A 144,179-nucleotide genomic window follows, 5' to 3' on the forward strand; every position below is an offset into this window, starting at 1 on the left:
TCTCTTCCTTGTCTGCTGGAGGAATTTATAAGACCTAAAAGTGAAAAATGTTAAACTAACTCTAAGTATAAGTTTGAGAGACCTAAAGGTAGAAAATGTTAAAAAAGATCTAATCTAATTATGTGAAAGTTGCTTATGAGTCTTGGAAGATAAAGGAGCAATTGGATGTCTCTTCCCCTTCTATATAAAGGCATGCAATCCGCCTTTTTGGGTTATGTTATTGAATGAAATGAAGTTCTTCATCTAAGCTCTCAATCTTTATCTTTATCTCTCCAACATGCTCCTATCTCTAGCACACGTCTCTCTCTCTATCTCCTTCTCTATTCCCTCTATCCTTTCTTCAACTCCATAGTTGCATAGTACCTTCACCAAATGAACCTGAGCAGTCTAGAGATCCATACTTACTCATGCCAAGCCTAAGAAGCACCTCACTACCAAGCTTAACCTAGAATAACTTAAAACAATTCTATATGCTGTTAACAACAAAATTTTGTCAAACTTGCACTAGTCATATCTCTCAACCCATATAGAATCTGGGGCTGAAATTTTAAGCATAAACTCTTTCATATGTCTTCTATCTATTCCTGAAATTTTAGGATTTGTTGATTACCCAGCAGAGAGAAATTAATTTTCTATTCAGCCCTATTAGAGCCAAAACACAGTCCATCACCAAAAATCCCTAAAAACCTAACGCCACTTCCAAAGCCTATATCTTCCCAACCCAGTGGATTTTATACCTAAAATTTGGTCAAGATCTAGTTCTATATGTCTAGCGCCTACTTTTAAAATTTCATATTTTTATGTGGTTCCAATTTTTCTTTCCAGGTTTGTCAGAACTAAATTGAACCTGACCTACCTACCCTAAGTCTATTTAGCCCAACCATTTATCCCAAGCCAGAGCTTATCACATACCAAGTGATGTTGATGAAGCTTCAAAAGAAGCCGAATTGACATGGAAGAGGTTCCTGAGAATACCATAAAAGAGCAAAAAACTACAATGAATGCATACACAAGCGAGAACACAAGACATGGTTCGGTTCAAAGCTGAACCTATATCTACGCGAGTCTCTCTCTCTCTCTCTCTCTCTCTCTCTCTCTCTCTCTCTCTCTCTCTTCTCTTGAGAGGAGACGTGATCTGTTTATTTTATATTTATGTCACCCCTTTACAAACTCAGGTTGCATATAATTATCTAAGTTTTTCACCAATAACCAACTTGCTATTGTTTATCAAAAAATCATGATGTTTTTTCTTATTGAATACATGGTAAGCTTGGACTTTATCTTCCTTGATCTTAGGCTCCTCTTCCACGGTATTAAGCCTTGGATGCCTTGGGTACAACCTCACTAGAAACCCACAATAAGGCAGTTTCCATCTCTAAATGGGTTTCCTTCTCTTGAGATTCTTCTTGGGGGGTGGACCACCTTTCGCGGGTTAGACCGCAAAACTCGATCCAGACCGAATAGGTTCTCTACCAAGAGAGAGATTGCCGGAAAAACCTCTGTTCCATTGCCAATCAGCGACTCCGGTGGTGGTGAGAGCAAAGACGACAAGGGTAAAGCATGGTAGATATCAAGGTAAAAAACAAGTTTTCAAATGCAGGGGTAAAAGAGCAACTAAATAACCACTTGACACTCAAAGTCAGTGGATAGTCTGTTCGAGAGATGTTTTATTAACCCAGGTGGTTAAACGTAAAACTTGAAATCGTGAGCGCGTATTAGTAAATATAGCATTAATTTAGCGTTTTTTATAAAATTTCAAAAAAAAAAAAAACTGACAGCAATGAGATCTCATGGTAGTACGACGAGAAGGCATATGACATACGGATCCGGTTCTGGAAAAGAATCGGTGTTCCCGTATCCATTTCTACGGAGACTCGATCCACGAAAGGCCGAGAGCGTCGGTCTCGGTCTTCTCTTATCCATAGATCAACTCTCGGCTTCCTCTTACACTTTCTCTTATCTGGACGCCGTCGGTAGTGCGCGGTTCTCTCCCTCTCTCTCTCTCTCTCCTTCCGTGAAAATCCTCGATCTCAAAACATTTGAATAACGAAAAAAAAGAGTTAAAATAATCGATTAATCCAACAAAAACAAAACGGAATCTTCTTCCAGCTGATCAATCTTTTCACCATTTCATCCTCGAATTCGTCGTTTTTTTTCGCGTTACCCTAACTCTAGGATCTGTGTGCTTGTTGGGTCGCGCCTTTGGGTTTGGTCGAGAGGATGCCCGCCGGAGAGGATGTTGAGGTCGAGAACGACGACGACGAGATCACGCAGGAGGATGCGTGGGCAGTCATCAGTGCCTACTTCGAGGAGAAGGGGCTGGTGCGGCAGCAGCTCGACTCCTTCGACGAGTTCATTCAGAACACGATGCAGGAGATCGTCGACGAGTCAGCTGACATCGAGATACGGCCAGAGTCGCAGCACAACCCGGGGCGTCAGTCGGATTTCGCTGAGGTAGGTTGGGTCGGCTTCTTCCTCCTAAGGGATCTTAGGGGCTTTTTTTTTTGGGAGGGGGATGATTTTTAGTTGCGTGCAAAGCATTAACTGGTGGTGATGAATGTTTTTTAGTCGTAAATTGAAGCCTTCTGTTAATCTGGTATGCGCAATTCCTTTTTCACTTAAGCCACTTAGAATGATCGAACTGTTTCCGTAACGATCAGTGATTCACCACTTTTGTTTTTTTTAATTGTAATTGGTTAAATTCTTCATTTTATGTGAATGGTTCTTCTACTGAACAGTTAGTTGCATTGATTATGAATTGGTGATGGTAAGATAGGGATTGCGATTGGTTTATTTTTTCCATTACACGTGAATGGTTTCTACTACATAGTAACATGATTGCGTCACAGATTTAGTGTTTCTATATTTTCAAATTTTACGAGCGTCTGAGTCTAAATTCGTATACGCTTGAATCGAAAGTCATAGTTTTAAGTTTTACCAATTCTTAACATAGCCCATGATTATCGTACTTGTGCAAATCTCTGCTTCAGTCCTCTGCGTTTTTTAAGTGTTGGCTTTTTGAAGCTGTCAATCTATTCGCTCTCTGATTTTAAAATGTGATTCTGAGAGTTTGAGGTATAGGATGTGTGATTTTTGGAGGTTCTAGCACAGTAACTGGATAGACAAAATCAATAGCAGGGATGAGTGTGTAAGTATATGGTGATCAACCGCAAGTGGGTTCTGTTTTACATGTGACGTGATTGCACTTTACAACAGCTTGTGATGTTCGTTGAGCTATCATTTGCTTGCTTTGTGTTGGTGGTATGCTGAGAGTTGAAGATAACGTGTTGTTGGTATTTTTTATTTCATTACAGCCCCGTTTTTGTAATCAATATTCCTTTTAGAATCAAAGCTTTCATTTCAGCTTTGAGAAGAAACCAAAAAAGAAAGAAAAAAAACCAATAACCATGTTCATAGTCTGAGAAATATTGTAGCGTTTCCTCTTTGTGACTGGAATATTGCATACACAATTCTAAAGTACACAATTTAAGGAAGACAAATTCTGATCATAATGCTCTTCGTTTTCCAGTCCATTTGTTTCCCCGCTTTATCATGATTCTGATATTTCGTATTTGATTAATTCTAAAGCTACAAATTAAGCACCCTTTGCTTTTGCAGACGATTTACAAGATCAGTTTTGGTCAGATATACCTGAGTAAGCCCATGATGACAGAATCAGATGGAGAAACTGCAACTTTGTTTCCCAAGGCTGCTAGATTGAGGAACTTGACTTACTCAGCCCCACTATATGTGGATGTTACAAAACGGGTAATAAAGAAAGGGCACGACTCTGAAGAGCTTGTAGAACAGCAGGATTTCACTAAAGTCTTTATTGGGAAGGTAATATTTAGCTTGTTTTCGATCACAATGCACACATGTGCAATCATGTACACACACATATGTAAAGCCTTATTGGTTTTATTTTATTTCATCTTCCTGCTTATGTTCTTAGGTATGCATTCATCTTATTGTGGTTCATGGTCTCTTTTAGGTTCCAATTATGCTGCGTTCTAGTTACTGCACATTGTATCAGATCTCTGAAAAAGATCTAACAGAACTTGGAGAATGCCCATATGACCAAGGTGGGTACTTCATCATCAATGGCAGTGAAAAAGTTTTGATTGCACAAGAGAAGATGAGTACAAACCATGTCTATGTTTTCAAGAAAAGACAGCCAAACAAGTATGCCTATGTAGCGGAGGTACGATCTATGGCTGAGTCACAAAATAGGCCACCAAGCAGCATGTTTGTTCGAATGCTTTCTCGGACCAGTGCCAAAGGGGTAAGCTTATCATGTATCCATACTAAGTATCTCTTTAACCATTTGTGAGAACCTCTACTGAAGAGTTTTACTGTAACTATGATTCCAGTCATTTCTCTTAATACATCAAGAGATTCTATAACTTCAGACTATAAGTAGAGTTGGTGGAAGCATGGAAATGTCATCATCTTTAATTTCTTGAGTGCATGTATGCATACACGTGTCTCTGTAGATGCCTGCATAAAGGTTTTCGGTTGGTTGTTTTAGTAGAAAACTATTGTTCTTTTAGTGGGTGCAATATCTCTTGTTCAATTTTCTTATGGCCAAGAGGCTATTTGTTAGGAGAAATTTTTGAAAAAGTTGAATATCATGGGCTAGTTGAAGAAGTTCACTCTCATAGTTGGTATTAGGATCAGCATGGGTACCCCTTCTTGTGCCTTTTGAATCCACATGTACTGGTGGAGCACCAAGAAACTACCTGGCGATTGTACAATGGTAAGTATGTCTCCCACATTGGGAAGTGTGCACTTGGAACTTCAACAACCAAAAAAATGTACCCAAGATCCTTCATGTAACTAGCAAAAATCGATCATTGAGCGGAGACTCGAGAGGCCAGCAAGAAGAAAATCAAAATGAAGTTTTGCATATAAAGGACCAACAAATGAGAGAACCAAGTAGAATTGGACATCCAATCGATACGTGGGTGAGTTGTAAAAGTTTCAGTAGTGAACATCAAGTTTTTGTTACACAAATGCAAAAGGATGTTGAGCCTTTTAAAGCAAGAAAATGTAGAAGGGCAGAGGCTATGAATAAAAAGATAAGCACTTTGCATGAGTAACCTAAGGAGGTCGATGGACGAGCATTGTTGGTTTCAAGTGGATGTGCAAGAGCAAGTACAAAACCAGATGGAATATTGGAAGGTATAAATTCAGGTAGCTGCAGAAGATTTTCATGTAAGAGTACAAACTTGATTATAAATATTGTGTATTTTTTGGAAGAAGCCTGTTATCTGGGAATAGTTAAAAAAAAAGTTAGTAGCATGATCAAGTATGGAAGCTGAATATAGATTTATGACGGTACTGACATTTGACGTGATGTGGATTAGGCATCTATTAGATGAGTTGGTTGAAAGACTTCTAATATCTATATTATTTTCTTATAGGAATCTGATTCAACATGGAAAGATGAAGCATATAGATTGATCACCATTTCATTAAACAAAAGATTGATGATCAATGGCGACATGCCAAATATTTTGGGACTAAGAATCAGGTTGCTTGCATTGTCAAAAGGCTTCACATGACAGAGATTTTGGAGACAATTTGCTGATCTATTCACAAAAAGTCTCACAAGACGGGGATTTTGAAAACAGATTGCCAACTTATTCACAAAAGGTCTGACAGGATAAAGATTTTAGTTCATAAAATCCAAGCTGTCCACAGTTAAAATACATGTAGTACACGAGACAAAAGGGATAAGGTTGTGAAGATGGCCTCATTATCCACACAGGACGTTAGGGTCGGCTCTTGGATGGGAAAAGATAAGTAAGCAAATTCTTTCCCAAGAAGTTTGCGGCTGCTAGGATCAGTTCCAGTTTTATTTGCTTGGTAAAATATATTAGCACTAGAGGTATTTATGTATTTTGCTCCTATACACTTATGGTGGCAAAGTTATGATATTTTATGTTCATTATATAAAAGAAGAAGAATAGTAACATCTCCCACATTGGGAATCATTCTCTCTGAGCCCTAGCAACCTTCTATTCCTTATATCAGCCTATTCATTCTTAAACAAATAGAAATAAAAGTATCCATGTAAATGCTTGTGTGCTTTTTTCCTTTATCTTTGTCCTATTATATTACATTTCTTTGTTACTTTATCGTCTGGTTTATTGTAGGGATCCTCTGGGCAGTATATTCGAGCCACTCTTCCATACATCAGGACAGAAATTCCAATAATTATTGTGTTCAGGGCACTTGGCTTTGTTGCTGATAAGGACATACTAGAACATATATGTTATGACTTCTCTGACACAAAGATGATGGAGCTGCTTCGCCCATCACTGGAGGAAGCATTTGTTATCCAAAATCAACAGGTACAATAATTATTATTTGTATTTAGATTATTCTTGGGACTTTGATAATTAATAGATAAGTTGCTGACCATATGATTTCTTTTGTTCAAATGGATGTTCTTGGTGCATAATAGAATAGCAATGGACGCACCACACCTTGTATTGGACTTTATCGAATTGTATAAGCCACTCCTAACTATGTCATTTTCTGTTACAAGATGTTGAAGCAGCTTAGAAGCATGAAAATGTTCCTTCTGGCATCTAGTGCATGTGTTTTGCTGAACAGTAGATATTCCTAATGTAGACTAGGATTTGAAATGTATCATTCAAGTATAATTTCGTCTTTATCCCTGCTTGTGCTACCTTTCCAATATCTCCTTGTTTTGGAGGGTTGTATTATTTGTAAGGAAATGAGTTCCTCTGAGGATATTCACTTAAATCACCAAAAGTGGATACTCAAAAGAGTTCCACCAAAATACTAACAAGAACACACAAAGAACCACAAATAGGTTCATTCACAAACACCCACTAAAGGGCACAAGAACAATGAATGAAAAATAATATTCTTATTGATGTTAACCCATAGAAGAAGCTTACAAATGAGGGGGGGTTTCACCCCTATTTATACACAGCCAAAGGGACGTTTTTAACGAAGTGTTTTTTTTCTTTTGTGTAACACCTTTAAGATAGAACCTCATTGGTAAGTGCCACAAGATCTCGTGCATTGGAACCCATGGTTATGGACCCGAATCCTGTCGTATGGGACATTTTCTTTTCCAAGCATCATCCCCTAGTAACTGAAAGAAGGCAAAAGTGCTTTCATTGTTGTTCCATAAGAAGCCTTCGTATCTTAATGCATGTATTTTCTTTCTTCGGAGCAGCTGCTATTAGAGGAGGAGCGAGATCCACTTTTTGGGATATATGAGTCGAAGCAAGAAAAGAGACGTTGGGAGAGATCCCAACGACTCCAATAGAGCCGTTGGGCTCTCTCTACAATGCCTCTTTTGGCTGAAAAGAAACTAAAAATAAACAAAAAGAAAACTAACCTAGTTAGACTATTTACTAATTAGATACTAACCTAACATATATATATATTATATGTATATATATTTATATATATGTACATATATATGTATATATACATATATATAAATATATATAAAAAATATATATATATATATATATATATGTATATATACAAATATGTATGTATATGCATATACATTTTTAACACTCTCCCTCAAACTTATGGTTGAATAACCAAAAGTTTGTCTAAGATAAGGTGAAATGTAGGAGCAATGAGTGGTTTGGTAAAAAAGTTCACTAATTGATATTCTAAAGTAACATAGGGAAGATCAATAGTGCCATGTAGGTATTCCTCTCATACATAGTGATAGTTCATCTCAATGTGTTTGGTTCATTTGTGGAAAGTCCGATTGTTGGCGATGTAGATGAAACTTTTGTTGTCACACCAGAGTCGTGATGCTCCGGTACTTTGAACGCCCATGTTATCCAACAATCTCCTTAGCTATACTGTAAAACCCGAAAATTTTATAAAATTTTGCAAATTGGGCCTGGATCCAAATTACAGATCCAGGACCCATAAAGTGGTTTTTCGCATACATTTACCTAGTAAATTTGATATGTACGTATAAGTACAATAATTTGTAATTAACTAAATAATTCGGAGAATAATCATTCAATAGGGGTGCGTAGATGGGTATGGGATCCATATACTGGATTCATGTGCATATATATATTTATATATATCTAAATATATATATATATATGTGTATAATCATAAATAAATAATATTAATATTTGTAATACTATAGAAATATAATATATATATATATATATTAAGCGGATTCGAGGATCCACAGTTGGATCCACTTGGATCCAACTTGCGGATCCATTTTGGTGGGGGTTAAGGTTTTATATAAAATGCGAGATTTAAAATGAATAAAATTTTTAAGTTTTTTTTTATTTATCTGAGGATCCACAGTGGATCCATTTGGATCCACTTGTGGATCCATTTTGACTTGGGGTCGGGTTGCGGGTCTCGGGTTCGGACCCGAGCCCCACCCCATATTCTTCAGCCCTGTTAAACGAAAAGGGCAACCCGATAAGGGTTGCCCGATGAAACCCTAGCAGAAAGCAAAAGGGGGCGCAGGGGGTTACGCAGAGCGTAACGACCCCGCGCCCATCTCGGCAGAGGAGGGGGAGTCCGGGTCGATAAAAGGAGGTGGAGAGGAAGCCCTCTCCACTCGCCTCTCTCTTTTCACTCAGTCCTTCTCTCTCCCTCGTCTCTCTCCCTGTCTGCGTGCGCGCACCGGAGGTAGAAGATCGCCGACAAGTTGCGACAGCCACCGCAGCTCCAGCAAGCACCCTTCTTCACGGTAGCAGCGTGGAGCGACACCAGCCGACCGTGCCTGCACGTCTCCAGCCTCCGATCGCCGGAAAGATCGCCGGAAAACCAGCGAAACAGGTACGGTGCCTCTTGGATTTCGGGTTAGGGATCGAACATGGGTTCGATTCCATGCATGGGTTTGTGGGGAGGATTCGGGGATTAGGTTGTTTCCCCATTTCGAAAACCCAAATCGATTTGGGGATTTACTGTACCTAACCCTAAACTGAAACAAAGTCCAACCCAAATCGATTTGGGGATTTTCTTACCTAACCCTACATTGCAAAAATCCCTAGCCCAAACGATTTGGGGTTCGGCTGTGGTATCGAATTAGCCCCATTCGTGGGGTTTCCGATTCTTTGAAATGGATAACCCCAATTTTGGGGGGATTTCTGTTTTGGGACCCAATAACCTAGATACTAAAGGGAAAGAGGAAATTGGAGTTTGCTTATGTTGGGTGCTAAACCATATGGAAGAATTTGTATCTTGGTTCAATTAAGTTTTTGTTTCAGCAGGATGCCCAGTTTCAACGTTATTTGCTACAGAAATCTTGAGTTTTATTTAGGAAATAAATTGGTAATAATTTTATGAGTTGTTGGTTTATGCTAGGCATCGATTGTTTTAAGATGATTCACATGCATTGTTGATTCCATGTGAACCGATGTTTATGGATAGGTGTTTGAAAGATTGTATATACAAAACTGATCCTGTGATATTTCATGTACCCATTTCATTGATTTGAATTTGATAAGCCTTAAAACCAAATCTCCATTGAAACAAATGGAAATGGAGTCTGCAGTTTTTGTTAGCATTAATATATTAAATTTTACCCTGTTTCTTGATGAACTGCATGAGCAAATTCCCCATCTGTGTTTTCTATTTGGACGTTCTTTATGATTTTTGCATAATTAATGTTGATTAAGATATATATATATACAAGAACTGGACCACAGGCTGTATGATTTCACTCTTAATCTTATATGTACGTTGTCTGAAGGGGATGTGAGATTTCTATTTTTCTTATATAAAAAGGGGGTTTATTAGTTGTTGCATCCTCTGTCTTTGGAATTTGAGCATTTCTTAGGTTATGACTCAAAGTTTGCTCTTAAATTGTTAATGGTCTGTCTCAGGTATTGAAATTTTATCTTAGGCAGATATGGTCTTACTAGAGTTATGAATTATGACTTGCATTTTTCTTTGTAAAGATACATATATTAGACGTTCTCAAGACCATATGGGTTACGCTCAGGCTTGCTATTAGCTGGACCCTGTGCATTCAATGCTTTTGATATCAAATCCATAGTGTTGCTGTGTATATTTTTGTAAATAAACCATAAGTCATTTTATGTATAGAAATTCTTTTATAAGTGTTCATTTGACTACAGTAGTCTTAATCAATGACTTTATACTAAGTGTCAATATTAAAGAAAAAAACTATTATGCTTGCATTGCATTTTTGGCTTCTTGCAGTACTGTTTCCAACCATGCATCTCTTTCACAACAAATTAATTAGTGGTGAAATACTCTCTTGGAACTTATTTGGAAGTATACCTCTTAGCATACTAAAGTCAAAGTTTTCAGAAATATTGTATATATTCTCTTAAGCTTCATTTGAACTGTCTGAAAAAGTTTTCCATAAGTTGAAAAGGGAAAGGAAAGAAACTCAGCTGATTTAGGAGTACTAGCCGTGAAGTTTTGTCTGAACTGTGAATGTTTCCTTTTAACTGTTGATGATGCAGAAATTTGATTGTTGATCTTTTAATGACAAAGCAATGGCTAGCTGGAATGTCCATTTTGACTAGCGTTAGAACCAGTTAGCATGACCATTGTGCTGTTTTTGACAATTTTAGTCTTGTTGTTTTGTTATAAGCATTAAGTGGAAAGAGAGCATAAGATCATGGGTTGTGTGGTACCCTGCCAAGCCCAGCCGACTGGTGCTGGATTATATTTTTACAAAGGAAAATATAATAAATGCTATTCCCTTAACCTGTCCATGCTTGTGGACAAAGGACAGGTCCATTGAATCCTTGTTCATGTATAGTATGACTCATATGGAAGCTTAGCTTAATACCTTAAGTTTTCAGAATACTAGCTAATCATGTTAGATCTGCTCTTTGCATACAGGTGAATGAAAATGTGAATAGGCTTAAACTTGATTTGATATGCTTGAGTTGGATATCGTTGTCTAGTTGTTTTCATGGGCATGAGCAATCATGAAAGTAATGTTTTATTGCTTAAATCTACATGCATGGGTGTTCACGTGATATAATAAAAAATTATCAAGGAATGACAACATACATTTTGGAATAAATATGTGAATCCTTGCACATGAATCTTTGAAACCGTGCTTGTGAATGTTGTTGTTTTATGTCCATGGTTATATTGGCATATATGGATGTGCATTTGGAAACACTTGTCGTGGAGATTTATGCTTTCACTTGACTGTTATGACTATGGTTCGCATGAGTGTGAGCATGATTCAATTGTTGGTAAGTCTTCTTGAACATGTACGCTTGATTATTGTGTGAATTGGTACATGTACACTCACACACTTAAAGAAACCATGGATTGGTTAAGACCCATATGTGATGTGGGTAACGCACACATATTGAAAATGCATATGAATGAATTATGACATGCATATGTTTGGGTTTATATTTGCATGAATATATATGTTGTTTGGCATTTTGGCCTAGTGTTATGAATGAAACACTACTTGGTTTTATTATGTGATGCACTAATGGCCAAATTGGACCATCACCGGCCTGAAGAGCCGTGGGTTTGGTTTTCTTTTAATTATGTTTTTAAATGCATCACTTGGCACATTACTACACTGTTCTAGTGGTGGATACGGGCTGGAGTCCCGAATGGGTCCCTGCAAGGGAGGATGCGGGGTTTTCACTTTACTTTTGCATATGTGTGGCAAACTTAAAGAATGAACTTTAAATAAAAATAATGAATAAGAACAGTGTAATATACATTCTGGGATATCTCATCTGGAGTATGAGAATCTTGGATATCCGGTCTTGGGGAGACTGTGAGGATACAAAAAACTCCGTGTGCGTTGTTGCCCCTGAACCCGATATTGAGGTTCTTCTCCTGGCCACGGTTTTAGGGAGAGCCCACCACTTTACCCGGGAGTGGTGTGTTAGTCACAGCTGTGAGTTTATGGTACCAAGGAAGTGACACTTGTGGGCGTGGGGTGTCCCTTGTGTCCCCGACATTAGATGTGGAGGTCTAATGTTCCGATGGATGGTGCTGTTTCCTGATATCGGTCGAGGGCTAAGTTGGAACCCAGTAATAAAATATAAATTGCGTGTTAAGCTACCCTGGGAACCTACTTGACCTCGGGGTTTGTACCCGTTTGGTGTATCCGCGGGCCACGGTAATTAAAAAGAGGAACTTAAGGATGTGTGCATCTAATAGGGCATGCATATGGAAAGATGAAACTTAAATGAAAGATAACAGAAGAAATCATGCATTGCACATAATCATGCATTTTTCTGTTATGCATTAGATCATGCATGTTTGAATCATTCTTGATATCATGACATCATTTGGTGGTTGCATACGCTTTACTTCGTGAAATCATGCTGAAAGGTTGGTTATTTAGTTGTTGATATATGACACTGTTTACTGTTATTGATTGGTGAGTAAATGAAATCATTGGTAGTTATGAAAATTTAGATGTTGAAAATTTTATATCTGCGCTCATTCAAATCACTGCATGAAATCTTATCCATGTTCTTTCTCTCATCTGGTTTCTTTAGAAGTAGCTGTGCTCAGAATTTCGGTTCTGACACCCTACTTTGTTGGTTTTTCACAGGAAATGGTGAACAGTGAAGTTGGACATGCATCTGGGGATGGATGAGTTATACTTGGACTTGTCAGCTTCAGTAGAGGATATTGTGGCTCTTTCTTTTGTCTTTCAGTTCTTTTAAATTCTGCAATTGTTACTTTACTTTCAGTTGAAGGAAACTTTGTCTTTGAAATTTTATTACTCATTAATAAAAGAGTTTTAGTTGGTTGATATGGATAATAATTGCAACTTCGTTTGTGGTGTGTGGTTATCCAACTGAAATTGGAACTGTAGGGACCCCAGGTCTCTGGGAAGTTTTCCGCAACTCTTAGAAAAAAGAAAAAAAAATTCCGCATTTTGCAAAAGTAGGAGTTGGGGTCGTTACATATACCACCTCCACAATGATTGTAGCCATGATTTGATATTCCGCTTTGGTTAAAGAAAGAGAAACTTTTTGCTGCTTCTTGTACCTCTATGAAATCAATGAGTCACCTAAAAATGCACAAAAATCAGTGATTGAGTGTCAGTTATTTGGATCACCTCCCCAATCAGCATCAGTATAAGCAAGTAAATCTAAGGAGGAAGAAGTAGACTGGAAAAATCCTCGAAAATAAAAGTTTTGATATATCTAATAATACGCAAAACTTCTCCCTATGAACATTGGTGGGAGCTGTTAAAAATGTAATCCTTATGTATATATATTAGTATGTATATATATAAAGATACATATATATATATTATATATATATATACATATCTATCTATCTATATATATATATACTAATATATATTTATTTTGATCTTAATACCTGAAAAGGGTATTTCTGTAAATTCACTTTTTACGCATATTCCACTTGGAATATGATTGTATTTTCTTTTTACTTTTTTTCCTTTTTCTTTCTTTCTTTTCCTTTATTCTTTTTTTATTTTCTTTTTATGGCTTTTCGTGCCACCTTGGGAAGGTTCCCCAAAAAGAGTCGTTGGGGAGCCCCCAATGGTCACAATTTGTGACCGTTGGGGGCTCCCCAACGATTCTTTTTGGGAGCCCCCAAGGTGACCCCCTTGAGGTGTATAAATAGGGGTATTTCCCCCTTGTAAATTTAAGGCTTAAGAGTCTCAAGCTTCTCTCCTTTTATTCAATACATTCATATTACATGCATTTGTGCATGTTTGCATTATTTTACGCCTTTTGCGTATTTGCTAAAGTGCTCTTTGAGTGCCTTTGTGCACATCTTTTGTAAAGTACTAATGCTTGTATGCGTATTGTCTCTTCGTAGACATTTTTACAGGAGCATGCTGAAACTGGCTCGCTGTGTGAACTGCATGTGCAATGTCAGGCCTTGTAATCAAGAGATATAATAGTGCCCCAATAAGTTGTCTGTAAGGTGTTGAGTTTTTGAGTGATTCTCCATCATCAATCTTTATTTTAATATTGACAACTTTAAGAGTGTCAACCTTCTTATCATTTAAGATACAAGACCTGACAACAATATCTAGAGCAAATTTATATTGAGTCAGCAGATAACCTCTAGAAGAATAAACTTTTATACCAAGAGAATATTTTAAAAACCCCAAGTCAATTATTTCAAAATGTGTCTTGAGAAGCCCTTTAATGTGTTCAACTCCCTATTTACCACTTCCTGTGATCAGCATATCGTCTACGTAGAGGAGAAGGATAATAATACCTGCATCAGAAATCTTAACAAACAAAGTTGTGTCAGTCAAATAAGATTGAAATCCAACATTAAGCAAAACTTGACTAAACCTATCATACAAAACCTTTGGGTCTTGTTTAAGACCATACAAGGCCTTATCTAAACGAAGAGATTTTCTTTTAGAAATAATTAAACCAGACAGTGTTTTCATATACACTTCTTCAACCAAGTTTGCATTTAGAAATGCATTCTTAACATCTATTTGATATATAGGTCATTTCTTCACAGCGACAAGAGCTACTAAGGTTCTAACAATGGTCATTCTGGCAACTGGTGCAAAAGTTTCTCGTAATCTATTCCATACTCTTGAGAGTATCCCTTGGCAACTAATCTGACTTTGTACCTTTTCAGAGTTTTATCACTCTTGGTTTTAATCTTATATACCCATCCACACCCTATAGGTTTCTTTCTTGGGGGAATATCTTGGACAATCCAAGTAATTTTTTTTCTAAGGCATCTAATTCTACTCTCATTACTTTTATCCATTAAGGATGTTCCTTTGCTTCAGCATAGTTGGATGGTTCTATATAGGAATGAATCAACACAATGTAGGCTTGATCCTTAGGTGAAAAAAATTAATAAGACACAAATTTTCCAGGGGGTTCTGATACTCTAGACAATCTTCTAGTTTGTGTTTCTACGTATTTTTCATCATTGATATATTTTTCAAGAGCACATGGATGTTCAGAAAGACTTCGCTGTAAACACCCCAAATTTTCTAAATCCATCTCTGAGCTCACTTTGCCACTAGGCCCACCTTCTGATCCATTCATAAGGGCAATCCGGTCGATTTCTGAGTCAAAGAATTTCTAGCCCAAACTCAGATCCAGTTTATCATCTGATATCTTGTCTATATCTAGGATTCAATTTCATTTTGGCCCAATCCAATACTAGATCCAGTGTCCAATATCTAATTTCTATCTTGGGCCCAGATTTTTCATTCAATTCATTTTATTGCTTATATCCAGGGTCTGATCATCATTCGTTTCCTTTATTTCATCTCTCACTCGAGATCCAGATCCATTTTTCATCCAAAACTTTGGATCCAGACCCAAATTCAAAACCCTCTTTTCATCCAATTTCAAATTTAATCTTTACATTTTAATTCAAATCCAGCGTTTTTGGAAATGCCTTTTTTTGAAAAACGATGTGTCGAATCTGGATCCAATTTAAATTCTGATTTGGATTTCGTATTAGGCCCAAATTTCAAAATGGATCTTAGATCCAATTCAATCAAGACCCATGTGGCGTCAATTTTAAAGTCAATTTTCCCACTTTATTTCTCATTTTGATCACTTAGTTGATTTAATCTTTGTTTTTGTCACCTCTTTGTTTTACCATTTGTTTTTTTTAACCTTCCTTCTAGTTGTCTTTAAAATCAAATGTGGACCCACATGAGGTGGTGCCACATCTGTTTTTTTTTAATTACAATTAGGTTAAAAGAAAAAAGAAAAAAAATCAAAGAAATTACTCATAAGTAGGGGTCAACCCCTTTTTTTTTGTCTTTTTTCTCAAGGGCTAAGTTGGGACTTTCTAGAAGTCCCAACCTTAATTCCTCCCCAAGTCTATAAATAGACCTCAAGGGGGATGCCCCTCTTATCTTTCTTTTGACTGGAGATCTGGAGCATTCAGCCCTCTCCAGCTCTCCTTTGGTTCCTCTCCAGCCCCAAGGTAATTCCCCTTCCTCTCTTGTTTATTTTCATTCTTTTTGTTTCTTGATGCTTCTATGGTACCACCCCCTTTTCTTCTTCTCTCCTTCATTTTCTTTTGATTTTCGTATGGTAGCATCAAGGATTTGATCCACCTCAGATGAAGCCCTTATTTTCATGTTCTTATTTCATATATTTTGATCTTGATTGCTATATTTTATTCCAGCTACAAGAAAGATGGAGATTCGATCTTCCATAGATCGAATCCATCTTTCAATTGGTTATAGCAAATCCAATCCACACTTCAGTCTGTTATTTTGATTATGGATGTATTATTTATTTGATTTTTCATCATCCACAAGTTCATTCATGATCAAGGATGCTTGATCTCACGTTTTCTTGCCCATGCATGCATGAATTAGTTTTTTCTATGCTTAATGGCTCATGCATTGAAATGATCTGTTTTGGTCTTCTGATAGCTCTGTCATTTCGCATATCAGTCGATATTATTTCGATTTGAGATTTGTACAGAGTGTTCACATATGTGTCTCTATGATTCTCACCAAATTTCATATTCTTATCATGTCATTTGACCCGTTTTTAAAATCAAGAACCGACACCTGTTTTCTGCACCCCCAAAACGCTGTGCAGAATCTAGGTCAACTTGCCGGAGTCATATCTCCCTAATCGGAGATTGTTTTTTAGATTCGTAAAAAGTGGCTTCTCTGTCTGCATGTCTAGTTTCTGTCGTGTGATTTTGGTGATTTTTTACGGTCATCTGCTATTTTATCTTAGCCTGAAACTAGAACTTATTCTTTTGTATCGTCTGGCATTGTTTATAACCATGTTTGATTTGCTAGAATCATATCTCTCTGACTTGGAGATGATTTTTCTGATCCATAAAAGGGGATTTCTTTGCTGTCATGTCTAGTTTATCCTTGATGAATCTGACAATTTTCTACGGTCTGTTCCTATTTTATTTCAGCCAAAAATTGAAACCCTATTTTTCTATACCGTCAACCGTTATTTGAATCAGGCTCATCTTGTCAGAGTCATATCTCTCTAACGGAAGATGATTTTTAAGATCTGTAAGAGGGGTTTTTTTCGTTTGCATGTCTAGTATCTTTTTGCCAAATTTGGTGATTTTTGGAGCTCATTTACCATTTCATTTTCATCGAAAACCGAGTCTGGACTGTAACTCAAAGTATCTGTGCCCAAACCAAAATTGGTTTTAAATTTCTGTAAATTGGCATGGTTTCATAATCCTTTCAAGCAACTTTTCCCACAAATTTGGAAAAAATTGAGTTTATTTTGTCTTTGAAACACCCAAATTACAAAAACCTGGCTGTTGGTCTCAATCTCCTATTTCTAAAATTTTAAAATCCCATTGTTTTATTAATATCTCAAGATCCGGGAAAGATTTTTACATTATGTAAAAGGGACATGTTTCTAATGCTTGTCCTGAGTCTACAGACTCAATTTGGGCTTAAATTGAGTTCGTTTAGGATCCCTTTCACCCGAAAAACCTTGATAGGTTTTTATGCAAATTTCACTTATGTCAATTCCTGTTTCAATTTTCCAAAGCTTGATAAAAAACCCTAATTCGGGTTTTTCTTAAGTGTTTTTCCAAAATTTTCAATTCTAGGTTGTTCCTAAGGTTGTTAGGAGTCTCCATACCAATTTTTAAAAAATTTCATGGTCGTTTAGCATCTCATTCGTTGGATTTTTCAAAACCAGTTTTCTGTAAAGTCATAATTCTGCTAAAATAAGGGCAAATTAGGCATTTTTTCATTTATATTCTCCATTTCGGGCCATTATTTTCATGATTTTAAAATTTGATTATATCTTTTATCATCTCAACATGCCTTACAATCAATTTAACAAATTTTGGAGTTTGTTTGATCTTCACATTTGCAATATTTTATAACTCTTACAAAACCCCAATTTTCAAGACTATTTTGGTCATAAATCCAAAATTTCAAGGATATTTTGGTATTTCCATCCTCAATTCCGAAATTCAAATTTTCAAAATATATTTCTTTCAATATTCTATCAAATCATGCATCATTATCATTATTATTTAGAGATTTTGTTTTATGAATTTATGGAAAATGCTCATTTTAGGAAAATATCCTTCAATTTACAGATATTGTTGGATAAATCCAGGAAAGCCTACATTTTTCTACTAATATGTTTGCTGGTTTTGTAAGAAAATTCAAGAGTGTATTCTTCTTTATTTCCTCATTTTATTATTCGATTTCTCAATGTAACTTGTAATCAAGAAGCCAAAAATAGTGAAAATTTACTTTTATGCTTAGTTTAGGATTGCATAAGCATATAATTTATTTTCTTAGCATCAATTGCTATTATTTGACATTCATATGCATTTTTGACTCCACAATGGTGAAACATGAATGACACATGCATCTTCTTCTAAGAAATTAATAAACTTAGTGGAATTCGTATTTGTGGCTATAATCAGAATACGAAAGATACTCAGATTTATTATTGTCTTTTAAGTTACAAATGACCTACACTCAGGCTATTTTCCAAAATCATTGCATATTTTCAAAAAAATCCTTTTAAAGATATTTTTCTTTCTTTTAGGATTTAATGAGATATACTCAAAACATATTTGTGGCCATAGTCATGGATATGTGGAGAATTCATCTTATTTGAATTCTATAAGGCACAAAACCTCTTTTATATAAAAAAAATTAATTTTAAAAACAAAGGAAATTTATAAATGTTTTCTTTTCTCAAATCTTTCAAAACAAGGAGATTTGCAAAGGATTTTTTTTCTCAAAACCTTTCAAAAAGAATTTAATAAATTTCATTCATACATCATTTTGCCTAAGGTTACATCATAGGGCCACACGCCCAAAAGCATCTTCTTTTCTTTTCAAAAATTCGATTATTCTAAAATATCTCCTTTTTAAAACAATTTCAAAGCAATTTCAAAACAATTTTAAGCATGCATCATGATTTTCCTTGAAAAAATTTCGAAGTCATATGATTGACTTTCTTTCTGCATTCTAGGACTTAGAATAATCTCTTAGACATTTAAACAAAACAAGACATATTGTTCAATCCTTGGTTCGATTACCCCTTGTTAAGGCGTTAGGAACGGTTGAACCTCGTACCGACAGACGAGTCCCATCAAAAACTTTTTCAAAAGGTCAATGCAAAGTGAAAATTTTGCATTGATAACATACGCCTGGAATATGAGATACAACCTTGATCCTTATATGAGATGGTTCTTCACTTATATTATGAGGTTCTTCTTCACTAGCCTCCTCATCTACATCAATATCACAATTATCGATCTTAGGAATTAGATCCAACAAAAAAGAATACTTTGTTATTTTCTTAGTTTTCTCAATTTCAAAGAAACTTTTTTTTCTAAAAAAGACACATTTCTTGAAATTTTAAAACATATAGCTTGTTATTTTTAACATCAAAACATCTATAACCTTTTTTATTATTTGTATACCCTAAAAAGAAACAAGGAATAGCACGAAAAAAGTGCTTGTCACTTTTATCAATTAAAACAAAATATTTACACCCGACGACTCTCAATCTAGAGTAATCTGAGACTTGTTTGAAAAGTTTTTCAATAGGAGATACATTTTTCAAAGAAGATGATGATATTCTGTTAATAAGATAAACCACATTTAATGTTGCTTCAACCCAATTTTTTTTGGGTATTTGGTTTATAATAAGCAAAGTTATTGTTGTTTCTATAATATGCTTATGCTTTCTTTCAGCCAGGCCATTTTGTTGAGGGGTGTAAGGACAGATTTTTGATGTGTGATACCATTTAAATTTAGGTAGTCTTTAAATTCTTTTGATAAAAACTCCCCCCTCAATCACTACAAAAGATATAAATATCATTCTTGAATTGGTTTTTGACCAAATTGTGAAATATTTGAAAATATAAGAAAAGTTCAGATTTATGTTTAAGGAAATAAATTCAAGCGTGTTTCGTGAAATCATCCACAAAAATTACATAATACACAAAACCACCCTTAGATGTAATAGGTGTTGGAGCCCAAACATCTAAATGTATTAACTCAAGTGGTCGAGAAGATACAAATGTTATTTCTTGAAATGGTAATCTCTTTATTTTGCCAACAATACAATTTTCACATGTACAATTTTCATAATTAATTTTTTTTTTAATTTTGAAAAAAAATTGAATCTTGGATATACTAGGGTGGCCAAACCTCTTATCCCACAAATCCAAATTTAATTTCTGAACATTGTAAAAAATTGTATTATTGAGTATTTCCAAAAAATTCATGTAATACAAGCCTCCTTCTCTATGGCCTTTCCCAATGAGCTTCCTTGACTGATGATTTTGCACTTGACAACCATGAGAGGAGAAGGAAACATTATACCTATGATCAGATAATTGATAAACAAATAAAAGATTTAAATTTAATTTAAGAATATATCTAATTTTTAGAATAAAAAATCTTTTTGAATTTTGAGAAATGTTTTCAAAATTTCTTATTCATTTTATCTCAAGAGATGTTTCATCAACAGTAAATACATTTAATCCACTTGAGTTATGAGATTCCGATAACATATCACCATTTGGTGTCATATGAAAAGAGGCACCAGAATCAAGAAGCCGAAGAGATTTACCGACATCGAAGACCTCTACTTAAAATAGCATATTCATCAATCGTGTTCCATAGAAATTGCAACATCTATTCAAAGGAGCATCTTCATCATCTGGAGCCACTTCAAATAAAAATTGCAAGAGAGCTTCAACACTTTCAAAACACTTTCCAATGTACCAAAAACAATTTCAGCTTAATCACCAGGCTCTGATGCCATGTAAAGAAATTAGTTCCTCTGAAGATATTCACTTAAATCACCAAGAGTGGATACTCAAAAGAGTTTCTACCAAAATACCAACAAGAACACACAAAGAACCACAAATAGGTTCACTCCCAAACACCCACTAAAGGGCACAAGAACAAGGAATGAAAAATAATATTGATGTCAACCCATAGAAGAAGCTTACAAATGAGAGGGGCTTTCACCCTTATTTGTGCTCAGCCAAAGGTCTCCCAAAAGGGATGTTGGGAGAGATCCCAATGGCTGGGCTCTCTCTCCAATGCCTCTTTCGGCTGAAAAGAAACTAAAAGAAAACTAACTTAGTTAGACTATTTACTAATTAGATACTAACCTTATATATATATATGTATATACATTTTTAACATTATTAAGTTGCTATTTCTGATTATTTAGCTCTATCCTTTTAGTAAGTTTTATTTTGATTTGGCACCCCTGATGCCAAGTGTACTGGGTTGTGTTTAGGTAGCATTGGACTACATTGGAAAGCGAGGATCTACTGTAGGTGTTACGAAGGAGAAGAGGATCAAGTAGGCATTGAATATCTCTGCTATGATGTCATGAACATGAGTTTATTGAGTTATCTCTTATCTGCTTGTGTTCTATCTGTTTGACCTGTCGTATCAACCTGCTCCCTGCAATATATCTTGAGGGTTATTCTTATGTGAGATGCTAAACTCATTGTTTTTTGTCAAGGTATGCCAAGGAGATCCTACAGAAGGAAATGCTTCCTCATGTTGGGGTTGGAGAACATTGTGAAACAAAAAAGGCATATTATTTTGGGTATGCCATTTACTATTTGTACATGTTTTCATCACTATTTCATGTTTAATGATGCATATACTATGTGTGTCAGATATATCATTCATCGTCTTCTACTATGTGCTCTTGGTCGGAGGCCAGAGGATGATAGGGATCACTATGGAAACAAGAGGCTGGACCTTGCAGGTCCTTTGCTTGGAGGCTTGTTCAGAATGGTTGTTGATCATAGCCTTATTTCATGTGTTTTTAAGGCCAAGTATTGGATATTGTTTTTCGCTTAAAACTTTGCTTTTCTTTTTGTTTACTTTCAGCTGTTTCGGAAGTTGACTAGGGATGTTAGGTCCTATGTCCAAAAGGTTCTCTTTTTCTTGTCCTTGCTCTTGTTTGCGTAGTGATGCCTTATCTGCTGTTTCGTGGTTTAAGCTTAAGTAAATTTGCTTGAACAGTGTGTAGATAATGGAAAAGATGTAAATCTCCAATTTGCAATCAAAGCTAAAACCATTACTAGTGGCCTGAAATATTCTCTTGCTACCGGAAATTGGGGCCAAGCGAATGCTGCTGGGACGAGGGCTGGAGTTTCACAGGTTATTTTTTATCCTTCAGATTTTCTGTTATAATTTTTTTGTCCTTTTTTTAATCCAGTTTTCATTGATACCCATGAGCAGCTTATAGTTTCTAATTGTGCTTTTCTTTGATTTTAACTGGTTATTCCTTGTTCCTTGCCTCCACAGGTGTTGAATCGTTTGACATATGCTTCCACTTTATCCCACTTGCGAAGGTTAAACTCCCCAATTGGTCGTGAAGGTGATTCCCATGATGCCTAATTGTTATGATGTTCCTGCTAATCTGTTATGCCTTTTTTATCTTGTCAAACCATCCACAAAAGCACAAGAAATTTTCAAGGAGTGTCTATTGGAGACACCTCAAACACAACCCATAAAAGGGTAAAAATGGAAGAACACACTAAAATAATGTCTTTATTTCTTCACAAGAAATGCTTAAAAAGCATTGATACATTATTGAGGAGGATCACCCCTATTTATACAAGTGGGAGAGAGATGCTTGAGAGTCGTCGGATCTAGTCCAACAACTCTAAATATAGTCGTTGGACTAGGTCCAACGATTATATCCTAGTCAAGTCCTAGTTGAGACTTGACTAGATTATAAAATCTAGGTCAAAATGAACTAGATAATAAAGCAAAAAATAAAAAGGAAAGAAAAGAAAAAAATATAATAATAATATAATATAATATTATTATTATATATATTATATATGTTACATTTTATATTTTAACACTCCTCAAACTTATGGTACAATAAACGAAAGTTTGCTTAAGAGGAAGTGAAATCTCGGAGCAGTAAGAGGTTTGGTGAAGAAGTTTGCTAATTGATATTCTGGGTAACATATGGTAGATCAATGGTTTCATGTAGATATTCCTCTCTTACATAGTGACAGTCCATCTTAATATGTTTGGTGCGTTCATGAAATGTCCAGCTGCTGGCAATATAGATCATACTCTTGTTGTCATAACATATTTTTGAAGCTTGTGTTGCTTCAGCTCCCATGTCAGCGAGCAGACGTCTGAGCCAAACTACTTCCATTGTCGTAGTGGCCATGACTCTATATTCAGTTTCGGTGGAGGAGAGAGAGACCTTCTGCTTCTTTTTGCATCTCTACGAAATTAAGGATTCACCTAAGAAAACACAAAAACCAGTGGTGGAGTGTCTATTATTGAGATCACCTCCACAATCAGCATCAATATAGACAATTAAATCTAATGACGATGAAACAGACAAAAAGATGCCTCATGAAAGAGAGGACTTTATATATCTAATAATACGCAAAACGGTTTCCATGTGAATAGAGGTGGGAGCATGTTGAAATTGGTTAGATGTGTGTGCAACATGTACTATATCTGGCCTAGTAATGGGGAGATAGAAAAGTGCTCCGATAAGCTGTCTGTAAGGAGTGAGATCATTAAGAGGGTTTCCATTATTGAGTGTCCACTTATCACCTGTAATTCCAGACTTGGAAACAATATCAAAAACAAATTTAGATTGAGATATCAAATACTCACGAGGGGAATAATTAACTTCAATTCCTAAAAAATATCTTAATAAACGTAAGTCAGTCGTTTTAAAATGAGTTTTAAGAAGTTTTTTGATGTTTTCAACTCCCTGTTTCTCGCCTCCGGTGATGATCATATCATCCACATAGAGAAGGAGAACAATAATTCCTACATCAGAATTCTTAATAAACAAAGTAGTGTCAGTCAAGTAAGATTGAAAACAAATATCAAGCATAACATGACTAAATCTGTCATACCAGGCTTTTGGTGCATGTTTAAGACCATAAAGGGCTTTTTCTAAACGAAGAGCTTTACCCTTACGGATACTAATATCAGGTGGGGCTTCCATGTGTACTTCAACTAGATTTTTATTGAGAAAAGCATTTTTGACATTCATCTAAAATATGAGTCATTTTCTAATAGACTCCAAGGCTATTAATGTTCTGACAATGGTTATACGAGCAACTGGGGCAAAAGTTTCTTCATAATCGATACCATACTCTTTAGCATACCCTTTGGCCACTAATCAAGCTTTATACCTTTTAAGAGTTTCGTCACTCTTAGTTTTGACTTTGTAAACCCATCGACAACATATAGGTTTCCTACCTAGAAGAATATCTTGAATAGTCCAAGTGTTAGCCTTTTCTAATGCGTCTAATTTTGCTTTCATGACTTCTACCCATTCTATATGATTTTTGGCTTGAGAATAGGATGACAGTTCTGCATATGATTGTATTAATGCAATAACTGCCCTCTATGTGGGTGAAAAAGATTTGTATGACACAAATTTTTTATGAGGTCTAGAAATTCTGGATGACCTTCTGGTTGATATTTTAGAATATTTTTCTAATGCATATAGAAGATTTGACTCTCTACGTCTTGAATATTGTAGGCTAACGTCCTTATGAGTTTACTCTTTATTATCAACATTATGTTCAAAATCAATAGTACTTTGATCATTGTCAAAATCACATTCATTAGATTTTAAAGTCAAATTTATTAAAAATGAATATTCAATGACTTCCTTGGGTTTTTTTAAATTCAAAAAAACTTTCTTTCTCTAGGAAAGATACATTTCTTGATACATATAATTTTTCATTTTGAAAATCAAAACACCTATAGCTTTTTTGATTATCGGCATATCCTAAGAAGGCACAAAAAATTACACGGGGAGAGAGTTTGTCATTCTTGTTGGTGAAAACAAAACACTTGCATCCAAAGACTCTTAATTTAGAATAATCAGAAGATAAGTTAACAAGTTTTTTAATTGGAGTTATATTTTTCAAAGAAGATGACATTCGATTAATAAGATAGGTAGCAGTTAGGGCACTTTCTGCCCAAAATTTCTTTGGAACTTGATTTGCTATTAATAAAGTCCTAGTGGTTTTCATGATGTGTCGATGTTTACGTTCGGCCAGGCCATTTTGTTGTAGTGTGTGTAGACAAGATCTTTGATGCATGATGCCATATAAGTTGAGATAGTCTTTGAATTCTTTGAAATCTTTGAAAATAAATTCTCCTCATGAATCAATGCGAAAAATCGAAATATCATTTTGAAATTTATTTTTAAACATTTTATGAAATGTTTAAAAGTGTAAAAAAATCTCATATTTATACTTAAGAAAGTAAATCCAAGTATGCCTAGAAAAGTCATCGACAAAAATTATATAATATGGATATCCACTTTTTGAAATAACTGGTGCAGGACCTCAAACATCCGAATGTATTAATTCAAGTGGTCTAGAGGAAATAAAAGTTCTATCATGAAATGATAATCTTTTCATTTTGCCAATGATACAATCTTTACAAGTAAAACTTTCAGAATTACAAAATTTTTATAAACTTGAAAAATGTAAGATTTTAGACATATGAGGATGACCAAGTCGTTTGTGACATAAATCCAACTCTATTTTCTAAACATTATAACAGAAAGCATAGACAATTCCAAAAAATTCATATAATAGAGTCCTCATTCTCTATGGTCTTCCTCAATTAGCTTCCCTGACCGACGATCATGTATCCAACAACCATGAGAAGAGAAAGATATGTTACACCCATAATCAAATATTTGAGAAACAGACAAAATGTTTAAATTTAGTTTAAGAATATATCTAACTTTTGGGATAAATTTTTTTATGAAGTTTTTCAAAATTTTCTATTCCTTCTATTTCAGCAGCTTGAGTTATTTTTAAGACATTCAGATAAGCTATTGACATTTGGGGTCAAAGAAGCACCAGAGTTAACGAGCTAAGGAAAGTTACCGGGATCGGAGAATGATGTTACAACTGCTCCAGTTGAGGCTTCAGTTGAGGATGATGCTCTTTTGAGAAGAGGTTGAAGGATCTCCATTAATTGAGCCATAAATACCGGTGCATCTTGATATTTTGATTCCGATCCGACAGATGCAACTTTCTTTTCTTCTCTTTTTTTAGCTTAGGACATTGAGGCGTATAGTGCCCCAAGTTATGACAGTGGTGGCAAATGACTTTTCTTTTGTCAAAATCACCATTTTGTTTACCGAAACGAGGTGGCCTATAAGTGCACACATAATTATCCGGTCTAGACACAACTATAACAGAATCATCTTCAGGTTTTGGAGTATTCTTTTTTAAGTCTGTTTTCCTCCCTAGTTAGTTCCTATATAGTATCAATGATAGAGGGAACCTTTCCTCAATGTAAAAGAGCTGATTTGGTCGACTCAAATTCCGGTCTTAAATTGTTTATAAATTGATAAAAGTGTTTTATAGCAAGTTACTTTTAGCGAAACTCGATATCTTCAGAACAATGCCATTTTGTCTCAAGAAGAGCAATTCCTCCTAAAGTTCAAATAACTCATTGTAATATTTCTTAATAGTTTAGTCCTTTTAAGTCATCATCCAAACTTTGTCTTGCAAATTGCACATAGGTGCAATATCTTTAAGGGAATACATATTTCTAAGATATTCCCAAGCTTTATCGACATGCTCAAATTTAGCAAGGCTAGAGCATTTCTTAATGTCAATGCTATTAATTAGACATAACATAATTTTGACGTGCCCTGTCCTCCACTCTTTCTATTTTTTCTCATAGGTCACCAACGCCTTATTCTTCTCTCCTTTCGTGAGAGGTACTTCTTTGTTATTCTCAATTTTTGTGAGAATTAATTTCGGTTTCAAATTGGAACCATCCACTATACCCCACAACCCTTTTCCCCAAATGTGATGCTTTATGATTGAAGCCCACGTTACATAGTTGGTGTAATTTAATTTTATAGGTATGATGGTGATTTTATCACTATGTCACAGGGACTCGGCAAAACAGGTGCCGCACCCGCGTCGACGCGATGCGACGCGGGATCGCGTGCGGGTGCGGCACCGGGTGCGGTCAACACGACCCTGGGTGCGGTCAACGCACCCAGGGTCATTTTTGTCCAAATTTTTGGGCGAAATTCCCCCCTCCCCCCCCCCCCCCGATGAAAAGGAGGAGGATTAGGGCAAAAAAATTTTTTTGCCCTAATCTCTCCTCTCTCTCCCCCTGAGCTCGAGCTCTCCCATCGCCGCCCCCAGCGTCGCCGCCCCCAGCGCCGCCGCCCAGACTCCTCCTCTCGGCTCGCAGGTATGTCTCTTGTCTTCTTGGGTCGGCTGGGGAGGGGCCGAGCACCCCCCCCCCTCTCTCGGTCTCTTGTTGGGTCGGCAGGGGAGGGGCTGAGCCTCCCCTGCTCCCTCATTTTTCGGCACAGGAGGGGCCGAGCCCCTCCCCCATCCTTTTTTTTTTTGGGTCGACAGGGGAGGGGCCGAGCCCCTCCCCCATCTTTTTTTTTTTTTGGGTCGACAGGGGAGGGGCCGAGCCCCTCCCCCATCTTTTTTTTTTTTTGGGTCGACAGGGGAGGGGCCGAGCCCCTCCCCCATCATTTTTTTTTTGGGTCGACAGGGGAGGGGCCGAGCCCCTCCCCCATCTTTTTTTTTTTTTGGGTCGACAGGGGAGGGGCCGAGCCCCTCCCCCATCAGTTTTTTTTTTTTGGGTCGACAGGGGAGGGGCCGAGCCCCTCCCCCATTTTTTTTTTGGGTCGACAGGGGAGGGGCCGAGCCCCTCCCCCATTTTTTTTTTGGGTCGACAGGGGAGGGGCCGAGCCCCTCCCCCATCTTTTTTTTTTGGGGGGTCGACAGGGGAGGGGCCGAGCCCCTCCCCCATCAGTTTTTTTTTTTTGGGTCGACAGGGGAAGGGCCGAGCCCCTCCCCCATCTTTTTTTTTTTTGGGGTCGACAGGGGAGGGGCCGAGCCCCTCCCCCATCTTTTTTTTTTGGGTCGACAGGGGAGGGGCTGAGCCCCTCCCCCATCAGTTTTTTTTTTTGGGTCGACAGGGGAGGGGCCGAGCCCCTCCCCCATCTTTTTTTTTTTGGGTCGACAGGGGAGGGGCCGAGCCCCTCCCCCATCAGCTTTTTTTTTTTTGGGTTGACAGGGGAGGGGCCGAGCCCCTCCCCCATCTGTTTTTTTTTTTTTTGGGTCGACAGGGGAGGGGCCGAGCCCCTCCCCCATCTTTTTTCTTTGGGGGTCGACAGGGGAGGGGCTGAGCCCCTCCCCCATCTGTCTTTTTTTTTTTGAATTGAATTGAAAATTGTAATGTATTTTTTTTTTGTGTTTTCAGGATAAAAATGACGGATAAAGGGAAAGGACTTGCGTCATCCTCATCCCAACATGTGAGTTCTGCTGCTAGTTTTGCTGATAGTTGCAGTGGGATTGATGATGTGGGGCCACTATGGATACATGTAGATAAACTTGCAAAAACTGGAGAAGGAGGTGGTGGGAACAAAAGATTTCGATGCAAGCTCTGCGAAAAAGATTTTGTTGGGTCTTACACAAGAGTGAAGGCTCATTTGTTGAAGATACCAGGACATGGCATTTCAGCTTGCAGAAAAGTTGATGAGTCAATGCAAAGGCAATACAAGAAAATACAAGAAGAATATGAGAAGAGAAAGGCAATGGCCGATTCTTCTGCAGTCAGTGTGCCATTTGCAAGCCATCAAGAAGATGCTGAAAAAAAAAGAAAAGTCAATCTAGGAGGTAGAGGAACGATACAAGCAGCATTCAATACATATGGAAGAGAAGAATTGGATAGAAAAGTTGGGAGGTATTTTTATTCTGGTTCACTCCCATTTAATGCGGCTAGAAATCCTTATTGGAAGGATTTAGTAACATCCTTGGCAAATTGTAATTTGAGTGGTTATGTGCCTCCAAGTTCAGAAAAAATACGAACCACACTTCTTGCAGAAGAGAGGGCAAACGTGGAGAGGTTGCTAGAAATTAAAAAATATTCATGGGAGCAAAATGGAGTTTCCATTGTGTCTGATGGATGGACAGATATTCAAAGGCGTCCATTAATCAATTTCATTGCTTGTTCGCTTAGTGGCCCAATATTCTTGAAAGCAGTTGATGCATCTGGGGAATATAAAAATGCAGAGTATTTGAAGGGATTGTTTATAGAAGTGATAAAAGAAGTGGGTGATCAGAAAGTGGTACAAATCATTACAGACAACGCTCCGGTTTGTAAAAGTGCAGCGTTGAGTTTGGAGAGTGAGTACCCTCATATTTTTTGGACTCCCTGTGTAGCACACAGCTTAAATCTAGCCCTAAAGAGCATATGCAACCCCAAAGAAGAAGAAAATTCACAAGCATATGCTTTATGTTCATGGATTGAAGATTTAGAAAGAAATGTCAAAAGCATTAGGAATTTTGTTGTTAACCACCATCGTGCTAATGCTATATTTAATAGGCATTCTGATTTGAAATTGTTGAAGGTCGCTGAAACACGTTTTGCGTCCATCATTGTGATGATGAAGAGGATTAAAAGAGTGAAGAATGCTTTGATTAATGGTGACTGATGAAAATTGGACATTCTATCGTGTTGATGATGATATGAAGGCTCAAGAAATTAAGAAATTCATTATTGATGATGAGTTTTGGGACAGAGTGGTATACTTCCTTCAATTTACACAACCTATTTGGGAAATGTTAAGAGAAGTTGATAAGGATGAGCCCATGCTTCACAGAGTTTATGAAATGTGGGATAATATGATTGAAAAAATACAAGCTATAGTTTTCATGCATGAAGAAAAAAATCCTGCATTGGATGATTCAGATTTTTTTAATCATATTCATTCAATTTTAGTCAGAAGATGGGATAAGAGCAACACGCCTTTGCATTGCATGGCACATTCTCTTAATCCAAAATATTATGCAAATAAGTGGCGGGCTGGTGGTATTGGTCGTGTCCCTCCAAATTTAGACCCAGAGCTATCAAGACATAGAAATATGTGTATGACAAGACTTTTTCCAGAAGCACATCTTCTACATCAAGTCACACAAGAGTTTGGAAAATTTTCATCTTCGAGATTATATGCACCGGCATTATTCGCGAGAGAAGAAGATAATATAGATCCTATCACATGGTGGTCAACATTTGGATCGGAAACACCTCTTCTGCAACGTCTTGCATTAAGATTGCTATCGCAGTCTGCTAGTTCATCTTGTTGTGAAAGAAATTGGAGCACATATTCTCAAATCCACAACATGAAGAGAAATAAACTCACCAGCAAGCGTGCAGAGGATTTAGTATATGTTCATTCAAATCTTCGATTACTTTCGCGAAGCAATGATGAATACAGGTACTAATTTGCTCTCTTAGTTATTTGATTATTTCTTAGTTTTCATTTAAATATACTTGTATTGTATTTATCATTTTCAAATTGGGTTTATAATGCAGACAAGGAACATCCAAATTTTGGGATGTAAACCCAGAAGAGTGTGACTTCGAGGGAGAACATGAATTCAACGTAACAAACATGGATTTAGCTGAGCCCAGTATTCCTTCTAATGATGCATTTGATGATGAAGAAGAAAATTATTAGCATCCATTACTTCATCAGGATATACTTTGGTATGTAATTTAGTTCTTTTATGCATACTTATTTGATTGATATTTAGGTCGATTTATGTAATTGCTTTACTTATTTGATTGATAATTTGATATTTAGGTAATTTGATATTTAGGTTGATATACTACATGCATGATAAATCATATTATGAGTTTATGACAATGTTTACTGTTAAATGTTAAAACTGTTAAAACTTCAAAATTATATATATATATATATATAATTTTTTTTTTACATTTTTGCCCCTGCCGCACCCCCGCACCCGGGTTTTTTGGAAGTGCCGAATCCCCGCACCCGCACCCGCACCCGCACCCGCACCAGCTCCCGCACCCGCACCCATGTGACATAGTTTTATCATTGTCATAGATGAGAAAAAGATAGGATAGATGAGAAAAGAAAAAATAGAGAAAGAAAAAGATAAGAGAGGAGAAGAATGGGCACAATCACAAAATTCCGTAGCCAAGCTTCCTCCAAATGCTTTCTTTCAAAAAAAGTCTCTTGAGTCACGAACAACAGGATAAATCACTATTTGCAAAGGAAGCACGTAAAATGAAATAAAAATCTTCAAGATCCAAAGGTCTTCAAAGCTCTGATACCATGTAATGAAATGGTGGTCTTCCACAAAAGCACAAGAAATTTTCAAGGAGTGTCTATTGGAGACACCTCAAACACAACCCATAAAAGGGTAAAAATGGAAGAACACACTAAAATAATGTCTTTATTTCTTCACAAGAAATGCTTAAAAAGCATTGATACATTATTGAGGAGGATCACTCCTATTTATACAAGTGGGAGAGAGATGAGTCGTTGGTCCAACGGCTCTAAATATAACTGTTGGACTAGGTCCAACGATTATATCCTAGTCAAGTCCTAGTTGGGACTTGACTAGATTATAAAATCTAGTTCAAAATGAATTTGATAATAAAACAAAAAATAAAAAGGAAAGAAAATAAAATAAAAATAAAAATATATATAATAATTATATTATATTATATTATATATATTATATATGTTACATTTTACATTTTAACACCGTCCACTTTTATTTTGAACCTTATTGATATTGGTTTATCTTGGATTCTTGCATGTCTGATACCCATAAATCTATGGCATTTTTTTTTACTTTTACCCAGGGAAATTGGCAAAGCCTCGTCAGTTGCACAATTCACATTGGGGAATGATGTGTCCTGCAGAAACACCTGAAGGACAGGTAAATAATGTGCATGCACTGGCTTACTTCGTTCATTTGTTTCATATTTGTTTTAATGTTTTGTACCTGATTTAAATTTCTTCTAATGGGACCTGCTGTTGTATCAGGCTTGTGGATTGGTGAAAAATCTAGCTCTGATGGTGTATATAACAGTGGGTTCAGCAGCAAATCCAATTCTGGAGTTTCTGGAAGAGTGGAGCACTGAAAATTTTGAGGTTGCCTTTCTGATATTGCTTTATGCGTTTGAATCCTCTCTCTCTCTCTCTCTCTCTCTATATATATATATATATATATATATAGAGAGAGAGAGAGAGAGAGAGTATTGTGCTGCCTCTTTTTTTGTTAGGTCATATTAGGACCCTCCAAAAATCATAGTTTTAGGTGTTTTATGCTAGATCCAAACCATTAAATGTATTTGTCATTGTTTATTCAATTGAAAACATGTTTTTGATTAAACATCTTTATGCTCACGTGTATTTTAAAGGGGTAAAAAAATCAATGGTTGATATTGTACTAAAATTTGATGATAAAAAATTTACATTTTTGCATCAAATCAATTCGAAACAAAGCTTGCTTCTTAATAAATAAGCAATGATAAATACATCTAACTGTTCAGAATCAGATCTAGCATAAAACACCTAAAACTATGATTTTTGAAGCATCCTAATGTGATATAACAGAAAAGGGGGCAACACAATCCCCATTCTCATATATATATATATATATATATATATATATATATATATATATATATATATACACTGTGTGTGCATGAGGAAGTCTTATTGTTTAATCCTTTACAGGAAATATCTCCTGCTGTCATTCTGCAATCAACTAAAATTTTTGTCAATGGCTGTTGGGTTGGCATTCATCGGAATCCTGAGCTTTTGGTGAAAACCCTCCGAGATCTCAGGAGACAGGTCTGTAATAGTTGAAGATGATTGGGTGTGCTTCCTTTAAAGGTTGTGTTTGTGTCATATGAAATATATTGTCCTATATGTTGTCTTTTCTGGTTGATGGATTTGCTACTATTTCCTTAACAATTTTAATTCCATGGGAAGCATCTCAAGGAACGAGTTGGGCTGGAACATTTTTGCATCTGTATTTGTGTTTTCTCTACTCTTATTGAAATAGTGTTCTGCATGTAGGACTAACACTGTTGATTGTACTTCCGTTCCTTTGATGCCATAATCAGCAATGAATGATTATCTTGAATATGAACCAAGTCTGTGTAAGCTATCTAACGAAGTCAGTGATGTGTGTTTTAGAATTGTTTAGTAGCCTGCTTAAACCCACAAACTGTTCTTTTCAGATATTTCTCACTATGTCAGGGAGATTGCCCTGTTTTGACCTATTTGTAAGATCTCTATGTTAGAAAACATGCTTATAAAAAAACATTTTCAAGATCCATAGACAATATATTTCAATGACTCTAATGAGGGAAGTATAGTTCCATGTAGTTATGGTGCTAATCTGATTATTTTTTTAGGTTTGTATTATAGTATTTGTCCTGCTCTTGAAACCCGCTCGCGGCTTGTATTATCAACATCCTGCTGGGGAAGCATCCACACATGCTATTTTCTTCAAGTTTGGTTTTTATCTTCATACTCTGATGCTACAGACAAAGCTATTCTTTCTTTCCATTGTAGAATTCATATTGATTTCTGGTTTATGTTGCAATTCATCATGATGATATTTACTTTGATTGGCAGGTCGATGTTAATACCGAAGTTGGAGTTGTTCGAGATATCCGCTTAAAAGAGCTACGCCTATATACTGACTATGGTCGCTGCAGTCGTCCTTTATTCATAGTAGAAAAACAAAGACTACTGATCAAGAAAAAAGATATTCAAGCTCTTCAGCAGAGAGTATATATCAAATCTGATTCAGCACACAATTTTATCTTCTTTTAGTGTCTGTTCAACATGTATTGGTGGATTCTTTTAACCCTGGATTTGTTTATTTTTTCTCAGGAAAGCCAGGAAGAAGGTTGGCATGATCTTGTGGCGAAAGGTTTCATAGAATATATAGACACAGAAGAAGAAGAAACTACAATGATATCAATGACTATTTCCGTAAGTTTTATTACATCCAACTTTAGCAGGTTTTTGTCCACCATCCTGTAAAGTTTCTTACTGTTATGGGTTAATGTATAACCATTGGGTTCTATAATTAAGTAGGTCTGTTACTTGCATGCCCTTGAGATGCTTTGTTGTAAATGATTTTGTGTGAAGCAGTGTGATGCAATGGTAAGTGAAAACATGTTGTATTTGATTGTAGGATCTAGTCAGTGCAAGGCTCAACCCTGAAGAAGCTTACTCAGAGACCTACACTCATTGTGAAATCCATCCTTCATTGATATTGGGTGTTTGCGCATCTATAATTCCATTTCCTGATCATAATCAGGTTGGTTTTTATTGAATAAAATTTGTATTGTGAGCTAATATCTGTGCGTACATTGCTACAATAGTGCTGGCCTTTTACATTTTGGAATATTGTGCAGTCTCCTCGTAACACATACCAGTCAGCGATGGGTAAACAAGCAATGGGAATGTATGTGACCAACTATCAACTACGGATGGTAAGTTGCTGGTTAGCATGCTCTCCACCTCTCCCAATTTGCCGAGGTACTGATTTTGAATCTTTTCATTGTTTATAGGATACTTTGGCCTATGTTCTTTACTATCCTCAGAAGCCTCTCGTTACCACGCGTGCCATGGAACATTTACATTTCAGGCAGCTGCCAGCTGGAATTGTAAGATGATGTGGTTATTGTCTTCATTGGTAGAATTTTTGGTTGTCATTAATTTTTGTCGATTGCTTAACCCCTTGCAAGTCTTTCTTTTGTTGTGTTTCACCAGAATGCTATTGTTGCTATTGCATGCTACTCGGGATACAATCAAGAAGATTCTGTTATAATGAATCAATCTTCAATTGATCGTGGATTCTTTCGGTCATTGTTTTTCCGTTCATACAGGTAAAAGCTTTTGATTCACACACTTTTCTGTGTATAAACATATTTCTGGCGATGTAATTGGTCTGTTAGTCTTCTTGTTTAGGGACGAGGAGAAGAAGATGGGGACGCTTGTTAAAGAGGATTTCGGACGTCCAAATCGTGAGAACACCATGGTGAATGTTGAAAGAATCCTGTTTCCGTTTCTTTTCCATATTATCCATGAATCTTAGTTCATCTCTTTTTCTGTTTTTGCAGGGTATGCGACATGGATCATATGACAAATTGGATGATGATGGTCTTGCACCTCCCGTGAGTACTTATTCCCATTGTCCATAATAATATAAAGCTGCGTGTAATTTGTTTGCGTCTAACGGATTTATTGTTTATGCCCTAGGGTACACGGGTCTCAGGTGAGGATGCGATAATTGGGAAGACATCACCTATTTCTCAGGATGAAACACAAGGACAAGCATCACGCTATACAAGACGTGATCATAGCACAAGCTTGCGCCATAGTGAAAGTGGCATGGTCGATCAGGTAGATAAATTGCTTAGCATTTTTGTTGTTGATCTTTTCCAAAATGTTGATTTGACTTGTGACTGATAAGGCCCTTGAGCTGCTCAACAAGTTGACTCAGGCAAGTGGGCTGAATTTTGTAACTGAAGATGGTCATCAAGTTGAGTATGTTCATGAGCGACATGAACTGGGTGAATTAATTGAGCGTTTATGAGCCCTCTCTCTCCTGTAGCAAGTTGTGGGTTTTTAGTCAGTTTAGTTTTTCTCTGACTCCTAGTAATCAGACTCTTTGAAAATATGAAACTGCAGTAGCTCACTGGCTTCTCAGGACACATGAATGGAAATTAGATCTCATTTTGTTGGATTCCTCGTGGATTGTATAGTTTAATCTTTTGCTGCTTCTTATTTCTTTAACCATTCTGTGGTTACTCCTGCAGGTTTTGTTGACAACAAATGCTGATGGTTTGAGGTTCGTGAAAGTTAGGATGAGATCTGTACGTATTCCGCAGATTGGAGATAAATTTAGTAGCAGGCATGGCCAAAAGGGGACTGTAGGCATGACATATAGTCAAGAGGACATGCCATGGACGGTGGAGGGAATTACCCCTGACATAATTGTCAACCCACATGCTATTCCATCTCGAATGACAATTGGGCAGCTGATTGAGTGCATCATGGGCAAAGTGGCAGCTCATATGGGGAAAGAAGGGGATGCTACTCCATTTACTGATGTCACAGTATGTGATGCTGCATTGTTCCTAGACTTTGAATCTTGTTTTTAAGAACTTAAAAATTTCGCTATCATTTATTTAAAGTTTGAGATGCAAGTTTTATGCTAAATCCTTGATTACCCTCATTCAACAATATCATCCATTATTTAATAGCCCAAGCACTTGTGGTAGCTAGAGGGCTTGAACTAAGTAATCTGGGTGAAAGTGAAACTACAGTGCTAACTTTATGCATTTCCTAGCAAATAGTGATTGAGATTGACTAGGTTTTGTAGAATGTTCAGATGTCCTTTATGTATAAGTCGGAATACAAAGACATTCAGTAGTCTAAAGTTTTTGCTTAAAATTCTTGGAAATTGAGCTAATATTCATGTTGCAATCTTTTGCTTCTCTTAGGTCGATAATATCAGCAAGGCCCTTCATAAATGTGGATACCAGATGCGTGGATTTGAAACCATGTACAATGGTCACACTGGACGAAAACTCACAGCTATGATATTCCTTGGGCCTACATATTATCAGAGACTAAAGCATATGGTGGACGACAAGATTCACTCTCGGGGTCGTGGGCCTGTCCAGATTCTTACAAGGCAGCCAGCTGAAGGGCGGTCTCGTGATGGAGGGTTGCGTTTTGGAGAGATGGAACGTGATTGTATGATTGCTCATGGAGCTGCACATTTCCTCAAGGAAAGATTATTCGATCAAAGTGATGCATACAGGATCCATGTCTGTGAGCATTGTGGGCTCATTGCAATTGCCAATCTCAAGAAAAATTCTTTTGAGTGCAGAGGCTGTAAGAACAAGACGGACATTGTTCAGGTTTGAGCTTCTCTACCCATTTCAGCTCTGTTTTTTGTGTTTTTTGAATCTTTTTTTGGGTTTCAGGCTAATACATGCATAACAGAAAATGTGCTTCTGTTCTACACTACTTTTAAGATGTGTAAGGTATTCTAAGAAGGTTTGAGGACATGGACCCTTGGGTATTTGTATACGAAGATCTATGGATTCTTCGCTAGTTTTTTTTTGTACAATATTAAGGGATCTGAATTTGGTTGTTGGTTCTTTCTCCATCTGATGATTGCCTTGAGGTCATCTGGACTTTGGTTCAAGTGTGGCCTTTTACCTTTCATTAATCTATCAGTGTCTGAAAAAATTTATCTGAAAATTTTCAGGTATACATACCATATGCCTGTAAGCTGTTATTCCAAGAGCTAATGTCCATGGCAATTGCACCTAGAATGCTTACGAAAGAGATAAAAAAGGCCAAAGACCAAAAGAAGAAAGGATCATAAGCATATTGCAGCATTCAAAGCCTTTTCTCCTTTGAGATGGATAAATGCAAGGCAGGATTTACACTGCTCTTTATGTCAACGCCCAGTTATCGTTTTTCTCATCCTGCCAGCATCTAGGTTGAAGAATGGAAATCATGTGCCTGTTACAATTGCAGACTTTGCTTTCAAAAGGCCAAAGACCAAAAGAAGAAAGGATCATAAGCATATTGCAGCATTCAAAGCCTTTTCTCCTTTGAGATGTATAAGGCAGGATTTACACTGCTCTTTATGTCAACGCCCGGTTATCGTTTTTCTCATCCTGCCAGCATCTAGGTTGAAGAATAGAAATCATGTGCCTGTTACAATTGCAGACTTTGCTTTCAAGAGTAGAGGGGTAAAAAGATCACTGTAAAGTTGTTGAAGGTGTCTGTGTTCTGTTTCTCTGGCAGGGAACATGGCCATGATAGTTTAAGGTTATATGCTTGCAGATGTCTATACAAGTTGGTGACTACTGTAAAGAGGTAGTTGTGATTAATTTGGACTTCAGCTTAAAGAGATGGTTGTGAGGGAGTAAGTTTGCTTTCCTTCTGTTGTTCCTGAGGGGTGCACTCCTTATGATGTCTTGTTGGTGTAATCATAGGTGAACATGTTCATCTGCTGTTGTATTGGATTATGAAGCCTTTCCAACTGCATGAATGAAGCTTATTTGAATTTTGCATTGTTGATTAAAGGTTATTCTTCCAGTTTTCCTTTGTCATTGTCACAACATTTTTTTCCATCTATTTCACAGCATGATGGTTTCCGGATGCACCATAAACAAAAATTTGTACACTGCATTAGCACAGAAACAAAACCTGACCCCTCTTGTCTCTGCTGAAAATCAAGGGTCTTCCTTTCTTTGTGTTGATGGTTAGAGTCAAGTCTAGATGTTAATTCAGTCAAGGCTTCCCGGTGGATGCTGGGATGGACCCCAAACCTATCGCACCGGCTTGAGAACACAGGTCAAGTGCTTTATGATGTGTTTGCAATGCAAAGAAGGAGGCTCCGTGCATTGTTCTGTACGGGACTCTCTGCGGAAAAGAAGTCGGACTTGCCTTGTCTGACTTCGTTTCCGCCAAAGAGAGAGGGCTCCCATTGAAAGACAACTCTTTCCTAGCAGAAAGGGACTCCCGTATTTCAATGGTAGCTCTCTTACCTTATGCGCTGTGCAAACGGGTCCTAAGGTGTACTGTCCTGGTAAAAGGATTCAATCATCCCAAGTGATGAAAACGAGTTGTTTTTCTATGGCCGCACTATCTATCTACTGGCTATTTTAGAATAACGTGATTTCGCTGTTCTCTGCTCTCACCTGTCAATGCTTCATCTTTGTCCATAGCCCTTTGCATCTTTTTCCTAAGGTTCTGTTTGTTTGGTTAGTCATATGAGGAAATATATCCTTTAATAGGAAATACAACATAAAGTCTTGTCAGCATCATACGCATGGGAAAAGGTGTGAAGAACTTTTCATATGAAAAAAGGAAGGTGGTGGAGAAAAACCTCAGCTTTCTTATGCTTAAATGGCACTTTCCTGCCATGATGCTTGGATGTTTATTTCGCTTGTGATAAGAAAGGGTGGCCAGCTCAGCATTTTCCTATGAGAACTACTTAAAACAAGCAAGTTCTGAAAAAAAAAATGTTTTATTAAAATCTTGACAAATATAAAACGTTTAAGAAAACAAAGTACATGAAAAAACGTTTTATGGTTGGATACAATTAAGGCTGGTAAGCAAGTTGAATGGACCGAACAAAGGGTGTTCAAGCTCGGCTCGTTCTTGTGGCAAGTTGAGCTTGAGCTTGAGCTCAAGCTCGAGCTCATGGCAAGCACGAGTTAAACGAAGATGTCGAGTTTGAGTTGATTCGCAACCAAAAAAACACATTTAAAAAAAAAAATCAAAATAATAAAAATTGAACTCTAAACCAGCTGAACAAGCACAAAGAGTGTCTTGTTTACAAAAATAAATACATTATTTCAAAGCGGTAAGCAACGTGATTTAAACTCTAAACTTATTGCTTGCAAGCCAAATGCTTTGTAAAATAATGAAAGGTTTTTGTCTATACCTAGTTTGCTGAGCCTGTTTCACGAGTTGGAACAAACTCTGTATGAGCTGAGCAACAATTTGCTTGTCTCGTTCCTCAGCCCTATGAGATAGAGATAGTAGATACGACATCAATATCACGATAACTGAGAGACTAAAAACAGTGGGATATTTAAGGGGTTATTTCATCTTCTGAAAATATCGTGTGACTGTTTTGGAAATATCTCGCCCGTATTTGTCAAGAACGCACTTCCTTGCAAATTGCAATCCACAAATAATAAGTGGGCCAGCGTGTAACCCCACCTTCATCGGGTCGGATTTCGGATCCGAACCGAAAGGATCCAATTTCCCTTTACTTTCAGAAAGCAGCAGAAACCATGGAAAGCAGAGAAAAGAAGCGAAACTCTAGGGCTTTTCCGTTAACCTTTTTCGTATTTTATGCAAGAGATCTCTCCCTCTCCCTTCATGAGGCAAATCACTGAACTACGATCGTATCATACGCTCAAACCCTAGAGTTTCTCTTTATTATTCTCCTCCCATTATCCGAGATTTTACAAGATTTTGTGACGAAAGATCAGCATTTGTCTCGATTATCTGGAAATCGTGGGGTCTTTGCTGCAGGGGATTGTTATGGAAGGATCAGGTGTGGTGAAGAACGGCTGCGGTTATGGCTAATGGTTAGGGGCCGAGCGTTGGATTGAGGAACGATGTCGTTGGCTCTGGTAGCACTCGGCGTCTCGGCTTCCTGTGGTCTGAAGGGCGCTCCGAAGGAGAGGAGGCGCGTCTTCTTCTCCGACTTGGTGCGAGGTTTGCGGGTGCCGAGGGTTTCGTCGGCCGGGATTTCTTCGGGTGCGCGGAGGCGGAGGTGGGAGGCGTTGGGACGGGGGAGGCTGAAGGTGGCGGAGGAGACGAGGACGGTGGAGAATGGGCAGGCGCGGGCCAGCGTCGACATCCCCGTTAGTTGCTATCAGGTCGGAATTCTTCTTGTTGATTCCTTCTTCTTTCTTTTTCTTTTCTGTTTTTTTGATACCCTCATTTGTTTTTTTTCTCATTCCTTGGTGATTGGGAAATTTGGGATGATGGGTTTGATTCAGAAAGCAAGCTCCCCCTCTCTCTTCCTCTCTCATTACTTCTAAATATTGACGTTTTGTTGATTGGACGTAAATAACCAAATAAATAAAGAACGGGCACGTGCACGGGTGTGTGTATATACGTGGATTACACATTATAGCTATATTTAGAGACGGGAGAAAACGTTTGAATTTAAGAAGGCCAGAGATGGGTTGAAATGGTTCTCAAAATTCATTTGAAAGATTTAATAGAACTGTAATATGGATTAAATGTATTTTCTTGGCTTATAATGTGGATTAAATGTAAAAGATACATCAGTGACCATGCATTATCTGGGTAGAGAAAAAGAGTTTCTATACTGGTGGCATGTACTGATGCTATCGTCATTACATGTGATGATGTAAAAAAATACTTGCAGATTGAAGAAACATCTGGATGAAGTCTTTTGCATCAAGGACCTAGAGCCTCCAATACATTTTGGGCAGCGAACTACCTAGACCAAAGAAAGTTATATGTTGTCTTTCAAAAAAAGGTTTTAAATTTTCTTAAAGAAATTGGAATGATAATTGTAGAAGTGTGGGCAGCCCAGTTTGAGCCAAATGACAAGCTGAGAATTAACAACTGCGAAAAGTTTGGGGATGTGGAAACATAGTTTAGTCATTTGAGATGCGTGAAAAACAATCCTAGAAAAGGAATCCTATATGTTAACTATAGGCATTGTGATGAGGTTTATATTGATATTGATTGGGCTGGTTCTTTAGAAGACAGGATTTATTTCTATTTATTATACTTCTCCCGGAGGCAATTAGTGTCTTGAAAGAGTAAGAAATAAATTATGGTGCCTAGGACTAGTGTTGAAGTCAAGTATAGAGCCATGGAACTTGGTTTGTGAGGGACTGTGGTTGAAGTCTATTCTTGGCGAGCTAGGACTGAGCGTAGGGATGCATATGGAGATATGTTGTCACGCAGAGCAGCCATTCAGATAGTCTCAAATCTAGTATACTATGAGAAGACAAACCATATAGATATTCATCTGATGGAATTTGGACTAAATTATTTAGAGCCACTCATGTGAAACCTAGTTTCAGCTTTGCTGATATATTCCTAAGCAGTAGGAAAGTTAAGACACACATGTATCTCTGTTGGAGGTAATTGATATCTTCTCACCAATTGAGGGGGAGTTTTGGAGAATACATGGGAATTTTTACCACTTTAACTGTATATGCAGTCTTTACTTATGGTTGTATATACATGATATATTAACATTGTTTCAAGGGCATTTTTATCACTGTGATGCCCCAAGTATGCTTTTAATTCTTTGTAATAAGTTGGAGAAGCGAATGATTAAAATTTAGTTCTTGCCTTAGTCTCGCGATTGTGCCTATTCTCCTTCTTTCTTTCTTTCTCATTCTTCTTCACCTCCTTCATATTCTTTCATTACTTTATCATTAAACGTGTAGAAACTTATAGATTCCACATAATTGAAGACTTTAGCAAGGGTAATTTAATCTTACCCGGTTAGATAAAGGTTCAGGATTCTGGACTGATCAGTTTTCTAGTTTTACTCAAGTCTCTGGATTCTAGTAGGCTTTATTTTATTCCAGTTTCTTATGTTTCACCCAACTTTCTATCTGAACAATATTGAAGTTTTTATTGGTTGAAAGACAGGTCCTTTTGTTGGTGTATTTTTTCTGATCCATTTCAAAATTTTCAGAGCACATTTGAAGTTCTCCAGACAGCACATGGTTGTTACATGCATGTGATTGGAGTGGTTGTACAAAAATGATAGTCTATTCTGCCTATTTTTATTTTTCACATGTAGTTTTATTGTTCTCCCTCTAATTTTTCTGAACCAGTTCTCGTTATGCTTGTCTTGTTCATGTTTCAGATCTTAGGGATTCCTATTCAATCAGAGAAAGATGAGATTGTTAAATCTGTCATGGAACTGAGAAATGCAGAGATTGAAGATGGGTATACCCTGGATGCAGTCATAGCACGCGAGGTACGTGCAGAAACTTGATGTTGTAATAGGAAAACTATTCCATCTGAACTATCACCTGTTACGGGAAGTCTACAGGATCTATTGATGGATGTGAGGGATAAGCTCCTCTTTGAGCCAGAATATGCTGGTAATGCACGAGAAAGGGTGCCCCCTCTATCTTCTCTTCGCATACCATGGGCTTGGTTGCCTGGAGCTCTCTGCCTCTTGCAGGAGGTAAACTGTTCTGTGTTTCTTATTTTGCTTGTGATGTGGGTGAAATTTGTCATCGTGTTTTGTTTTTAGCAGCGTGTCAGAATCTTTGCTCTTTTACCTTTTTTTTTCTTTTGATTTGGATAATGTGAAATAACATTTTATGCAGGTTGGGGAGGAGAAGTTGGTGCTAGAAATGGGCCGAGCAGCTCTTCAGCACCCTGATGCTAAGCCATATGCTCATGATCTGCTCCTATCTATGGCACTAGCTGAGGTAATAATGGTAGATTTAGGGTGAAAAACATGTCAGTTACACAGTTTTCTTTTATTGGAGTGTAGTTTTGATACAAGTTTTCATTGAATACTACTCTTCATGACGAATTTCTTTTCAACTTCAAGTGCTCAATTGCGAAGAATGCTTTTGAAATGGGAAAAGTATCCCAAGGATTTGAGGCCCTAGCCCGTGGTCAATATCTACTGAGGAGTAAAATTTCTTTAGAAAAACTGCCCCTTCTAACCCAGGTAAAATGCAAAATTTGATGCTATATGGTCCAACTTCGGGCTATTTGTACTTGCAAACAGTTTTTAACATGAACTTTGGTGAATGAGGTTCAGATTGAAGAATCATTGGAGGAGCTTGCACCTGCTTGCACTCTGGAGCTGCTTAGCATGCCACACACACCTGAGAATGCAGAACGGCATCGGGGAGCAATTGCAGCTTTGCGTGAGTTGCTTAGACAGGGCCTTGAAGTTGAAACTTCATGCAGAGTCCAGGACTGGCCTTTCTTCCTCGGCCAGGCGATGAACAAACTGATGGCCAATGAAATAGTTGATCTTCTTTCATGGGATACATTGGCTGTTACCCGTAAGAACAAGAAATCACTCGAGTCACAGAACCAACGAGTTGTGATTGACTTCAGTTGTTTCTATACAGCTTTGTTAGCTCACATTGCTCTAGGATTTTCCAGTAGACAAATGGATCTGGTAATGTCTTTGTGCTGCTAATCTAAATTTTTTCATTTTATTAGCATCATCTCTCTCATAGTTCTTGTTATTTGCCTGACACAGATAAATAAATCCAAAACCATTTGTGAGTGTTTGGAAGCATCTGAAGGCATAAATTTAAAGTTTGAAGACTCCCTTTGTGCTTTTCTGCTTGGAATGGTTAGTATTCTTAATCTACATTTCACTTTTTGTTATTGTCATATTGCTCTGCAATTAAATGCCGATTTGGCAGGGAAGCGAGAAGGTTGTGGCTGAAAATCTTCAACTTCTTGAGTTCAATCAAAATCCATCTTTGCCGAATGTTGAGCCTAGCCAGAACAAGGAAGATAGAGTTAGCGACAACATCTATCCATCATTGGTATCTTTCTTATCTATTTTGGGTGTTTGCATATGCGTTCATGACAAGCTCAAAATTTTCAAGTGAACAGGGTCAAGGTTGTCATGACAGTTTGTGTTTGTTTGTCATATGGAAGTAGTTCTTTTAAGGTTTACAACTCTGTTGTGTGTTGAGAAACAGAAACCTTAACTAGTCCTTAGTTGTCAATCTGCTGTGCATTATCTGATCTTGTGCAGCCGGAATCTTCATTGGTTAGTTGGTTAAGCATCATTCAGGTTTTCTTGAGGATGACCTATTGGCTGATCTCACTAATTTTATCTTTCTTGTCCTTTTTTGGTCTTTCAATCTTGTATTATGTTGTCTTTGATGTCAGGCCATTTTATTTTGGTTTTATGACTTGGATGATGAGCATTGGTACTTTGTGATCAAGTTTTCTTAACATCAGGAAACTTGTGATGTATTTAATTCATCTTAGCAAATCTGATGATTGATATAGGCATATGATGTCCACTAATGTCCCTCTGTGTCCCAGCAACTCTGGCACGTTAAATGATTCTGATTTCGATTGTCTAAACTGGTGACTAAGAGGCAGAAAAAATGGGATTGATTCATGAGTTAAAATTTGAAGAAAATTTCTGCTTTTAGTCATTTTCATATCCCTTTCCTGATATGTTTTGGAGATCAACATATCTTTAATCATTTACCTATAAACATATCCATCTTCAAATCATCCACAGTGAGATATTGAATTCAGTTTCTTGGTTTTGGAAACTTGACTGAAAAGGGCTGAATGAACTGGTTTGGATTCTTGAAGAGCTTATTACTTTCAAAATAATTTTTGATGGCATGGGATAGTTAAGGATTCAAACAGTTTCTCTCACACAGAAAAATAGTAATTAAGAAAGTTGTGGGCTTGAAATGAGTTGAGTTTTTAACATGGTCTCTCCATAGAAACTTAGATGAGACCAAACTGACACTCATTTGGTGCAAACTAGGACTACATCACTTCATTCAGAGTCAAATTCTAATTCTTTGTTCAAGAATAGATTTTCAGTTTTAAATCCAATTCTTTGCCACTGTTTACCAGAGCCAAGACTGGGGTCTTGTAGTTTTGACAATAAATCATAGTCACGCTGTCTGCATTTTTTGAAAATATCATAATTTGATATTTATACGTTAAAAAATATTTGAAAAAGGAAAAGCATCATGATCTCAATATATTGCCATTTACAATAAAGCTCAAATGTACAAAAATATTGTGGTCATGTTACCTTCTTTTAGCGTTTGGGTTTATGTAAAATAGAAATGGTTCTCTTTTCTTATTCATATCCTTTTGTAATTTTTTATCATAAAAATCTTTACGACGCTCTAGTTCCCTCTTATGTTTTTATTTTTCTTTTTCCAGAAATTTACAAAAGAACCTATAATATTCCAGAAATTGCCTTTCTTTGACATTGTTGAGATCAATATTACATCCTCTGCAGATCTGCCATCATGTAAGGAGATATTTTTCTTCCTGTTTATTTAGTGGAACAAGAATTTACCTGTCATTGGTTATGATGAGTGCAAAAACATGGTCGGTCTTACATAACAGAGGCCATGTACCAAATGCTATCTGTGGTGATCCTGGTGGATATTTTGGATTTGGTCATGGTTGGTTTCCCATGCCTTTGTTTTTTTCAGGCAGTCCACTTGTAGATTCTGTTTGCATCCTGCAGAAGTGGGGATGTTTCCATGGATTTGGTCTTGAAACACTCCCTTCTGTAACCCCACTTCAGGCTCACAAACCATGGTAATGACAAAGATCAATTGCAAACCGCTTTTTCTGTGGAATCGGTTCCTGATCGACACCAATTAAATGCCTCTGTAGTATGTCATATTTTTTGGGTTTCCCTCACTTCTTTGTTGTATCTTTTTGGTTTGTATTTTTAGCAAATTAGAGTCACCATTTCACTTTCCTCAATCTATGCCTTTCTTGTTCTTTGGACGTTTTGTAGAGATGATTTCTGCTGAAACTTACTGATTTTACAGAGTGCCATTGTTTGTGTCTGTCCAAGATAAGATGTACTATTCTTGTTCAAGATGTATGATTGCATTGGACTGCAAATATGAAAACTTGGTTTCTGGGTATGTGGACTGCTTGAGGTTCTGTCAAAATTAGCCATCTGTATTCTGCTAAAACTTTAGTACTCTTGCTAAAGTCCTATGGTTGTAAAGGTCTCTTACTTTGAAATATTCACTGAGATTGACCAGGAAAAGTGGCTGAAGGATTCTGTGCTTGGTGTATTTGCAGATACAAGGGACTGCTCTCCATCATTGGTTAGTGTGCTACTAGCTTTTGGGAGGTTGTTTAAAATTTAATGTAGCTTAACCTGTATGATCTTGTTTGCAGGCCAACTTTTTTGGTGGAGATAAGAAGAATCATGTTGTTGGCAGACCGAAGGAAAGGACTGATCAAACAATTACAAATGTGAACCATAAACCTTCTTCCTTTGTTCTCCCACCTGCTCTTAAGATTGGGGCTTCTGAAGATCCTTTTCAGAAAATTGATTCCAAACGGCATTTGAGTTCAGCAACACGACAATTAGCACCAGCTAGCTTGCAGAGCCCATTGATAGGATATAGTGTTAGCGGTGGTGCTAGTGCTTCATCCATGCAAATGAACAGAAACATTGACCTGTCACAGAAGAAAGTTTGGGAAAGCTGGTGGGCAGCAGGAGAAACAAAAGGGAGATTAACCTTGGTTGCTTTGGTGCTTTGTTTTGCATTCACAACCTTTAAGATATTTCATGTGCAATTTGGGAATAAAAATGGTTCGTATGGAGGGAACTCAACTGGACTGAAATTGAACACGACAGCTTTTGCCTGGACAGCAGATCATGCTTCAAACTCTGTAGTTCATGGAAAGAGAACCGGCATCATAGGAAGGATGAAAGAACTCCTTGCTGTATTGAAAAAGCAACTGAATCTTCAATCTCGTGCACTAGACAATCAAAACCTGTGGCCTGTTGATGATCTTTTAGCTCTTATTAAGGTACCTGCTGGTGCTGGCGGTATGATCCACAAACGACAGATGTCATTAGAAGAAGCAGAGACCTTGGTAAAGCACTGGCAAGTAATCAAGGCAGAGGCATTAGGGCCTCACTATCAAGTCCAAAGCCTTCCTTATATCCTTTGTGATTCCATGCTCGACCAGGTCTGTTAGCTTGCCAGTCTGCTTCTTTTGTATCCATTATGTTTGCCTTTGGCAGCACTTTTTAGTGATTTCTACTTATTAGTTGCCTAGTATTATGGTTTCTGATCTAGTTTTGTTTGTGTGATTTCTACTGGGAATGCAGTGGCATTCTCTAGCAGAGACTGCAAAGTCCAGCTCATGTTTTTGGAGGTTCGTACTACTGCGATTGTCCATTCTACGGGCTGATATTGTGTCAGATGGGATTGACTGGGAGATGGCAGAAATTGATGCAGTCTTGGAAGAAGCAGCTGAGCTTGTTGATGAATCTTTGCCCAAGAATCCAAACTATTACAGGTCCTTAGTAGGCTCAGAATATCTCTATCACGTTTCAACTTTCAAAATTCAATGTATGTCACTTCTTTTGTTTACTGGATATATCTATAATTTTTTCTGTTATCATTTTCAAAAATGCAGTACATACCAAATTCGGTATGTTTTGAAAAGACAAAGCGATGGATCATGGAGGTTTTGTGGTGGCATTCAGACTCCAGGTTGAGAATATTTTGTACACTGTTGAAGGGGGTATATTGATATCTGTTGGATGAAGGCAGTTCATTTCGACCTCCCTTGTCAAGTACTTTACTGTCTAGTACCAATCTGCAAGTGGAGGGATGACATGCACTAAGAGGCCGCCTGTGACAGAAACACGTTTGCAAGTTTGGACCTATGGCCATACCTCAGTTGAACTTGTTCAGATCTCTAAGAGGTTCATGCAATTGCTGGACTAGATGTTCTCATCGTCGTGTTCTGACCAATGATCGAATGTGGTCTGTACATCTTGAGGTGATTCCTGAAGTTCCTGGCCAGCTGTTTGTGTGCATACAGACTTCTATTTGTGATGCGTTGAGCTTCCTCTATGTCAAATATTATCTCAGAGGACCTGATTGGTTCAATGTTTGAGTTGCGACTTGTATGTTCATTCATTTTCATTCTTTTGAGACTAACTGGAAATGTATCATTCCACCATTAAATGCTTTTTTTTTTTTAACCTTTTTGGCACGGTTGTACGTGTTTTTGCTATTGTGGTCCAAGTTATACTATTTTCTATTTGAAGAAGTGTGGAATAGATCCACGCCCCACCAACGAAGACCTTATTTTTCGTGTTTACAAACTTCACCTTGCGCATAATAGAGTGAGTGTTTAACTTTGCTAAAGCCAATGACTTCTAGATTTCCATCGCTCACCGTGCCAAAACATCATATACAATGCAACACAAAAATTTCTGATTGCATTATGCGGTGACATAGAAATAGAATGAAGTGTGTTGTTTCATGTACATATGATTTAGTACCGGTACTTGGTGGAGTAATCCTTGGGTGCGATCACCAGACCCCGGCCCTGCCTGGCTCCACGTTACACAGTCTCAACAATGTCGATGAACTCTTGCTTGTCCTTCAGAGCCCAGATGATCTTGTTGTTGTTACCTGTACCCAAGTCGATTATGATGTGCTTGTTCCTAAAATACAACATCACCGTGGAAGGGATCAAACAGCTCATACATAGTGTTGAAGTCTGGCACCTCTGTGATGTCAACCAGATAAACGACTGCAAAGTTCTTTATGGTTTCGGCAACTGAAGCAAGCACCTCGCCCATCTTTAGGAATCCATGCCACAGTTAGAAAAGGAAAGCAAACAGAGCTACATCACTTCCAAATTGATTACCAACTTAGGGTTTTACAAGCACCAGATTTGCTCTCTCTCTCTCTGCAACGGTCTGATGCTTAAATTCAATCCCCAAATGTTTTATAGGAAGTGGTGAAGACATGATTTAACTGAAACGGGAAATATCCAGCGATATAACTAGAGACAGACATGCTGAACAAACACAAATAAAGGCATCCAAAAACCATCAGAAAAGTTAAAAGATCAAAGAAAACTATGAAAGGGTGCTAGAGGTGGTGAAGGTGTAGAGCCTAGCAAGTCAACATCATGAGACAGGAAGGTAGGAGAGTTAACAGAGTCATGGCTAGGCAAAGATGGAGACAAACTAAGCTGAGGTAATTGAGAGACTACAAAGCATGGGGAAGGACAAGATGACAAAAGGGGGGAGGGAGGGGAGGCAGAGGGGGAGAGGTGGGCAAACTGGGAGCAACCAATGGGGGTAGAGGGGATAGATGTAATCGTCGTGTCACCGGGGAAAGGGGATGAAACCGAAATTAATCAAACACATCATGTCTAAAGGCAAAGACTTTGAAGGTCGTCATGTCGAGACAAAGATATCCTTTATGGTGATTACTATATTCTAAAAACACACACAGACTTGACCGAGCATCCAACTTATGACTCAAGGCCTTAACCAAGGAAAGTATGCACACCCACAAAAATTTGTAATCTACAACTTTAAAAGCAATCCTGCTGGAATTTTTTGAGCAATAGATGACAAAATAAGTCTATTTATCAAGTATATTGCAGTTTGAAAAGCATAACTCCAATATTTAAGTAGGACCCCAACATGAGCCATTAAGGCCAGACCGGTATCCACTATATGCCTGTGCTTTCAATCGACACTCTGTTCATGGGTATGTGGACACACCACACAATGTCTGATCCCACATGATTGAAGGTACTTAGAAATAATATGATATTCTCCACCCTAATCTATACAGAGATATTGACTTTTACAACTAAAAATATTCTCCATGTGCATTTTAAAATTCTTAAAAATATCAAAAACTTTTAATTTATGTTGCATCATATAAATCAAACAATATGTCGAATATGCATCAATAAAACTGACATAGCATCTATCATCGTTAACATAATTCACAAGGGTTGACCCGCAAACATTAGAGAATATCAAATGTAAAGGTCCAAACACTTGATGAGAAGTCAAGAAAAGGCAATTTGTGACTTTTGCCAATCTGATATGCTTAACAAATTTTATTGGCATGCCATTTTTCAGAAGGTAAATGAAATTTATTAAGCACATGTTGAACTATTTTGGATGATGAATGACCAAGATGCTGATGGCTAAAAGTCTTTCTGAGGTTTTGTTCTTAATATAACAATAGTTAGAATGAAATTCAACAAATATATTGTCTACAGATAATTTGTTAACTGAAATAAAATTCTTGGTAACATGGGGAATGTGCAAAACTTTCTTGAGAAGAAAAATTGATTTTGAAAAACAAATCATACCAACATTATGTATTTCCAAACCTGATCTATTGTCGACCTTCGATGTGTTGTTGCTTAGTACTCTGAATGAAGTAACATGTTGAGATCATTCGTGACATGGTGAGTGGCCTCGAAATCCGAGTACCAGGCATCAACACCATATATGCTTGAGGGGAACCAAATTGATATAGTGACACATTGAAACCACTTTCTTGCAATATATTTAGGTTTTTCACATGCTTGACAAACGATTTTGCTATATTGGTTGTTTTTAAATCCTACTGAATTTGGTTCACCCCAAAATTGTTATTTGAAAACGTCCCATGTTTCTTCCTCTCCAAACCCATGATTTCCGCCATTGTTTATGTCTCAATATCTACCATGCCAGTTTTGATTTTGACGTGTGGTGAGATTAGTAGAGGAATTACAGACATCGGTAGTGTGTTCATTCTCACTTAGTTGGGCTTCTTGGATTAGTAATAATCCATGAATTTCATCAAGAGAAACCAGCTCCATACGGGTAACACACTATAAGAAATTTGATTTTTACTTGTGCAATTTTTGCGCTAGTGAAAGTCTTTAGTGGCGCAATCGTTGTGCCAATAAAAGCCTCGCCAGTAAAGGTTTTACTGGGACAATTTACATTCACCAGTGAAAATTTTTCACTCACGCAAAGATTGCGCTAGTAAAGGCTTTTCACTGGCGCAATTAAGCCACGATAAAAAGTTTTAATTGGGATTGAATTTGCGTCAGTGAAAACGTTTAACTAGCGCACTACTTCAGCCAATGACTAGTTTTGCCTTTAATGGTGCTAATTTAGCCAGTCACAGTGGATGTAGGACCGATCGAGTCATCTTCTAACGGTTCTCCATCTCCTCTGATCTCGTCGACCCTCCTCCTCCTTTGGCAGTGCTAAGCCTCCGGTGATGTCTAACGCGAGTGGGAAACAAGAGGGGGAAGGGGGAAAGCGAGGGAGAGGGTGGGATGGGAAAACACGGAAGAAGAAAAAAAATTCTTCGCGAGCAAATTTAGGGACGATTTTCACTGGCATACTTTTTCAGTGCGCCAGTAAAAATTAAATTATTGGCACGCTACTTTATTGCACCAATGAAAGTAGTTTTCACTGGGCAGTATTTAGTTGCACTAGTGAAAGTCACTTTTCACTGATGCAAATAAAATCTGCGCCAATGAAAGTCGTAAATCTTTGATTTTTTATGGCGCACTACTTCAGTGCATCAGAAGAAATAGCACTCACTGGCACACTTTTATAGTGCACCAGAAAAATAAATTTTACTGGCGGGTACTTGATTCGTGAGTAAATTGCATGTTTTCACTGGCACTAAAAAACAGCACAAGTGAAAAGGTAACTTTACTGGTGCTCCAGTGGGGGAGGCGCCAGTAAAGACCCATTTCTTGTAGTGACAACAACCGTAAAAAGGAACTAAATTTCGAAGGGAGACCTCTAAGAACATGTGCTATCAAATCCCCTTTCAATATTGGCTTAAGAGGAAACAAGTTGATGCAATTTTTTCTTGGCATGCCGAATATATTCATCAATGTTTCGTGAGCCCTTCTTAAGCTCAATTAATTGGTTCTTCAATTTTGCAATAGTGGCTTGAGATTGTGTCACATAGGCAAGTTTTAATGAGTTCCAAACCTCATGAGAGGTCATCAACCCAACAATGTAGATATTCATAAATTCAAATAATAACATAAGCAACCAACTAAGTAATAATTGGTCCTAACGTTGCCACAAAACGAACTCATAATTAAGTTCACTTAAGTCCGGTTTAAACTTTAGGAGACAAGGTTTTGATCCATCCACAAACCCAATAAGATCATACAACTTCGGAATAAAAAGGAATTGTGACTCCCATAATAAATAGTTATCACTTGTTAGTTTAGTCGTCATAAAATGATGAGGACTAGATTGAGGGTATGACTGAAACAAAAGTGAGGGAGGCTGCTAAACCAATGTACGTGATTAGGTTATGAATGACCTATGCCCATGAAAGCCTCTATTCTCAATCTTGAATAGAGACCTTGCTTTAAACATATATAGATGACATTATTTGCAGTTCCTTCCATTTACAAAATTCTCAACTGATTTGGTTACATGCTGGACCTTCTTAGATTGAGGATTGGATTTAGGTAACTCTTCCTTAGACGTAGTGATCTCATTGGAATTAGGTAAAGTTAGAGAATGCTTCTTGAATCTTCCTCTCTTGTGCAAGGATTTGCCAAATAAGTCTTGGCTTGCCTCTTTAGTGGACGTGCTCTCTTGTAGGCTTGCCTCTTTAATAGACGTCCTCATGTAAAACCTTTACCATAGGCGTTATCTTTTGTGGTAATGGGTTTGGATATGAACTGATTCTTGACTGAATTGGATATACTCATATCCAGGGAAGGTTTCAGAACCTTATCATTAACAGTTTTAAAGCAGGAAGCAGTAGATTTGAACTATATACCTATTGTTTTGCAAGCCAAACACTTTGGACTATTTATTTTCACAACGTTATATGATATAAACTGTATTCAAAATATATTATTATTACTTAGTGAGCTTACAAGAGCCCAACTGAACCAAACACCTGTTGGTCGAGTTCTGCTTGCCAGCCTATTTCAGTGTTGTCGTGCTGGCTGGGTGTGGTCAAGGGTAGAGCGAAACAAGGTAGGTTTGGAGGCCCTGGACTGCCTGGTGTTGGTGGTGGGTCACTCAGGGTAGATTTCCACGAAGCCTCGGAGAGAGAGAGAGAGAGAGAGAGAGAGAGAGAGAGAGAGAGAGAGAGAGAGAGCACAACTATGGTAAAAAAGTGGAGGGAGAAACTGATAAGGGAGGGGGAATTGGGGTCGTGCGAGGGAAGGGGATGGGAACTCGAGTTGGGCACACACTGCCTGCCCCAACCCCTTGTGAGTTAAGATACGAGGGGGAGGGGGGAACTGCTAGACCGGGTCGGGCACTAGTGGCCACTCTAACCCGAGCACTATTCTTGTGCAACGCGGGTCAGGGTGGACACTACACCATGTGAAACGCGGGTTGGGGTTGGCATGACCCAAACGTGGCTTCGCCTCTAGGTGGATGGCTGCTGCAGAGAGGAAGGTGGGGGGCGGACACCATCACCGGTATATATATATATATATATATATATATATATATATATATATATATATATAGAGAGAGAGAGAGAGAGAGAGAGAGAGAGAGAGAGAGATGTCTTTTGTACTAGGAGGTAGCCCGAGCCCCGAGAGGTAGCGTGAACCGTTCACGTGAGACTGGTTCGACCAGCCCAAAAAATATTTTGTAATGCCCCATCACGTACAAATGCCTTCAGATCAAGTAGATGGAATACATGTTCAAGATGGTGAAAAACAACTTTTGGATCAGAGCTTTTTAATGAAAAATGTGATTTTATGACCTGAAAAAATATCACACATTTTAGGCTATATACAGACTTATTCTTGTCTAATCATACAATCTAAGAGCAGAAGAAATGCATGCAGATCACATCTGTTTGTTTCATGAAAAATAACAAAAACATGAAACAAAAACTGGGGGCGTTTGTACCTCGTGTCACCGTTACCAAACGTCACCCCTGTAGTATAATCATTAGGGCGTAAGGGCAGGACATGGTATATGACATGCTATAACATTTTCAATCATTTTCATTATTTTTAATGGTTTTGATAACATTTTTGAAAAATATACTTGTATATATTAAAAAAAAATAAAACAATAATTTTTATTAACTCAAGAATAAAAAAATCCATCTCTTTCTGTATTCATTTTAAATAAGTTGCATAACCCTATCGCGCATCCGTATTAAATCAGTTGGGCCTTGGGCTGAACTAAAAACTAATTAACATACAAGGTGAAGGGGGTCAACTTGCTTTGCTAACAGTGAGGGTTTAAGCAGAATTCAGTGAGCCTGATCCAAACCTCCTCTAAACCCATCACATCTGTACCCATATCATTCACAGCATAGGTTGCAGACTTTTTTTTCAAAAATAAAAGGAAACTTGTATAAAATAGGCATAGTAATTAAATTGATAAGGAGGTGAGCAATCACATCAAACATCATAGGTATCAAACTAAAGAACAAACTTTAAGAAAGGGAGAAATATTGCTAATCTGATGGAAATTAGTGAATTATATAACTGCTTCATCCTCGCCAACAGACATCTGACTAACTTTTTTCTGTAAGATGATTTTTCTCCGATTATGCAAAAAAATAAAAGTTAAACTTCTATCTCTATCTAAAATAGTTTTTTCTGTGGTTATGTACATCCAGTCTAGCTCCATCATGCTTGGTCTTCAGTTTCTTCTTTATCTCTTTTAGAGATATCCTTAAGGTGCGTTTTCTTATGATGTACAAATCACTGATAACAACGGAGACAGATTCCAGAATACAAGAGTTCCTAATAAGAAAGATTGCCAATTTAGCTTCCTTCATGTGTCCTGTGTAATCCTCGAGAGTGATTGTTTTGAGATGATGAATCAGGCAATGAAATGGCGCAGATTGTCCCTCTATGAATTTAAGAATGTGCAAGCTTGCCAAACAACAGGAGGGGTACCCTTGGAACTGCAAAAAAAAGATGAACACTATAGCATCCATTCATCAAGCAATCTCTTTTGTATGTGTGTGTGTTTGTGGTTTTGTATTTGGTGGGGGAGTTCCTGTGACACAAGCCGAAATGAAGATTTGGACACTGACACAAATAGATATTATTTTGATATGTTTTAATAAATTTTAATGCTTTTTACATTATTTTAATAAATTTACTTTTAAGTCCCACTCTTTTCCTCTCATATTGTTAAAATCTTAGGTGTAAGCTGTATTTGCATGAATTTTACTTTGTAGTTGTGTATTTTTTTATTTTTCTAGTAGGCATGAGATTGGAACTCAAGTTCCTTGTGTTATATATATATATATATATATATTATGCAGGTCAGAGTTTGAGGTTCTGTTTTCATGACTTGACAAAACCCGAACATGTTGACAGCCCTATGTGCATGCAGGGGGCTCAGTGTGTGCGTGTGTGAACCTAAAAAGCGGCTATTACATAAAAAAAAATAAAAAGAAAACTTACTTGTATTACAATACTTTCAAGGAGAGGGGAAATCTTAAGTAAAGAAGCAAAGCCTAGCAATTCCTCACCAGAAAAAAATGTTAATTGTATCACCAGCTTCTTCAAATTCCAGAATTGAGGAAGCTCTGAACGATGATGATGAGATAGAGCCTGAAATGATAACGTCAAAGAGAACTTGGTAAGGAACCCCACAGCTGCAACTCATAAGGGCTGATTGTTTTGAGCAAATCTAACCCCCTTAATGTGTTCAGCACCATGGACACCAGTGATCGGGACTGAACACTTATAAAGTGTTTGGCCTAACAATGGGATGCCACGTTGTGGCTGCCCTCCCTATTAAAAAGTGTGGAAAAAACATTTAAAAAATAAAAATTCCTTTTTTATAAAAGTGTTCCTTGGTAGGAAACCTTACCTATATATATATAAGAGCAATGAGGGACAGTGATGCACAAAATATTTTACTTTTTATAAACTTTTTAAAATAACACATAGGTTAAGCTAGGTTTAGATGTCTTTCTAAAAATTATTAAAAACATTGTCATAGTCACGCAAGAGAGAGAGAGAGAGAGAGAGAGACTCTGAAGTCCTCGGTAGGACTTTCCTAATCTCTCTCGTGAACTTAATAATAGTTTAATTATTTATTAAAGCTCAAAAAATTATAGAGTGCAACCCAAACGGCCCGGTTTCTAGTCTATGTAAGAGAGAGAGAGAGAGAGAGAGAATTATTTACCCTGGCAAAATTTGTGCCCACCCTTAGAGTCTTCACGTGAGCAAGGGCTTGTACCAGACCAACCAAACCCAACCTCAATGGAATGTACAAGTTACCAAAATCAAGATATGCTTCCATCAAGCCCGAAACATTCTTGGACTTCAAGTTTATGTAATCACCCTCATACCGGAAAAACGACATATTCGGATCATCGATTTCCAGATTTTTGAGACACCAGCATTGAGCAATCTCGAGCCTACGAAGGCGTGAACGGATTTTCACAAACTCGAGGTGTCTGCAGCCCTCCATGATCAAGCTCTCAAGCAATGGGCAATCACTAAGCAAATCTTCAAGCTGCTCACCTAATATCTTAACACGTATTAGCACCAGGATCTTGAGAGACCTAAAGCTTTTAGTGCTATTGGGGAGTTTTCCAAATGCACAGCCCCGCAGCTTGATATGCTCCACACTTTGGCAGTCACAACGATCAAAATGCAAAACCTGGTCGTCAGGAAAGGCACATGATGAGAACTCTAACTCAAGCGCTTTTACTCTTTTATCAGTGGCCACCTTGATCCATTGGTTCGCATGGTCTGCAGCAGGTTGGTCTCCATCGAACTGAACCTGAAACCTACGCAGGAGAGTCCCCTCATGGAGTAGAAAGAATCGATCCACAAGTTGCACAAAATCCGAAAATTGTACTGAATCTTGGTGACCATGACATGTTAGAGGACGAAATCGCTTCTCAAGATCCTGAACTCTATCGTTGCAGTCAAACGGGAACACTAGATTTGTTTCTTGCCTTACTTTGGTCATGTAAGAGTTGAAGCTTCTCTCATCAAAGTCCAAGCATGGTAGGGTGGCTAGGAGGTGGCTCCATTGTTTGGTGGTAGCAAAGGCTCGTATGGCACACTTCATGGGAAGGAAGGAAAAGATGTGACGTACGACATCGCCTGGTAATACAATGCTTGGCCCCTCTTTCTCTCCAATCATCTTTCCCTGCATACTCAAATCTGATCAGTAGAATAGACTCAATTTGCTTCTCATGAATAAGGCCCAATAAATAAGAAGCAGAAGAAACAAATCCCAGGGAAACCTTCTGATTATAAAGTTATCTTGTTTAGGTAATTAACTAAAGTCAATCCTATTATTTTAATCTTTTAGTAATTTTTATTACTATAACCTAAACCCATTGAAAATGGGAAACATTAGCAAAAGGAGTGCGAACTAGTTTTAATGGTGGGTCGGGTCCCAACGGGTAGAGTTACGGGTTGGTTCAAGTACAAAAAACAGGCTTGGATACATACTCATTTCAGGTTCGAGTCAATTTGAGAATGAAACGGGTTTGTGTACATACCGAGTTTGGATTCAGGTTGCTTCGGTTTACATTGTATTGAACCATTTTGGTCGGGTTCAAGTGAGTTCGAGTCTACAATATTAACTATAACCAAGACCCCACATGGTTTCTTTATGGGTCTACGTACATTTGTACACTCCAAACCCATAGTTATACTAAGATCATGTCAGATCGGGTTGGGTCCGTAGATCCTAGGGATTCAAATGCACCCTGAAAGAGTTAAGCGTCGAACCTAATAATCAATGTGAAGCAAGGACATTGATTTGAGAAATGCTTCATGATCTTATTTATTCAGCCATTCATTCATTCAGAGAGAGAGAGAGAGAGAGAGATCTGTTGGAGCATGACAGTGTGGTGGTGTTCCATCGCATGACGGTGTGGTGGCACTTGCGGAGACGGACGGCCTCGAGGGTCCGCCGGTGGAGCTTTCGGGTCCCTGGCAGATACCCACCCTCGCCTTGAACGTGTTCCTCTCTCTCTCTCTCTCTCTCTCTCTCTCTCTCTCTCTCTCTCTCTCTCTCTGAAAACAGCCAAGGTGAAGAGGGAAAGGGGTTAAAGGGTGTCGTGCCAAAATGATTAAAAGTAGGGCTCCACTCGATACCCACCCTTGCCTTGAATTAAGGTATTTTGAGTCTTTTTTGGTGGAATCGGATACGCATTCGATATTATCCATTTGCTGTAGAATTGCCTGTTTTTTTAGGGAGGTGTTGGCAGTGGATCGAGAAAAAGGGAGTTCAATTTAGTATTAGTGTCGGCCCTGTATTGTTTGGCTAACAATTCAGGTGAATGATCAATACCGCTACTCAAGTGAATAGTTTTAAATTGACTAAAAAATAATTAAAAAAGATTACATGTCAATCAAAACGTGACACATGTTAAATTTATTAAATTAATATTAAAATAATAATTTTAAGTATTTTTATATTTATTAAAAAATAACCGATTCAGGGTAAAAGGTATCTATTTTCTGCCTATACGATACGACAACCCTTTTTGAAGAGAGTTGGCAAACCAACTGCTAAGTGAGCTCGGCAAACAGGACTGAGCAGCTCATGTAGTACGAGCCTAGTCGAACACCCACTGTTCGGCTTGACTAAAACTTATTTAGGATTGTCTAAATGAGCATACGTGATACAAAAAAATAATATGTTGGCTCAATTAGTTGGTCGGTATTCTTGTAGCCAATGGGTCATGGTTCCATTCTCACCACGGGCCTTTAAAAAATTCAGTTATTTAAACTAAATGTGCTAGCACGAGCTGAGCTCAAACTCAACTTGAATCATCTGAGCCAGAATTAAGGGTGTCAAGAGGTCGGGTTTCGTTGGATTCAAGTGTGTTCAAACCCAAATTTGATTTATGATACTGGTACCGGGTTCAGATTCTGGTTTAGTGAGACCTACCACGAGAATTCATAGTCGAACCATATAGGAATTGCATAACCAAACTCTAACTATAACCAGTAAAATAATATCATTTATATTTTTTACATTGAAAAGTTGTGGATCTTAGTCGAAACTGGGGTCGGGCCCCATGAAATTTTATAAACCATACCCAGCTCCATATATTAGTCAGTGCTTTTGAATTTGACCCGGGTTCTAATCGGACCTCCTTGTTTATCACCATACCTTGACCCCATAGGGTTTGGTACGGGTGTTGGTGCAGGAAAGATGCATTTTTCATGTATATTATTTTGTCATCAGTGAAATTATTACTGATTTTACGATGGTTGTTGCTTTATCAATTTTTATTTATTTATAATTATAAATATTTTTTATAAAATTTGTTTAATTTAAAAAAAAAATTTGAGGCTTACGCTTTACTCCTCACTTCAGATTTTGGTGGAGCGCCTCGCTACGCCTCAACGCTTTTCACAACACTGGCTTCATCTCACCACCGCGGGTGGTTGTGAGGGTGTTGAGATGAAGGCATAGGATCATACCCTGCTGACGCACAGGTGTGTTCCTAGTTTCAGAGGTGGGACACCGGGGGTTTTCCTCGCTTGCTTGGGCGAGGGATCTTTGTCATAAAAAAAAGAAAAAGACATGCTTCAGCTCAAGCATATCAAACAACTTTAATTGTGGCAAGATAGTAAGCATCAGTATGAACGTACACATAAAGATGTATGGTTGCGTGTCCATGGAAACACGTGGACACATTGATTCAGACACGGATTCGTATGGCTATTATTTTAATTTTTTAATATTTTTTATTACTTCTTAAAAATATTTCAATTCAAAAAAACAATTTTAATTATTAAAATTAAAATTTTAAAAATCAAGTTTACTCGTGCTCATTAATCTTTGTGACGAGGATACTACAGAGTCAAAAGTGGGATTTTCAGAATTTGGCCGGTCCAGACTCCAAAGGGTTCATGAATGAAATGGTTTCACTAAGAACGTATACATGATTTATATTGTATGTAATACGTAAATCTAATTACCAATAGGAGCAGCTAGTGCACGTCATCTTGTGGTGCAGGTTCAAAACCAAATGGTATAGTTGTATAACTGGTAGAGGTCTGCCTAACCCCAGCTTACCTTTAAAAAAAAACTACGTACAATCTAATTAATGATTTAGAATGTACCCACTCAATCTGACCTCATTGATGTGTTGGGGATCAAAACTCTAGATCATCTTTTTTTATGTAAAAAAATGTTTTTTTGATTTGTGATGTTTTGGTACATTGTGGGCCATTATTTTTTAAACCCTTGGAAAACCAATTTCCGTGTTGCAAAAACATTACCAAACTGTAGATCACATCTATAAAATTAGATCTACAAAAGAAAAGATGATAAAATCTGAAAAATAATCTTTTCAACTGGAATGAATGTATAAACGATTGTAGCAAATTTACATTCTATACATGAAAGGTGACCTCAAGGGCACTGGGGAGATACCAACCAAGCAATCGCCAGATTAAGTTGGCCAACTAAATTACAAGAATATACTAATATACTGCAGCAAGAACTTGATAACATTTCCGAGGGACAAAGAGAATAGGAACCATCCTATTCATCTAGAGCATGCTATATCAGTCTAGATTAACATAGTCGATTCATGATGCAATGATTGGAAACCTAGCAACTGAGGGATACAGATGGAACAAGAGCCAATTAAACAAGTTGAGAAGGAAAAAGGGCATGGAAAAGTTAACACAAAAACACAGAAAAGATGAGGGAAATCAAATATATTTATGATGCAAACGAGTTCAGCATAATAGCAGGTATTTTTTTAACTAATCTGGACCCGGCAAAGGTGTTAATCAGAACTTTGGGATCGAATCAATTTTACTAAAAATATTGGTTCTTGTCAGCCAGTTTTAGATATCCGTTGATTGTTTTTAACACTTAAAAACACATGAAAAATACCACACCAGTGCATGTTCCCTACCAAACTATATAAAAGACACCCTTAATGTATACTTCTTAACAAGCCTATGTGAGATCAGCACCACTTGCGCCTGTGGATTCAGAAATAGAAAAACCATAATTGTATAAACCCAGAATTTTAAGAGCGAAAACTAGGCTCCATTGTTTTCAGATACAAAATTAAAAGCAATAATCCAAAATATCACCTGAAGTCATAGCAGTAATAAGACAGATTGTTCAAACTTTAAAGCAGAAACCCTGACTCTAACAAAATTCCCTACTGAGGATGTGGCAGAATTGCTTAAGCCGAAACAGATGGTTTTGAAGCTGCAGAAGAAAGCTTTGACCTCTTCTTTGCCAAGCTCTCACTTCTGCGCTCACGCTGCTCCTTCAACCTTGTTGCCAGAAGCTTTTGATACTCGGCAGCCTCGGATTTAGCCTTGGTGATCCTCTTTTTCTTCTCTGAGATCCTTGCTCGCTTCCTCTGAAGAGTCAGTGGCGTAACAAGCCTCTGTATCTTTGGAGCCTTGCTGTACTTCTTGCCTGCCAGCAATTAACAGATTGACGATTAAAGGGAGCACAAGAGTAAATCAATACACACCTTATTAAACAGCATTACTGACAAAGTACAACATAATGAAATAACAAATGAGAGAGAGAGAGATGGGTCTTTAGACTCTTTACCATGCAAAACTTGGAGCTGGAACATTGTAAGTTCATTTTGACACTATATTCACACCACATAATCATGTTGAGGAAAATGTAGACGATACTGATTGTAGCACAAGAGAAGCAGTTTGATAACTTCAGTAATGCTACAATATGGTGATAATATTGTGGTGTACCACGAGTAGATGTGGCAAATTTGACCATGACCACGGCAGTGAGTTCAGACTTCAAACAAGTAGCATCAATTATTAAAATAGTAACACTGGTAGTAGCAGAAACAGCAGCAGCTGCAATAACTGCCAGAACCGATAAATGATGGTGGCACTGATGAACTACGAGTAATAGTATATTTGCTAAATATAATCACGGTAGTGACACTGACAGTAGCGTATAATGTTGGCAAATTGAATGCATTGTACAATTTTGGTAGTTCCAACAGCAGCAGTATATTTGCTAAATAAGCAGTTTGAAAAAAACCGATACGTCCCCCACCCCCACCACACACTGGCTGGCCAGTGGTTGGTAAAACCCTTTAGGTCCCCCCGCCCACCGAGGAGTACACCCAGCTTCGACCTTGTGGCAAGGTATGCCACCCGTGGGTTTCAAACCTGTGATGTGCCGTCAACTTGGTGACATTCACAAGTCGCCCCTACCAGATGAGCGGAGTGTTGGTGTAGTGTTGGCGTTCTTAAAACAGAACCGAAATGTAAAAAGCAAAAACACATACCGGTAGCTACCATGAACAAAAGTGAGCGAAGGGAGCATTGACGCGGGTGTTCGGCGTTCTCCTCAGCCTATTGACGCCCTCGATGAGCCCAGGCCTTAAGTCAAGAGGAGAGCAATATCCTTGAACCCCATAAAGTGAAAAACAATCACATGTAGTGTTGTTGTTCTGTAGCACTCATCACACTACCTTGGGTCTTTATAGACTTCTGAGAGAAGCATGCAATGGGAGGGTGGAGTAGGAGGTTACCACAATCAGTGGTTACCCTGCATTGGCAGTTGCAATAACTGCCCTGTAACTCCATGGGTCATGCTATCCCATGATGTACTCATGTCAAACCAGGTCAGATCAGGTTGGATACGATCCATATTCTATGTCACATTGGTGCGGATACGGATGCAAATGTGGCAATACGACACTATAAAAAACTTGGGTACAGGGGGTGCAGGAAGGGGTGTGTGTGTGTGTGTATATATATATATATATATATATATATATATATATATATTAACAGTTTTAAGTTATTAACACTACGTGTATGTGTGTGCATTTATGTATTTATTTATATAATATAGATAAAACCTGACTTGGTTAGAGTTAACTGAATCTACTTTTAGACAAATGGACCTCAATGTGATTGACTTCACCTGACAAAGGAAGCTGTGTCCAAGTGTCGCACCCGCATAACGCGAATGTGATGCCTTGTTAGAAGAGTTTGTGTTACATAGTTCATATTTCAGCATTCTCCCACTTGACCCATTGACATGAAGAAGCACTTTATCAAGGTTTTATTGTTATCTCAATTGAATTTTCATGTGGGTTCACATGCTATGAAAATGAACATCCCTATATGAATCATTTCCATACCTTTATGAATAGGTTGATGCCCATTTTATTAGTCCTTTTAATATTGTTATTTTGCCATTCTCTTTTTTCAAAATGAGAGACCCTTTACAAAGAATCAACAATGCACAAAGCCATAGAAAATCAATTTAGTTTCAGAAATGTGATTACATAAAACCATAATGTATTGTCATACATCAAAAGAAACAAAATAAACCCATCCTCATTACATGTTGAGAATACAATCCCAATACTAGCCCTTTAGTAAGAGAATCCGTAGTCTTTTGTACCGATGTTTTCAATACACACTAAATGATTCTCAGTCATTTTTTTAGCAACAAAATACTTTAACTCCATGCGTTGACACGAGGTTGAGCTCTTGTTATTATTCGAGAAGGCCACAACAACTTCATTATCACAAAAGATCGTTAATGGTCTCTCAATAAAGTTCACAATCTCAAGACCCATAATGAAGTTTCTTATCCAAATGGCCTGAGATAAAGTCTCGTATAGAGCAATGAATTCCACCTTCACGGTATAAGCAACAATTGTAGACTGCTTTTCGGTTTTCCATGAGACGACACTACCTACTAGTAGAAAGATGTATCCAGTAGTGGACTTTCTACTATCGAGACATCCTCTCAAGTCCGCAAACCTCTAAGTGGTCAACCTTTCTATAGGTCAACATACAGTCCTTCGTTCTTGCAAATAATGCATTATCTTCTTCGTTGCCTTCCAGTGTGCAATGCCTACATTAGAATGATATCTACTAAGCATTCCCACAACAAATGTGATATCTAGTCATGTACAGGTCTGAGCGTACTTCAAACTCCCAGCAGCCGAAGCATATGGGACAGTTGTTATCTGAGCCTTTTTATTTTCATCCTAAGGACAATACTTCCTCTTTCACTATGAGTGTCGATCCAGGAAAACAATTCTCCATCTCATATCTTTCAAGAACTTTAAGCATATACGATTTTTTAGAGAGGTCAAGGACAACCTTAGTTCTATCACAACAAATCTCAATTTCAATGACATATGCAGCCTCATCCATGTCCTTCATGTCAAAATGATTGAAAAAAAATTCTCATGTAGTATGCTCAAATCATTAGTTGCAAAAAAAATATTATCAACGTATAAAACCAGAATTATGAACTAATTCCACTAGCCGTAAGGTTTATCTATTGATCAACAATGTTTTCAGTGAATCCAAAGTTCAAAATTATTATATTGAATTTTTTATACTACTGGTGGAAAGCTTGTTTAAACCCATAAATTGATTTCTTCAATTTGCAAACTAAATAATTCGAGTCATCTACACTGAAGCCAGAAGATTGTTGAATATATACCTCATCTTCCAAATCCCCATTCAGGAAAGCAGATTTCACATTCATTTGATGTAGCTTTAAAGCAAAATGAGCTACGAGGGTCATGATTATCCTCAACGAATCCTTAATTGAGATAGGAGAAAAAGTCTCATTATAATCAATGTCCTCCGTCTATGTGAAACCCTTCACGAGCCTAGCTTTGTACCTCTTCACTTGCCCTTTGAAATCTGTCTTGGTCTTAAAGACCCACTTACAACCAACAAGTCTTACTTCATCAGGTCGAACTACAAGATCTTACACTTTGTTCTTTACCATAGAGTCAAGCTCTTCTTTCATAACATTGATCTAATGTATTGATCTTTCACTTTCAATGGCTTCTGCAAAGGTGAAGGGATTATCATCAATGTTTATGAAATCATTGGGCTCTTGCAAATAGACTACATAATATGTCTTGGTCTTAAAGACCCACTTACAACCAACAGGTCGAAGTACAAGATCTCACACTTGGTTCTTTATCATAGAGTCAAGCTCTTCTTTCATGGCATTGATCTAATGTATCGATCTTTCACTTTCAATGGCTTCTGCAAAGGTGAAGAGATCATCATCAATGTCTATGAAATCATTCGAGTCATCTACACTGAAGCCAGGATGCAGGTCATGATTATCCTCAACGATTCCTTAATTGAGATAAGAGAAACAGTCTCATTATAATCAATTCCCTCCATCTATGTGAAACCCTTTGCAACGAGCCTAGCTCTGTACCTCTCCACTTGCTCTTTGGAGTCTGTCTTGGTCTTAAAGACTCACTTACAACCAGCAGGTCTTACTCCATCAAATTGAAGTATAAGGTCTCACACTTGGTTCTTTGCCATAGAGTCAAGTTCTTCTTTCACGACATTGATTCAATGCATCGATCTTTCACTTTCAATGGCTTCTGCAAAGGTGAAGGGATCATCATCAATGTCTATGAAATCATTGGGCTCTTACAAATACACTACATAATATGTCTTGGTCTTAAAAACCCACTTATAACCAATAGGTCTTACTCCATCAGGTCGAAGTACAAGATCTCATAATTTGTTCTTTGCCATAGAGTAAAGTTCTTCTTTCATGGCATTGATCAAATGTATCGATCTTTCACTTTCAATGGCTTCTGCCAAGGTAAAGGGATCATCATTAATGTTTATGAAATCATTGGTCTCTTACCAATGCACTACATAGTCTGGATGGATAGCAGATTTTTTGGTCCTCGTAGACCTCCATACCGGTGCTACAGGTGGTTCAAAATAAATCTTTGTATCATATTATTGTATATCCTCGTCAACAACTTGTTCTATTTGGGATTGATGTTCATTGACCCGATTTTCTATGACATTATCCAAAGGGACAATCAAAAGAAAAACTGAGTCTTTATCCTTTGCAGGTATGGAACATGTATCATGTATTTTCTCATATTCGAAACTTTGAGATGCATCTATCCCAATAGAACTGTTTTCAAAAAATCTTGCTTTATCTATTTTCACTATATGTGGTGTATGAGATGAACAATAAAAGCTAAAGTCCTTTGATCTTTCTGAATAGCTAATAAAAGATCCACTAATCATCTGATGCAGAGCAGGATTCGACCCAAATCCATACAACCTGACCCAGGCAGGGGACTGGACCTGCACGATGGGACCGAGGATTGGACCCAAGTTGTGGATCCGACCCAGATCACGGTACCAAGAAACAGGGCTGAGGTACCCCTACGTACCTACTCCAGACGAGCACAGGCTCGTGCGTCCCAGATCCAGCAGCAAAGAGAAGTCATCTTGGGTCTAGGGCCGAACCCGAGACCCAGATCCAGTTGCATACCTTAAATACCCTATTCTAGGGTTGCGTGTGGCGGAGAAGTTTTGAAGATTTGCTCTTTTACTTGGTTGTTTTTGTTTTATGTTTTGCTGTCAGCGTTTGTTCTTCTGCAGCCATTACTTTCATTCCCTATTTTCTTCGTTATTCTTTATTGTAATTTGTTCGTTTCAATAAATAAGTTAAGTAGCATCAGAACTCCGATCCTCGCTGTATCAAAGTGTTATCAGAGCACAGCCCCTACTTCTTTGTCGACGGCATAGCGCAAAAAGCGAGGGACGATTCTACGAACGAGAAAGAGCGTGAGGAATCGGGTACCGTCAACGAAGATCCGATGATGCGGATGATCAACATGATGACAAAGATCCAAGAAAATCGGTTACGTGTAAGCAAGGACGTAGCCGGCATGTCAAAGCGTTTGGATTGGATCGAAGGACAGATCGTCATTCTTGAGTCGTCGGTGGAGATGCACGCAACAACCATGTTGAAAATGAGTGTTGGATTGGGCAGCGAGACTGCAAACCCCGCGACTGCGATGGCGCTCGAACAAGTCCACCCGAACCCCCATCAACTTGCTGTACAACCGGATGGCACCAAGGCAGGCCTACGCAGAGATGTTGGCCGCTTGACGCTCTAGAAGGTGGCACCGCTTCTGAACCCTGGAGCGACTGCCACTCGGGTGGTCGGAGCCCTCCAACCAAACCAGGGGGCCATTGAAGGACCTCCCAGTACCGACCTGGGTGCACAGGCCTGGCCTCGAGCAACGACCAAGGGACTGCAAGCCAGCCATGGCCTGCAGGGCCCGAGCATGAAGTCAGGCCAGGTTACCGACGCGACTGCGTCAGCCCGAGTCGGGGCTGACCTAACAACCTTCCTGCCACGCGTGCATGGTGGGTCAGTAGCAGCCCACCAACGAGCATGGGGGTGTGGACCCCTATGGGTCGGACCGAACCCGACAGGGTCCAACCAGGAGCCGGTACTATCAAGACCCGCATCCCGGGGACCATCCTTTGGGTCCCAAGGAGCGGGTCCGGGCCTCGAACCCCATTACCCGACCTACCCAGTTGGGTCCGGTTCGCGGGTCGCCTCGAAACAGATCCAACCTATTACTTTTGAACCCCAATTCAGAGCCCCTACTGACCCAAACCTATATCAGAGCCGGACGGAGCTCCAGTTTGAATTTGAGCCAAGTCAAAACCAGCCCCATCCAGTTATGGATCAAGGATCGAGTTCTAACCAGACCGTCTCACACCACAACTCGATCCATGATCATACCCACCCCATTCTGGGTCCGACGAATAGCTTAGGTTTTGACCCGATCAAGATCCAATTGGGTGAGTCATCCTAGTACTATACAAACCAGACCCAATACCCATACCAAACCCCAAACATGACCCAACCCATTATCTCGTCCCCGATCTAGGACCCTATCCCATATCCAACCCACTACTTTCACCATAACCCAACTTTCAACCCAAATCCATATTATCCCATTTCCAGCAACCCAGACAGTTCACCGACCAGTCCTACCACCTATCATATTGGTGCCTCAACACCGGTAGGAGATGGCTCCCACCCAAGGACGGGCCAGACCGAGGCAGTTTCAAACAGCGGCTATGCAGATTCAGCAAGGACTGGTGCGACCTGAGCGTCGACCACGTCACTGGCGTGCGTCAGCATCAACCCCCAGGCAAGCAGTACCGTGATGAAGATGACGATGCCCTGATGGATGATGACGCCTTCTGGAACGAGTACCCTGCAGGAATAGTGGACCCTCGCCAGCAGAGAATGCCAAAGCACCCCTCTACCTACGGGGTGAAGTTGGACCTTCCAGAGTTCGCAGGACGATTTGACGCAGAGCAGTTCTTCGACTGGTCCTATGTTGTGCAGTTTTTTTTCGACTACCACACTGTAGCTAAGCACCGTCGTGTCTCTCTAGCGTCCACTCGGTTGAGGGGCCTAGCGCAGACATGGTGGGTTGAGTTGCAAAGGTCGAGAAAATGGCAAGGATAGGAGCGCATGCAGACATGGGAGGAGATGCAGTCCAAGTTCGTGCCTTCAGACCATGCCAAGAGAGCCTACAAGGAGTACCTGACCCTGCGTCAAGGCACCCGTACCGTGGCAGAATACACTGCTGTTGAGTTCCATCGTCTATCCCTGCGAGTGCAGATCGAGGAGACCACTCACCAGCAGGTCACGAGGTATATTTCTGGTCTCCGTTATACTATTTTTGATTACTTCAGTTGTGTCACAGTCGAGTCATTGGATCAGGCCAGCAGTTATGCCATCAATGTGGAGAAAAAGTTGAAAAGAAGGCAGGAATATCGGGCCACCTGGAGTGATCAGCCCAGTCAACCCAAATCAAGTTTTTCAACCAGGAGAGCGAGCTCCCCTAAGAAGGAAGACTCAAAGTCCACCCCAAGAGTCGACCCCAACAAGTCTGACCAGTCTGAACCAGCATACTATACCAGATCCAAGGCCAAGCCTAATGAGCCTACCATTCGTTGTTTTAGGTGTCAGGAGTTAGGACATATAGCATCCAAGTGCCCCACCGTGAACAAAACTGCCCATTTCATCGAGGGTATTGTTGAGTCAGCATCCGATAGTAAGATTGAGGGTGAGTCCTCAGTTGAGAGAGAGAATGAGAGGAAAGTCGTAGAGTTCGATGGTAACATCGAGAATTTGTCGTCCATCTGTCATGTTTTGACCGCACCCCGAGAGTCGACCCCTGCAAAATGGTTGCGGAACAACATTTTTAAAACCTGATGCAATTGTGAGGGGCATGTGTGCGATGTCATCATCGACACTGGGGCTTCTGAGAACATGGTTTCCGAGAGTGTCGTGTCCACCCTGAATCTGAAAACAAAAAAATTGTCATAACCATACAAGATGGCGTGGTTCAAAAGAGAGAACGAGGTCCCCATTATCAGATTTGATATCTGGTACAGCCTTCACAGGAAACGGGGAGAGAGAGAGAGAGATACGCAAAGGCTGGGGCGGCACAGCAATGCTCGACCTCCAAAACCCTAAACCTTATAAAAGTAAAGAAGTATACATATTACAAGTATGTCATTAATGAGATCCTATTTAACATGTGTTTCATATAATATGCGTATGGATCTGGATCCAGATCCATACGCATATGCAAACTGTATTCTAACACCCTCCCTCAAGTTGTACGTGATTTTGGAGCATGTACAACTTGCTCTTTAATAGCCAAAATTGACGTCCTGTCAATCCCTTGGTAAGCAAGTCTGCCACTTGATCTTCTGTACGAACATGACGTAGTTCTATCTCCTTCATCTCGACTTTCTGCCGTATGAAATGTTGATCAATCTCAATGTGCTTCGTTCTGCTATGCTGGATAGGATTACATGCAATGTTTATTGCGCTTTGATTGTCACATAAAAGAAATGATCGAATAATTGTCTCCCCAAGATCACTCAATAAGTGTCTAATTCATGTGGCTTCTGTCGTGCCTGCAGCCATCGATCTGTATTCAGCCTATGTACTCGATCATGCCACTGTCTTTTGTTTTCTGCTGCTCCAGGACACTAAATTGTGCCCAATATAAACACAATATCCAGAGACAGATCGTCTCTCATCTGGATCCCCTGCCCAATCTGCGTCTGTATAAGTAATGAGTGCATGGCCCCTATGCAGATTATCATTCTTGCGATAAACAAGTCTGTCTCCTATAGTTCCTTTTAAATAGCGTAGAATGCGCTTCACAGCTTCCATATGACCCTCTGTTGGAGCATGCATAAACTGGGATACCTGATTGACAGCATAAACTATATCAGGTCTGGTAAAGGTCAAGTACTGTAACATCCCCACGAGACTTCTATACGCTGTAGGGTTGACACAAAGATGACCATCTTCAGAGCTCAGCCTTTGATGTAATACACTAGGAGTGCTGACTGGTTTGCAATTCGTCATCCCGGCTCTTTCCAGAAGGTCAAGAGTGTATTTTTGTTGCATGAGTGTCAATGTGTCTTGTTGTCTGTCAACTTCCACACCAAGAAAGTACCGCAACTCCCCTAAATCTTTCATCTTGAAAGTTTTCATTAAAAACTGTTTCACGTCTTGCACATGACTATCTGAGCTCCAAGTGATCACAATGTCATCAACATATATAAGAAGAAGTATAACAATGTCCGCCTTTTGGTAAATAAAGAGTGAGTGATCCAGAGAGCATCTTCTAAAACCATAACTCTGAATCTGCATAGAGAAACTTTCAAACCAGGAACGGGACGCATGTTTCAACCCATACAGAGATTTCCTTAGTTTGCACACCCAGGCAATAGGATCCTTCTCGGCATAATCAGGTGGTTGCTCCATATACACTTCTTCCTTTAAAGTTCCATGCAAGAATGCATTTTTAACATCCATCTGGCTAAGGCTCCAACCTTGATCGACTGCTAGGGATATGATTATACGAATAGTACCCATTTTGACTACGGGACTAAAAGTTTCGTCGTAGTCTTCACCATATTGTTGTGTGAATCCGCGAGCAACAAGTCGCGCCTTATATCTGTCAATACTTCCTTCAGGCTTATATTTTATTTTATAAACCCATTTTGAGCCAACTACATTCTTTCCTTTTGGCCGAGGGACTATTTCCCAAGTTTGGCATTCATGAAGAGCTTTCATTTCTTCATTCATAGCTTCAGTCCAATGACGAGATTGAAGAGCTTGATTAAAACAAGTGGGTTCATCCTGTTTTGTGAGTTGAGACATAAATAACTGGAAATCAAGGGAGAATGTCTCATAACTCACCCATCGTTGAATAGGATGCTTAATGTGTGACGGCCTTTGAGCCGAATCATTGGCGATGCTTTCCTCCACATTCCTCGGCTATGTATTTTTGTCCCGTCTAGTGTATATTTGTCCAGAGAAACGTTCTACTGGGGGTGGCTCAACTAGAGTTAATTCACCATGCATTTGTGAGTCATTCAACTCCCTACTCAAGCCGAAGGAAGGACAATTTGTGTGACATGTTTCTCCTGTATTAGCAAAAAGATTTGCGCTCATCCATGGATCATATACTTCTAATTCTCGAGGTGGCAACACTGCAGAGTCATTGACCTGAAAATTTTGTTCATCAAAAACAACATTTCTGGAGCTCCTAATACGTTTTGTAGTAGGGTCATAGCATCGATAACATTTGTATTCATCTGCATACCCAACAAATCTGCACTTGACAGCCTTGTCCTGAAACTTATTTTGCAGAGATGAATCAATATGTACATAACATACACAACCAAAAACACGCAGTTCATCGTAAGAGGGATGTTGCCCAAATAAAGTATAATAGGGAGATTTCCGATCCAAGAGTGCCATAGGAAGACGATTGATGATATGAACAGATGTGTGAAAAACTTCTGTCCAGAGACTAACGGGCACATTGCTATCATGTAACATGCTCATCGCGCTCTTGACAAGTTTCCTCTCTGCAACCCCATTTTGTTGAGGAGTATGAGGGCAAGAAACTTGTCGGCTTATTCCTTTATCTCGAAGAAAGGCAATAAACTCGTTCGACGAATACTCTCCTCCACCATCACATTGTAAATGCACAATATCACAAGCAAACTTTGTTTTGACCATCGAATGGAATTCCCGAAATATTTGAAAAACTTCATGCTTGTGTTTTAAGAAATATATCCAAGTATAACGGGAATAGGAATCAATAAAGACAACATAGTAACGACTGTCAGAAAGAGAAGGAATAGGTGCGGGTCCCCAAACATCGAAACAAATAATCTCAAATGGCTTTGAAGCTCTTTTATTGATAATATGAAAAGGAAGAACATGGCTTTTGCAGAGTTCGCATGAAGAACATTTATTATTATTATCAAAAAATGAACTTAAACTAGACTCTGGAAGGAGACCATCAGATACAAGATTTTCAACGAAACCTCGACTACAATGTCCCAAACGACTATGCCAAATATCTGGCTTATTACAATGAGATAAATTAAAAACTTCCAATGAAGGAAAAAACAAAGACTCTGAAGGCGAAGACACTGAAGAATGCTTGGACGACTTCAACTGAAGGACTGGGACTGAGGGCGAAGACACTGGAGGAATCTTCTTGAAGACGTACATGTTTTCTTGTCGCTCCCCCTTAGCAAATGTCTCCTTCGTTCGTAGATCCTTAACATAAACAGAAGAGGGAGTAAATTTGACGGAAGAATTCATATCGTCAACAAGTTTAGCTACAGAAACAATGTTCTTTTTAATATTAGGAGCAAGAAGGACATTTGACAAATGAAGTGAGGACTTTGACATAGGGATATGTGCATTGCCAGTATGACTAATGGATTGATAAGTTCCATCTCCCGTAACTATACTACATTTTTCAAAATAAGGCAATAAGTGAGATAACTTACCCACATTACCCGTAACATGTGTGGCGGCACCTGAATCAACATACCATTCGCCTTGTTCATTTTGCTTGATCGTCATCTGTGACAATGCTGATAACAAAAGTTGTTGCACATCTGTGGATGACACTTTTGTGTCCACAGCAGTAGTTGATTTGTTTTCAATTTTGTTTAGTTTTCCTCTATTTTGTGGATTGAACCAACAATCAGCTTTCACATGTCCTCTTTTGTTACATAAGAAACAAGTGGGCACTCTCCTTTGATTCCCTGTATTAAAAGCCCCTGAAATATTAGGTGTAGGTAAGATACCACGTCCTCCCTGCCTGAAACGTCTGCGGCCTCTGCGTCCTTTATACCCTCCATTCCCTCGTCCAAAACCTACAGAAGTGTCCATGGCCAAAACTGAATGAGGACGAGCTGACTCATTTCCTTCTGCCCTTTGCTTCATAATCATCTCATGCTGGAGAAGTTTCGCTTGGAGGTCGTCAAAAGTGGGCAAGTGAGGAAGGCATGATAAAGTTGTGGTAAACATGTCAAAATCAGGACCCAATCCATTGAGAAGTTGTTGAACTTTATCTTTATCTGCAATAGCACTTCCAACAACAGCCAATTGATCAGTAATACTCTTCAAGCGGCCTATGTATTCCATGACGGTCATGGAGCCTTTCTTCAAACTTTGAAATTCATTTTTTAAGTACATAACTCGGGCTTCTGATATCTGAGACAGCTTACTCCATAGATCTGTCGCAGTGCAATCATCTGAAAGAGTAACCAACACTTCTTGAGAGAGTGTTGACGTAATATAAGCAACCAAAGACTGATCCCGCTTCCTCCAAGCTGTATACTCTGGATTCTTAATGGAAATGGTAATTGTGTCACCCTTCTCATCCTTGGTTTCCTGCAAAATAAGTCGCGGTGGTATAGAAACTAAACCATCCAAATGTTCATCGAGATCCTGACTCCGTATAAAAGGAAGGATTTGCCTCTTCCAGGTCAAAAAATTAGAATGAGTAAGTTTTTCTGTAACGAGCTGACTCAAGAAATTGGCAGAGGGACCGGATGACGAAGAGAAATTCATAGCAGTGAAACAGTGAATAAGTTCTGTACTACCAAAAGTGTTGCACAAAGAACACTGAAACAACAATAAAGGAAAGAAAACTTGTGGAATCAGAGAAAACTGGTTTGTAATAAAAAGGGAACTGCAGTCGGTTTGTGTTGAGTGCAGATGGAACCAACACAGGTCTGAAAACCAGTCGTTGGTGTTGAAGAGAAGATGAAATCAACACAAACGATGGAATGAAGAGGATAAACTTTCAGAATAGAGATGAGATTTCAGATTTCAGAAGAATGAAATTTGAGATAAAGAGAAACTGATCACGCTGAAAAATCACGTTGAAGACCTGTTTACGCTGGGAGTTGTTCACGCTGAAGAATCACGTTGAAGAACTGTTTACTCTGGGAGTTGTTCACGCTGAAGAATCACGATTTGGGTTTGCTATTCACGTTGAAGAATCACAGTCCACGCTGAAGAACTGTTTACGCTGGGAGTTGTTCACGCTGGAGAATCACGATCTGGGGTTGTTGTTCAGAACTTCTTCACGCAATTAACCTAAGCTTTGATACCATATCAAGTTTGATATCTGGTACAACCTTCACAGGAAACAGGGAGAGAGAGAGACGCAAAGGTTGGGGCAGCACAGCAATGCTCGACCTCCAAAACCCTAAACCTTATAAAAGTAAAGAAGTATACATATTACAAGTATGCCATTAATGAGATCCTATTTAACATGTGTTTCATATAATATGCGTATGGATCTGGATCCAGATCCATACGCATATGCAAACTGTATTCTAACACCCATTACCCAGCATTGTCTAGTTCGGTTCTATATGGTGGAGCATTACCTCGATGAGGTGTGGTGTGATGTAGCCCCTATGAGTGTGTGTCATATTCTTTTAGGACGTCCTTGGCAGTTTGATCGCAAGACCATTCACGATGGTCGTAGGAACACGTACTCATTTATTTTTAAGGGTCATAAAATAATCCTTCTCCCTATCAAGGAGACCGGTTTTCCCACTGTGGATAAGCCTGAGCGAGTTTCCCGACTCGCGGGCCTATCATACCGAACTTTCTTGAGCCATTGTAAGGAGGATGGTTATTGTTATGCCCTAGTGGCCAAACCGTCTATGAGTACGTTGTTGCCCGTTTCCGCGGATATCGCGCCCCTTGTCGAGGAGTTTCGCGATATTATGCCAGACGACCTTCCCGATGGCCTACCTTCGATGAGGGTGGTGCAACATGCCATTGATTTGGCCCCGGGGTCAAGTCTACCTAATCTCTCAGCGTATCGCATGAATCCATCTGAACATGCCGAGCTGTTGAGACAGGTTCAAGAGTTACTGCAAAAGGGTTTCATTCGTGAGAGTGTGAGTCCTTGCGCAGTGCCTGCCCTTCTCACTCCTAAGAAAGATGGATCCATGCGCAAGTGTGTCGACAATAGAGCAATCAATCGCATCACTGTCAAGTATCGTTTCCCCATTCCCCGGTTGGATGATATGTTTGATATGTTGGTTGGTGCCTCTATTTTCTCTAAAATCGATTTAAAAAGTGAGTACCACCAAATCCGTATCCGAGAAGGGGATGAATGGAAAACGGCATTCAAGACACGTGATGGGTTATATGAGTGGTTAGTCATGTTGTTTGGGTTATCAAATGCCCCGAGTACCTTCATGAACATGATGACCCAAGTGTTGCGTCCATGTATAGGGAAATTCGTCGTAGTATATTTTGATGATATCTTGGTCTATAGTTCTTCGTTGTCTGACCATTTGAATCATTTGTGTCAAGTCCTAGAGATTTTAAGGAAGGAGAAGTTGTATGTCAATGCCAAAAAGTGTGAGTTTATGACGTCAAATGTGGGTTTTTTGGGTTTTATTGTGTCGTCTGATGGAGTTAAGGCGGATCCCGCCAAAGTCTGTGGGATTGTAGAATGGCCTACCCCAAGTACTATATGAGAGATCCGTAGTTTCCACGGACTAGCCATTTTCTATCGTCGTTTTGTGAGAAACTTTAGCACCCTCATGGCCCCTATCACGGAATGCCTAAAGGGTACTAGTTTCCTTTGGATTTCGATCGCGGGCAAAGCTTTCACGCTCATCAAAGAGAAAATGACTAGTGCCCCCGTCCTAGCCCTTCCTGATTTTAGCGCAGTCTTTGAGGTTGAGTGTGACGCCTCTAAGGTGGGAATTGGTGTCGTCTTGAGTCAGAACTGCAAGCTCATTGCTTTCTTTAGTGAAAAGCTGACTCAGGCGAGGTGTCAGTACTCCACTTATGATGTCGAGTTCTATGTCGTTGTGCAAGCCCTTCGTTATTGGAGGCATTATCTCATTTATAAGGAGTTCGTCGTGTATACGGATCATGAGGCATTGAAGTATTTAAATAGCCAAAAGAAGTTGAGTGCTAGACATGCTAAGTGAGTCAGTTTCTTGCAAGAGTACACTTTTACGATTCGCCATCGATCAGGTACTCTGAACAAGGTAGCTGACGCACTTAGCAGGAAAAATAGTCTTTTAATGACTATGTCCATGCAGGTCATTGGGTTTGAGCAATGCAAGGAGTTGTATCCAACGGACCCTGATTTTCAGCAGGTCTGGGAAGGGTGTCTCTCCTCTACCAGCACAGCAGACCCACGGTTTGTTATACATAACGGTTACCTCTTTCGAGATAATAAGTTATGTGTGCCAGCATTCTCTCTCAAGCTACAATTGATTTCCGAGTTACATGATGGGGTACTAGCTGGGCATTTTGGACATGATAAGACGTTCGCTCTGTCACATGAACGCTACTTTTGGCCCAAAATGCGCAAAGATGTTATCAAGTTTGTTCAGAGTTGTCGAGTATGTCAAGTGTCCAAGGGTCGATGTCAGAATAGTGGTTTATACACTCTGTTACCCATCCTTGAGAGGCCTTGGGAACACGTTTCCATGGATTTTATTGTGGGTCTTCCCAGAACCTCGCGTCGTTTTGATTCCATCTTAGTTGTGGTTGACCGATTTTCCAAAATGGCTATCTTTGTCTCGTGTAAGCAAACCACTGACGCCTCGTTAGTAGCCTCATACTACTTCAAGGATGTGGCCCGCTTTCATGGATTGCCTCACACGATCACCTTAGATCGTGACACTCACTTCATGAGTCATTTTTGGAAATCATTATGAGCCTTATTGAAAACCAAGCTCCAGTTCAACAGTGCATACCACCCGCAGATTGATGGTCAAACCGAAGTCTTGAACCGCACCTTAGGGAACCTACTCAAGAGTCTAATTGGGGAGAATGTCAAAACTTAGGACCTAGTCTTACAGCAAGCCGAGTTCGCCTACAATAGTTTCATCAACCGGTCCACGGGCAAGTCTCCTTTTCAAGTGGTTTATGGGCGATCACCAACCCATGCAGTAGATCTCGCACCTGTGTCTAGTCATCCAGACCCCACCCCGGATGTGTTTGATGTCGTTGAGTATATGCGTGATATACATACCCAGGTTCGAGCCAAACTTGTTGAGAGTTATGAAGCTTACAAAGCTTTCGTGGATCAGGGTCGTCGAGATGTCTAGTTTCAAGTAGGTCAGTTAGTATGGGTTTACCTGCGTCCCGAGCATTTCCCAGTGAGTACTTATGGTAAATTAAGTCCTAAGAAATATGGCCCTTTCAAGATCCTTCAGCGATTGGGTCCAAATGCCTACCTCCTTGAACTGACTGAAGATTGGCACATTTCGCCTATCTTCAATGTGTCTGATCTATATGCTTACTGTGGAGACAACAAGTCATCAGAGTCGACCTCTTCCCAACCAGGAGAGAATGATGCAGAGCAGGATCGACCCAGATCCATACAGCTTGACCCAGGCAGGGGACCGAACCTGCGTGATGGGACCGAGGATCGGACCCAAGCAGTGGATCTGACCCAGATCACGGTACCAAGACTCAGGGATGAGGTACCCCTGCGTACCTACTCCAGGCGAGCACAGGCGATCCAAGAATTCTTTCTCTCACAAGTCTTTGGACTCTCTCTTTCGAGATGTGTCCTAACTTTTGATGCCAAAGCAAATAAGATTGATCCTCCTTCAGACCACGTTTATTGTCAATCATTGTGTTCTCAATGGAGTGAGATTCTCGAATTTGAAATTTGATTTTCAAACGATACAAACCATCACACGCATAAGCAAATGCATCCTATTTTCTAAGAAGATGCTTCTTTCATATTCTGTTGGTTTTCTTTTGTTCAAAAATGCCTGCAAAGAGTTCGCAATGTGCACCGTGACAACAGAATCAATCCACCAACTAATGAAACATGGATTAAATTGCACTCAGGAGAAACGAATGACTCGCTACCTTTATTCTTGAGTCATTTTGTATCCTTCAGGCAATCCAACTTCTTATGTCTCTTTTATAGAAGAACCTCCTTACTGAAATTTGGCTTTTGCTCTAGAAGTTTTCTTTTTCTTGAAGGAACTTTTATTTGCTTCCGGCCTATGTTTTTCCTTATGAGAGGCCATATGTACACTCGGCACCCTCTCACCCTCCAGTCTTTCTTCTTCTTCAACACACTTGTCATTAAAAGACCATTCATCGTTATATGTGTTGTAGGAGATCTAAAAGGCTCCATATTCAATAGGCAACGAGGTCAAAATCAGATGGACCAAAAACAAGTGTGAAATGACGAACTTCATGTCATTTAACTGAGAATGCAATGTGACTATCACTAGAATATTTCAGACACCAACTTGAACATCAATGTACTAGCCTTAGCCTTATTAGAACTGATGAACTGAACCTCAATGACTCCCAAGAATTCCTTTATTGTCCTGCAAAGAGGGATGGTGCCTCGAATGTTCTTAGCCACTCGAGATTGCAGAAGCAACATGCTAAGTCTATTCGAGCGCTCCCACTTCTCAGAAGTAGCCTTCTACTCGACTGTACTCTACTCTGTAATAGCCAGAGGTTCATCAATTTAAGAGTCAAATCCAGGTAACCTAGAGTAAATAATGCTATTTACTTTTAATCCGAGAAATTGAATTTATTTAAAATGGAGATGTTATTAAAATCGTCAATGATTAAAGAACCTGGTAACGCAAGAAACGACAGGAAAAGAATTTATAATTGCTCAAACGAGACTTATGTTGAAAAGGTAAAAATTGAGACCTTTTATTATTCATCTTTTATGAGGCAAGCATAATTGGGTCATTATCGTTCTACTTTGGTGGAAACGATAAATATCAAAGTTGTTTTGTCTCCTCAATTCACAAAGAATTGATTTCAATTGGTGAAACTAACAGATCATGTAACCAGAGACAATTCAGCAATATACCTTTGGGTACGAACATGGTTCATAACTGGTATACACATTTATTATTACACCCTGTGTGAATTTGGAACACAATGACCTACTTTTGGGTAGAATCATTGTTTTATAAAGTCACACGCAATCATAATACCGAATCTTAACACGGTCCAAAGAATTTTCAATTGACACAACTCAGATCACTTTGGTGATTGCATGAGTTCTTTTCCCACAAACATATTCATATTATAGAGCATGCCCATGCACGCATGATAATGCATATATATTCATGACGAAATAAGTATTAAATCATCAAAAAATACAAATTCACTCTTCAACTTATATGCATAAATAAATTTTGATAAAAACAAATCACATATATTATGAATTTAGGCATAATTCATGCTTAAATATCCATAACTTAAATAACATCAAATGCATATAAAAAGTCTGGCAAAAGTCATGCTTCCATGATAATAAACACCTATAAAGCATGAAAAATGACAAAAATATACTCTCTGGATAAAACTTGAGGTCCTCATGCTGGAAACAGTCTAAAAATCCGTCAAATCGGTCGGAAGCAATCTGTCAACTAAGGACCCCTCAAACCGAAAGAGAAAATCTTTGTTCCTTCACAAATTCATGAAAACATGGCCTCTGCATTCAGGAACCAGTGAATAATCGATTAGAACCGATCAAAAAGGGCTCTAAACCGGTCCCGAAATGCCCCATATCAGTCACAAAACTAATTTAGTCTTTAAAGGTTTAAATAGTACAAGAACCTTATTTCGGACCTAATCTAATTCAATCCGGATCTAGATTTAGTTCTAATGGATCCTGGGTCGGATCCCCAAGTCTGAATCCAGTACATTTATGACTGGATCCTAGGTTGGATCCCACGATCCAGATCGGATCCAAATAGGATTCGGGTCCTCAGCCTGGTCTAGATCAGGATCCAATTCCATTTATGATTGGGTCCCGGGTTGGATCCCACGATCCAGATCCAGTCCAAATCAGATCTGAGTCCTCAACCTGGTCTAGATCCAGATACAATCCAAATAGGACCCGAGTCGAATCCAAATCCATAACCTATCTAGATACGAAATCGGTCCAAACTGAACCCGGGTAGGATCCAATCCTCAACTCGATCCAGATCCAGATCTGATCCATAATGTATCTGGGATGAATCTGCAACCCGATCCATAAAGGATTTGAATTCTAGGTCTGGTTTGTCTGGGTCAGACCCAGACCCAAAACCCAAATGGGTCCGAGTCTGGTCTGATCACCGAGCATGGGTCTGACCAACCAAATTGGTCCAGAATACCCGATTTGCCTGAACCAAAGCACACTCCGACAATGCCATAAGGACTCCCCCCCTCCGATGCCGACTTACGGCCACTGGCACCGATGGTTCCGCCGACGATGGCGACCGTCTCCCCCACTCCGACGACAACAACCCCCCGTCAAGAAATGCATGCATGTGTCGTTGGGGCGGACGTTGCCACCGGCGACGGGCCAAAGTAGCCGGCGGCGACGGACCAAAGTAGCCGGAGACGACGGGCGATCGATGGCGACCAGTCGCCGTCTTCCACTGTCGATGGTTGCAATGGCCGAAAGCAAACAAAAAATAAAAATCCCCTCTTTTTTTTGCATCTATCGTCGGCTGCTTCTGTCATTGGTCTGTAGCCGATGGCGACAGTAAGTCAGTGGCAACCAATCGTCATCGGTCACCGTCGTTCGTCAACGATTCCAGCCACTGTGACTGCCTCTGGTTGCGGGTCCCGATGCAGCAAGTGACTGCATCTCAATGCCGACGATGATCGACTTCCACTAAGACGACGTCCGCTAGAAGAACGACAGCAACCACCTACCTGGAAGTTGGTGGTGGAAGGTTGTGAAACAAAAAGGGTTTTGCCTCATCCCTATAATCCCCTTGGCCAAAGCCGCCATCGCCACCGGTTGCCGAAGCGACCGTCCCTAGATGTTGCCGGTAGGGTAACAAGCAGGCCGCTACGAATGGGGGGGGGGGGGGGGGGGCTGCCAGCAGGGGCAACAAAAAAAATACAGAGCAAAAAAACAGGATTCCAACAAGGGCCACAAGAACAATAGCGCACCAACACGCGTAGCGGAATGCGAGAGGTGTGGGCCCATAACCCAATGTTGGTGTTCTTAAAGCAGAACTGGAATGTAAAAATGTAAAACGCAAAAACACATATCAATAGTTTCCATGAACGGAAGTGAGCGAAGGGAGCATTGACGCGAGTGTTCGGCATTCTCCTTAGCCTATCGACGCCCTCGATGAGCCCAGGCCTTAAGTCGAGAGGAGAGCAAGACCCTTGAGAGAGTGAGAAACAATATCACATGTAGTGTTGTTATTCTATAGCACTCATCACACTACCATGGGTCTTTATAGACTTATGAGAGAAGCCTCTAGTGAGAGGTTACCACAATCAGTGGTTACCTTGCGTGGGCAGTTGCAATAACTCCCATGAGTCATGCTATCCCATGATGTACCCATGTCAAACCAGGTCACATTAGGTTAAATAGGATCCATATTACAACCCAGAGCCCATGTGGGCTGGTTCAAACTTTCATACTCATCCACGTATAAAAAAGTGTTGTGTGCTTCAAATGCTGATCATGATACCACAAAATGGTCTGCCACTATTGAACAGAAGCATTGGATCCGATGACAGAACTGCAGAAATGACATACCTGACTTTGTTGTAAATGTTCGCCTGTATGTGTTAACATACTTTCGAACATCATCTTCCCTGGAAAGGTTGAAGAGCTTTCGGATCTTTGATGCTCGCTTCGGACCCCTCATTCTTGGTTTCTCTGTGTCAGTCAACCCAGGAAGATCATTCTCACCTTTCTTCACAATAACCAAGTTCAGAACTGCCAGATCAGGACTGACAATGCAACCGCGGACAGATTTCCTCCTGCGCTCACCATTGCGTCTTCCATATCCACGAAAGCAAGATGTTCCTTTGCAATAATTATGTCTACCAATTCAGGCATTATTAATTGATGTACATGAATAACAAACGTAAAGGTCAGGAAACCGAATCCTTACCCCTATGCAGCAACAGACGAACACGCCCAGGAGTTAGCACCCCCTGCTTCATTGGGAATCCCTGTTTGTCACATCCTCCCATGATCTTGAATACATACCCCTTGAACTCCTGAAAGCAAAACAGATATTCAGTATGATATTCATTCTAGTAGTCACTAGTCAAAAATGTACATCACAATAGACTGCTATAGAACCATACCTCACCCAGAGCATCTCCGCTAACTTCTTGAGAGATCCTCTTGTCAAAGAATGCCCGGCTGCAAAATTATAAAAGTTCATCAGTCACAGAAATAAATCCTACCATAACGCTAATCAGATTGAATAGGTATAGAATAAGTGCCATATGCATATCACTTAATATACAGGAAGAAAAATACATCATTAGTAACCTATACATCAAATCATTTTTGTCAAGGGTAACATCCCTGAGTCATCACATCTTTTTCTGTATCATGCAACTACAACAAATACAAAAACAGAAAAGTGACAGACCACACAGCACTCCTTAGGTGATAGATTCTGTTGGAAAAAACAATAATTAGCCAAAAGTTAGCACAACACGGCTGTGAAAATGATCTGAAACATACTATTTGATGCGATCCCAAAATCCACAGACCCAGATCCAGCTCCTAAGACCCAAAAGTTGCAAATGGATCCCCTACAAGACGATCTAGATCCATTATCCAAGCTCCACTTGTTGCAAGCCATGCGACATCATCCATGCCATCTTATCAAAGCAGCCGCCTCAGCCAGCCATGTGGGCCCCACCTCTTGGCACCACCCAAGGTCCTTAACTCCCTCCAAGGAAGTCGTGTAGACCATTGGGGTGCCGTCCTTGGTAGTCCCAAGTAGGGCTTATGAATTGGTCCTCTTAAATGCCTAGAAAGAAGTATTTCGCCTAAGTTAGAATTAAGTGCTTAGATAATTGCAAAATGGTTTTATTAGTTCTTGATAGTTGTAATTTTAATTTTATTATTTCTTGTAATTGTTGATGACATCATGGAACTTCACTTGGCCTATAAAAGGGGCTCCCTTTTATGTTGACAAGAAATAAAATATTGAACCAAGTTGGCTCTCTCTCAAGAAATCATCCCCCTCCTAGAGGTCGACTCTCTCCAAAGTTACCAGAAGAGCCATAGGGAGTGGGGAAGCGCGCTTTCACGAAACCTATGTAACAGGGATTCGGCTAGCAGGGTGCCGCACCCGCATCGACGCGACTCGACGTGGATGCGGTCAACCCGACCCTGGGTGCGTTGACCGCACCAAGGGTCATTTCGGTCCATTTTTTGGATTATTTTTTAAATGTGCCCTATGAAATGGGCTTCGGAATTTTAAAAAAAAATCTTGGGGGGGGGGGGGCTGCCCCCCTATAACCCCCCGCCAGGGGCGGCCCCCCTGGACCCCCGTCGGCTGACCGTGCAGCGGGACCCGCGTCGAGGGGAACCCCGGACCTCCCTTATATATATATATATATATATATATATATATATATATATATATATATATATATATATATATATATATATTACATTTTTTGCCCCTGACACACACCCGCAGCCAAGTTTTTTGGAACTGCTGAATCCCCGCACCCGCGTGACAGCACGAAACGTGTTTCGAAAGTGCAAAACGTCACGCTTCCGAAACGCTCTGTGAAGCAAAAAAATGGAAAGTGTGCTTCCCAATTTAGGGGAAGTTCGCTTTCTCCTTTTTTTCTTTTTTCTTTTGTATTTTTATTTTTATTTTTTATTTTTTCACTTCCCCCTCGCTCCCGAGACGATTCCTAATTCGCTTCTAAGTCATCCCACACTTCCCACTTCCTAAAATTTTGAAAGTGCCTCGCTTCCCGCTTTCGCTTCCCGCTTCCTCAGCAACTCTGACTCTCGCTCTCTCTTTTCTACCTCCCAGGCCCTCTTCCCCCTCCTTACTTACCTCTGAAAGTCCCTACCCCTACTCGCAAAGGGACCCACCATGTGTGCCCCCTCTAGAGGCATCCAAAGGGGGCGTGTGGGCCCCACCTCTTGGCATCACCCAAGGTCCTTAACTCTCTCCAAGGAAGTCGTGTAGACCATTGGGGTGCCTTCCTTCATAGTCCCAATTAGGGCCTTATATTCGGTCCTCTTAAATGCCAACAAAGAAGTATTTTGCCTAAGTTAGAATTAGGTGCTTAGATAATGGCAAAATGGTTTTATTAGTTTTTTATTCTTGTAATTTTGCTTTTATTATTTCTTGTAATTGTTGATGACATTATGGAACTTCCCTTGGCCTATAAAAAGGGCTCCCTTTTGTGTTTTGATAAGAAATAATATATTGAACCAAGTTGGCTCTCACTCTCTCTCAAGAAATCCCCCCCCCCCTTAGAGGTTGACTTTCTCTCTCTCTCTTCTCTACCGCCCTTGGCTCCTAGGCCCTCTTTCTTCCTTCCTTAGCTCTGTGAGTCTCTACCCCCTTGACTCGCAGAGGGACCCACCATGTGTGCCCCCTCTAGAAGCATCAAGGGGGGGCATGTGAGCCCCACCTCTTAGTACCACCCAAGGTCCTTAACTCCCTCCAAGGAAGTCGCGTAGACGATTGAGGTGCCTTCCTTGGTAGTCCCAAGTAGGGCCTTATGATTTGGTCCTCTTAAATGCCCAAAAAGAAGTATTTTGCCTAAGTTAGAATTAGGTGTTTAGATAATTGCAAAATGGTTTTATTAATTCTTGATAGTTGTAATTTTGCTTTTATTATTTCTTGTAATTGTTGATGACATTATAAAACTTCCCTTGGCCTATAAAAGGGGCTCCCTTTTGTGTTTTGAGAAGAAATAAAATATTGAACCAAGTTGGCTCTCACTCTCTCTCGCAAGAAATCCCCCCCCCCCTTAGAGGTCGACTCTCTCTCTCTCTCTCTCTCTCTCTCTCTCTCTCTCTCTCTCTCTCTCTCTCTCTCTCTCTCTCTCTCTCTCTCTCTCTCTCTCTCTCTCTCTCTCTCTCTCTCTCTCTACCCCCTTGGCCCCTAGGCCTCTTTCCTCCTTCCTTACCTCTTTGAGTCCCTACCCCCTTGACTCGCAGAGGGACCCACCTTGTGTGCCCCCCTCTAGAAGCAAGCAAGGGGGCATCTGGGCCCCACCTCTTGGTGCCACCCAAGGTCGTTAACTCCCTCCAAGTCGTGTAGACCCATTGGGGTGCCTTCCTTGGTAGTCCCAAGTAGGGCCTTTTGATTTGGTCCTCTTAAATGCCTAGAAAGAAAGACTTTGTCTAAGTTAGAATTAGGTGCTTAGATAATTGCAAAATGAATTTCTTAGTTCTTGATAGTTGTAATTTTGCTTTTATTATTTCTTGTAATTTTTTATGACATTATGAAACTTACCTTGGCCTATAAAAGGGGCTCCCTTTTGTGTTTGGATAAAAAATAAAATATTGAATCAAGTTGGCTCTCATTCTCTCTCTCTCAAGAAATCCCCCCCCCCCTCTCTCACTCTATTCTACCCACTAGGCCCTCTTCCCTCCTTCCTTACCTCTGTGAGTTCCTACCTCCTTGACTCGTTCACCCTATCTAAGAGCTGATCCGGTTCGTATAAGATGGTACCAACTATTTCGAGGTTTGGACTTGCCTAAGCACTAAGTAGAACCACTTCTACGTGGACTGCATCAACTCCATAGCACACTCAATAAAAGCAGCACCATCATGACTCCTGGACCTTTCTCTAACAGGGCAGACCTCTCCCCAACCTTAGGACATCTTTCCCAATAGAGTTATTCTCTAAGCCTAAATCTCTCCCAAACCCAATTTTGAGAATAAAATTTTGTCGTGATTTCCAGAAAATAACCTAACTTAAAAATAACATATCTCCCAATTTGTACATAGTTCAGACCTACAAAATTAATCTCAGAACCCTTACGTGTCCTTAACCTACCCTCCCAAAGTAGGATCTTAATTTTTTCACGTTAAGGAGAATTAAATCCGACACTAGAACATGTTTTGTCCAAAACCTAGTCAAGAAACAGACATGATCAAAACCCTTGCCCTGACTTGCCCGAATTTTAATTCCCAAACTAGACCGACTCAGACTGTCAAATTTTACCCAGACCCTCCCTAACTTGTCCCTAGCCAAATCCTAATTTCTGAGATTTTTTTTATTTTTATTCTAAGAAAAATAGTTCACTCTCTCAAGGTCTGTCAAAAATTGAACAAAATCCATATTCAAAATAAACCCAAAACTTTGTAGAATTTTATTTCTGCAACCCTAAACCCCTTGAACCTAAGATTTTAACCCAAGCTTCCCTAACGTGTCCTAAGCCTTCTATTTTTACAGCATTTATTGAGTTGTATTTTAGGAGAACCCAATTTTTCTTTAAAGTCTATCATAACCAATTCTAAACCTGTAAGCCCAAGCCCATTAAACCCTAAAAAACTGAACTCAGGCCCACCGGAACATATTACTATTTTATTAAGTGGGAGCTCAAAGAAGATAATAAAGAAGTGATAACCCAGGATTTATTTTTGTTAAAACTTAAGAGTCTCAAAACAATCATTCACACTGGCAGTCCTTCCTTGAATCTGCTACCAAATTAATCTCATGCTCCTGGTTGCTGATCATTCACACTGGTTTCCACAGCCACTCATGGTTGCTAATATGCCATATTCACCATACTCAAGCTGGGTCTCATTCCAAGTTGAGCATTCGCTCCGCTGCCAGTAGAGTGTAAACCTACTTTCAGCCTTCACCCTAAAATTGTGTTCCTAGAGTTCATCAGACACAAAGTTGCCAGTAAAATTACTATTAGTGACCTAGGATTCTGGGTCATATTCTTTCTTCAGAACTTACCGTGGGGACTCCAAAAGATTAATATGATCTAGATAAATAAGATGGATGATAAAAATGGTATTTACCTTATCTATCATTAAGGCCAACTTGTTTACCTTCCATTGGCTAAATTACTTTACACTCATAAACAATTATTTGACAACCATAAAACATAAAGAACTGCCCAAAAGCCTAGCATGTGTCCTCTGATATGGGCGGAGGTTGGCAAGTACATTCCAGAAAGCATTATTCACAACTACCCTGGACATTTAGACAAGGACCAATATTTCCATCCAAAGGCATCAACCTCATTTCGTAAGATGAAGATGATAGACTAGAGAGAGAACAATTGCATTGCATAGAACTCTTGTAAGAGCACAAATATCAATTAGCTTTTCATTTAACTAACAAGTCGCAGATTTTTTTTTAGAAAAAGGCAAAATTCAGACAAATTTGGTGCTTGAAATCGCCATATAGGTCATTCATATGTTCTTGTTTCCATGATCTCTGTTCAAAATAGTACACATCAACCTAACGTAAGCTGTCTTTAACAACATAAACTGTCTTCACCATATAGGTCGTTCATATAGGCTCTTCAAACTTGGTGCAGTCTGAGTGGCATGTCGGGGGTGGCTTGAACTAGAAAACACCATAAACAAGGCATTAAATAACACTACATGCTCAATCGAAATCATTTAAATTGCCCAAAAGTGTGCTCCAGGACACAGCATATTGATAAACCCATCGAAAGGGCAATTAACAACACAGGATGCACAAATTTGACCTCCCCATCCAATGAAACCACTTGATTCCCAACTCTCAATGCTTCCATTCACTCACTTGATATCATGTCAGGGGAAGACTGCCTCATAAGCCATTCCATATCAATCTCTTCATGAACCACTAATACAAAGTCCGTTTCTACAATTATGCTGCATAAAAGATCATAATCCAACTGTATTGAACCCCTAGATATCTTCACTAACAACTTCCATTGAATGCTTTTACACAAACAAAAAGACACACAACTCTGTGGTTTTCTTTTTTGCTTAATCATAAGCCGTCGTTCTCCTTCATTAAATCGATCTCTTCCTCTTGTAAATGTAAGAAAATAATATTTAGTAAAATACTTTGGTCGACAGAGAAACTAATACTAGCGCACGAAGTAATCCACCAGAAAAACAATACGCCTTATTCGCCGTCTGGGAGTTTTGCCGAGACTAACTAGTAAAAAAAGCCTAGATCTGCAAGTGATCTTAGAAACCAATCCCGCTCCAGGAAAAGACCTCAATATCATATTCGTTTAGAAGAAAAACAGAAATTGGGTTTTCGTTATGATTTGACGGAGAGACAACTACTTCGATAAGTTCATATCGCTGGAAAACTAGGTCTTTTCTCTTCTTTTTGCAACTTACGACCAAAAAGACACCCAAAATTCGACCTAGAATGAACGGTACCCATTAATTGGCATAAAAGAAGCAACAAAAAAACACGAAGAAACGCAAAAAAGAACCTAGAATCAACGACATCCATCAATGCGCAGAAACGACACTAAAATTCTATGAACAAACGCAAAAGAAGAAGAAGAAAAAAGACTCACAGTTTCTGATCATCATCAATTTCCAGCTTCTTTTGGCAACCGGTAGTGGGATTAGCTATGTTGAACTGCGAAGGTAGAAAAAATGAAAGTGAGAAAACCCCAAATTTTTTAACAATTAGGGTAAAATCGGCTCGTCTAACTCTGGAATATACAAAGGAGATAGAACGAGTACCTTCATCTTGGGGCGATTTGTCCACCGAGAGCAATGGCGGAAGGAGGCTGGCCGTCGCCCCTCACAAGAGAGAGAGAGAGAGAGAGAAGGGAGGGTTTTGGCTTTTATGGCTAAAAGCGAAATAAGAGGAGAGGATTTTTTTCCTTTTACCCTTGGATTTTAACTTTAATGACGAGAAAGTCTCTTCACATTAAACGGAGCTTTCCAGTGGGTGCGATCCAGATCCGGTCCAGGGAGTGCCAACGGTTCGGGTATGGCTCGGTCTAGACCCGTACTGTATCCAGTAGGTTGAGAGCTTGGTATCAAAGAAAGGGTCCAATTAACTATCCGGGTTGGACCCGGGAGGTCTGATTAACATGCGGAGCCAAGTATAGTTTGTGAAATTACATAAAGGGTCTCCGCTTGTCTGGCAGGAGCAGTTAGTGCACGACACCTTGTCTTGGGACGTTGCAAGTTCGAATCCCAATGGTATATGGCTGTATAACTGCATGACAGTAGATCGGGATGGGTGCGGGGGACAAGGTTTTCATCACTGTCTTGTCTCAAATTAGTGACCTTCATCTTCCGTTAATCCTCATGACGGGGCAGACTTTGGACCTCCATCCCCGCCTTGTCTTAAATTTATCGTTCCTGTCTTCATTCATGGCCCTAGTCTCTCTCATCCTATTCCCGTTCCCGCATCTCACCAAATTTTATCAACTTCATCTTCTATGGTTGCATTTGCTAGAAGAAGGAGAGGTCGAGCTATCGAGAGTGTTGAGTTGTCATGCAGAGCAGCATGAGGAGCCTTAAGAAAAGGCCAAAAAGGTTGACCGTGCCGACAAAAAGAAAGAGAGGAAGGAGAACTTAAGAAGCTAAAATGGTCATTTTAGGCTTCAGAGTTAAAATTTTAATATTATCAATATAAGAGTTATATATAATTTTATTAAATAACTAAAGATATTTTAATTATTTTACTAACGGGAATCACAAACAGGATGAAAGAAAGTGTACATCCCCTATGGATGGCAGTAGACCGGGGCGGGGGCGGAGGACAAGGTCTCCACCCCTGCCCCATTTCAAAATCTGAACCTCCATCCCCACATGAGGATGGATTTTAACCTCCACGTTCATCCCCATCCCGGTTTCATGTCCCCCATGGTATATAGTCATCCCATGAAAGATTGGAGATGGGGTGGGGAGGAGCGGGGATTGAGATGGGGATGGGGCAGGGCGGGGAATAAGTAAGTCTATCCCTGCCTCCATCTCTATAGGGAGATAGATTTTAACCTTCATCTCTGCCTCCAGGGTCGTACCTGTGTTTTATGGGGCCTGAGGCAGAGGAAAAAAATGGGCCCCCTATTAATAGCAGGAGTTCTGGGGCAGGGCTTTCGAATTTTTTTGAGCCCCTATTAAAAATGGGCTCCCTAAAATTAGACCTCTTATTAATAGTAGGAGTTTGGGGGCAGCGCCTCGAAATTTTTTGAGCCCCCTATTAATAGTAGGAGTTCGAGGGCAGCGCCTTCAAATTTTTTGGGGCCCGTAAATTTTTTTTTGCTGCTTTTGGTCCCCGTTAAAAATGAAATCTCTATTAAAAATGGGCCCCTAAAATTTTTTTTTTTGCCCAGGGCCCAGAGGCCCAAGTCTCATTGGCCTCTTTACAAGTCCGGCTCTGCCTGCCTCCATCCCCATTTTATGCCCTTCATCCCCGAAAGCAGATCAGGTCATGCTGAAAATGAGCTTTTTTGCTCATGCGAACATCCTGGCCGTCTGTTTGCATTTTGGATGAATGCCAAGTGGTTTTGTTGACTTTTGAGCTTTTTAGAATGCAAATAGGATGGCCACGAATGAGCAAAAACGATCATTTTCAGCATGACCTGATCTGCTTCCTTCGTCCCCAGTCCAAACCAAACCGGACGAGGCCTTGTGGTCCCCGGGTCCACTGCCATCCATAGGGACTGTTCTTCGAAGTATGCTCCCTAAGGATTTGTCACACGATTTTTGAGATGAAAAAAATGACTGAAATTTCAAACTTTAGAGCACAAAATGACACTTTTAATCTCAACCTGTTCTCATAATAGCTTTCATGACCATCCTAGGGCAGTTTGAATGCCCCCACAAGACCACTCAGAGTTGTCTGATTCATTATGTCGTTCATTATTTCACGCTCATGGATTTATTTGGTGTTCCAAAGGGATCAGACTCGGTCGAACTCAATGATCCTGTTCGGGCACAGTACTCTACATATATAGAGAGTGGGGTGTAAGTCATCCATTGTAGTTGAACGTGTGCCTGCCGCTGATTTCGCGCACGAACAGCAATGGGCATTGATTATACAAAAAAAAAAGACCTTTAGCGACAGTTCTAGACCGCGCCAAAGGTCGGTTTTCCATTCATCACTTTAGCAGCAGTCTAGAACGGCCACTAAAGAGACAAAAATTCCAAAAATCGATGAACAAACGTTGTTTGTCATTAAGTTATTCAGCGTTACAGCTTTTTGTTATATATATATACACACACACGGAACTAGCGGGGTAGGGCAGGACCAAAAGCCCGGTTTGGACCTAATTTATAAGCCCAAGCCTGACCTGTGACAGACTGGGACGGGCCGGCCCCATTGCCCACCTCTATTGAAAACTTTGATCTTACTATCATAATCAAATGTAAATTTGGATGGAACTGTTAAAACGGTTCTTAGCCTATAGTATAAACAGGTTTTAGTAAATGTGATTAGCCATTTACATGCTTGGACTTTTTCCTTATTGACATTGTTCGTGTGTGTATACGTGAGTAGATGTATGCCAATTTTCAAGATCCGACTTAAGCCAATGGAAAGAGACAGCTCTCTCTCTCTCTCTCTCTCTCTCTCTCTCTCTCTCTCTCTCTCTCTCTCATATGAATAAGCCTACTCACAATATCTTACCGTTCTAGTAGAGTCTGAAACTAGGGATGGCAGTGGACCGGGGGAAAGCGGGGCCCCGCCTCGCCCCGTTTGGAACGGGGATGAAGGGTATGAAACGGGGATGGAGGCGGGGGTGGAGGATAAAATCCATCCCCGCCGCGGAGGCGGGGCGGGGGTGGACGTGCACTTTTCACCGCCCCGCCCCGTCCCCGCCACGATCCCCGCCTAATCCCCAACCCCGCCCCGACCACTTTTCCCCGCAATATCCCCGCCCCGCCCCGCCTCATCCCCGTTTGGACCGGGGATGAAGGGTATGAAACGGGGATGGAGGCGGGGGTGGAGGATAAAATCCATCCCCGCCGCGGAGGCGGGGCGGGGGTGGAGGATAAAATTTTGAGGCGGGGCGGGGGTGGAAACCTTGTCCCCCGCCCCGACCCGCCCCACTGCCATCCCTATCTGAAACTCACATGGAAAGGGAGGGCGGATCAGGTGCCATTAGATTGCACACTTTGAGTGTGCCGTTGCACCTGACCATCCTTCATCTCTGGGATACAGCCTCAGTTATGGGGTGCAACAAAAGATGGATGGTGGATCAGGTGCAACAACACACTAAAGTTTGCAATGTGATTGCAAAACCATGAAAAGGCCCCCTAGTTAGTTAGATAGTAAAACCATGAGATTGGCTCCTCACCTACAAGGAAGATGTTTACATTACTCATAACATGAGTGTGCACATGGAGAATCATTAATGGAATAAACAAACGAGAACAAGCAATCATGCATCATCCTAGCTGTGTGAGCAAGCTTGTGTTGGGCCAAGAGAGATACTCTCTTCAAAAAATGATTATACTGTCCTTCAAAAATGGTGCATTTTGAAAATGCTTACTAATTTGCTAAAATTCTCCTATGCTCAAAATTGCTAATTTCTGACCTTTTTAGGATATTTTTTCATTTTTCACAAGTGAATCTATTGATGTTCCTGATATAGATATGTACGTCGCCCAAAGGTTGCAACATCTCAATAACAAGGACATTAGCATGAAAAATTCATGGACCTGATAAAATTCACATAAAAAATTTATGAACATGACTAACTTGAATCTGAATACAAGAGATTCACTTATAAAATATGTGAATCTTCTGATATTTGCAACCCTAAAGCGAACCTTTTAGAATTTAAAATTTTGAGCTTGGTAGGTTCACGTCATATATTTATGAATGTCCAAACCTTCATGCAGATACTATGTGAACCTTCTTTAATTAAAAACTCACATAAAATCAGGATGTTCACAAATGTATGTTGTGACCTTCACAAATGTATATTGCAAATATCATTACCTTCACATGTTTTTTCATTTGAGTTCAGCAAGTTCGTGTCATACAGTTGTTGACATTCAAACCTTCACACAGATACCATGTGAACCTCTCTTAACAAAAAAACGCATAAAGTAAGCATGTCCTCAAATGTATGGCATGACTTTCGCAAATACTATATGTGAACCTTTTAAAATTTAAAAGTTTGAACTCAACATATTCAAGTCATGAATTTATGGATGTCCTGACCTACGCACAGATGACATGCAAACCTCTTTTAACTAAAAATTCACATAAAGTCAAGATGTCCATAAATGCATGTCATGGTCTTCCCAAAGTCTGACATTCACAAATATTAAGTATGAACCTTTTGTTAATGTAATGCAAATTTATTTAACATGTTAATGTCTTAAGCTTATTTTGTGAATGTCCTTACCTTTGCATATTTTTTTTTCGAGTTTGGCATGTTTGCATCATATATTTGCAATTGGCATTCATACATTCATGCATACGACTTGCAAACCTTCTTCATACATGTTAACCTTTTGACCTTAGTTACGGACCTACTGAACTTTCACATATTCAGTATGTGTTAAGAACCAATACCACATACCCATTCACAATCATTTGGTATTCAAATTCACTCAGGAGACCCTCTAACAGAGACTGAATGTCGCCCTTTCCTATTTGGATTCTTGGATTCTTGTTTTCTTGGACTCTTATTTTGTTTACAACTCTTTGGTATACTCTATAAATAAGTATTATTATTCATGATTAATTATAAATAAAATTAGTAGATTTTTTTTTTCGTTCACCCTATTCATGGAACCTCAGTCCGAGAGGAAATGCATTTTCTCCCTCTCATCTTCCATGTCTTTCTCAACAACAGCCCATTTAGAGAGATCAATGTTCTCCCTATGCCCTATTGTTAGCCCTATCTAACGCTGATCCTAGCTATATCGAGAAAAGATTTCTTTGTTTCTTGGATTTTCCATACTCCAGAGCCTTTCTAAGGCTGAATATGCAGAAATTGTCCCTCCCTTAGGGTCAGGTTTCTAACAGTGGTATCAGACAAAAGCTTTGTTATGGAACCAAGAATGATGAACAAACATGGATTTTCACATCAGCAAGGGCCCACACTCCTGCGTTTAGGTTTTTTTAATTAGTTGATCAAATTGTCGGAGAGTCTAAAATTTGTTTAAATGATGGAGGAGATTATCGAGCATATCTACAATCTTGAGAGTAGCATGGACCATCTTGAGAGCATAGTAGATGAAGAGTTTGTTAGAATAGAATGAGTGCTTGTAGAGATGAATGAAAGAAAAGAAAATAAATTGAGTTACATGTGTCAAATCAACGAGCTCTATCTCTGTCTCCCTGACCACCACCATCACCTACTCCCTACCATTGTGGGCTCCCTCTTTACGACCAACCACCCTTCTGTCAACCATGCCATCATATGACAGAAATGCATTCTTGGAGACAGATCTGACAGAGGTTGTCACAGCAATAAGGGCTCATGCCCGTCTCGAACCCGTTCACTCGTTAGGTTGGAGAAAGCCTCAGCCAATTGCCAAACAGACAAAGGTGGTAGGTGGGATGGGCACAAAACCTCACGCCACCCTCTCCATCCTGTGACTAGTCTAATGGGATAGGGCGGCACCACTGGCGGGAACCCATCTGACATTTTCCCATCGGCCAGACCTGGCTAGCTATCGCCCTCACAGATGGTCAAAAGCACAACTCGTGGTGGAGGAGACCCCAGCTGACCCCTTCTCTTTGCAGCACGGGAGCCAGATCAACAGAGGCATCGCCGCAGACTGACCCTTTACCGACCATGGCTAGCCAGTGCAATCCCCACCAACTGGTGGGAGCTTCCTAACACCCACAACGCGTTGGTGATGGAGGAACCACCTCTCTCTCTCTCTCTCTCTCTCTCTCTCTCTCTCTCGGGCAAAGCGGCCAACCACCACTCAATTTGGGAAATGGCTAGCGAGCCACTGCTAGCCCTCCCAGGCTGGCAACAGCCATGGTTGTTGTCAGATGCTACCTCCAACGGAGTCCCACCATGGGAGGCCAATGAAGGGTTTCCTAATCCTAACATCACCCTACCCCCTTCTCCATCATGAGAGACCCACTCACGATGAGTGGGTTGAAACTGGTTCAAAATAGAATCAGTTCTCACTAGCTGATTCACCCCCACAACCTCATATTACCCTTGATTCAGACAGAACCAGTTTCCAACTCACTCACTCATAGCCCCAAACCCTTCCTTCAAGTCTATATATGATCCGTAATGACCCAAGTAACCCCAAACTCTATTTAAACAAAACAGAATCTACTTATACCCATCTATCTACTTATCAAGTCCAATCAGATCATGTCCAAGAACCTTCCCATGTTCGATTTTCTAACTACATGGTAGAACGAGATTGAAAAAATGCAAGCAAATCCATACTTGAAAGCAAATTTTTTGCTACTTGGGGAGAATGATGCAGAGCAACACAGAAGACCTGGGTCTATAAGAGACCAATTAGTTTTATTTACATTTTTGGATCTTTATTTGTAACATATATGGGATTGGACGATGAGCTACCGTTGGCCCTCCCTAGCTGATGATAGCCATGGCGGTCATCGCCTGCTACCTCTAACAAAGTCCCACCATGGGAGGCAGGTGAGGGGTTTCCTAACCCTACCTTCATCATGCCCTCTTCTCCATAATGAGAGACCCACTCACGATGGGTGGGTGAGAACCAACTCAAAACAGAATCGGTTCTCACTACCTGGTTCACCCCCATAACCTCAGATTACCCTTGATTCAGACATGGAAACTGGTTCTACTAGCCAGAACCTGTTCCAACTCACTCCTAGCCCCAAACCCTTCTTTCAAGTCAAGATCTAATCCACAATGACTCAAGTAATCCCAAACTTGATTTAAGCCAAACAGATCCTGCTTATACCCATCCATCTACTTACCAAGTCCAATCTGATCTTGTCCAAAAACCTTTCTATGTTCGATTTCCTAACCACGTGGTAGAGTGAGATTGAAAAAAATGCAAGCAGATCCACACTTGAGGGCAAATCTTCTCATGCTTGGGGAGAATGATGTTGAGCAACACTGAAGACCTGGTTACATAAGAGACCAATTAGTTTTATTTGCATTTTTTGATATTTATTTATAACATATATGGGATTTAGTGATTAGATCCAATATTCATATTCTTATTAGATTATGATACATTTTATCTGGTTAGAGGGTTATCAAGATAAGTAGTTTAGGAAAATGTTTGACTCCGAGAGTGACAAGAAACAGTTGTTGCAGTAATCCAGAGTTCTCGCCTTGAGGATAAGGCGAGATTGAGAGGGGTGGGTTGTTATGAACTATCGCCCCATACTAATTCATGATGGTTTGAGATATAAATTTGCTCAAGAGACCCACTCTTATAGGGATTTGAGGATGCCCTTTCCTATTTGGATTCTTATTTTCATTGACTCTTATTTCATTTATAACACTTTGGTAGACTCTATAAATAAGTGTTATTATTCTTGATTAATTATGAATAAAATTAACAGATTGATTGTTTTTTTGTTCACCCTGTTCATGAAGCCCTAGTTCTAGAGGAAATGCCTTTTCTCCTTCTCATCTTCCACGACTTTCTCAACAACAGCCCACCTGGAGAGATCGATATTCTCCCTATGTCCTACTGTTAGCCCTATTTAGCGCAGTGCCTAACTAGATCAAAAAAGAATTTCATTTTTTCTATCTTTTCCCTGCGTCAAAAACTTCTAGAGGCCAGATTTGTAGAAACCATCCATCTGTAACATCCCAAAATTTTAATCGAAAAATATGTAATTTTTTTTAAAATACAAGGTCTTATCTATGACATTGTCTTAACCGAATTGGGCTCTAAGTAGTTAGCTTGTGCAAGCACCAGCGTTTTATAGTCCCTAAAACTAAATTCGAGAAAAGATGTCCAAGTGGTAAAATCTTTTTATTTTAAAATCATATATACTTTAAAATTCACAATGCTAACATTATTTTGAAAATGGTTAAACATTTTGGGCATGTTATAGGTATTTAAGACAACATCAACAAACCATAAACTATTCAAAACCAGTCATTCTATAATTAAATAATTTATATCAATGGTTCAATTAAATAAACAGTTATCAGAGTAAATAAAATTCACGAGATCTAAATAAAATAAAAGAATAGGTTCACATGGCACTCCTTCAACATCCCACAACTGCTCATCACTCATTAATTATATGTGCATTTTAAAAGTAAAGGGTTAGACTCCCAACCAAGTTTTCGTAGGACACACATTAACGTTGCATTCAAAAAGCACACATAAGCATGTATTATAACAACACACAACATATCATAGCATACATTTAACCGAATCTCAACAATAGTTAAATTTCAAGAAAGACATTATCATAACATGTTAATATTAAACATCATATTATCATAGGAATGCTTTCAATAGAAATAATAAAGATAAACATAACTATAATAAAAGTACAGTGATCATAATCATCTAATTAATTAATTTTTTTGTTTAATCCTATAGGCACCTCCATGCAAAATTCTTCATCCAGTCAAGACCATTCAGTCATTTATTATGATGTGTTTTATTATAAAATGAATGGCTAACTAAATGACAACCCAAAAGGAGAACGACTAACAACTGAGAGAAAATATCATTCACCATATGATGGTTCTTCTCAGTATGACAGTAATAAAAATATTGCACCAACTGCTATTTAGGTACTTAGTGGTGAGAACATCTTCTCAAGAAATCCTTGAGCCTTTCCCATGTTTCATGGAATTGCACTCCTTCCAACTGCAGGAAGTTAGTGATTGCTTTCATGTACTTATTCATTTTATCAATGGAAAAATATTTCTTTAAAAATTCTTTTTGAAGTTGCTCCCATGTGGTAATCCAAATCGAGTCAATGAACTTTAACCAATGCTTCGCCTTATCTTTCAAAGAGAAGGGAAAGAGCATGAGTTTTAAGGCATCATCATCAAAATTGTGAATTTGCACAGTCGAACAAATTTCTAGGAATTCATCAAGGTGATGATAAGGATCCTCATTACTAAGGTCATAGAAAGATGGAAGCATTTGAATAATATTGGTCTTGATCTCAAAGGTGTTTGCCCCTACATCTGGTATTGTGATGCAAGAGGTTGGGGTGTACTCATTAGGAATGAAGTACTCTCTAAGTGGGTGTGTTGGGACCTCCTCACCTATTGCTCTAGCTTGTGGCGAGCGGCTCCTAAACAACTGTTCTGGATTGGAAAGCTCGGGTTGGAGCTGAAGGTCTTGGGAGCATCACCCTTGCATATACCGCAGTTAGACCTGATATAGCAAATGTCCTAGAAGTGGTTTTCTACCTACACTACCGTGCAATTGCGATTAAACCACACCACGAAGCATGCAATTATAACGAAAGCAAACAAACTGTCAATCACACACTTGAAACAATAGGGTTATCTTGACAATAAGCAAACTAGATGCACGATCACCTAAGTTGGTTACCCTAATTAGGTAGGTCGGGCAGTAAAAATAAGATAGTTGTAGGGTTAACACACAAGCATGGTTCTAACAATCCTAGTTAATTTATGAAAGCAAACTAACAATCCTAACATAAAGAAAGAAATTAAACTAACAATCCTAAATAATTAACAAAGGCAAGCTAGCAATCCTAAATATACGTGAACGAACACTAGGCAATAAAGTGAATACCTAGCCTTATGCGTCGTACCTTAGCAACGACACCAAAAATTTGGTGTGATTTTGATTTTAAAATATATTTTTCAATAAAAAGCAAGTGTAAACCGTACACCAAATTTCAATAACCGGTTCGCATACTAAAGTGGTGAAGTCTGGGTCGAATCCACATGGAACGAAGTAAGACTACGTATTCCACTCAATTCACACTTTTTTATTGCCTTAAAATAAAAAAATGTGTGAAAGCAATCGAGTACTAAGCCTATTACAAGTGTCAAGCAAAAATTAATACAACTCGATTTAAAACATGGCTTAAGGCCCTACTTAACTAAGTGAAATAAAAATAGAAATGAATACAAATGAGAACAGCCACTCAATGTCCTTGTCACAGTTATGTACGCAAGAGGGCTACCTTCACCTGTAAAACACTGCAAACACAAAAAGAAAATAAACTTGCTTGCGCAAGAGTTAGTACAACCTAACCTAATCTAAACCTTAGATGCTAAATGCAGACCTATATGCACACTAAGTCAAAGAAAATGCATACCTAAACAACTCTAAAAACAGACGTAAATGTAATCCAAGATGGTAGGACACGACTATGCATAGGGTTTAGTCCAACACAATGACTAGACCGCACTACCGGCTAGACTCGAGCCTAGCTGGCTGGACCGATTTTATAAATAGATGAAGTCTGATTTTCTGACAAAAATCAGCGTATGGTCTACTATAACATACGTGGTTAGACCTCAAAAATTCTGTTGGGTCTGCTTTGAACCTCTACTAAAGTGAAAAGACAAATCTGCCCCTTTCTTGCGCTAACCGATTGGGTCGAGTAGATTAGATCGACTAAGTGGATGCACAAACCAAACTTAATCTAATTAAATGTATGACAAACTTGAACCAATGCTTGAACTGACTCTAGACAACCTAAAAATAACTTGAGATGGAATAAAAATGAAAGAAAACACTGAAAATTGACTCGGGTCAACCGACACCTAAGCTCGTGCATTAAGCCTAATTGAAACTATGTTATCCTGCGACAGACCCAAAAAACTCGGTCTGTTAAAATCTATGCCACTGACTGCTCCAAGTAGTGATGGTCGCAAAATTTTAACTATAGGTTCATGTGTTTGTCAATGAGCTACAACCCCAAACTTGGCTCGATTTGACCAAAAAATGAGCATAAAATGACGTTAACAGTGTTGGTTGGATGGATTCCTAACAGGTTCTGACAGATTGGTTTGTGACATCTAAAACTCCATGCTCTGATATCAAACAAAATTCTGAAAAAATTAGGATATAAAGTAGACAAACAAGACTTCAATATAAAAGAAAAAATTAGAAAAAACTTAAAAATTGTAAGAAATATGCTCTTCACAAGATCAGCCTGATAGATCTTAATTGCGCCTGGCATCAGGGATGCCCCTCGACTTTTGGACTTTATAAGTCCAGATCCAGTGGATGAAATCATACAAAAATTTAACATAGACCAGTTGGATGTGTTCTCTGCAACATATCCAAAAATCAGATTAATCGAAGATCGAAAACTGCCTGAACCTGGCCATTTTCGATTGAATAAGCCTGTTGTGGATCTAGAAACTAGATTTTGTATTTGGGTGATTTTGATCTGATCTGGAATGGGTTTCTTCTCAAAAAAATCACAGAATGTCAAGGACAACTTTCTCTAGTGAAAAGGGATTTTTAATGGATTTTTAAGTCTATAAAAAACTGTCAAAAATTGCAGACAAAGAGAAATGGATGCAAGATGTTAATCCTACCGTAGTGGCGATTTTTGAGTTGCAGCATTGGAGGGGTTAGGCTGGCCAACATCTTCGACTTCACCTCAGACGTAGAAGAGGGTTAAAGAAGAGAATAGACAGAGTAAGAAACACAAGACTTACTGGAGAGGCTGGTGCTCAACCTAGAACAGAGGAGGAAGAGGGCAACTACAATAGGAAAAATTGATTTATGCAAGAGGAGAATGAGGTTCTCTTCTTTCTCTGAAGCTTTTATTTAGAAGGCGCTATTTTGGTAGATCTGGTTCACCACTTGCCCCTTCTGAAACATGCATAAAAGGGAAACAATGAGGAAATAAGAAAATTAAAAGGAAAATATTTGATTTATACGTACTTTGCATCTTTCATGATTTATTGAAAATCCAGACCTTAGTTAGGTCATACGCTGGTGACTTAGATGTTTACGTAAAAGCAATTTTGAGCAAATACAAAACTTTTTTAATAGGGATTTCTTCGCCAAACAATATTTTGAATGAGGCAGGACATTTGGAATTGCTTTGGCAATAGGGATCAGTCATTATTTGTACATTATTTGTATGCTTATTATAGCGCAACTATATTTAGTAAAAATAGGAGCCTGTGCATATGACAGCGCAACGACAATATAAAATGCGTAAGAAAGGCTCGATGGGTGAAACCACACATCGACTAAGTAAATTGTGTAAAGCAGAAACTTAGGCACATATAGCGCTATGACAATACAAAATGTGTAAGCAAGGCCCGGTGGGTGAAATCACACATTGGGCTAAGTAAATTGTGTAAAGCAGGAGCTTAGAGCACATATAGCATGACGACAATACAAAATGCATAAGCAAGGCCCGATAGGTGAAATCATGTATCAGGCTAAGTAAATTGCGTAAAGCAAAAGCTTGGGCGCATATAACACAATGACAAGACAAAATGCGTAAGCAAAGTATATGTATATTTTTACATATATATAGTAGATAAGAAATTAGCTGCAAGGATATGTGCTTGGACACCGAAGCAAGATTATGATGCCCTAGTGAGCGTAATCCAAGGATTAAGACTCTATGACACTTAGTTCACCGTAAATATCAAGAGATAGTTGCAAGGCTACACGTGTGGACATCAAAGCAAGCTTGTGGTGCCCTAGAGGGCATGAAGCAAGGATTAGAACTAGATATTATTTTAGAAAGGTATACGAAAAGAAAAATCTCATCATACACAATAATTATTTAAGCAAATAACTTGAAAGAGAGGGAACAACATGCAAACCTTCCAAGATTCAAAGGTGGCGGGTTAATACAACGTTTGAGGCGCTCATAGGTCGTGGCTGGCATGTCCTTACGTTCGATACAGTTACAACCAAGAGTGTCTCTTGCAGAACTTGTCTGCACAGTGAAATGACCAGGTTTATGTCAATGACAGATTGGACCTAGTTTAGGTCTAACTGGGTTTGAACCTACCTCAAGTGGGCTAGAATATGTTAGATGGGTTAGACCTAGTCAAGAAAAAGGTAGAGGAGGTCAACCAGTTAGGGTTAAGGGGTCTTGTCCCAACTTGGTTTACTCTATGTTAGGTGGGTTCAAGCTCACCTCAAGTAGGCTCAGTCTAGGTCAAGTGGGCTTGACCTAGGCTTAGACCAAAATAAAGAAACAGAGACAAATGCTAACCTGGTAGGTCAAGTTGACTTGACCAAACTGGGCTCAGGCTAGGCCAAATAGGTCCAACCTCACTGTAAGTGGGCTTAGTCTAGGCTAGAACCAATAGAGAGGAGAGAGTCTAGAGAGAGAAAATGTAAAGAGAGGGGGGTGATTTTTAATAAGGGTTCTCCTACTATTTATAGAAGAATTTATGGATCTTAGATCCAGGTGTGTTCCGGTTTTGATCTAGTGCACCTGATCCAAGATCCAAACTTAAAGGCAAAGTAACATAATGACATCAATGTCCCTATAGGGCCCACTTGATATTTTCATGAGATATTTATGTGGGCCCCACTTGTTATTTTCATGATATATTTATGTGGGGCCCATAAGATATTTTTGTGAGATATTTATATGGGGCCCACAAGATATTTTTATGGGGCCTGCAAATTTTCAGAGTTTTGTTAATATTTTTCATGAAAAAAATATGAGTTCACCATTTTCTTTGTCTCGACGAGATAAAGCGAATTGGCTCCACGAAATTTCTTAATTTTGTTCACCGAGTAAGTTACAACTCTTTGATTATTTGATCGTATATCCCTGAGAATATATACATCCTAAGTATAATTGGTTCTACAAAATTCATTTATTTTGCATTCTGGGTTAATACAATAAATTTACATAAAATATCTCTTATTTTTATTCAGAATTTTTACTAAAAAATTATGAGTCTTACATTAGCAAATTCACTTGTACAAAAGGTAAAAATGTTTACATAAAGTCAAGAATCGACAATTTTGGACATGACATGGATTTTGAGAAATTAGTAAACATTTTAAAAAATGTACCAGTTTTTAATGATAGTACGATCATTTTATTTATTCTTTCTACTGATAGAAAACTTAACCTAAAAATAATTATGGTTGGATGATTCTTTGATGTAACCTTGAATTCGAGGTTAGAAGAAGCTCTACTTCTACCAACTACTATGTAACTAAAGACTAAAACTCAAATTTAATGGAAAATAAATAATTAAATTGAAAGAAAATACTCCAAATTTATTCATGAACCAACCATCTACAAATCCACATATAAAATATTTATAAGCAACTAATGAAAACCCTAATTTTATGATGAATTTTGGATAGATCTGATATATAAACAAAACCCAAACAAACTAATAAATTTTTTTGGATCCACAAGTGGATTCTGCACCTGGATTCCCTTCCTTCATGCTCCTGCATCATTCTAATTGGAATATACCCTGGGGTAATGATCCCCACACTTAAATGGATTGAATTGTGTATAAGATTGACTTGTGTTCTTTACCTTAGTTTGATATATTGGTTAATGATCTTCTAAGTTTTAAAACTATCACCATCACTTGCAAGGCTCTATTTGGGAATTGATAGCTAGGATGGCGATTTATGCATAAACTCCTTTCAACTACCATTTACAAGACATTGCTTAATATCCTTTTCAAAAGTTTCTATAGGAAATGTCATGGAATCCATGAGCTAGTTATATACTTGGCTCATTTGTTATTTTCTTGATATTTACACAGAGAAACCACCCCCAAGGATCAGAGACCAAGTCATGCTAGCTTTGTCTATTGTACTTATGGTCATTGTCCTAGCAATATAAAACTTTGCGGGCTTACCCCTTGCTCGAGGGAGTCGCCACGCTTTTGGCCAATTTGTTATTGTTCATCAAATTTTTTAAATTGTTGATCACATGCCTACTCATTTCTCTTCCTTGTGTCTGTCAAACTGAAGGATGAAGTAATGAAAAGATGCAAAATGAAATATATAAAATGGGTTTTAATAGACTTTTTGCTTTTATTTATAATTATGACCCTCGTACATATGTTGAACATGGTAAGTTTCTAGAAATTAGACACCTGGATCATGTTTTTTAGTTTAAAAAATGATTTTTTGAGCCTCTAAATTTTATAAAAATTTTAAACCATTGATTTTTAAACCTTATAAAATTTTATTCACCAATCCTTATAAAATCAAACATTATATCACATATATATTTAGTTATGACTTTGTCAGTGCCCAAACTTCAAGTTATTCAAGTGCAAGAGATAGAAACCTGATAGTTGGTGTTGTCATCTATTATGCATACATTACTAACATCATTGAAGGTGAATATAGTGAAGATATGTTATTTGTTCTATTCAAGTGTGAATAGTATGATATCCTCAATCATCATCCAAAAGAAATAAAGAAAGATAAATTTGGTTTTACACTTGCCAACATAACTTGAGTTACATGGAGGACAAACCCTATGTGTTTGCATCTCAAGTAGAATAAAACTTTTATGTGCAAGATCATACTATTATATATTGATAGGTTATTATTAGAACAAAACCATGAAATTTATTTGATATATGCAACAAAAAGGTAGGTGAATTGCATGACATGAATGATGATGCACAATAACCACATTGAGGTAGTGAACCACATGCTATTGATGTTGTTCAAAGTATAAATGGCGATGTTGATATAAATTAAGTCATGACAAATATCACTGCAACAAACATTGAAAGCCCAATTGACACACCCATAGGAGAATGTCTATATGATAGTGGTAGGTTTTCATTTATTTGGTAATATGTTTGTGCTTTTTGTGATATTCATATTTTTATAATATATTGATTGAATGCACCTTAAATTAGATTTCTTTTTAGTATAAGTTAAATTTTAGGGCTTTGCATATTAATCCATATTTTTGCAATTTTCTTAATGAATGCATGTTAAATCTAATTTCCTTTCTCATGTATAATTTAAATTTTAGGGGTTTTGCATTATAAATCATATTTTGTAATATATTATTGAATGCATGCTTATTTTGTTATAAATATTGATAACTTATTGTTAAATTTTAAATGGATGCTTCTATATGTGTATCATTAGAAGCATAAGTTTGACATTAATATGTATGGCCAACCCATAGGGTAAGATGCACAATAACTAAATTGCTTTGTAGAAATAATCACACGAGATCCTGACCACACAGCTTTACTTTTTTTTCCTAGCATGTATTGCTAGATTCTTACAAGAATGATGCTTGAACTTTAGTGTTGGTATATATATTTCTTATATATGTATATAATATATTTTGTAATTGTAATATTTATTCATTCAACTATATGTAAGATATGTATTGTATTTGCAGGAAAAGTTTGGCATTCTTGAGATGATGAAAGCATACGTGTTGAAAGAATGTGCAAAAGTCTAAGGAAACTTTAGGTGCGAGCTTAGGAAGAGCCTCAAGCAACATAGTACTCTTATTGAGCTATAAAATTGTTTGTATATTTGAAATAAAATATTTTTTTATTAGTTATGTCTAACATATTAATTCATGAATTTTCTCTAATATTCTATGTTTTTAAGTTCAATTATGAATGTTGGAGTTATGGAGGGTTAAAGAAAGAAATATATATAGTTGTGTGTGTACGTATACTTTAAATATTATATTTTTTGCATGACTTCAAATATGAATGTTGGAGTTACATAGTTCAAATGTGAATATTAGAGTTATGGATATTCATTATTGAATGAATAAAATGAATGAAATGGATGATAAGCATAATTTAGAATGAATGAGAAGTATGAACTACTTCAAGTTAACTCAATGAATAAATGTATATATGACATGCTTGTTTTGGTGATGAATGAATGAATGATTATAAGAGTTGGTTTATATTGAATGCAAAAAATGAACGTATGTATGAGCATGTTCATTTATGAATGAATAAGCAGGTTCATTTTGAATGAATGAAATGAATGAATGTATGAACTAATTCATTTTTAAATGAATGGATACACGTATGAGCATATTCACTTTTGAATGAATGATTGAATGTATGTATAATGAATGAATGTATGTATAAGCAGATTCATTTTCAAATGAATGAATGAATAATTGTAAGAGTTGATTCATACTGAATGCAAAAAATAAATATATGTATGAGCATGTTCATTTTAGAATGAATGGAATGTCCAAGCAAGTTCATTTTGAATGAATGAAATGAATAAATGTATGAACTAGCTCATTTTTAAATGAATGAATACGTGTATAAGTAAGTTCATTTTAGAATGAATAAATGAATGTATGAGTAGGTTATACATGAAAAAAATTAAATTAACGAAAAACTATCACTTAAGCTAAAAAATACCAAAAAAGGTTTTTTGTGTGTGTTTTTTTAGCACCAGAAAAAACCTTTTTGCACTATTTTAGCGCTAAAAAAGGCTTTTTTTTTGCTATTTGAGTGTTAGAAAAGGCTTTTTCTGGCACTAATTTAGTGCTAGAATATACTTGTTTTTTCTGGCGGTATTTTATTGTCAATAAAAACACATTTATTGGCACTATGCATCAATACTAATAAATGTATTATTGGCAACACTTTTACTGGCAAAACTACCGGCGCTAGGCATACTTTTATTGGCACTAATTTAGCCCTAGTAAAGATCGGATTTCTTGTAGTGTAAAAAAAAAAACCGTCATAAAGTGCATCTACAATGAACTATGTCTTGATGCGAGTTTTAGACATGAATTGGCAAACTTTTTGAAAAATAAGAGACGAGAGCATACACTTTTTCTTTTTCTTTATTTTAATTAATTTAAAATGTTCTTTGATATTTTAATATATAAACATATATTTATGATTGAAATTTAATATTACTAAAACTATTAAAAATAATAAAATATTGTCTGTAATATGTCATGAGCGTATCATCGGCCATATGCATGAACTGGAATAGATCAATTTAAGCGTTTCTGCACACGGGTCTAGTGGACTCTCTTTGAAGCATGAAGGAATGCCAGAGGGAGGTGTTCATTGTCCAAGCATAAATTAATAAAAATGTTTCATTTATTTAAAATGATTGGTAAATCTTGTTCTCATGTAAGTGGGGTTGAGCCCAGTCTTCTTGATCATAGGTTACAAATTTTAGATAGCAATGGGAAAAGAATTCAAGAAAAGGAATTTATTTATTTAAGTGGAATCAAGGTAACATCCAAGTCGTTGTAGTATAGTGGTGAGTATTCCCGCCTGTCACGCGGGTGACCCGGGTTCGATCCCCGGCAACGGCGATTATTCCTTTTTTTATATTTCTAAAAATTGTACCTTCGTCTGGCAAATATATTCTTTGAATAAAGTTATCCAACTATTTTAATGTACCTATTGTATCTGAAGCCGGAAATAAAAAGAAAGTTTCTTATCTTGAAGAGCTTTATTCTTGAGATGCGTCAAAATCAATGTTTTTTTATAGAGAAAGCTGGGGTTAGGCAGACCCTTAACAGTTATACAACCATGTACACAATTGGGATTCGAACTTACAACATCCCAACACAATGCTACGTGCACTAACTGCTCCTGCCAGACTAGCGGAACCCCTGTTGGTGCGTCAAATTCAATGTTACAAAGATAGGTATTGGCATTTTCTTAAAGTTCATGATACATTAAAAAAGTAATACTATTTTTTTGGAAAATTTTAAAGAACATAAGGATTAAAAACATATTAATTATTGCATTAAAATCATGATATCTTAGAATATAACAAATCTTCTCTGATTTTTCACTTCCTGAAGATGTCCTGATGTTTTCCAGTAGGGTTGAAATAACATTGGTAGCATCACCACCATGTTTTTATTAATGTAGGACAGAGAAAACGCCATTGAAATCATAGGCCTAGTTGTGTTGGCTAAACCTGCCCTACCCGGGCCAAAGAGGGCACCACTATGTTATTCAACAAACTATGACAAAATTTGATTAATTTGCTAACTTTTTTTTTTATATATTTACACCGAGAAACCGCCCCAAGATCAGAGACTTAGCCGCATTGGCTCTACCTGCTGTACTCATGATTAGTGTCTTAGCAGCATAAAACTTCATGGGCTTACTCCTTGCCTTCAAAGAGTCGACACGCTTCGGCTTACGCACGGGGTGATGCCCATGAGATTTGAACTTAGACCACTTGCCCAGCAGCCTAGGCCCCATCCCACTATGCTAAACCCCTTTGGAGCGATTAACTCATGGGTAACTACAATCAATAAACCTTATCTTTTTTTTTGGAGAATCTCTGAAAGTCATAAAAGAAAGGAAAATAAAATAGGTTAATGCTAAGACCAAATCATGATATTTGAAAATATTGCAAACTTCTCTTCATTTTCCCTTTTCTGAAAATATCTGGATAATTATGACCACGATCAAAATAGCCTTCACATCCAATTGGCATGAGGCACCACCATGTTATTGGAACTCTACGAAAAAAACTTGGTCAACTTTTTGACGTAATAAGGAGAAACCACCGTTATGGTTTAGATGTCTCCTACAGGCTGAAAGGTGTCATGTTACTGATATATATATATATATATATATATATATATATATATATATATATATATATATGTGTGTGTGTGTGTGGGCGCGCGCTTTTATAGTGGTACACATGATTTACATAGATCTAAGCTCCAAAAGCAAAATCCTATGGATGATGTTTAATTAGCATATACTATTTATTGCTTTCATGTGTTAAAGTCGACTCAAATATGACGTTTTTATAACATTTTAAAACTATATCCATATTTTCATGAATTGTGATCTGTTGATTTTCATGGGCTCAAAAATAAAATCTTATGATGTATTAAACATGATAAAACTTTCTAATATAGTAAATAAATCATGCTAAACACATGTACAGTTAGATTTACCATTTGATGGCAAGATCTATGCAAACAAGAGTGTATACCAACGTATGGTATCATAATATAGAATCGCTGTATATATAAGGCGGTAGTTACTAACTACTTTTCTAGCTAACCTAGCTTTTGAAGGGTTTTTTCATGTTTTACTTAAAATTATGAGTCATTTTTCTTTTTATCCTTTTCTAATAACTTACACCTCATGTTTTCCCCTCATCTTCTTTGTGGCTCCCTTGATTATTATCCAACACCAGCTAGAGTGATTATAGATGTGTAAGCAGTTTCCGCGAACCCGGCTGAGTCACTCGATTTGTCCTGAGATGAAGGAATATCTGAAAAAAAACTACTGTTATGGTTTGGACATCCCCTTATGAGCCACGAGGTGCCACACTGACTGTAGACTTAAGTGTTCACAGTGTAAAAAAACTCTATGACTACTCCCTATGCCCACATTCTGACTTGAGTAGCTGTAAGAACTTATTATGAACCTTTACAACCCTACTCAGCTATGCACTTCCTAATCTTAAAACAAAAAAAAAAACTACTCGACTGTTCCCCACCAACTCCAGGGATGCAAACAGGTCAGATCTGGAACAACTAAATACATGGGGGAGTTGGATTGGATCAGATCTGGAACAGCCAGAAATTGCGAAAGCTTCATCCTAGATCCAACCCATTTGCGTAGTTCCCCTCCCCAATCTAGTGGCCACTTGGTGAAAGAGAATTATGGTGTAGGGCAATGTGTGAGGAAAATTATGACGTATGATTTGGTATACCTCTTCAGACAGTGAAAGAATATTCTTTTCAGAATTTCTATTTGCCATCTTTTTTTAGTGGCTAGACAGGTAGGTGGGAAGACACATCCTACCAATACATTCAATCTACTAAAGTATGCATAAATAATAGCTCAGTGCCTTATCTTATATATTAACATATTTTAGCTTGCTGAGCAAGAGTGTTATGTACACAAAGACATCCTATCGTATGAAACTAAATACCACTCAAAGAGCAACTCATCTATAAGACCAATAACTTGAGGTGAGGTGTAATGGACTTTCTCCTCTTGTGCATTCATATCATTGAGTTAATTCTTTCAAATGCACATATGAAGTGATTCGTAAATGGACATAACAAATATTCTTTGTTTTTTTTTAAAGAATAACAAATATTCATAGCATATTGGTGTGATGAATTGCTAATAACATGCATCATGATGTAATCATATTTAGACTTGAGTCCCTTTATTCTATTCATATTATGTGAATTGATATATTGAGATTAGCATGCATAACCCCTTAAATATCAAAAGTAACGGCATGTAGTAAGGGCTACTTGGTTTGTGATCAGAGTGTAGTCACCATGGAGAGTGGGTCATCAGTGATTTAACGTTGTGAAGACTCTATATCATTGCGTGCTTAGTATGAGATAAGTGTGAACCCTAATATCATCTTGAAATTAAAAAGTGAGATCATTCGTGATCATTTTACGATATCACTCGTGAGAGAACGAGTGAAGTATGAGCTTGAAAATGTAGTTCAATGTGATGAACTTAATTTATGACTTAGGATTATATTCAAACAATATTTGAGACTCTAGATGACTATGAATGATTGAGAACTATCATTGTTAGGATGTAGCATGAACCATGTCGAGATTGAAATTGAGTTTGACCTCCTTACTAGCTACAAGTGGAGTCTCTTTTTGTTTCACTATAGTGCTTGGTGGTCTGGGATTGAAAGTGTATGGTTCATTGTCTAGCCAACGTGTAAAATTAAGGTATTCTACGGCAGTTGCTATGCCCATGGATGGCTATGACCAGTATAGCCGACATAGAGTTAGTATGGTGTAACAGAGTGTTTGATAGAGTTAATGAAGGATAATTAAAATATACAAACTTATGTGGTGCGCCAAAAACTAAACTCATACTAGGAGTTTAGAGCCCACTACAGTTGTAAGTTAAAGTCTTTATTTACTTATAACTATTCCTTAGGGTTATAGACTCACCCCCCTTTATAATTGCAACTATAGGTTCTAGGCACACTAGCATAGGCAGAACGTGATCAACTACTTCTTCTTCAGCAGAGCACTTGGTAGTTTTTATTTTTCTTGTCATTGAACATTTATGTATTTGTTATTTCTTATGTTATAAATGATGGACATTGTGAAAGAAAGTGAATTATTGAAAAAAGAATGGAAAAAAATTGTAGCCATGTTTTTCCTGTGTGAACTCTGTATCATTTTCCTCTGGTAAGTAATACCAACCAAACATGAACTCTTAAAATCCCAGATCAGGGTGTTACAAATACACTTTGGAGATCCACCTTCAATCAAATATCGGATCCAAATCTGATCCATTGACATCCTAGGAGAAAAAGGCTACCAACATAGTGACCCCGAAAAAAGGGCCATGAATTCTCTGATGATTTTCAAATTTTTCACTTAAGTTTTTAAGGAAAACCTTGTCAAAACTGAACATATTTCAAAATTTCAATAATAACCCATTGAAGAAAAAGTTTAAAAATATAAAAAAAAAGAATAAAAATGAAAAGCATGTGAAAACAACAAATAAAAAATCCCCAAGATGCAATAAAGAATACAAATATTGCTATATATTTATTTAAATGATAAAATCACAATGTTTAAAATAACATTGGTTTTTCCCTTTGATTGGCTACACCCTAGACAAAAGCCATCCCTGCAACTATCTGAAACAAATCAAATAATCAATCTAGAAGTGTAGAGATGAGGTTAGTCCATATTTCTTCAAGAATGGATTTGATTTTGCTAGAAAAGATAAGACAAAGAATGAATTTTAGAGACTAACCCTTGATTTGTGAATGGAAGTCTCTAATGTCACAGGAATGATGTTGCTTCTGTGATTTGGAAAAGCACAAGATCCCATTTGCCCTAATATGAGTGACACTTCGTTGTTTGGGGCTACAGAAAATTTTAGTGCCCAGTAAAATTGCTAGCAAACTGCTATACTGCCGATTACATTCCCTCAGGTCATTGGTATAAGTTATAGAAGTGAGTAGTCCCTTGGATCAAGAAAAACACGAGAAAGAACATTCAACAAGTATCCACAATGAACAGGGGCAAATTTTTCTAAAGCAGTTTTAGAATCCCAAACACTTAAACACCAAAGTTTTTATAAAGTTAAACAATAATTAAAAATTATTTTTTTAATTAGTAGATCTCAAATGACTAATCACAATTCATCTATATAACGACAAAATAGATAATACCACTCTCAATAACCTTGTGGTATATACAATATTCACATTGATTTATATAATGATCCACAATAAACATATGCCAATGTTTGTTTTATTCAAAAGAATTAAGTTGCATACCATGTGTGTTTGTTGAATAGCTTCAATAATTTCTAATTGGCATATAAACATCTTTTAAAATCATCCTCATGAAAAACAATTTCAACATATTTTGTATGCAATTTGATATCATTGAAATAATAAAATTTGAAGATGCGCAAATCTTACATCTCAAAAAATGTCTCATCATAATCATTGGCTTAATCAACGAGTTTTTTTTCACATTTTTTTATGTAATAATTACCTTTACATTTCAATACATATAAGCCAAAATATATCCTTTTAATACATCAAATAATCATACATGATTATATATATGTGGCTATGAATATCTTTCATTGCATCTAACTACAATTTGCCATTAAGCACATTCATAAACTTGTCACATATAATAGACTCATATCTAAACTTATCAGTGATCATAAAATAACTTGTAGATCAGTACAAGCTCCCATTATCTTCAGTGTAGATTCTTATGCATCCAACTACACATTTTGCCTCTTGAAATCATAAGTAGCGTTCTAAAAAATAATTTTTTCTAAATTCAAATAATTCATAATATTCTACATAATAAAATTGTAGAATTTATCGACCTCTTATTTCTTTTAATGAGATTCAATCAAATATAAGCATGGCATCAATAAACCTTTAAATTCTTAATATAGAGTATTTTATAATTTTATAATTTAAGAGAAAATACTAGTGCATATTTTTATATGCAAGGAATTATTCCAAAATTTAAGATAAATGATAAGAATACAAATTATCTTGATAACTAGATGCATTAAAATATGATAAGAATATAAATAATTGAAGATCTTGTTTTTATACAACATAATTTAATTTCTCATATTATCATATTCACACAGAAAATTACACTGACAAACCTTTATATAATATAATTCTTCGATGATTTATAATTAACTAACATGATTCTTAGTGATGCAAGAATTGTAAAGTTGTAAATCTACTATATTTGATATTTGTGTTATATATTTCTCAATAATATATATATATATATATATACTATTTTTTTATTCAAGACAATATCTATTTTTATCTTATCATACATATGCAAGAACACCAATGAGGGTTTAATAAAAAAAGAAGTGAAAAAAATCACATACAAATTATTTGTAATCATAATACAAGTAATTCATTAGCTATTCTCATGATGTATAAGGAAACAATATATCACCCAAGACTCTATCTTGGTTAAATTGCTAGTGCTACTTATAATAAAAAAAACCATAATATTTTCAATGAAAGGGTTTTGAATCCAAATCTCTAACAAGAAAAAAAAAAAGAGAAAGAAAACCAAGAGCAACTAAATAATTATTAAGTTGGATCTAAATACATGGTAGATTTGTATTTTTATAAGAGATTATAACATATAAAACATAATTGATAAATACAAAATCCATAGACAATTATCTAATTTACTTTACAAAAACTTTGCATTGGTACTGATCAAACTGCAGTCGTAACCAAATGGGTCATCTCATAATATCTTATTTGTGTATGATATAAACACAAAATAATTTGCATATATTTTGTTTTAATAATAGATCATCGTCACAAACTTGATCATGTTATATAATTCATTCGTATAATATGCAAGAACATGTGACAAAATTTTAATCATTATGTTTATTATTAAATTATTATTATTGATACAGAAGTCAGTAATATTTTTATAATTGCATCATTTTAAAAAACTGGGTGAAATAATATACACATCATTTCTACATTTTAATAAGATGAAAAAATAAATAAATTATTCAATAGAACTTAATAAAAATAAAAATAAAATATCTCTTTATCGAAGACATGTTTAAAAAATAAACAACCATGCATATGCAAACCGTATGTAAACAAGTTTAATATGGTATTTATCAATGACTCTAATGATAAAGTAAAAACATCAATAATTACATTATTGTAGTCAAACTACCACTAGAACAACTTGTTCAAAATTTTTTTCACAAGTTCAAGATGGTTCAAATAACTTATGAAAGAAAGAAAAAAACCTTAGATACTCCTAGAAATTATGGATCCATATGGGTTAACGAGTTCAAGTATAATCGGGTTAGGTCTTTAATTAATAGACCCATTTCAATTCAGGTAGGGTTTGGGTATGACTAAAAAAAGTAGACCCATGTGGGTTAACGGGTTAAGGTTTTAGCTCAGGTTTTGATATGATTAGTATTCTAGATATAATTAAAAAATATGCAAATTAATGGAAACAACTATTCATGAAGAAGATTATATTCTAACAAATGAGAAATTTATTAATTATTCTAAATAATATCAAAATTTAAATGTAAAATTTATTTTTATACTAACCAATCATTTTAAGTTGGAATAAAAATGCATTGATGATATATCATATTCAAAATGTATCAAATTCAATGAGTTATTGAGTATATTCTTTTGATTTGATATTCACTTCAACCCAACAATTTCTATGCCAAAAGAGCAATAAGAATTATCTGCAAAAAATAAATTGAGCTAAGAATTAATTATCATCGCTCCTCGAGACTAAGCAGATATTTCATAGTAGGGTAACTGTTTACTGGTATGAAGCAAGTTTTTATAGTTTTTTTTTTCCTTTTTTTCAAAAAATTTGCCATACTGATATGATCTAGACGTTTGGTTTTATAGAAACAGATTGTTGATCATCCAATTACAATGTATAAAAAAGATCTTTTAAGGGTTGAAAATCAATGTCTTAGAATTTTCATAAATATTCAAGCATAAAAAATTGTATTGCATGATCCGAATAAGATGATCCAAGAGTCGACTCCTAGCAAATGGAACACGCCGAATGCATTTGCAGGGTTAGATTTGCAAAAAAAATCTATGAAAATCTCGATTCATACCAGCAAACATATTTGGTTAGTAAACATATTTCAGTTTCCCTTAGTCATATGTAATTGTATAATCAAGATACCACCCGGCCTTGATCTGCCTTTGAACCTTTGGCCGTTGGAGCATGCAGTTCATTCACTGGGATGTCCAGATTGGTCACCTTGGGATCTATCTTTTCAACCTTGTCTTGGTCTCCAAGGTCATGCCTTTCTATACTTTCTGCAATATCCGAATCAATTGGCATGGTTTTCCGGCCGGATTTCCTCAGCCTGCGCCTAGACCAACTCATCCATGCCTTCCATTTCCATGTTTTGCCATAACTCCCGGGCCAATGATGTTCTCGTCGGACTTCTTCTTCCTCAGCTCGTCGAAGTGGCCTGAAAAAACATGCAGGGAAGCAATATCTCTGAGCTCGGCCTTTCTGGGGCTTGGAAGCCATTGCACAGAGTGTGGCTTAATGGTGTTGTGGGTTGCAGTAATCATATATATATATATATATATATATATATATATATATATATATATATATATATATATAGGAAAATGGGTCTGTGCTAAACCAATTTGGTGCTAAATGGGTTTTTCAGGCTTCTCGGTGCTTTTTATGCGGTTTCTGCCTCATAAATGTGTTAGGCATGGTCGATTTACTAAGAATCCATACATGGATTATGTGTTTTCGATGAAAAAAATGATGTTTGGAGAACTTTATAAAAACCCACCAATGTGTTGGAATCAAACACTTATCCCTCTAAAATCAAGAAAATAGATCACATCTGTACGGTCAGAATTTAAAAAAAAATGAAAAAGCCCGAAAAACTTATTTAGCACGCGGTTTAGCACCAAATTGGTTTAGCACGGACCCATTACTCATATAGGAAAATGGCTATGTGGTAAACCAATTTGGTGCTAAACCGCGTGCTAAATGGGTTCAATATAAATAAATAAATAAATAAATATATATATATATACTAAACCTTTGGTTTGGAGAGGGATGGGGTGTGGGAATATAAATTATATAAATTATAACCACTAAATTATTATTAATTTAAAAGTAAAATGGTGCCAGGTGACCCATTTATACATGCCCTGCTTGTTGTGGCTTTATGCTCAAGCAATTGCAATTGTGGGACCCTCAACGTGCTTCTGATTATCAGAATACCCTTGTAATTTTTTTTTAATGTTGAGTATTTTGATGAACTGCTTTTGGGAATGGTTATCGGGTTGGGTATTTTTGTTTTGGGCAGTTTTTTGCAGCCTGAAATGTGATATGACCCTAGCCTAACCCGGCCTCATTCAATAAACCCGGCCAGATTTTACATCTGGGTGAAAAGCTTAACCGGGCCAGGTCTGGCTTGGCAGGGAGTGGATGAGTTCAAAGGGCCCTCACCTGACCCGGCCCAAACCCGATAAGACCAGGCTCAGCCTGTAAGGTTTGGGACTTGGCCCATTAGACTCTAATGGACATCGGGTGGGGTCAGATTGATCGGGCCATTCTGATGGCCCCTTATAGGCTTTGGATTCATCCGACCAGAATTTTCAGATTCAGATTCATATTCATATTTGGATCACAATTTTCTATCATATCTATGCTCAGATCCTGATCAAATTTATATTTTTTGCATTATAAGAAAAGCTTGTTTCCGTCCTTCCTTTTTGGATCCAATATTACCATATATATTGGTTCTGTATTTAGCTCTATTTCTTGGATCCGGATCTAGATCCAATTTTATTGCTTAGAATCTGAATTCAGATTCGGATCAGCCATGATCCAGTCCATATCCAAGGCTATTTTTGAAATTAGTTTGAGATATTACTAGGGGCATCTTGTTCATTCAAACGTACTGTGTTTTACAACTATTCATTGAGTGATTTTTTAACTTAAGAAACAAGTTTAATTATCTAAAATACCAAAGTCAACCTTACTTTTATCTCATCACGTGAATAGATTATGGGATCACGTGCAAAACACTACATTGGGCAAATCCCCATCATTGATTTTCGAGATTGGATGATCATTTTTGGCAAAACAAAAATTGAAATGTCGCATAGAAATATTAAAATATTTACACATTAAAATTGTTAATATATTGATATTCTAAGAGATTTTGACCATATGGTCAGTGAGGTCTTGTGACCAGTGTTGTCAGTATCGGTGCGTATCGGCCTGAAGCCTGAATAGGTACGTATCGCCAGAAAATTTAGACTTGAATCGGCTATTTTTTTTAATAAATATAAAATTAGCTTAAAATTTAAATTTTATATTATTTTAATGGCTTTAACATGTGTCATGTTCTGACACATAATATTTTTAATTAGTTTTTGGCTGACTCAGAATGATTCACTTGAGAATCGGTATCGGTCAGTTCACCTGAATAGTTGGCCAAACGATACAGGTTCGAATTCAGACTTCACTAGTTGGACTTTTTGACCAATATTCTTCGATTAAGTGCATATTTTAATTCAGATCAAATCCGATACGTACATTCATCAGTTTTACATGAAAATGTTTGTTTCCAGCCATTTTTTTATAAAATATAATATCACGATATGAAATGCGGGTCTGGAATCAACTCTACATTACTGGAGCTCATCCTGATCAGGATTCGGATTTGGATCAAGATGATCCAGATCATATAGCATCAGCTTTAGTAGGATTGACTAAACCCAATGCAGAAACATGTTCTTCATGTATGAATTAAGTGAAAGGATTTTGGTTATGGCTAAGCATATTAGATCTAATTGGATATGTCTGACCAGTCTGAATATGGAGTCAAGTGCCACCTCATGTGTGATGTGGACTTGGATAGGTTTTCTCAGACATAAGTTGGGCACTTAAATGTCATTTTATCCAAATAAAAATCTTATCCAGAATACTCACAACGTTAAACCATGACAATGCATCATATGATAAACATAGAATTAACTTTTATAGGCACATACTAAGGGATATTTCTTGGACATGAGTTTGAATTATGAAAAAGAATTGAGAGAGTTTTCACAATAACCCTATTTGCTATATTCTCGAGTAAAAGCAAGTTGTCTTAATCGTACTTTTGTCCTTTCTTTCAAAAAATAAAAAAAAATCATACTGCTACTCTCTCTCCCTCCCTCTAGTTGCAGGAGCGTATCGTCGTCCTCTCTGCCTTCATTGCAGAATGAAGAGCACGAGATGAGCTTAAATGAAAGTTGAGGGTCAGAGTTGCATGGTTGGCTAATGGCGATGATAATACACGATTTTTTCACGTGAACACATCAAATAAATACAATAAGAACCGGTTACTCTCGGTCGAGATCGATGGATGTCAGTTTGGTCAGCAAAATTGTTTGTCAGCTATTACTTCTTATTTCTCCAGGCTGTATTCGGCTGACTTAGGCGTCGGGGGGGTCATCGGTGATATGGGCTATAAGCAGTTGGTGGCAAACCAATCTGTTCCTCTGCAGGCTTGATTCACCGAAGTTGAGATTTCTAATGCTATTAGCGGACTCTCGAGATGGAAGGACTCAGGCCTTGACAATTTTCACGTCGACTTCTTCAAAGCTTTTTGGACAATTGTTAAAACTGACCTACTTCACTTGTTCGATGAATTCTATTGTAATGCAAGGCTGCCTAAACCATATCATGTAGCAGTCATCTCTTTGATTCCTAAGAGGTAAGGGGCGTCAGACATATCCAACTTCAGGCCGATTTCGGTGATGGGTGCTCTGTATCGCATTATATCTAAGGTGTTGGCTAATTGGTTGTGTGCTGTCATTGATCAACTTGTCTCTCTGAACCAAGAAACTTTTATTCAAGGTCGAAGTTTGCAAGGATTTTTTATTTGTGCAACTGAGCTTCTTCACTCCTTACAGTCGACTAGAGCACAGTACTTCTTGCTAAAATTGGATTTTCACAAGGTTTATGATAGTTTGGCATGAGATTTTCTGATTGAATCTCTAACAAACATGGGGTTTGGAAGCCGGTTTATAGCATGGTTAAGGAGTTGGTAACAAAATCTGTATCGTCGATTTGCATCAACAGACTGAGAGAGAAAAAATTCAAGTTGGCTAGAGGGGTGCGACAGGGTTGTCCCCTAACCCCTATCCTTTTTAATATCGCGGCACATGATTTGCCTATTCTCATGAAAAGGGCAGAACAAACAGGCTTCTTGGATTCCTTGGGCATTCTTTGTTTTGTTGGTCACACAATTCAATATGCAGACGATACTATAATATTTGGTCATGCGAATGTTAATCAGATGTTCAGGTTGTGCTTCATTATTAAAGTCTTCACTGCAATTTCAGGCCTTTGCCTGAACGAGAGTAAGTGTGCTCTGGTCTTACTAAATGCTGACCCTCTTCTCCAATCAACTACTGCAAGGATGTTCAACTGCCCATAATCCAACCTTCTTATCAAATTCTTGAGTCTATCGTTGCACTCACTGCAGCTTGCAAGAACGTCATCTTTGATGTCTACTATAGAGCGGGTGTAAGGGAGATTGCAGTCTTTGAAGGCTCGATATTTATCTTTTGCAGGACGATTGATGCTAATTCACCATGTTTTGGCCTGATTACCAGAGTTTCGTATGAGCATGTCCATTATAACGATGATAGTAGAACAGACGATTAACCATTTGCTTTCACACTTCCTTTGCTCTGGGAATGTGTCTCACAAAAAGTATCTGCTTCTACATCTCAATCTCCTTGGGATACGTTTGTTAGGCAAAAATATGATAGTCTACCTGACTCCCTTCTTTCGATGCCCAGTTCAGTGTGTCATTCGTCCCTCTGGCTGGAGTGGCGGAAGACACTTCGATCCTTTAGTGGCAGGGATCTTAGGCCTGTCCATGGCCGCCTGTGGCTTCACTGGGCCATGGCGAGCGAAGATAGGTTCTCCATTAAGCAAGTTTATCATTCCTTGTTGCCATCCGGGATAGACTAATTTCCCACTGATTGTATGTGAGATAAGGGGCCCGCTCCAAGGGCAAAAGCTTTGGCATGACTAGTGGATCTGGATCGTGTTCAAACCCAGATTAATGTCAGAAAATAGGGGATTCAATTTCTCAGCATGTGTGTTCTTTGCGAAAAGGCAGTAGAGGACACGACTCACCTATTTTGGCTCTGCTCGGTCGTTCTAGACTTATTTTTTAAAACTTGGGGTGCACCGTCTGTTCAAACTCGTCCGAGTTTTGTTATTTGGGACCTCTTGCTTGGTCCCATGATTTTACGACACAAAAAATGGAGATTATTGTGGCGGGTATGGTTGTTTTCAGCATGGAGGGTGATCTGGACTAAAAGAAATGACATCTTCTTCAGGGACATCAAATTCGATTTCAGAAGGCTTCACCAATGGGTCATGTCTGATGTGTATCTAGCTCTTTAATTACATAGTAGAGACGGGGGTTTGATCTGCTTGTACTCTGAACTGTGCACAATCACCATTTAGATTGTGGCTGTCTTACTCCTATATTTCTCTCTCATCCAATATTTCGTTGGATGTATTTTGGTAATGTTGAATGGTGAATGTACTCTCTCTCTCTCTCTCTCTCTCTCTCTCTCTCTCTATATATATATATATATATATATATATATATATATATATATATATATATATATATATATATATATATATATATATATATGCTACAATCTTTTGTAGCAAATCTTATAATTTTTTACTTTTACTTTTTCAGTAAATTTGATCTCATGGATGTGATCCACATGCTCTATTTAGTAGAGAACAACATTTGATTACTAGATTCTAACACACTAAGAGAGGTTTTTCTCACAATTGAAAAATCAATAATTGTAAATGCATCAAATCCGAGGGCAGGGGCCCTAGCCTCAGAGTTTTATGATGTTTGCACGATGACCGTAGGTATGGCAGGCTGGGCTAGCATGATCAAGTCTTCGTGTTGGATTCAATTTCTTCAGGTTATAAATTCAAAAGAAAAATACCTCACATTTTTTCAACTCAAAAAGGCATTCTTAAAAAAAACTCTTGAAGGGCCAATTCTCACTAAATTATTCAAGCATCATGAACACATATACAACATTAGATTGAATTAAAATAGCTTGCATCATCAAATCTCAACTAGATTGTACACACAAAAATGGCAGCAAATATTTATAGGAAAGATGCAACCAACTCTACATGGAGCATCCATGACAACATTTGAGTCTGATATATGATAATTAATTCCTAAACAAGATTACATCATGATGCATGTTATTAGCAATTCATCACATAGATATGCTATCATAAAATAATATCTTTCTAATATGCATGACATATCATGATTAACATGTATATGCAATCATCTCATAATAGCATGCATGATAATTTTATACATATCATGTTCACGCATAAAAGTTATCATGTTAATCAAGCTAATTCATAATATTACAATAATATTTAATATAAAAAGCTTTATTCACAATTAAAATTACTTGTAATATCTCTTACCTCGAATACAAATATTGTGCTCTAGTCGCAAACAAGTCTTAAGATGCTCTAACAGTAAGATATGGTCATTACACAGGTATATTCGTATTAATACACATAATCTCTTACATTTTAACAAAATTATCAAAATACTATTCCTAAATTGACTCATGAGACCTTGATTTTTGTGCCCTTGATTTAGCCAAAATCAGAGGACACAGAGATTCTCCTCTATGATACAAGTCCAACGCATCAAACCTCACTCAATTTTGAGTTCAGAGTGCAAAGTTATGTTCATTTTACTAAAACAGATCTTGGGTACATACAAGGGTACTTTGGTCATTTTGATAATTAATCTCAAAATCCGAAATTAAATCACACTCGATCCAAAAATGTCTGACTAGATCCAAACCCATTTTTTATCTGGATCCAGAACTGGCCCATCCAGTTATGAGTTGGATATGTATCCAACTCTGATCTGGATCTAGAACTATCAGACTAGATCCCGACTCAGTTCTGATCTGAATCCATAATTGATCCATTCAGTTGGATCCAAATCTAGTTTTGATCTAGATCCAATTTTATTCTGGATCCAGAATTGTCAGACAAGATCCATACCCAAATCTCTCTAGATCTAATTTTATTTGGATCAGTCCAAACTGGCTGGATCAAACTGAATTCAGATTCGGTCTGATCTAGATCAGACCAATTTGGATCTGAGACCTAGTCAAACCCAACTCGGTCTAGTTCACACCTGAATCGGTTCTGTCTTACTGAGTCAGTTTGAACTGGTTCGGTTCGATTCAAACTGATTTAGTCCAAACTGGTTTGGTTTGAACCAACTCAAATTGAACCAGTTCGAACTGATATAATTTTTTTTTTAAACATACATAGTTCAATCTGTTTTTTATAAAAACCTAAAAAAATAGGCGAAAAGGGCATTGCCCTCTTCCATCTTTCTTCATCTTCACAAACACAGAGGGATGACCATCAAAGCCAACCCTCTTTGTTTCTCTTTGTTGTAGAGGGGACGTCTCTCTCTCTCTCTCTCTCTCTCTCTCTCTCTCTCTCTCTCTCTCTCTCTCTCTCTCTCTCTTGGTTCTCTTCCCCCATTTTTTTTCTTTTTTCTACGCTTGTAACCCGCCGACAGCCATGGTTGTCGACCCTCCATTCACTCGAAAAAAGAAAGAAGAAAACACTTACCTGTCGGCGGCGAGCTCCAGTAAGCTTTATCCTCTTTGTTGCTCCTCGTTACCCCTCTTTGTTTTTTTTTCTCACCCTCCCTCGCTCTCTGTAGCTCTCTCTTGCTCGATGGCGGGGGGGGGGGGGGGCATGAGGGCTTTTATAACCCTCACGCATGGTGAGAGGGATGAGGATAAACCTTACCCCCCTTTCATGGATTGTGGGGGTGAGGTTTATCCTCATCCCTTTGCCCCCCCCCCCCCCCCCCTCAAAATGGAGAACCATCTTTCATTTTTTTCTTTTTTTTTAAATCAATCCCTTCTGACGATTTTGTCGGGGGTGGTTTTACAATTCTACCCCACTTAAAAGAAAATTTGTCTTGAATCTTACTTGAAAACAATTATGAAAATTATGAATGGATGTTTGATTTGTGCTCCCATGTATTCTCATTTTTGTTGTGATGACCCCATCTGACTAATACCAGAGATATTTTTTTGCTTCTCTACTTTTGCATCCAAGATTTTTATAGGCTTCTCAATCATGTTCAAATCATTTTGTATTTCCAAAACTGACTCAACTGCATCCAGTATGTGGGAGGGATCAAGCGATATTTTTGCAACATAGAGACGTGAAATACATTATAAATTCTGGACAAGGAAGGTGGCAAAGTCAATCGGTATATTGTCTGACCAACCCTCGCAAGTATCTCAATGGGTCCAATATATCTTTAACTCAAATTTTCTCTTTGATCAAACCACATCACTCCCTTAAAGGGAGTTATCTTAAAAAACACATGATCACCTTGCTCAAATTCTAACTCACGACGTCTCTGGTCTGCATAACTTTTTTGTCGACTTTATGCTGCCAGAAGACGTTCTCGAATAAATTTCACTTGGTTTGTCATACACTGCATAAAATCAAGCCCTAACAATCTTCTTTTTCTAACCTCATCCCAATGTAAGGGTGTTCAGTATTGTCGATCGTATAATGCCTCAAATGAAGTCTTGCCTATACTTGCTTGAAAACTATTGTTGTAGGCAAACTTCATCACTGGTACAATATCATTCTACGAGTCACTATACTCTAAAGTACATGCTCGTAACATGTCTTTCAAAGTTTGAATGGTTCGCTTTGATTATTCGTCTGACTGAGGGTGAAATGTCGTGCTCATTTTTAATTGTGTCACCATTGCCTCTTTAAAACTCTGCCAGAATCGCGACGTAAACTTAGAGTCTCTATCTGAAACAATCGAATCGAGTACTTCATGAAGTTTGAGTATCTCTCTGATAAAAAGTTTGGTCAACTGGTCACAAGAGTAAGTTGTTTTGCAGGCTAAGTGAGCTGAATTAGTTAGCTTATCTACAATCACACATACTGAATTCATCTCATTCTTAGTCTTTAAAAGTCCTAAGACGAAGTCCATAGTGACATCTGTCTATTTTCATTCAGGTATGAGGAGTGGTTGTAGCAGTCCTCCGGGTCATTGGTGCTCAATCTTCACTTGCTAATATAGTAGATACTTGCTTACAAACTCAGCAATATATCGCTTCATTCCACTCCACTAAAATGTATCTTTAAAATCTCAATACATTTTAGTATTGTGAGGGTAGATGGCATATCTAGATTGGTGTGACTCACTTAACAACTGATTCCTGAGCTGGTCATCCTTAGGAATGCACACTCTATGATAAAATCTTAGAAGTCCATGATCAACAACTTTCAAGTCTAACTCCTTACTTTTCAAAATTTTCTTTCTCACTTGGGCCAATTCTGAATCTAAGGGTTGTGTTTCATTGATTTTCTCTCATAATTTTGACCTCAATATGGTTTGCACAAACAATAATCGCTCCAGCAAGCACCAAGCTTCTGCTTTTTTATGCACGACCGAAGAAAATAAATCTCAATCTATGAGTCTGACTAATGCTTCTGACTTTCTGCTAAGAGCATCACCAACTACATTTAGCTTTCCCAGGTGGTATTTCAACTCGAAATCATAATCTTTTAAAAATTTCAATAATCTTTTCTGCATCAAGTTTAAGTCTCTCAATGAAAATAAATATTTAAGGCTTTGATGGTCAATAAAAACTTCAAATTGTTCATTGTATAGGTAGTGTCTTTCTATCTTGAGGGAGAATACCATTGTTGTTAGCTCCAAGTCATGCATCAGATAATTGTCTTAATGTGTTTTTAGTTTGTGAGATGTGTAAGCTATTACCTTACCCATACTGTATCAAAACGCAACCCAATCCCTTATAAGAAGCATCAATGTAAATAGTGAAACCTCCGGATCCATAAGGTAAGACCAACAGTGGAGCAGTGGTCAAACATTTATTTATTTTCTGAAAACTTTGCTTACACTTGTCATTCCACTTGAACTTTATGTTTTTCTTAATGAGCTTTGTTATCAGAGCTGCCAACATAGAAAATCATTCCACGAATAACTAATAGTACCCAACCAATCACAACAAACTATGAATCTCTGTAGGATTCTTGGGTCTAACCCAATTGGTGACTGTTTCAATCTTCGCAGGGTCTACCATAATTTTTTATTTATATACAATATGACAAAAAATTCATACTCATCGTATCTTGATTTGAACGTTGTCTTAGTCACATTTTCTTTCTTAATCTTCAGCTAATGATAACTCAATTTCAAATCCAACTTTGAGAAACATGCAACTTCTTGAAGTTGATCAAACAAGTCATCAATTTATGATAATGGATATTTATTCTTGATGGTCACTGCATTCAATTGTTGATAATCTATACACATTTATAGTGATCCATCCTTCTACTTGACTAACAAAATTGAATCACCTCAAGGAGATACTAATAGTCGTATAAAACCTTTTTTTAATAATTTCTATAATTGTTCATTGAGCTCCTTAAGTTTTGCAGGTCTCAGCTGATAAGGAGTCTTTAAAATAGACATTGTTTCATGAACAAGATCAATCTGGAACTCAATTTCTCAATCAAAAAGGAGATCTGGTAATTTTTCCAGAAAAATATTAACATATTCTCGAACTATGTCAACATCTGATATGGTGAGGTCATCTCTCTCTTCGGTCTTCATGTAGGCCATAAATTTAATGCATCATTCTTAAATATATCTGTTGGCCTTCAGGCATGATATGATCATTGACCTGGGTAGTTCCCTAACACCTTGATATGTGAAAGTTAGAGTCTTGGGGTTTTGAAAATTGACGCACTACTTTCTGCAATCAATAGTGGCATGGTGGTCTGATAACTAGTCAAGACCTAGGACAATGTTTATATCTTTGAAATCAAGTTGCAATAAATTCATAGGCAACTCACGATTCTTTATTTTTTTACTATATAATTGTTATACATAGTGTCCACTACGGTGAACTTGCCTATAGGTATTTTTATCAAGTAAAAAATATACAATCGTGAAGGTGCAACTGGTAATCATTTTTCAAAAATTGAGGTGGTAAAACTATGTGTAGCTCTAGAGTCAAACAACATATGTGCTACATTAAAATTATCATGTAATTGATTTATTATTCTTTGAGTCATTTATATCCACACAAAATTTCATCACATACTAGCAATTACAACACTCATTTGGTCAAAATATTTTATTTTATTAATCATCATAGTACGTAAATATTACTAGGCAAGCAAGAAGAAAACAAAGCAAAACAAAAAATAATTGAACTAGACTACATAAAGCTAAGTATTCCTAAATGTAACATCATATCATCCATCAATCCATCTGAAGCTCGATTTTATCCCTTAACACCTTCGCGTCTGTTGAGGATCAGGCAAAGAAAGAACTTTCAAGTTATATGGGAGTGAAGCAAAAGTGTAGGTAGGTGACGCGGGATCAACATTGAGATCCTCAAACACAGGAAGAGTACTCATATTGTATAGGGGTGAAGCGAGAGTATAGGTAGGTGAAGCGGGATCAACAATGGGATCTTCATCTTTGCCTCCTTCCCATGAACTTTCTGATGATGCTCATCCCTGTGCTAGTCCTACACCGCTTTTGTTCACTTCTACAGTGTGCCATGTTATTTTTGTGACCTGAATTGCCGCTCTCCTAGTTTTTTCAGCAAGAAACTCCCAAGCCAGATTCAGAACTCCTTGATTGGTTGCACTCATGGCAACTGTATAGCTGGCTCAGAACATATGTCGTTCCTATGCATTGGTCATTCAAGACCCTTCTCGAGATGCAAAGTTTGCACTAGAAGATGATCTCATTGCGACTCCTCCTCAAGCTACCATTTAATCCCTCATCGTTCGCCTATATACTGACTGAGATCTCTGATGGTGGGACTGGTGAGTCCCTTGTTAGTAGAACTGTGTCAGATACCCATAAAACTGTGACCATCACCCCTGAGTAGTGTAAGGGTAGTCATGTCGGAACAAATCTCTGTCCCTAATTATGATATAAATCAATGGGGATCGTGATGTCAAATCTCTAACTATTTGAGTCATGCTCGCCATGACTCCAGTAGCCACCGCCGTTGCAGCGACAAACTCTTATCTTTCTACGATAGGTAGCTCAAAAGGATCTTGCGCCCTAAGAACTTCGTGAATATCATGCTCACTAACCATTCCTAATCACAAAACAACCTAATCACTAACATATCTTATCGAGCAGAGACTTATATTATTTTTTATGTCATTGAACTTGTTATGAATGATAAACATTTTTGTGTGAACCTAACTCTAATACCATTTTGTAACACCCCGATTTGGGAAATTGGGAGTCCAAGTTCGGTTGATATTACTTCTTAGAGGGAAAGCATACAGAGTTCACACAAAGAAAACATGGCTAAAAAAATTTCATTCTTTTTCCAATAACTCACTTTTTTTTAACATTTTTCATCATTCATAAAATAAGAAATAACAAATACATAAATGTTCAATGATAAGAAAAATAAATAATATAAAGTACTCTATCAAAGAAGTAGTCGTCGATTACCTCCTGCCTATGCTAGTGTACTTGGAACCTATAGTAGTAATTATGCAGGGGGGTGAGTCTACAACCGAGTAAGAAATAATTATAAGTAAATTAAGACTTTAACTTACAACTGTAGTGGGCTCTAAGCCCCTAGTCTGAGTTTAGTTTTTGACACACCACACAAGTTCATATGTTTTAATTATCTTCAATTAACTCTCTTAAACACTCAGTCGCACCATACTAACCCTAGATTGGCTATACCAGTTATATTTGTTTATGGGCGTAACAACCCACAGAGAATACTCCAATTCTACTTGTTGGCCAGACAATGAACCATACACTCCTAGTGATCCACAGACCACTAGGCACTGTAGTGAAACAAAAAGGTACCCCACTAGTAGCTAGCCGGAAGGTCAAACATAATCACAATCTCGACATGGTTCATGCTATATTCCAACTATAATGGTTCCCAACCATCCATGGTCGTCTAGAGTCTCAAATACTATGTGAGTATAACCCTAAGCCATAAATTAAGTTCATTACATTGAACTATATTTTCAAGCTCGTACTTCACTCATTTTCTCACGAGTTATATCGTAAAATGATCACAATGGATCTCACTATTTAATCTCATGATGATATTAGGGTTCACACATATCTCATACTAAGCACGCAATGATGTAGAGTCTCCACATCGTTAAATCACCGGTGACCCACTCTCTATGATGGTTGCACTCTGGTTGTGAACCAGGTAACCCTTACCACAGGTCACCACTTTTGGGATTTAAAGGGTTATGCATGCTAATCTCAATATATATATTCGCATAACATGAATAGAATAAATGGACTCAAGTCTAAACACTATTACATCATGATGCATGTTATTAATAATTCATCACACATATATGTTATCACAAAACAATCTCTTTCTAATATGTATGATATGCCACGACTAATTAACATGTGTATGCAATCATCTCATAATATCATACATGGTCATTTTATGCACATTATATTCACACTCAAAAGCTATCATGCTAATCAAGCTAATTTATAATATTATAATAACATGCAATGCAAAAAGGTTTATTCACAACTAAAATTACTTATAATATCTCTTACCTTGAATACAAATATTGTGCTCTAGTCGCAATTGAGTCTCAAGATGCTTTGACCGTAAGATCTGGTCATTACACAAGTATATTCGTATTAATATGCATAACCTCTTATATTTTAACAAAATTATCAAAATACTTATCTCAAATTGACTTGTGAGACCTTGATTTGTTTACCCCTAATTTGACCAAAATTAGAAGACACAGAGATTTCCCTCTACGATACAAATCTAATGCACCAAACCTCAATCAATTCTGACTTTAGAGTTCAAAGTTATGTTCATTTTACTAAAACGGATCTTGGGTACACACAAGGGTACTTTCATTATTTCGATAATTATTCTCAAAATTCAGAATTAAATCACACACTTGATCCAGATCCATTTCTGATCTGGATTCAAAATTGTCTAACTGAATCTAGATCTATTTATGATCTAGATCCAGAATTGGTCCATCCAATTATGAACTAGATCTGCATCCAACTCTGATCTGGATCCAAAACTGATCCATTCAGTTAGATCCAGATCTAGTTTTGATCTAGATCTGGTACTGATCTGAACCAGATATGGTTTTGTGTAGGATCTAAAACAGTCAGACAGGATCTAGACCCAGATCTCTTTGGATTCAGTTTCATTTAGATTAGTCCAAACTTACTGGATCAGACTAAATCCAAATTCAGTCTAATCCAGATCAGACCAGTTTGGATTCGAGACCGAGTCAGACCCAACTCGGTCTGGTTCACACCTAGACCGGTTCGGTCTGACTGAGTTGATCTAAACTGGTTCAGTTCAGACTGGTTTGGTCAAGATCGGTTTGGTCTGAACCGACTCAAACAGAACCGGTTCAACCCGATATAAATTTTTTTAAGCATACCTAGTTTGGTCTGGGTGCGACCCAAACCAACCGGGTCTGGTCTAGGTCACACCCAAGCCGACCCGATCTGTTTTTTTATAAAAACCTAAAAAAATAGGAGGAAGGGGGCATCACCTCTTCCGTCTTTCTTCATTTTTTCAAACACAGAGAGTTGGCCGCCAAAGTTGTTTTTCTATGTTGCAGAGGGGTCGGACGACTCTCTCTCTCTATGTGCTCTTCCCCCATTTTTTTTCTATTTTCTGCGCTTGTAACATGCTAGTAGCCATGGTTGTCGACCCTCTATTCACCCACAAAAAGAAAGAAGAAAACACTTACCTATCGACGGTGAGCTCTGGTAAGCTTCCTCCTCTATGCTACTCCTTATTACCCCTCTTTTTTTTCTCACCCTCCCTCGCTCTTTGTAGCTCTCTCTTTTTTTATGGTAGAGGGGGGCTGCGTGAGGGAGGGTGAGGGGGATGAGGATAAACCTCACCCCCTCCTGCGGATTGTGGGGGGTGAGGTTTATCCTCATCCCCGTCGGAGGTCGTTCTTCCAAATGGGGAACTGTCTTCTCTTTGTTTTTTTACTCAATCCCCTCCGGCGAATATTTCATCGGGGGGGGGGGGGGTTACAATATTCATTAGGGAGCTGAAAAATCAACATGGCATGGTGAATCAATCGGTTAAAGAAGACAAAAGAATCATTTGCGTTTTAGGATGATTATGACATATTTCACAAATGAATTTTCTTTCTAAGGAGTATATAGATCTTTGATCGGTCGATAAGACTCAGAAAATCAGTCATCCAGTTGGTTTGACATAACATTATAGATCTTATCTTTAGATCTCTGCTGAGCAATTTCCTAATTATCTTCTCTTTTAGCCTTGCTGCACACCGAATCCAAATGTAATATCAGATTTGGTATACAAAATAGCATCTGATTAATGATTTGATTCAGATTTAGAGTGCAGTTTTACATCCAAATCCAAATCCCACAGGGTAATCAGCTACAATTACATATAGAAAAATATGTAATTATCTAATTGGATCTGAATTCAATATTATTGTTTTTCATCCAACTCTGAATCCGATTAGGCAGGACCAGATTAGATTGGATTCATTAGTTCTGATCCACGAATATGTTTGCAACACGTGTCCCTTCAGTTCCGCTTGTGCCAACTCTCACATTGCCACGTGGCTGTTTGGACGAGGAATTCGAGGGCAGCCAAGTCTGACGTAATAATACAAAGAGGGGCAGTTAGATCAGTACTCATTAGGCATGATAAGCTTCCATGGATATTTCATTTTCTGCCTTGTTAGTGCTGAAACCCAGAAATTTCTGGATCTTTCATGGCAATGTAAAGCATACAGTTTGATGATCTTAGAATACAAATTCCCTGGATTCATAAATTTTTAGTTGGTTTGATACTACTAAGTTCATAAATCCAGGAAATTCTCCTTTCTTGGAATTCAATGCTTGCTTGAATGTGTTTGGATTTGTGAATTGTGGGGATTTAGAATCCAATTTTATCGTTTTTTTTTTTTTCGAAAACAAAAGAAACAAATTTTGAGGAAACTGTATTCCATGAATCCAAACACACCTTTTCATGGTCTCTACTGGATAAAGGGTGCAGAGTCTTACCAAATGTAATTGACTGGACATGCCCGAATAGAATCTTTTATTATGTGGGCTGGATCGGCCCACCGGGCCATGACGCGGGCTCGGCCATATACTGATTCAATCCCAAAAGTCCGTTCAGCAAGGAGTGCACATTTCAGGCATCCGAAGCTTTTGACTTCTTCAACAAACATGGCTCGGTCTTCCTTCTCGGAGCCCATCCAGACCGAATAGACTGGCTTCCCAGTGTACTCTCTGAACTCCATCTTTGCTTGTTCCTGTACCCAGATGTGAAGTTACACCCAACCCAGGTCCTTGAGGTGGGGTTCAGTCCAATGTGACATACTGGTATTGGGATTTTTCAGCAAGGAAAAATCTTGTGATAAATTAGAAAAAAACGGTTACACAATAAAAGTTCAAAAAATATATAAAACAGTTCTAAAACATACATATATACATGCATGCATGCTACATGCTAAAACATGTATATATACATGCATACTATAAGTAAAGGAGCAGAGCTCAATTAAGCAGTCGAGCTTGGTTTGGCTCGATTAGTTATACAAGGCATTAACTTCAGTATATGTATATATTTTGTTGATTAACAAAAAAGGTGTGGACCATAGTGACAAAAGTACAAAACAGCAAAATATCGGCAGCCAAAAACTCACAAAAATTTTGTTTTTTTTAATATCGTATTTTTCAACAAAATCTCAACAATGAAAATTAAATTTAAAATATAAAAAAATATAAGGAAATATAAATATAAATATTAAAAAACATAGTTTTTCATGATAAATAGCCAATAAGAACATAAATATTATGTTTTTGATGAAAAACTCACGAGAAATTACAATTTTTAACTTTCAGGTAATTTCTCGCAATATTTTTCATAAATCTCGCAATAATTGTTACTATGGTGTGGACACACATACACACACACACGCGTTAGATTAAAGAAATTTGTTCCAAGAAAAAAATATGAAGAAAATATATATAAAAAAAAAGTGTGCTCACGCACAGCCCACAAATATTTGTATATGAAAATATATGAACTAGAGAATATTATATCATGCCATTTTAGTGAAATGATGCTTGAAAGTATCACTTTTTTTAGGATTGTATCAGCTCTAAAAAATATCATGAAAAAAGTTCAATATTTTCAAAATATCATTTATGTTTGTTATTGTGCTTAGGTTCATTTAATGTCTTTGACCCAGTCTAGTATGAGTTCATAGCGAATCAGCTTGGGCTCAAAGAACTGGGTCACTGATTAAGGGTGAGACCTTTGGTCACTAACAAAGAGTGTGAAACATCAACAACTGCAATGAATAGGGTGAAACAGGATAACCATACACCAACCTGATCATAGACAGACCGTTAAACTGGATCAGAGAGGAGAGAGTAGGCCTGGTTCAGAATTATGGCAATGTCGTGCCAGGCGATGTCGGGGTGGCACCACTTCTGCAGCGAGTGGGATGGCAGTGGACCGGGGGAAAGTGGGGCCCCGCCCCGTTTGGACCGGGTATGAAACGGGGATGGAGGCGGGGGTGGAGGATAAAATCCATCCCCGCCGCGGAGGCGGGGCGGGGGTGGATGTGCACTTTTCCCCGCCTAATCCCCGCCCCGACCACTTTTCCCCGCAATATCCCCGCCCCACCTCATCCCCGTTTGGACCGGGGATGAAGGGTATGAAACGGGGATGGAGGCGGGGATGGAGGATAAAATCCATCCCCGCCGCGGAGGTGGGGCGGGGGTGGAGGACACCCCCGCCCCACTGCCATCCCTAGCAGCGACCTGTATGCCTGGCGGATCATGGATTGGTCTGAATTAGGATCCACACCAAGCAACTCGTAGAGATCACTGCACCATGATCAGTTTCAGTTCACGCTGCAACCCCAGAAGGAAATGCGACCCGGCAGTTTTCAGGTACAGGGTTGCATGGTCCTCAGACATAATTAGAGAAAATGAGCTCAAATAATTATGACACAAAATTAACAGAGTTTGAAAAGGGCAACTTATGATTTACCCATTTGATAAGCCCAACACACATGCAATAAATTTTTATTGATAAACAACAAACCAAAGCTATTAATAACAGTTCTAACAATTCTAAATGATGGATCATGGATGGCCAAGTCGGTTGTGCCACTGATCCATTGAAACACTATCACCAACATTGTTCTCCTTATTGCAATTATCAAACTTTATGACATATAACCTATTTTTACTCATGCCTCGATGTAGCTCCTGATTCTGTTGTCCTTGATGCAACAAAAATCATAGTGAAACTCAAAAAATCATTCTATATATTATCCTGTGTGAATTTTTTTATCAGAAAACAATTTTTCAGTAATCTCAGGAACATGAAAGATATTTGTCAACAGAGAATTAGATGAATTAAAATTAAAGAAACTATTTCCAGTGTGAAGGATCGATGCACAAACTTTATCATTTTTTATTTTCACAGTCGCTGACATGAAACTCATTATGCAAGTTCAACGAGTTCAGGTCTGGAACAACGTGATGTGATGCTCCATGCTCCGGAGTCGGGATACCACGTGTCGTTGTTATTAATTTCCAGAATCAAAGGTGGTCGAGTAAACATGAGGAGGGTCACTCTAAGCCTAATTTTGGGCATATAGATTGCACGTTTTGGTGGTAACTGGCAAACAGATTGGTAGTCGGATCTAAATTTTGTTGATAATTGCGGCCTGAGTAATTGTTCTGGTAATCACCTCTCCTGATGACTGAGATTTTGCTAAAAACGTCCTGAGCCAAAACAAACTGTATTTCTAGGTCTTGAGCGATTTGAAAAGCCTCCTCTGTAACCGCAATTATTATTGCGCTAATTGTTATTTCTTTGAGCAAAATTAACCACGACAGGTTCCAACGGGTTCTGCACGAGTTGGCACAGACTTGCGGAAAGTTACATACTCATATGGCAGACCTCTGAGAATATACATCACCATGCAGTGGGGGAGCCAGGGATGGGCATGGGTGGGCAGTAGCCCACCCCAGAATTTGAAACCGAAAAAAAAAAAATATTGTGCGTCCAGCGATATTTCGTAAAGAAACAAAGAATCTGATTTTAACTCTTGTATGCTAATGCCTACCGCTATGTGTGTTTTAATTTGTCTGGTGTGTGACAAACATAAAATAAGTGTATGTTTACTTTTAATCCAGCAATCTGTTCGAAGATCAATAACGCATGCTTGGAATTGAAAAATTGTTAGTGTTCGACCTGACTTGTTCTGGATATTATCGTCTGTGGTGTGTTGTCATTTAGATGTAGTTTGTTTTAGGTGGCGAGCACTCTCCCAGGACAGAGATCAGCAAGTGGTGCTGACATGTTTATGTCTTCCCGTGGCAGCGGTATCACATACACCCTAAGCTTTCACCTAATCTGGACCAGCGTCTGTCACTCCTCGAGTTCGAATCTGCATTCAATCGAGTTCTGAAGTGTGCCTTTTAAGCTTTAGAAACTGCTTTTGGAAAGCAGCTTAATGTTCTGGTTCCTTGCTGTTTATTTGAGCTGAATGTATGCAAGACTGATCTCAAATGATTTGAGTATATTGTGATAAATATTGCTGTTTTTTTTTTTACATTGATAACCAATCTATTTCAATATAATTCAAAGGCTTATTTAAGTTTTATCTCTTCACGAGCTACTGTGCCTCCAACAAATTTTTTTTGGCTCCGCCATTGATCCGAATAAATGGATCGTCCTTCAAGACCATAGCATTGTCCCCCAGACCCGAAGTTTGCCCACCCAACGAAAAACTCCTGGCTCTGCCACTGTCACCATGTAATCATCATTGACTGACTTAGCAGCCATAGCCAGTTGGTGACCAATAGACTTAGCCTTTTGAATGTATTTTTTTATTGATTTGTCACCCTCCACGTACGTAGTTTGCTTGCAGTTGGTGTTTTAACTGCATGATCTTTGATCGAGAATGGGCAACATATCCCTCTCTTAGGGCCTTCTAGACGTTAAATGATGTTCTTAAATCGATGACTTGTGTGTGCACTAGTTAGCTGAGAGATGAGATATTAATTCAGCTAAGCAAAGCTTGATCTCACCTTTTCCATAAGATATATGGAGGATTCAACATTTGATTTCTATTTTGAGTAATATATTGATTTGGGAAAAGAATCTACCAGATCATGCGATATTAGGAGGGAAGTGAATTGTGACTCTCATAACATATAATTTTCTGTAATAAATTTGGTGGGTGACAAGTATTACAAAGAGCTTGAAGAAGGTAAAGCATATGGTGAAGAGAGGAGAATTTATCTCAGTAGAAGAAGGCGCCATTCTTGATCATGAGAGTGGCTGGAACGATAAAGATCCTTGCATGATGACTGCTCAAGATTGAGCTTTGATACCATAAAGAAGACGAAAATAACATGAAGAAGGAACACGTGCATGCCCAGATCAAGAAGCTCAAATTTTTAACGTGGTTCGACCTTGATGACCTATGCCCACGATACCTCAATCTCTCTTCCTTTCAACGTGAGATAGAGGTTTTCTTATTTAGGTTTTGCACTTTACAATTTGAGATTTTTTATAAACAGTTTGTTTTCTACTTAATCAGGATATTGTTAGCAGGTTTACATACAAACTCTTATTTGATTTACAACATTATTAGCAGATTTTTCATTTTGATAATCTTCACTTTCCTGCTTGATTACAATACCATTATCAGGTTTCTCATTTTGATAATCTTTACCATCTTTAGCAGCACACTCGTTACCTTATCATACTTGTTGTCTTTAAACGCTGGATCCTGATGGATTTGGGTCACAAGTATCGGGTCCAGTTCATGTGCCTTGATAAGAACGATCGTGTATTTCGTAACTCTACCTGGTCTCTTCAGTTGCCTTTGACTTCACTGGATTATATCCCTCGACTTATTTCAAATCATGTTGGTTTGCTTGTCACATCTTAAAATCTAATTATCGTTATAATTAAGTTGCCTTTTAAATTTTTTTTTTGAAGATGTGGTTGTTACCGCCTAAATGCTTTCATATTGTTGACATGGGCGGCTCAAGAGAAGCTGAGGCCCCAGGTGAAGCCTCCAAATGAGGCCTTAAATTTTTTTTTCATTGTACATAAAAATACTATTATTTATTAAAGGGGTTTGCATCTTTTTTTCTTAAATTCTTAATATCCTCCTGGGTTCATATATATATATATATATATATAGAGAGAGAGAGAGAGAGAGAGAGAGTAATGGGTCTGTGCTAAACCGCATGCTAAATGAGTTTTTGGGCCTTTTTTTTTTAATTCTGACCGTACAGATGTGATCTATGTACTTGATTTTAGAGAGATCAGCTCATGAAGCGTTTGATTCCAACATATTGGTGGGTTTTTATAAAGTTCAAAAACTCAATGGTCCAAAATCTTTGTAAATATTTGAGGCTCCAAACATCATTTTTTTCATCAAAAACACATGATCCAGGTATGGATTCTTAGTAAATCGACCATGCCCAACACATTTATGGGGCCGGAACCACATAAAAAGCACCAGAGAATCCCAAAATACCCATTTAGCATGCGGTTTAGCACAGACCCATTTTCCTATATATATATATATATATATATATATATATATATATATATATATATATATATATATATACTCATCATACTATACCAAAAAACATAAAATAGTTTAAAAAATATTATCTAAATTTCTTGCTTCTATGATACTATAATATCAATGAACATAAAACAAAAAAAAGATTACTTGCAAGATTTAAGTTGGAGATGTTGTCGTTGAGAGAGAGAAAGAGATGTTTGAATCAGATTTTTGATAATTATTTGGGGATGTTGATCATTTAGAGAGAGAGAGAGATGATTTTGGTATATTGATCATGAAGATGTTTATTATGCTATTAAGACTTTTTTTTTTACTTAGGCCTTATTTTACGCTGCATTAATGTCACTCGTATTACTCTTGAAAGTGGTGGGAGCTAAAAAGATGAAGAATTTTAGGCCAATAAGGTTGTGTTACATCATTTATATGATTATTCTCAAGGTGGTGGTCAACAAGATGGGAGAAATTTTACAAAAACTAATTTCAAAAAATCAACTTGCCTTCTTGAGAGGACTATCAATTAAAGAGAGCATCCTCATCACACATGAGATGGTGCATTCTTTAGAAACAAGTAAGCAATAATAGATTTTATTTAAAATCTAGAAGCAAGTAATCCAGGTGAGTAACGAAAAATCCTCTTTCATCTCTTTCAAATTGCCTTTGTTAGATTATTTGTCTTAGGTAACATTTTGGATCGAAAATAAATCAATTGCCTTTGAAATATCTAGGAGTTCCTCTTTTTACTGGTAAGTTGTCATCTGATCTTATTGTGCTTTGGTTGCTAAGTTTGCATGTAGTTTGGAGGCATAGAATGGGAGACTTCATTCTACGGCAGAAAGAATGGTACTTATTTCTTCTGTTTTGAACTCTTATCCGATGTATTGGATGATGATTTCCAGAAAGATTGAAAGCAAATTGGAGAAGATGATTTGTCAATTTCTATGGAGTACAACCAACCAACAAACTCATCCTCACTTGTTGGCCTAGAAGGAGGTGTGCTTACCGCTTCAAGAAGGTAAGCTTGGTGTTCATACACTACAAGAAAATAGGTTGTTAGCGACGGACGTTAGCGACGGAAAGATTCCGTCGCTAGTTAGCGACGGATTGGCGAGCGACAAATATTCGTCGCTATTATCACTGAATCTTAAGAAAGTAGCGACGGAAGATAGTCCGTCGCCTAGTCCGTCGCTAATTAGCGACGGATGTTGCGACAGATTGTTTTGTCGGTACGATCGCACCATTTACCGACGACGTTAGCGACGGAAACTAGTCCGTCGCTAACTAGCGACGGATGTGGCGACAGAATATAATCCGTCGCTATTTTCGTGAATTTGATTTTACGTTGGCTTAGCGACGGAATTAATCCGTCGCTAAGCCGTCGCTAACTTTCGAATAACCCTAATCCCAACCAGGTTTTCCTTTTCTTCTTTCGCTGCTCCTGCGCCGATCCCGCTCCCGCCGTTCGCCGGTCCCGCTCCCGCCGTTCGCCGGTCCCGCCGTTCGCCGGTCCCACCGTCCGCCGGTCCCACCGTCCGCTGGTCCCACCGTTCGCCGCCCGGAGAAAGGTAACGCCCTCCCCCTCCCGTTTCCGGCAAGGGGTTAACCCCCTGCGTGCCGTTTCCGGCAGGGGGTTAACCCCCTCCCGGTTCACACAGGGGGTTAACCCCCTCCCGGTTCACACAGGGGGTTAACCCCCTGCCGTTTCCGGCAGGGGGTTAACCCCCGTTTTCACACAGGGGGTTAACCCCCTACCGTTTCTGGCAGGGGGTTAACCCCCTCCCGGTTCACATAGGGGGTTAACCCCCTGCCGTTTCCGGCAGGGGGTTAACCCCCATTTTCATGCAGAGGGTTAACCCCCTGCCGTTTCTGGCAGGGGGTTAACCTCCTCCCGGTTCACACAGGGGGTTAACCCCCTGTCGTTTCCGGCAGGGGGTTAACCCCCGTTTTGACGTAAGGGGTTAACCCCCTGCCGTTTTCGGCAGGGGGTTAACCCCCTTCCGGTTCACGCAGGGGGTTAACCCCCATTTTCACGCAGGGGGTTAACCCCCTGCCATTTCCGGCAGGGGGTTAACCCCCTCCCGGTTCACAGGGGGTTAACCCCCTCCCGTTTCCGGCAGGGGGTTAACCCCCTCCCGGTTCACAGGGGGTTAACCCCCTCCCGTTTCCGGCAGGGGGTTAACCCCCTTCCGAAAAACGGAGGGGGTTAACCCCCGCGTTTTTCGGCAGAGGGTTAACCCCCGCGTTTTCCGGAAGGGGGTTAACCCCCTGCATTTTTCGGCAGAGGACCCTTGCCCCTTGCCTTTCCGGTAGGGGGTCGACCCGGGCAGGGGGTCGACCCCCTGTCGGAACAGCAGGGGAGTCGACCCCTTGTCAGAACAGTTTTTTTTCCGTGGTGACTTCATTTTAAAAAATTGTTTTTTTGTGCAGATTTCTCAACGGAACCAACTCGTGCTCGGCCACCTGTGGTAAGTAAATGACAAAAACAATGCAAATCGGGTAAATACCCGTGGTGAGTAAGTGATGCAAACGTGTCACATGTTATTTAATTTATTGAATGCAGCACTTTATTGTTCACACACTCACTTAGTTGTTGATATCTAGGACTGCTTTGTTGGAGTTCGGAGATCATGCTGAGCATGATTTTAATGTAGAAATATGGAAGTGTTCTTATTTTTGGAGTACGGAGTCCATGCTAAGCATGGTAGTAGTTAGTGAGATATTGAAGTGTGTTTGCTGCAGGTACATGTTTGCCATTTATTTGATATGAATGATTATGATGTATTGCAATATTTGATGTAATTGTATCCATGCTTGCATGTAGTTACTTTCAATTTGATTTTGACTTCCATGTTAAATTTTATAATAAAAGCATGCTTCAAATGATTGTATCATGTCATTAATAGTTTGCACATGAAAATATTAAGTTATCAATGCATGCATCAAAATTCTTGTTATTGTTTGACATAGTATATTGCATGATAAATTTGATATTTTCTTCATCGTCGCATTCTGATTGTTTTTTTCTTAATTCGTTAGGATACTATTCGTAACATCATACGACAGAATGACTGCAAACCGTGAATGGATGTACCGTAGGATAGTGGATAATGAGTTATCGCATGAATATATGGATGGTGTCGATAGTTTTATTGAATTTGCAACGGCGAGTGTCAGTACGGTAGATCCCACAGGTCGGATTAGGTGTCCCTGCAAGATTTGTAAGAATAATCGATTTGTAGAACCTCATGGCGTTAGACATCACCTATACAGGAAGGGTTTTGTGAGTGATTATCAGAACTGGGCGTTTCATGGAGAAGAATTTAGAAACGATTTTGATGCACGGGTGAATGTGGTGCACGATAATCCATATACGAATTTGATATTTGATGCTGCAGGAACAGAACTGGGTTCTGCTATGAGTTCTAGTGATGTAAGAACTGTCGTAGATGAAGAATCACCAAACGATGCAGCTAGTAGATTTTATGATTTACTTAAAGATGCTGATGAGCCACTTTGGAACGGTTGTGAGAGTCACACTATCTTGTCTGCAGTTCTTCAACTAATGAATTTGAAGTCCGAGTATAATTTGAGTCAATCATGTTTTGACCGTTTGTGCATGATTGTGAAGAGTATGTTGCCTAAAGATGAGAAATTGCCACAAAATTTCTATCGTGCGAAAGTTATGGTCAACGCTCTAGGTATGGGTTACAAAAAGATTGATGCTTGTCCAAATCACTGCATGTTGTATTTCAAGGAGCAGGAAAACGACATATCATGCCCGTCATGTGGGCATCCTCGGTTCAAGCCAAAGACAAGAGGCAATGGTAGCACGAGATCAAAGGAAGTTTCATACAAGTCGCTCCGCTACTTTCCTATCACTCCTAGATTGCAGCGATTGTATATGTCTTCAAAAACAGCTAAACACATGAGATGGCATGCAAATAAAGTTCGACACGATGAAAACAAGATCACGCATCCTGTTGACGCTGAAGCTTGGAAGCACTTTGATCGTACTCATCAGAACTTCGCAATGGAAGTGCGAAATGTTAGACTCGGTCTATGTACAGATGGATTTAATCCATTTGGGGGTAGATCAACTCCATACTCATGCTGGCCAGTATTTGTAACTCCATACAACCTTCCACCAAGCTTGTGTATGAAACGTCCAAATCTTTTCTTGTCTCTGTTGATCCCTGGTCCGACCTCACCTGGCCAAAATCTTGATGTATATCTAAGGCCATTGATTGATGAATTAAAAGTACTGTGGGATGACGGTGTTACCACGTATGATGCCCACAAAAAACAAAATTTCAACATGAAGGCCGCTGTTCTATGGACAATCAGTGACTTCCCTACATATGGTATGTTATCTGGTTGGAGCACACATGGGAGGTTGGCTTGTCCGTACTGCATGGAGGATTCCAAAGCTTTTAGATTGAGGCATGGAAGGAAGCCTTGCTGGTTTGATTGCCATCGTCGATTTCTACCCAGCGATCATCCGTTCCGACGTCAAAAGAATGCATTTACAGCAGGCACAACTGAAATGGAAGGTCCATCCTCAAGATTGTCTGGCATAGAGATTTTAAGAAGATTGTGATACTTTCCAAATGTATTAACAGATGCCCGCAGTCCTACACCCTTCCGTGGATTTGGGAAGGAACACAATTGGACGAAAAAATCTATTTTTTGGGAACTACCGTATTGGCCGACCCTATTGATACGACATAATTTGGATGTGATGCATGTAGAGAAAAATGTGTTTGATAATGTGTTCAATACAGTAATGAATATTAAAGGAAAAATGAAGGATAATCCGAAGGCCCGTATGGATTTAAAATTAATATGTAAAAGACCAGAATTGGAACTCAAAGAGTATAATGGCAAAGTACTGAAACCAAAGGCGAAGTACGTGCTCGGACCTGATCAAATAAAACATGTATGTCAATGGTTGAGACAACTGAGATTTCCAGATGGATATGTCTCTAACATTGCTCGGGCTGTGAAGATTGACGATGGACAGTTATATGGGTTGAAGAGCCATGATTGTCATATCTTTATGCAACGATTGATACCCCTAGCATTCCATGATATGTTAGACAAACCTATATGGGGGGTATTGTCTGAGTTGAGCGGATTTTTCAGAACATTGTGCGCATCGGAGGTCATTGTATCAGATGTAAAGAATCTCGAGGACTCTGTCATCACCACTGTTTGTCTGTTAGAAAAGATATTTACGCCAGCATTTTTCGATGTTATGGAACATTTGATCATACATCTGCCATATGAACTAAGGGTTGGTGGCCCTGTGCAATATCGATGGATGTACCCATTTGAAAGGTATATGTTTTTTTATATTTGTCTCTTTAATGACAGATATTTAAAATTTGAAATGTATATTCTTGTCAGATGCATGTTCGACCTAAAAAAAAAGGTTCGTAATAAAGCAAGAGTAGAAGGCTCTATTTGTGAGGCGTACACTTTAGAAGAGATTTCAAATTTCTCATCTATGTACTTCGAACCTCATATTTCAACACGTTACACATGCCCGCCCCGTAACGATGATGGAGAACAAGTAACTGTAGCTGACAAGCTGTCGATATTTCAACGACTTGGGCATGCATTTGGTAGTTGCCGATCAAGGCTATTGACAGATCGAGAGCAAGATGCAGCACACATCTATATTCTTTTTAATTGTTCAGCGATCGACCCATACATCGAGTAAGTATATGTATATGCAACTCAATTATAAATCCTTTTATGTTCTATATGTGGATACATGGCTCGGTAATATAAGTATTTGTGGTTTGCAGACGATTTGATCTGGAGTTGCAAAGCAAAGTTTCACATCTCACTAATGCAGAAGTACAAAAAGAACGTGAAACTAAGTTTGTGGAGTGGTTGAAACAGTTGGTAAAGAAGCTAACATAAATTTTGTACTTATAAACAACACTAAGTTACTTAATTGATCGTGATCACAATAATTGTTTATGTCTGTGCGTAGGTTCGCCATGGTGATGTTAAAGATCAAGGAATATGTGATTTAGAAAATGGTCCGACCAAAGTTGTGCAATGCTACAACGGGTATATCGTAAATGGTTATCGATTCCATACAAAAGACTACGGTATAAACAAATCAACGATAAATAGTGGCGTGTGTGTCAAGGGTAGCAGCTACGGTGAAAATGAACATGATTACTACGGTGTTATAGAGGAAATAATGGAGTTGACTTACTTAGGCATGAATAACAGGGTTACGGTATTCAAGTGTCATTGGTTTGATCCAACTGCAATAAGACTCGACAAAGCTTCAGGCATTGTGGAGGTGAATCATAAATCCAGGTTTGGAACATATGAACCATTCATATTAGCCTCGCAAGCTCAACAAGTTTATTATACTTCATATCCGAGTATAAAAAAGTCAGATAGAAATGAATGGTGGGCAGTTTGCAAGGTGAAATCCAAACTATACCCCGAGTATGATCAGTTACAAGAAGATGAGTTAGCTGAAGACAGTGATTACTATCAATCAGATGATGTCTGTGACTTCGCTTATGGTCACGATGTTGCGCATGATATGCATGTCATATCTCCATTGGCTGATGAAACATTCATAGAGGAATGTGATCCAAATGATGTACCAAGTGGATGGGCAAACAATGAAGAAGAAGAAGAAGAAGAAGAAGAAGAAGAAGAAGAAGAAGAAGAAGAAGAAGAAAGTCAAACTAGTGACGAGGAAGAATTCTCAAGCTAGTGAAAAAAATCTTATACTACAAACCTCTATTTAAATGCATTGTAATACTTGATGTGAGTTGTATTGCAATACTTGGTGTGAATGATTAAAAATTTTATTTCAATGTATTGTAATACTTGATACGAATGATTCGAATGCATTGTAATTTATCTGAATGTATTATAATTTATGCAATTAACGAATGATTTGAATTAGTGCAATACTTGATGTCAATGATTTGAATTATTTGAATGCATTGCAATGCTTGATGTGAATGACTTGAATGCATTGTAATACTTGATGTGAATTATTTGAATGTATTGTATGACATATGTTATTTGTTAGAATATGGTTCGTGGAGGTTATAGTGGTCGCTCATCCAGTAGTAGCCAGGCTCAACCTTCATCTTCACGGGCTCCTGTGATAGGTATATCATATAACTAATTAGATGCTTGATTAGTTCAAATGCACATTCTGAGAACTTGGTGTGTATTTTTTTACAGATGATGTTGCGCCTGTATACGACCCACCTACACCAGTTGATCGCACAAGTCAACAGCCAACACAGGAAACAGGGTCTTCACAGGCTGGCACAAGAAGACTCATTCGAATAGTGTATATCGATAATCGACCGTAAGTATTTTGTTTTCAATTATTGCATATCTTTTAAATATTTTATATTGATATTTACTGTGTAACAATTCATGTGCAGCACGAGGTTTGAGCCACAAGAAGTAGTACGGGAGATTAGGAATTCACTTCTTCAACATCTACCAGGACCAGTTGCTCAATGGAAAGAGTACCCAAAGGAGGTATTAGACAGATTGTGGTCCTCATTCATGGTATACAGTTGTTCCTCATAGTTAATGTGTTTCATATTTAATTTATTTAAGCAATGTCTACTAACTTTCTGAAAATATTTGTAGGCTTCGAATCGCTTTGCAACTACGGTGGAAGAAAATGATGC

At 38.3% G+C, this 144,179-nt stretch overlaps 4 protein-coding genes, 1 non-coding gene and 1 pseudogene across 6 annotated transcripts; 3 read left to right on the forward strand and 3 right to left on the reverse strand.

The window, feature by feature from the left end:
• Nucleotides 1-1,972: 1,972 nt before the first annotated feature.
• LOC149842361 (DNA-directed RNA polymerase II subunit RPB2-like) lies at nucleotides 1,973-37,917 on the forward strand. The gene is made up of 25 exons (XM_089999089.1): nucleotides 1,973-2,454; nucleotides 3,619-3,840; nucleotides 3,992-4,282; nucleotides 6,159-6,356; nucleotides 21,237-21,301; nucleotides 21,468-21,554; nucleotides 21,628-21,748; nucleotides 21,845-21,889; nucleotides 21,980-22,117; nucleotides 22,265-22,337; nucleotides 31,646-31,722; nucleotides 31,830-31,937; nucleotides 32,526-32,642; nucleotides 33,435-33,590; nucleotides 33,696-33,797; nucleotides 34,003-34,128; nucleotides 34,226-34,303; nucleotides 34,382-34,477; nucleotides 34,584-34,699; nucleotides 34,782-34,851; nucleotides 34,934-34,987; nucleotides 35,073-35,216; nucleotides 35,633-35,932; nucleotides 36,320-36,742; nucleotides 37,096-37,917. Exons 1-25 carry the CDS (start codon nucleotides 2,221-2,223, stop codon nucleotides 37,213-37,215), a joined length of 3,561 nt encoding a protein of 1,186 aa, XP_089855215.1. The 5' UTR covers nucleotides 1,973-2,220; the 3' UTR covers nucleotides 37,216-37,917.
• A 1,729-nt stretch (nucleotides 37,918-39,646) lies between these two features.
• On the forward strand, nucleotides 39,647-48,092 carry LOC149842362 (plastid division protein CDP1, chloroplastic-like). 2 transcript variants are annotated; one of them, XM_089999087.1, is made up of 12 exons: nucleotides 39,647-40,240; nucleotides 42,229-42,342; nucleotides 42,418-42,555; nucleotides 42,701-42,805; nucleotides 42,931-43,053; nucleotides 43,147-43,515; nucleotides 43,600-43,695; nucleotides 43,769-43,894; nucleotides 46,127-46,192; nucleotides 46,266-47,069; nucleotides 47,212-47,402; nucleotides 47,523-48,092. In XM_089999087.1, exons 1-12 carry the CDS (start codon nucleotides 39,977-39,979, stop codon nucleotides 47,602-47,604), a joined length of 2,478 nt encoding a protein of 825 aa, XP_089855213.1. In that variant the 5' UTR covers nucleotides 39,647-39,976; the 3' UTR covers nucleotides 47,605-48,092. The 2 variants fall into 2 exon arrangements, with proteins under 2 accessions (XP_089855213.1, XP_089855212.1); XM_089999086.1 differs by having other exon boundaries at nucleotides 39,650-40,240; nucleotides 46,118-46,192.
• Nucleotides 48,093-48,392: 300 nt separating this feature from the next.
• Nucleotides 48,393-48,702, reverse strand: LOC149842363 (thioredoxin-like protein YLS8 pseudogene; annotated as a pseudogene).
• Nucleotides 48,703-54,475: 5,773 nt separating this feature from the next.
• On the reverse strand, nucleotides 54,476-57,015 carry LOC149842364 (putative F-box/FBD/LRR-repeat protein At5g62970). Its single transcript, XM_090000644.1, has 4 exons — nucleotides 56,044-57,015; nucleotides 55,548-55,646; nucleotides 55,314-55,463; nucleotides 54,476-54,805 (listed from the first exon to the last, which is right to left on the reverse strand). The coding sequence occupies exons 1-4, from the start codon at nucleotides 57,013-57,015 to the stop codon at nucleotides 54,476-54,478; spliced, it is 1,551 nt and encodes a 516-aa protein (XP_089856770.1).
• Nucleotides 57,016-60,846: 3,831 nt separating this feature from the next.
• On the reverse strand, nucleotides 60,847-88,596 carry LOC149842365 (small ribosomal subunit protein eS6-like). The gene is made up of 6 exons (XM_090001405.1): nucleotides 88,509-88,596; nucleotides 88,337-88,401; nucleotides 82,153-82,210; nucleotides 81,954-82,062; nucleotides 81,593-81,865; nucleotides 60,847-61,290 (listed from the first exon to the last, which is right to left on the reverse strand). Exons 1-6 carry the CDS (start codon nucleotides 88,512-88,514, stop codon nucleotides 61,049-61,051), a joined length of 753 nt encoding a protein of 250 aa, XP_089857531.1. The 5' UTR covers nucleotides 88,515-88,596; the 3' UTR covers nucleotides 60,847-61,048.
• An 18,279-nt stretch (nucleotides 88,597-106,875) lies between these two features.
• TRNAD-GUC (transfer RNA aspartic acid (anticodon GUC)) lies at nucleotides 106,876-106,947 on the forward strand. The gene has a single exon. It is a non-coding gene; the product is annotated as a tRNA-Asp (tRNA).
• Nucleotides 106,948-144,179: the final 37,232 nt, after the last annotated feature.

This window comes from Nuphar pumila, chromosome 3, assembly GCF_984573655.1.
Source record: "Nuphar pumila chromosome 3, dmNupPumi1.hap1.1, whole genome shotgun sequence".
Taxonomy (NCBI): domain Eukaryota; kingdom Viridiplantae; phylum Streptophyta; class Magnoliopsida; order Nymphaeales; family Nymphaeaceae; genus Nuphar; species Nuphar pumila.

Bases quoted from the DNA above. Each gene is read 5' to 3' on its own strand.
- LOC149842362 (XM_089999086.1), top strand. From the start codon at position 39,977: ATGTCGTTGGCTCTGGTAGCACTCGGCGTCTCGGCTTCCTGTGGTCTG. The intron at 42,343-42,417 runs GTACGTGCAGAA...GGAAGTCTACAG, and splicing joins ATGCAGTCATAGCACGCGAG to GATCTATTGATGGATGTGAG. The intron at 42,556-42,700 runs GTAAACTGTTCT...CATTTTATGCAG, and splicing joins CTCTCTGCCTCTTGCAGGAG to GTTGGGGAGGAGAAGTTGGT.
- LOC149842361 (XM_089999089.1), top strand. From the start codon at position 2,221: ATGCCCGCCGGAGAGGATGTTGAGGTCGAGAACGACGACGACGAGATC. The intron at 21,302-21,467 runs GTAGGCATTGAA...TTTTTTGTCAAG, and splicing joins ACGAAGGAGAAGAGGATCAA to GTATGCCAAGGAGATCCTAC. The intron at 35,217-35,632 runs GTAGATAAATTG...TTACTCCTGCAG, and splicing joins AAAGTGGCATGGTCGATCAG to GTTTTGTTGACAACAAATGC.
- LOC149842365 (XM_090001405.1), bottom strand. The intron at 82,211-88,336 runs GTGAGTCTTTTT...ATAATTTTGCAG, and splicing joins ATTGATGATGATCAGAAACT to CCGGGCATTCTTTGACAAGA. The intron at 81,866-81,953 runs GTAAGGATTCGG...ATTATTGCAAAG, and splicing joins TCGTCTGTTGCTGCATAGGG to GAACATCTTGCTTTCGTGGA.
- LOC149842364 (XM_090000644.1), bottom strand. From the start codon at position 57,015: ATGATTGGAGAGAAAGAGGGGCCAAGCATTGTATTACCAGGCGATGTC. The intron at 55,647-56,043 runs GTAAATAATTCT...ACTTTTTAATAG, and splicing joins TGGGCACAAATTTTGCCAGG to GGAGGGCAGCCACAACGTGG. The intron at 55,464-55,547 runs GTTAGATTTGCT...TTATCATTTCAG, and splicing joins GTGCTGAACACATTAAGGGG to GCTCTATCTCATCATCATCG.